Source organism: Pristiophorus japonicus, chromosome 8 (genome assembly GCF_044704955.1).
Source record: "Pristiophorus japonicus isolate sPriJap1 chromosome 8, sPriJap1.hap1, whole genome shotgun sequence".
Lineage (NCBI taxonomy): Eukaryota > Metazoa > Chordata > Chondrichthyes > Pristiophoridae > Pristiophorus > Pristiophorus japonicus.
Genome location: NC_091984.1, coordinates 167,147,847 through 167,292,025, shown reverse-complemented (window position 1 = coordinate 167,292,025; position 144,179 = coordinate 167,147,847). Strand labels below are relative to the sequence as shown.

At 46.8% G+C, this 144,179-nt stretch overlaps 1 protein-coding gene, 1 non-coding gene and 1 pseudogene across 2 annotated transcripts; 1 reads left to right on the top strand and 2 right to left on the bottom strand.

Moving 5' to 3' along the window:
- Positions 1–41,741: 41,741 nt before the first annotated feature.
- On the top strand, positions 41,742–143,177 carry LOC139268803 (glutathione hydrolase 5 proenzyme-like). The gene is made up of 12 exons (XM_070887517.1): positions 41,742–42,212; positions 78,575–78,705; positions 90,389–90,478; positions 92,513–92,708; positions 110,953–111,122; positions 112,711–112,857; positions 114,739–114,869; positions 116,447–116,628; positions 124,195–124,292; positions 126,004–126,116; positions 131,131–131,241; positions 135,650–143,177. The coding sequence occupies exons 1-12, from the start codon at positions 42,049–42,051 to the stop codon at positions 135,794–135,796; spliced, it is 1,680 nt and encodes a 559-aa protein (XP_070743618.1). The 5' UTR covers positions 41,742–42,048; the 3' UTR covers positions 135,797–143,177.
- LOC139269972 (U2 spliceosomal RNA) lies at positions 49,844–50,041 on the bottom strand. The gene has a single exon (XR_011594378.1). It is a non-coding gene; the product is annotated as a U2 spliceosomal RNA (small nuclear RNA).
- LOC139270017 (U2 spliceosomal RNA) lies at positions 50,175–50,383 on the bottom strand (annotated as a pseudogene).
- Positions 143,178–144,179: the final 1,002 nt, after the last annotated feature.

The following is a 144,179-nucleotide window of genomic DNA, read 5'->3' as shown; positions in this document are numbered from 1 at the left end:
AAAGGGGAACCAGTGGATGTGGTGTATTTGGACTTCCAGAAGGCATTTGACAAGGTGCCACATAAAAGGTTACTGCACAAGATAAAAGTTCACGGGGTTGGGAGTAATGTATTAGCAAGGATAAAGGATTGGCTAACTAAGAGAGTCAGGATAAATGTTTCATTCTCTGGTTGGCAATCAGAGAATGGGGTGCTGCAGGGATCAGTGCTGGGTCCTCAACTATTTACAATCTATATTAATGACTTGGAAGAAGGGACTGAGTGTAACGTAGCCAAGTTTGCTGACGATACAAAGATGGGAGGAAAAGCAATATGTGAGGAGGACACAAAAAATCCACAAAAGGACATAGACAGGCTAAGTGAGTGGGCAAAAATTTGGCAGATGGAGTATAATGTTGGAAAATGTGAGGTCATGCACTTTGGCAGAAAAATATCGAAGAACAAGTTATTATTTAAATGGAGAAAGATTACAAAGTGCCGCAGTACAGTGGGACCTGGGAGTACTTGTGCAGGAAACACAAAAGGATGGTATGCAGGTACAGCAAGTGATCAGGAAGGCCAATGGTATCTTGGCCTTTATTGCAAAGGGGATGGAGTATAAAAGCAGGGAAGTCTTGCTACAGCTATATAAGGTATTGGTGAGGCCACACCTGGAATACTGCGTGCCGTTTTGGTTTCCATATTTACGAAGGGATATACTTGCTTTGGAGGCAGTTCAGAGAAGGTTCACTAGATTGATTCCGGAGATGAGGGGTTGATTTATGAGGAGGTTGGGCCTCTACTCATTGGAATTCAGAAGAAAGTGCGGTGATCTTATTGAAACGAATATTATGAGGGGGCTTGACAAGGTGGATGCAGAGAGAATGTTTCCACTGATGGGGGAGACTCGAACGAGAAGGCATGATCTTAGAACAAGGGACCACCCATTTAAAACAGAGATGAGGAGAAATTTCTTCCCTCAGAGGGTTGTAAATCTGTGGAATTCGCTAACTCAGAGAGCTGTAGAAGCTGGGACATTGAATAAATTTAAGACAGAAATAGACAGTTTCTTAAATGATAAGGGGATAAGAGGTTATGGGGAGCGGGTAGGGAAGTGGAGCTGAGTCCATGATCAGATCAGCCATGGTCTTATTGAATGGCGGAGCAGGCTCAAGGGACCGTATGGCCTACTCCTGTTCTTATTTCTTATGTTCTTATGTACACCTCGGTGAATATGTTGACTATAACTTGGAGTTCAGCCTCTGTAGTGCACAGACTCAGGCGTCGCCCGCGTACCGTAGCTCGATGACAGAGGTTGGGGTGGTCTTGCCCTGGCTTGGAGACGGTGAAGGTTGAACAGGTTCCCACTGGTTCTGTAGTTTAATTCCACTCCAGCGGGGACCTTGTTGACTGTGAGGTAGAGCATGGCAGTGAGGAAGATTGAGAAGAGGGTTGGGGCGATGACGCAGCCCTGTTTGACACCGGTCCAGACGTGGATTGAGTCTGTAATGGATCCGTTGGTAAGGATCACGGCCTGCATGTCGTTGTGGAGCAGGCGGAGGATAGTAACAAACTTTTGGGGACATCCGAAACGGAGGAGGACATTCCATAGACCCTTGTGGTTGACAGTGTCAAAGGCCTTTATAATGTCGAAGAAGGCCATGTATAAGGGCTGGCGCTGTTCCCTGCATTTTTTCCAGCAGCTGTCGCGCTGCAAAAGTCATGTCCGTTGTGCTCCGTAGGTTATAAGATGGCTGCCAGAGTGTCAGCTCTCGAGGGAGCTCCCCTGCCAAACAACTCCCATCTTCTGCCATCCGGCAACTTTCCACCCTCAACCTCCCCCCTCCCACTGTCTAAACTTGCCCTAGCTCTAATAGACCCTAACAGGGGGTGCATTCACTCAAATCCTTATTTTAAACCCAACCCTGCGAATCCCACAAGTTTGGGCCTACCTCAGGCTTCCCACCACACCACCCATCGGCAAAGACGACCGGACTGCCACTGATGACCGGGCCTCTTGCAGCGGCAACCTGAACCTCTTCCCCCTTCAGTGGCCTCCTCCTCGGCATCGACTCACCTACCTCACCCGATCCCCGACGACGCCCGGCGAACCAGGTGAGCCTCCGACCAGACGATTGGGCCTCCACCCCTCAATGGCAATTGGAACACCTCCAGCGGCAGCAAATGGGCCTCTCCTCCTCGATGATGGCTGGATCTCTCCTTCCCCACAGGTGACCTCCTCCTCAACGGCGACCGGGTCCCCCTCTCCTACGATGGTGGTTGGCCTCCTCTCCTCCTTCAGCGGTGACTGGACCTCTCCTTCCCCACTGGTGACCTGGCCTCCTCTTCTCCTCCAGCACGTGGCGAGTACCATGACTGTTCCCACCCTGACCTTCCAATACATCAATGAGGTCACGGTGCATCACTGTGCTTTCCCTGGAAATTTCCACCAGGTCCAGCTCAATGTCTGCCTCTCTTTGAGCAAGACCGACTCTGCCAACTCAACCTCCGGAGAGCTTCCTGCGGGATTCCACTCCGGCACTGCGTTGCTGTAGGCCACTGGGGCCAGGAGCCTCCGACTCCTCAAACCCCGGGAAGTCAGCTTCATTGAATGAACTAAGATGAACTAGTTCCCAAATGAACTAAGTCCCGATGGGACAACTCTGCTCCACATCCGTCAGAGGGAGCATTTAAGGCCGCCCCTGCCTGACCGTGGTTGCTACCTCCAGTTGTAGGAGCGCTTGCACTGAAAAGATAAAAATGGGAAGTGTTAAAAAAAGGGTCTATCTGCTGTTGTGACACATATGCCTACCAAAGTAGTTTAGGCTATACTGTGTGAATGTTCTAGAGGCCTCTGTCTAATCTGCTTGGATCTTGCATGTGCATCGTCAGCATGTTTCGCAGGTAACAAGCATCTAACACGAGGTCTGTAAGTGATCTTTCAGAAAGCGATGGGAGCAGTTGCGGTGCATTGCGATGGACGATGTCAATAAAAAGCATTGTGTGCATAGATCATTCAAAGCCAATAGGATGCCGAAGTAAGCCTTCCTTTTTGTTATGCATTGTGAGAGGCACCCCACAGAGTGTTGAAAGGGACAAAAAACATCAGAAACCTCAGATAGTGTGTGAGATTAATCTTAGAAGTCATGGAGACTTGCATAGATGAAAATGGTACTCGCCCTAATAATCCTCGTGAGGTCGTTGAACTTCTTTCGGCACTGTGTGCCAGTCCTGGGCACAGTATCTGCAGCAGACACCTCCCGTGCTATGTCCCTTCAAATCCGCTTGAACACAGGAGGCCGTGGTCTGGATCCTCCTGGAAGGTGGAGTGTGGACCATTTCCTCCCCACCGCGCCCACCAACGCGTCACTGGCCTCATGGGTGAAGTGTCTGGAATGCTGCCTTCCCTCCTGCTCTTCCCTCTCAGCAGATGGCGGAAGTGGGCCTGTTTAAAAGCGCATGCCGCGCCCTGTATTAGTATTTGCGACCAGAAAAGAAATCAGGAGGAAAAAAAAAAATTTAAAACCGCATGCGCAAGATGGCTGCCTCCTTCAACGGCGAAAGTTTCATTTTGGGCGCACAAAGTCAGTCATGCAGCACCTGCCTTACTCCTCCGGAGCATTTCTTTGGCGAAAATTCCTGACGAGGATACAAACTTTTTCCCGCCGCAAACTTATGCACTCTGCTGCAAATTGTGCCCCAAAATTCTAAAAGCCGAAAATCCAGTCCTAAACACATTCAAAACTTGAAAAATGAATTAAATAAAACACAACAGAGATGGCGGGGTCAGCGAAGTGTTGCAGCTGCAACATGTGGGATCTGGTGGACACCAGTGTGATCCACGGCGACTACACGGCAGTAAGTGTCTGCAGCTCGAGGAACTTTTGCTCCGTGTTGATGAGCTGGGGTCCGAGCTTCAGACACTGCGACACATCAGGGAGGGGGAGAGTTACCTGGACACTGTGTTCCAGGAGGCAGTCACACCCCTTGGGTTAAATCATTCAAATTTGGTCCGTGGTCAGGGACAGGAGGGTGACTATGAGTGAGGTAGGTATGGGGATCCAGGGTGAAGTGATGGAGGAGCCTCAGCCCTTGCTCTTGTCCAACAGGTTCAAGGTTCTTACTCCCCGAGTGGACGAGAGCAGAGACTGCAGGGAGGATGAGTAAACTGACCACAGCACCGTGGTACAGGAGGCCATTCAAGTCGGGGGAGTAAAAAGAAATGCTGTAGTGGTAGGGGACAGTATAGTTAGGGGGATAGATACTGTTCTCTGCAGCCGAGAGCATGAGTCCCGAAGGCTGTGTTGCCTGCCCGGTGCCAAGGTTAAGGACATCTCCTCTAATATGGTGGACTCTCTGATCTGTTTGTCCCTATGCCAATTTGCGCGTGGCTCAGGTATTTATCCAGAAATTATTACCTTTGAGGTTCTGCTTATTAATTTAGACCCCAACTCCTCAAACTCCCTCAAAAGAACATCATTCTTAGTTCTACCTATGTCATTGGTTCGTGCCTGGACCATGACAACTGGATCCTTCCCCTTCCACTCCAGGTTCTCTTGTATCCGCAAGGAGATATCCTTAACCCTGGCAACACACCTTCGGTACTCCCTGTTGCTACTGCAGAGAACGGTATCTATCCCCCTGACTATACTGTCACCTACCACTACCACATTCCTTTTACTTCCCCACTTGAACAGCCTCCTGTACCACAGTGCTGTGGTCAGTTTGTCCATCTCCCTGCAGTCCTTGTTCTCATACATACAGGCAGAAAGCACCTTGTATGAGTGAATGAATGAATGAATTAATTAATTAATAGCACAGATAGTATTAATAGGTTTGATCTAACAGCCATTACAGAGACGCGGTTGCAAAGTGACCAAGGTTGGGAACTAAATATTCCAGGAAACTTAACTTTTAGAAGAGACAGGCAAATTGGAAAAGGAGATGAGGTAGTCCTCATAATAAAGGATGGGATAAAGACAGTAGAGAGAAAGGATCTTAGCTCGGAAAATCAAGAAGTAGAATCAGTTTGGGTGGAGCTAAAAAAAACAGCAAGAGGCAGAAAACATTGGTGGGTGTTGTTTATAAGCCCTCAAACAGTAGTTGTAATGTAGGGCAGAGTATAAATCAGGAAATTAGAGGCGGATGTAACAAGGGTAATAAGGTAATGATGGGGGACTTTAATCTACATATCGGGCTAGATTTTCGGCTTTTGGGGTTTTTCGGCGAAGACGGTAGTGATACGTGAAACTTACCGTCCTTAGGCCGAACTTTCGGCCTTGACAGGCGCATCAGTAAGGGAGGCGTTGCACAAGCATTTGCGGCGCAAAACGCGAGTTTCGGCAACTTTAGTGCGGTGCCAGGAGCACTGCGAAAGAGGCTTTGGGATGGGGAAAAAAATCCAAAAAACATTTACAAGACCCTTAACTATGTAATCGCTGCAAAAAAATAAAAACTTTAACTTACCTTTTTTGCAGGTTTTCGTACCTACCGCTGCCGGCAGGGTGCACCGACAGGTTTGACCTGTCGCAATTCTGGGCGTGGCATAATGGTCGGGAGAGTGCCGAGTCTTGGATGCAAACGCAATCTGAGTCATTGCACATCATTACACGTCGGTGCACTTCTCCCCGGCAGTACTTGGAAGCGCCACTGCAAACAGGTACCCGAGGATCCCACCCAGGCTTGGTGACCAGGTATTAGCTGCGGAAACATAGAAACATGGAAAATAGGTGCAGGATCAGGCCATTCGGCCCTTCGAGCCTGCACTGCCATTCAATGAGTTCATGGCTGAACATGCAACTTCAGTACCCCCTTCCTGCTTTCTCGTCATACCCCTTGATCCCCTAGGACTATATCTAACTCCTTTTTGAATATATTTAGTGAATTGGCCTCACCAACTTTCTGCGGTAGAGAATTCCACAGGTTCACCACTCTCTGGGTGAAGAAGTTTCTCCTCATCTCGGTCCTTAGACTGTGATCCCTGCTTCTGGACTTCCCCAACATTGGGAACATTCTTCCTGTATCTAACCTGTCTAAACCTGTCAGAATTTTAAACGTTTCTATGAGATCCTCTCTCATTCTTCTGAACTCCAGTGAATACAAGCCCAGTTGATCCAGTCTTTCTTGATATGTCAGTCCCGCCATCCCAGGAATCAGTCTGGTGAACCTTCGCTGCACTCTCTCAATAGCAAGAATGTCCTTCCTCAGGTTAGGAGACCAAAACTGTACACAATACTCCAGGTGTGGCCTCACCAATGCCCTGTACAACTGTAGTAACACCTCCCTGCCCCTGTACGCAAATCCCCTCACTATGAAGGCCAACATGCCATTTGCTTTCTTAACCGCCTGCTGTACCTGCATGCCAACCTTCAATGACTGATGTACCATGACACCCTGGTCTCGTTGCACCTCCCCTTTTCCTAATCTGTCACCATTCAGATAATAGTCTGTCTCTCTGTTTTTACCACCAAAGTGGATAACCTCACATTTATCCACATTATACTTCATCTGCCATGCATTTGCCCACTCACCTAACCTATCCAAGTCACTCTGCAGCCTCATAGCATCCTCCTCGCAGCTCACACCTCGAATCCTATGTGCTTTAACTTTGCACATTAATCTCTTGTGTGGGACCTTGTCGAAAGCCTTCTGAAAGTCCAAATACACGACATCAACTGGTTCTCCCTTGTCCACTCTACTGGAAACATCCTCAAAAAATTCCACAAGATTTGTCAAGCATGATTATCCTTTCACAAATCCATGCTGACTTGGACCTATCATATCACCTCTTTCCAAATGCACTGCTGTGACATCCTTAATAATTGATTCCATCATTTTACCCACTACCGATGTCAGGCTGACCGGTCAAAAATTCCCTGTTTTCTCTCTCCCTCCTTTTTTAAAAAGTGGGGTTACATTGGCTACCCTCCACTCCATAGGAACTGATCCAGAGTCTATGGAATGTTGGGAAATGACTGTCAATGCATTCCCTATTTCCCCTGATTCTGACTGCAGGGGACCTACATTTGTCTTTACTAACCTTTTTCTCTTTACATATCTATAGAAGTTTTTGCAGTCCGTCTTAATGTTCCCTGCATGCTTCCTCTCGTACTCTATTTTCCCTGCCCTAATCAAACCCTTCGTCCTCCTCTGCTGAGTTCTAAATTTCTCCCAGTCCCTGGGTTCGCTGCTATTTCTGGCCAATTTGTATGCCACTTCCTTGGCTTTAATACTATCCCTGATTTCCCTTGATACCCACGGTTGAGCCACCTTCCCTTTTTTATTTTTACGCCAGACAGGGATGTACAATTGTTGTAGTTCATCCATGCGGTCTCTAAATGTCTGCCATTGCCCATCCACTGTCAACCCCTTAAGCATCATTCGCCAATCTATTCTAGCCAATTCACGCCTCATACCTTCAAAGTTATCCTTCTTTAAGTTCTGGACCATGGTCTCTGAATTAACTGTTTCATTCTCCATCCTAATGTAGAATTCCACCATATTATGGTCACTCTTCCCCAAGGGGTCTCGCACAACGAGATTGCTAATGAATCCTCTCTCATTACACGACACCCAGTCTATGATGGCCTCCCCCCTAGTTGGTCCCTTGACATATTGGTCTAGAAAACCATCCCTTATGCACTCCAGGTCAAATCACGGCAAAAACCCAGTCACAAACTTCACAAAAGTCCGGCGCTGGGCAACCCAAATTTGCAGTCATAATGTGGAGGACGAATTCATGGAATGTAGGAATGTATACAAGAGAGTTTTCTAGATCAGTATGTTGAGGAACCAGCAAGGGAACTGGCTATTTTAGATCTAGTATTGTGCAATGAGAAAGGGTTAATTAAAAACCTTGTGGTTAAGGGGCCCTTCGGGAAGAGTGACCATAATATGATAGAATTTTATATTAAGTTTGAAAGTGATTTAGTTAAATCCGAAACTAGGGTCTTAAATTTATTTTCTATGTTTCTATGTTTCTATGTCTATAAAGCAAACTAGGTAGGTATGAGGGGCAAGTTGGCTTAGGTAGATTGGGAAACTATATTAAAAGGTATGAGGGTAGATGAGTAATTGCTAATATTTAAAGAATTAATATATAATTTACAACAAATATACATCCCTTTAAGGCACAAAAACCCCGCAGGAAAAGTGTCCCAACCATGGCTAACAAGAGAAGTTAAAGATAGTATTAGATCAAAGTAAGAGTAAGAGCCAAAAAGAGCAGTAAACCTGAGGATTGGGAATATTTTTAGAATTCAGCAAAGGAGGACCAAAAAATTGATAAAGAAAGAGAAAATAGAGTATGAGAGCAAACTAGCGAGAGACATAAAAACAGACTATAAAAGCTTCTATAGGTATGTAAAAAGGAAAAGATTAGCAAAAGTGAATGTGGGTCCCTTACAAACTGAGACAGGAGAAATTATAATGGAGAATAAGGAAATGGCAGCAAAATTAAACAAATACTTTGGGGCAAAATTGCCCTGCAACCCGATTTGAGTCGGTAACCTTCTGGGGCTGGGACTTTTAGCACCCGGTGCAGATGTCCTGCCCCATCGCAGAATTGGCCTCACCGCCCATCAAAAGAAGCGGAGTGCAATCTCGCGCCCTCCACTTACTTTGGGGGTGGTAAGCGGAGCGCTACTGGGGCAGCGACGCGCTTCAACGCCCCTCTCCTTCGATTAAAGGGGAGAGCCGCTGTACACTCTGCTTCCACTAGGCCACTAGGACAGCATGTGACTGGGCCTGCAGCCCGGCACCCAAGACGGATTGCTGGGCTGCACGATGGCGGCCATGCTAGGGTCGCCATCGTTGAGCCGACCCGCGAGTTGACCGACAAAAAAAGATGGCAGCCCGGGAAGCTAGCGCCCTCCCCTTTAAGGAGTGCCCTGAGTGCGGATGTCCGCCAGCATTGCAACCCGAGAACCCGAGAGACATCCGCTCAGGCCAGCCTCATGGCCCGCGGGGCAATTTCCCCCACGGGGCGTTAAGGGATTGGCACGGGGCGGTCAGGTGTCGCCGCGCACGGCGATGACATCACCGCCGGTTGTGCAGTGGCCCGGGCCGCTAACAGTGGGGCGCCCCACTGCCATGGCAGCACCTCTGCAAACTCCCAGACAATTTCCCGGTTAGCGGCAGCGCCCCCTTCCCCTGAGCGAACAGTGTCTTGCACCCTGTTAGTGCCTCCCAGAGACGCTAATGGTGCTATAAAATGGTACTATAAAAAGGGGCAATTTCAGCCCCTTTGTGTCTCTCTTCATGGGAGAAGACCCAAAAAACCTCCCAGAAATAATGGAGAACCAAGGGTCTAGCGAGAATGAGGAACTAAAAGAAATTAATATTAGTAAAAAAAATAGTACTGGAGGAATTAATAGGACTGAAAGCCAATAAATCCCCTGGACCTGATGATCTGCATCCTAGGATTTTGAAAGAGGTGGCTATTGAAATAGTGAATGCATTGGTTGTCATATTGCAAAATTCCATCGATTCTAGAATGGTTCCCATGGATTGGAAGGTAGCTAATGTAACCCAGCTATTTGAGAAAGGAAGAAGAGAGATAACGAGGAACTACAGACCAGTTAGCCTGACATCGTAGGGAACATATTTGAATCTATTATTAAGGACGTGGTAACAGGGCACTAAGAAAATAATAATAGAATTGGGCAGAGTCAACATGGGTTTATGAAAGGGAAATCATGGTTGACAAATCTGTTAGAGTTTTTTGAGGTTGTAACTTGCAGAATAGATGAGGGGGAACCAGTGGATGCAGTGTCTTTAGATTTTCAGAAGGCATTCAATAAGGTGCCACAAAAGAGGTTATTACACAAAATTAGGGCTCATGGGATCGGGAATAATATACTAGCATGGACTGAGGATTGGTTAACGGACAGAAAACAGAAAGTAGGAATAAACGCATCATTTTCAGGTTGGCAAACTGTAACTAGTGGGGTACCGCAAGGATCAGTGCTTGGGCCCCAGCTATTCACAATCTATATCAATGATTTGGATGAGGGAACCAATATAATATATCCAAGTTTGTTGATGATACAAAGCAAGGTGGAAATGTAGATATAGACAGGCTAATTGAGTGGGCAAGAACATAGCAAATGGAATATAATCTGGAAAAATGTGAAGTTATGTTGGCCTTTATTACAAGAGGATTTGAGTATAAGATTAACGATATCTTATTGCAATTATATAGGGCCCTGGTGAGACCACACTTTGAGTATTGTGTACAGTTTAGGTCTCTTTACCTAAGGAAGGATATACTTGCCATAGAGGGAGTGCAACGAAGGTTCACCAGACTGATTCCTGGGATGGGAGGGATTGTCTTATGAGGAGAGACAGAGTAGACTAGGTCTATATTCTCTAGAGTTTAGAAGAATGAGAGTTGATCCCATTGAAACATACATCTTACAGGGTTTGACAGGGTAGATGCAGTGAGGATGTTTCCCCAGGCTGGGGAATCTAGAACCAGGGGTCACAGTCTCAGAATAAGGGTTCGGCCATTTAAGATTGAGATGAAGAGAAATGTCTTTACTCAAAGGGTGGTGAATCTTTAAAATTCTCTACACCAGAGGGCTGTGGATGCTCAGTTGTAAAGTATATTCAAGACAATAATCAATAGATTTTTGGATATTAAAGGAATCAACGGATATGGGGACAGTGCAGGAAAGTGGAGTTGAGGCAGAAGATCAGCCATGATCTTATTAAATGGCAGAGCAGGTTCGAGGGGCCGAATGGCCGACTCCTGATCCTAATTCTTATGTACCTGTTGGACAAGGTCAAGGGCTGAGGCTCCTCCACCGGGGTTACCCGAGGTCCTCATACCTGTCTGACGTTCAGTCACATCCTCTTATCTAAAGAACTACTGAGCCTAAAGGGTGTGACTGCCTCATAAGGACATAAGAATTAGAAACATAGAAACATAGAAAATAGATGCAGGAGTAGGCCATTCGGCCCTTCTAGCCTGCACCGCCATTCAATGAGTTCATGGCTGAACATGCAACTTCAGTACCCCATTCCTGCTTTCTCACCATACCCCTTGATTCCCCTAGTAGTAAGGACTTCATCTAACTCCTTTTTGAATATATTTAGTGAATTGGCCTCAACAACTTTCTGTGGTAGAGAATTCCACAGGTTCACCACTCTCTGGGTGAAGAAATTCCTCCTCATCTCGGTCCTAAATGGCTTCCCCCTTATCCTTAGACTGTGTCCCCTGGTTCTGGACTTCCCCAACATTGGGAACATTCTTCCTGCATCTAACCTGTCTAACCCCGTCAGAATTTTAAACGTTTCTATGAGGTCCCCTCTCCTTCTTCTGAACTCCAGTGAATACAAGCCCAGTTGATCCAGTCTTTCTTGATAGATCAGTCCCGCCATCCCGGGAATCAATCTGGTGAACCTTCGCTGCACTCCCTCAGTAGCAAGAATGTCCTTCCTCAGGTTAGGAGACCAAAACTGTACACAGTACTCCAGGTGTGGCCTCACCAAGGCCCTGTACAATTGTAGCAACACCTCCCTGCCCTTGTACTCAAATCCCCTCGCTATGAAGGCCAACATGCCATTAGGAGCATAGAAACATAGAAACATAGAAAATAGGTGCAGGAGCAGGCCATTCAGCCCTTCTAGCCTGCACCGCCATTCAATGAGTTAATGGCTGAACATGAAACTTCAGTACCCCCTTCCTGCTTTCTCGCCATACCCCTTGATCCCCCGAGTAGTAAGGACTTCATCTAACTCCCTTTTGAATATATTTAGTGAATTGGCCTCAACTACTTTCTGTGGTAGAGAATTCCACAGGTTCACCACTCTCTGGGTGAAGAAATTCCTCCTCATTTCGGTCCTAAATGGCTTACCCCTTATCCTTAGACTGTGACCCCTGGTTCTGGACTTCCCCAACATTGGGAACATTCTTCCTGCATCGAACCTGTCTAGACCCGTCAGAATTTTAAACGTTTCTATGAGGTCCCCTCTCATTCTTCTGAACTCCAATGAATACAAGCCCAGTTGATCCAGTCTTTCTTGATAGGTCAGTCCCACCATCCCGGGAATCAGTCTGGTGAATCTTCGCTGCACTCCCTCAATAGCAAGAATGTCCTTCCTCAAGTTAGGAGACCAAAACTGTACACAATACTCCAGGTGTGGCCTCACCAAGGCCCTGTACAACTGTAGCAACACCTCCCTGCCCCTGTACTCAAATCCCCTCGCTATGAAGGCCAACATGCCATTTGCTTTCTTAACCGCCTGCTGTACCTGCATGCCAACCTTCAATGACTGATGTACCATGACACCCAGGTCTCGTTGCACCTCCCCTTTTCCTAATCTGTCACCATTCAAATAATAGTCTGTCTCTCTGTTTTTACCACCAAAGTGGATAACCTCACATTTATCCACATTATACTTCATCTGCCATGCATTTGCCCACTCACCTAACCTATCCAAGTCACTCTGCAGCCTCATAGCATCCTCCTCGCAGCTCACACTGCCACCCAACTTAGTGTCATCCGCAAATTTGGAGATACTGCATTTAATCCCCTCGTCTAAATCATTAATGTACAATGTAAACAGCTGGGGCCCCAGCAAAGAACCTTGCGGTACCCCACTAGTCACTGCCTGCCATTCTGAAAAGTACCCATTTACTCCTACTCTTTGCTTCCTGTCTGACATCCAGTTCTCAATCCACGTCAGCACACTACCCCCAATCCCATGTGCTTTAACTTTGCACATTAATCTCTTGTGTGGGACCTTGTCGAAAGCCTTCTGAAAGTCCAAATATACCACATCAACTGGTTCTCCTTTGTCCACTTTACTGGAAACATCCTCAAAAAATTCCAGAAGATTTGTCAAGCATGATTTCCCTTTCACAAATCCATGCTGACTTGGACCTATCATGTCACCTCTTTCCAAATGTACTGCTATGACATCCTTAATAATTGATTCCATCATTTTACCCACTAATGAGGTCAGGCTGACCGGTCTATAATTCCCTGTTTTCTCTCTCCCTCCTTTTTTAAAAAGTGGGGTTACATTGGCTACCCTCCACTCGATAGGAACTGATCCAGAGTCAATGGAATGTTGGAAAATGACTGTCAATGCATCCGCTATTTCCAAGGCCACCTCATTAAGTACTCTGGGATGCAGTCCATCAGGCCCTGGGGATTTATCGGCCTTCAATCCCATCAATTTCTCTAACACAATTTCCCGACTAATAAAGATTTCCCTCAGTTCCTCCTACTTACTAGACCCTCTGACCCCTTTTATATCCGGAAGGTTGTTTGTGTCCTCCTTAGTGAATACCGAACCAAAGTACTTGTTCAATTGTCTGCCATTTCTTTGTTCCCCGTTATTCTGACTGCAGGGGACCTATGTTTGTCTTTACTAACCTTTTTCTCTACATACCTATAGAAACTTTTGCAATCCGCCTTAATGTTCCCTGCAAGCTTCTTCTCGTACTCCATTTTCCCTGCCCTAATCAAACCCTTTGTCCTCCTCTGCTGAGTTCTAAATTTCTCCCAGTCCCCGGGTTCGCTGCTATTTCTGGCCAATTTGTATGCCACTTCCTTGGCTTTAATACTATCCCTGATTTCCCTAGATAGCCACGGTTGAGCCACCTTCCCTTTTTTATTTTTACGCCAGACAGGAATGTACAATTGTTGTAGTTCATCCATGCGGTCTCTAAATGTCTGCCATTGCCCATCCACAGTCAACCCCTTAAGTATCATTCGCCAATCTATCCTAGCCAATTCACGCCTCATACCTTCAAAGTTACCCTTCTTTAAGTTCTGGACCATGGTCTCTGAATTAACTGTATCATTCTCCATCCTAATGCAGAATTCCACCATATTATGGTCACTCTTCCCCAAGGGGCCTCGCACAACGAGATTGCTAATTAATCCTCTCTCATTACACAACACCCAGTCTAAGATGGCCTCCCCCCTAGTTGGTTCCTTGACATATTGGTCTAGAAAACCATCCCTTATGCACTCCAGGAAATCCTCCTCCACCGTATTGCTTCCAGTTTGGCTAGCCCAATCTATGTGCATATTAAAGTCACCCATTATAACTGCTGCACCTTTATTGCATACATCCCTAATTTCCTGTTTGATGCCCTCCCCAACATCACTACTACTGTTTGGAGGTCTGTACACAACTCCCACTAATGTTTTTTGCCCTTTGGTGTTCTGCAGCTCTACCCATATAGATTTCATATCATCCAAGCTAATGTCTTTCCTAACTATTGCATTAATCTCCTCTTTAACCAGCAATGCTACCTCACCTCCTTTTCCTTTTATTCTATCCTTCCTGAATGTTGAATACCCCTGGATGTTGAGTTCCCAGCCCTGATCATCCTGGAGCCACGTCTCCGTAATCCCAATCACATCATATTTGTTAACATGTGTAGACCATACAGCCCCTGAGCCTGTTCCTTCATATTTGTTGAGAATTTTGGAATATATCTTTAAATGCTTATCTACTGTCAGATCTTTTAATCCAAGCCTCCTGGAACAATGTGACCAGGTAACTCTCCCCCTCCCTGATGCATTGCCCTATCTGTTGCTTAGACTCCAGCTCAACAACTCTGAGCCGAAGTTCCTCGAGTTGCAGACACTTACTGCAGATGTGGTTGACTGGGATCACACTGCTCTCCACCAACTCCCACATACTGCTGATGTGGCACATCACCTGCCCTGGCATCCCAATCTAACCTTGTTTTATTTATTTAAAGTTTTTATTCAAACAATTATTTATAGTTATATTAATTCATTAGCTTACTTAGTTAAATTATGAATTTAATAAAGTAATAGTTGTAGTTTCCCAGCTCTTAGTTTAAATCATTGTCCTAGCTTAGAAAGAAAAAAAAACGCTGTAATACTCACCAACCAATCACCGGCCTGCTCTCCTGTGACAGCATTGCTTGATTTTTGGTTTATTTTTGCTTGCTCTCCGCTGCTCCTTTTATCCCACCTCTCCTGCCTCTGGTCCCGCTCTCGCCGCTGGTCTTGAGTCTCCGCTCCTCTCATCCCACCTCTCTTGCCTTTGGTCCCGCTCTCGCCGCTCAAGCCATTCTTTGTGTGCACGTCTAGACAGTGATCAGCATCAGGCTGTTCCACTGTGGGAGGTATAATGATGGAGCTCAATCCTGTGCTCACGCACTGTCTCACAGGGGACACTGAATAGTGATCAGGACCAGGTATCACACTTGACTTTTCCTTTCCCTATCCAAGACCCTTGAGATCAACCCAGAGCATAGCCTGAGCTTGAAGCCTGTGGTTTGTATAGCTCATCATACAATGCTTGTGCCCACCAAACAATTAGTTAGAGTTTGGGGTTTCACCCAAAATATTTTACAAGAGTTCAGAGTGAAAAGGCAGTTTCCATAACCAGAGTCTCTGGCAGTGTTTATCCTTCTGAGTGCTGTGAAGGAACGGAATGCTACAGAACTGATCATTATCCACATTGGAGGTTTAATGCAACAGATGTCCTGTGGAATACCCACCACCTCCTCCCGTCGACTCCAAAATGCAATAAATGTTCCAGCTAAACCCAATGGCCCAGAATTTGCCGGAGCAGGGCATTTCGCAGCATGACCCTTCGGCTCGAATCATTGTTGCCCTGTAACTTGCCGGGAGTGCGAGCTGATAATGACGTGGCGAGGGCAGCGGGGCATCTGGGACCTCAGTGAGAGATGGGCCAACACTCTATCTCCTTAACCAATGAGATTTAAGGATTGAGAAATAAACAGAGGAATGATTGAGAAGGAAATTGGCTAAATTAGAGTAAAATCAGATACCGAAAGAGAAATAGAGGGAAAGAAAGATTGGATTAAGAGGGAGAAAAAAGTGTCAGAAAGGAAAAGTAAGAAAAAAAAATTAATTTAAAATTAAAGCTTTTTAAATCTTTAAGAAGAATTTATTACCTACAGGAATGAGACTCAGCAGTTGAAATTGTTCCCTTTCTGGGCCAGAGAGGTTGATTGGCATTGCATTAGCAATTATCATGTTGTTAAAAGGGCATTCAGAGGCCAAAATTGCCCCTTTCATGTATTTCTTCAGTGCTTCAATTCGAATAACCAAACCAGCCTTTAGTCATATTATTGCTATGTGATAATTAACTTCAGTTCTAGCTTGTTTACATTCAGTTCCAATTGTAATTTACAGTTTTGATTTTTGTTCTGGCTCCCAGTTCCACAAATAGTTTCTATTTATTGATTTGATTTCCCCCCCTCCTCTCCATCCCCGCCCCACGAAGTTCAATGAAACTGTCCATCTGCCATGACACAACACTATTTCCTTGGTGTTTTGGAGGGCAATCATGAAAAGACATCTTCTTGCTGCTTTAAGATTTCATGCAGATGAACTGCTCTTAGAAAATAAAAAGCACCTCTGGGGGCACGATGTAATTTCCGCCTGGGGGAGGGGGGCCCCAGAGGTTTGGGGGCGCTGTCCCAGCAGCGCCACGCCCCGCAATTAGCACCAAGAGCAGGCACGCAATCGGCAATTACGTCATCGCCGTGCGCACCGACCCCTCAACGCCCCAACCCCTTTGGCCCCATGGGTGAAATTGAAGGGGAGACGCATTGTGGAGCATCAGTGCCACGCAGAGCATCCACGTAGTACTGACCTCCTCCACACGGCGCTGGGCCCAGTGCCGTGCCACCGCCCCGGGAGATCCCCTCCAAGGGGCACACGGCCCAACTCCACGTCGGGGGCGGGACTTGCAGACCGAGCGCAGGAAGTCCCGGCCGGGGAAGGTTACCGCTCCAATCAGGGTAAAGGGCAATTTCTAGCCCTTACTGTGTTAAGTATCAGACCTAACTTTCTACACTGAGTTTAATTCAAGTTTAATGTGCAAAGCAGCAAATACTTAAAAATAATGGAGAGGTTTGCGTGAGTCTAACAGCAGAGCGGCGGAAATTGTCCAAGATCTTGTGGTGAGTCACAACTGACGGCATATCCCTTACTTGCCACAAGTTGCTGGATGATTTATGTTTTCATCATCATAGTTTGTACAACATTGCGTACTAATAATGGTTAACACCATTAAACTGGCACAGAAACGAAGTGCACAGAAAACCAGAGCACGGAACTAATAATATATTTTACAAACACACACTGTCAAGGCAGAGGTTAGTAGTGGTAAACATCTGGAACGGATAAGGTTAGTACAAGAAGCAAAGACAGCAATTGACTGGGAGTCAAACAGAACTCACTTCAGCTATGTTGTTTTCGGGGCATCCTAAAGTGACCTACAACCAATGACGCAGTTTTGAAGTTGCAATGTAGGAAACGAGGCAGACAATTAGCACACAGCATAGCTCCCACAAACAGCAATGTGACAATCTATTTTTTGTGATGTTGATTCAGGGATAAATATTAGCCAGGACACCGGGGAGAACACCCCTGCTCTTCACTGAATAGTGCCATGGGATCTTTTACATCCACCTGAGAGGGAAGAGGTCTAACGTTTAACATCTCATCGGAAAGACGCCACCTCCAACAGTGTGGCACCCCTTCAATACTGCACTGGAGTGTCAGCCTAGACTATGTGCTCAGGTTTCTGGAGTGGGACTTGAACCCATGACCCTCTGATTCAGAGGCAAGAGTGCTACCCATGGCTGATACAGTGCTCTAGCTGTGGACTACCCAATATTTTGTACAAATTCAGCATTACGAGGTTCTTATTGCGGAGCGGGCAGGGAAGTGGAGCTGAGTCCATGATCAGATCAGCCATGATCTTATTGAATGGCGGAGCAGGCTCGAGGGGTCATATGGCCTACTCCTGCTCCTATTTCTTATGTTCTTTTTATTATGTATAGAATGACTCCAGGAGGCTGTGTATTGTGAGCTAAAACTACCTTAGTCTACTTTATTACAACTCAGAGTGCAAAACAACATGGCAACAAACCTTTTATACAGACCCTGCACGTGTGTGCAGGTGACCACTAGGACTCCAGCAGTCACGCCCTCTGGTGGCATGTATTCATGGTTACATACATAACATCACTCCCCCCGCAAAGTCTTCGGTACAAGTTATTTACAGGTTGAGGCGATCCGGCGCCCTTCGCTTCCTGGTTGATCGTCTGAGTTCAACCCCTGACATGTGTGAGTTGGTCAGACCATTGCTGCACTGCAGCGCGGCTGGTCTGAGGGGCCTGTCAGGAACAGTGGGTTCATCCTCGCGATTGGCAGCGAGGTCGATTGCTGGTTGGGTGTGTGTAGGTGGATCGTCGACGCTGATGTCCTCTTCACATTGTTCCTGGTTGTCCGTAAAATGCAATTTTGTCTGATCTATATGCTTTCTGCACTTTTGGCCATTTAACAGTTTGACAATAAACACTCTCTTCCCCTCCTTGGTCAAAATCGTGCCAGCAACCCACATGGGACCATGACCGTAATTCAGGACAAACACAGGGTCGTTAACATCAATGTCACGTGATACAGCCATGCGATCGTGGTACATGTTCTGTCGGTGTAGCCGGGTTACCACATGATCATTAAGATCCGGGTGGACTAGGGAGAGCCTGGTCATTAACAATTCTGCAGGGGGGCACCTCGGTGAGCGAGTGGGTCGTGTTCGGTAACTGAGCAGGATGCGAGACAAACAGGTCTGCAGGGAGCTGTCCGTCACGTGTTTCAGGCTCTGCTTGATGTTTGGTCTGCCCGCTCTGCTTGACCGTTGGACGCAGGCTTAAACGGGGCAGACCTGACATGCTTGATGCCATTGCGGGTCATAAACTCGTTGAATTCGGAACTGGTGAAACACGGTCCATTGTCACTGACAAGGACGTCGGGCAGGTCATGAGTGGCGAACATGGCCCGGAGGCTTTCAATGGTGGTTGTGGACGTGTTGGATGACATGATTACGCATTCAATCCATTTGGAGTAAGCGTCCACTACTACAAAAAACATCTTGCCGAGAAAGGGATGAGCAAAATCCACGTGGATCCTGGACCACGGTTTGGAGGGACATGACCACAGACTCAGTGAAGCCTCCCTCGGTGTATTGCTCAGTTGCGAGCAAGTGTTGCACTGCTGCACGCATGACTCCAAGTCCGAATCAATGTCTGGCCACCAGACATGTGACCTGGCAATTGCCTTCATCATGACGATGCCTGGGTGGGTACTGTGTAGGTCGCGTATAAATGTTTCCCTGCCTTTTTTTGGCAAAACCATGTGATTACCCCATAAAAGACAATCCGACTGGATGGACATTTCATTTTTGCGTCAGTGAAACGGCTTAATTTCATCTTGCATTTCGGTGGGAATGGCCAACCAGTTTCCAATAAGGACGCAGCTTTTTACTAGTGATAGCCCAGGATCCTGGCTGGTCCAGGTCATGTTCTGGCGAGCCATGACGGGTGATCCCTTGCTCTCAAAAGCATCATGACCAGTAACAAGTCTGCGGGCTGTGCCATTTCAACCCCGGTAGTGGATAATGGTAGCTGGCTGAATGCATTGGCGCAATTTTCGGTGCCTGGTCTGTGGCAGATAACATAGTCATAGACGGACAATGTTAGTGCCCATCTTTGATGCAGGACGAAGCATTGGTGTTTATACTGTTGCTTTCTGAAAACAGTGAAATGAGCGGCTTGTGGTCAGTTTCAAGCTCAAACCGCAGTCCAAATAGGTATTGATGCATCCAAATAGGTATTGATGCATTTTCTTAACCCCAAATACACATGCTAACGCCTCTTTCTCAATCATGCTATAGGTTCTTTCAGCCTTAGACAGACTTCTAGACGCGTATGCAACCGGCTGGAGTTTACCCGATACATTGGCTTGCTGTAACACACAGCCGACCCCGTACGATGAGACGTCACAAGCTAGCACTAAACGTTTACATGGGTCATAGTGTACAAGTAACTTATTTGAACAAAGCAGGTTCCTGGCCTTCTCAAAGGCTGTGTCTTGTAATTTCCCCCAAACCCAGTCGTCACCCTTACGTAGCAACATGTGCAAAGGCTCTAGCAAAGTGTTCAACCCAGGTAAAAAGTTACCAAAATAGTTGAGGAGTCCCAGGAACGAACGTAGCTCTGCCACATTCTGGGGTCTGGGTGCACTCTTGATGGCCCCTGTCTTCGAGTCCGTGGGCCTGATGCTGTCCGCTGCAACCTTTCTCCCCAAAAATTCGATTTCTGGCGCCAGGAAAACACACTTGGACCGTTTCAGCCTGAGTCCCACTCTGTCTAAGCGACTTAGAACCTCTTCCAGGTTGTGCAGGTGTTCGATGGTGTCACGACCGGTGATCAGGATGTCGTCTTGAAACACGACGGTGCGCAGAACGGATTTCAACAAACTCTCCATGTTTCCCTGGAAAATGGCTGCAGCCGAGCGAATCCCAAAAGGGCATCTGTGGTATATAAACAGCCCTTTGTGCGTGTTGATGCACGTCAGTCTTTTCGAAGATTCAGCCAGCTCCTGTGTCATGTAGGCAGAGGTTAGATCCAGCTTGGTGAACGACCTTCCCCCCACTAACGTTGCAAACAGGTCATCCACCTTGGGCAGCAGGTACTGGTCCTGTAGTGAAACTCGGTTGATTGTTACCTTGTAGTCTCCGCAGCTTCTGACCGTGCCATCGCTTTTCAACACCGGAACAATTGGGCTGGCCCATTCGTTGAACTCGACTGGCAATATGATTCCTTCACATATTCCAATGGCAGTCATGGTTGCGTGAAAGTTCATATTCTGTTACTCATCGCCAATTATTATGTATAGAATGACTCCACCAGGCTGTGTACTGTGAGCTAAAACTACTGTGACCTTAGTCTACTTAATTACAATTCAGAGTGCAAAACAACATGGCAGCAAACCTTTTATGTAGGCCCTGCATGTGTGTGCAGGTGACCACTAGGACTCCAACAGTCGCGCCCTCTGGTGGCAAGTATTCATGGTTACATACATAACACTGATGTTCTTATTGTAGTCTTCACCTCCAGGTTGGTAATTTGACAGGGCAGAAGTGAAAATCAGACGGCTTCTGTACAGGGTGTGTGTCTGCCCTGCTGATTACCATTCAGGCAGTAAAGATGAAAACCGACTCCTACCTCTTTACTCTGGTACTTTATGCCCATATTAATAAAACCCAAAATGCTGTTGGCCATTTTGGGGATTTTTTAGGGAATTGTGTAATTGAATCGTTAGATCTCTCTGTTGAGCCACACCCTTCAGTGTTGTTTTATGGCGTGTACACGCCCAGTTCTTCTTTTTCCTTACTTAACCACGACAAATAGCCTCTGCCACTTGTCTGACCATTGCACGAAACCTGTCTATGTCTTTCTGAAGTCTTTCACAGTCCTCGTCGCTGTTTGCCAAATGCCCTACTTCTGTCTGGTCAGCTAGTTCTGAGATGTTGCTTCCTGCACCCAAGTCCAAATCACCTCTATAAAGAGGACAAAAGTGGACCCAGCACTTAAACTACTTTCAAATCTTCTCCAATCTGAGCAACACCCATTTACCCTTACTCAGTTTTCTATCCGTCAAACAACTTTTTAATCCATGTGGAACTTTTCATTTTGTGCCACATGCCTGTATTTTTCTAATGAACCCCTTATCAAATGCCTTCTGAAAATCCACATATACATCTACTGCATTCCCACTATCTACCCTGTCAGTCAGTTCTTCAAAAAGCTCTCGATTTGTAAATGCTTGCCTTTGTTAAATCTGTGCTGACTGTCCTTAATTTATGAGCCTTTCTAAATGTTCACTAATTTTACCTCAGATTATGGATTCTAACTGGTGTTAGACTAACTGGTCTTCAGTTACCTGGTTTATCCTCCTCTCTCTTCTTGAACACTGGTGCTCTCCAGTCCCACAGCACAATTCACAGAGGTTTGAACAATTGTGGCCAGTGCTCCTCCGAAGCTTCCTCTCGTTGAAAGTTCCTTGCTGTGGCGCTAACGTTATCCCGACGCTAACTTTTCCGACCCGCCGCGAATTGCGCCTGAAAATCCAGCCCATAGAGTACAAAAGCCAGGAAGTTATGTTAAACCTATATAAAACACTAGTTCCGCCCCAGCTGAGCAGAAAAGGCTGAGAAGATTTGATATAGGTGTTTAAAATCATGAAGGATTTAGATAGATTAAATAAGGCTGTGTCTATTTGCACAAACTGAAATGCAGCCGTTTCTCTGATTGGCTCTCCATTTTCACATAACCTATTGCTGATTGGTCACCTTGGAGGATAAGCCACACCCTGAAGTTCCTCTGGAATGTGTAACTGGAACTGCCCAGCCCAAGTTCGAAGTGACTTTCCAATTTGTAATTCGATCCATTTTGACTTCAGAAGCCACAGAAGATAGATCTCCCCAAAAGCCACCAAGTTCCAGTCAAAGTCCCTTACCCCAACACAAGTGCATCCCTCTGCCAGCCGAAGTCCCTTACCCCAGCACAAGTGCATCCCTCTGCCAGCCAAAGTTCCTTACCCCAGCACAAGACCTTACCGCCCCCCCATCCATAGATGGGGCATAATGTGCAAATTGTTAACAGGTTATTGGGTATGAAGTGAATAGTGACAATGTCGTGACTTCTGGATTTCATCCACCCCAATGATGTCCCTTGTAACACATGCACCGAGCTTGCACGCACCAGGAGGTTGGAAGAACATAAGAACATAAGAATTAGGAACAGGAGTAGGCCATCTAGCCCCTCGAGTCTGCTCCGCCATTCAACAAGATCATGGCTGATCTGGCCGTGGACTCAACTCTACTTACCCGCCCGCTCCCCGTAACCCTTAATTCCCTTATTGGTTAAAAATCTATCTATCTGTGACTTGAATACATTCAATGAGCTAGCCTCAACTGCTTCCTTGGGCAGAGAATTCCACAGATTCACAACCCTCTGGGAGAAGAAATTCCTTCTCAACTCGGTTTTAAATTGGCTCCCCCGTATTTTGAGGCTGTGCCCCCTAGTTGTAGTCTCCCCGACCAGTGGAAACAACCTCTCTGCCTCTATCTTGTCTATCCCTTTCATTATTTTAAATGTTTCTATAAGATCACCCCTCATCCTTCTGAACTCCAACGAGTAAAGACCCAGTCTACTCAATCTATCATCATAAGGTAACCCCCTCATCTCCGGAATCAGCCTAGTGAATCGTCTCTGTACCCCCTCCAAAGCTAGAATATCCTTCCTTAAGTAAGGTGACCAAAACTGCACGCAGTACTCCAGGTGCGGCCTCACCAATACCCTATACAGTTGCAGAAGGACCTCCCTGCTTTTGTACTCCATCCCTCTCGCAATGAAGGCCAACATTCCATTCGCCTTCCTGATTACCTGCTGCACCTGCAAACTAACTTTTTGGGATTCATGCACAAGGACCCCCAGGTCCCTCTGCACCGCAGCATGTTGTAATTTCTCCCCATTCAAATAATATTCCCTTTTATTGTTTTTTTTCCCAAGATGAATGACCTCACACTTTCCGACATTGTATTCCATCTGTCAAACCTTAGCCCTTTCGCTTAACCTATCTAAATCTCTTTGCAGCCTTTCTGTGTCCTCTACACAACCCGCTTTCCCACTAATCTTTGTGTCATCTGCAAATTTTGTTACACTACATTCTGTCCCCTCTTCCAGGTCATCTATGTATATTGTAAACAGTTGTGGTCCCAGCACCGATCCCTGTGGCACATCACTAACCACCGATTTCAAACCCGAAAAAGACCCATTTATCCTGACTCTCTGCTTTCTGTTCGCCAGCCAATTCTCTATCCATGCTAATACATTTCCTCTGACTCCGCGTACCCTTATCTTCTGCAGTAATCTTTTGTGTGGCACCTTATCGAATGCCTTTTGAAAATCTAAATACACCACATCCATCGGTACACCTCTATCCACCATGCTTGTTATATCCTCAAAGAATTCCAGTAAATTAGTTAAACATGATTTCCCCTTCATGAATCCATGCTGCGTCTGCTTGATTGCACTATTCCTATCTAGATGTCCCGCTATTTCTTCCTTAATGATAGTTTCAAGCATTTTCCCCACTACAGATGTTAAACTAACCGGCCTATAGTTACCTGCCTTTTGTCTGCCCCCTTTTTTAAACAGAGGCGTTACATTAGCTGTTTTCCAATCCGCTGGTACCTCCCCAGAGTCCAGAGACTTTTGGTAGATTATAACGAATGCATCTGCTATATCCTCCGTCATCTCTTTTAATACCCTGGGATGCATTTCATCAGGACCAGGGGACTTGTCTACCTTGAGTCCCATTAGCCTGTCCAGCACTACCCCCCTAGTGATAGTGATTGTCTCAAGGTCCTCCCTTCCCACATTCCTGTGACTAGCAATTTTTGGCATGGTTTTTGTGTCTTCCATTGTGAAGACCGAAGCAAAATAATTGTTTAAGGTCTCAGCCATTTCCACATTTCCCACTATTAAATCCCCCTTCTCATCTTCGAAGGGACCAACATTTACTTTAGTCACTCTTTTCCGTTTTATATATCTGTAAAAGCTTTTACTATCCGTTTTTAAGTTTTGCGCAAGTTTACCTTCGTAATCTATCTTTCCTTTCTTTATTGCTTTCTTAGTCACTCTTTGCTGTCGTTTAAAATTTTCCCAATCTTCTCTTTTCCCACTAACCTTGGCCACCTTATATGCATTGGTTTTTAATTTGATACTCTCCTTTATTTCTTTGGTTATCCATGGCTGGTTATCCCTTCTCTTACCGCCCTTCTTTTTCACTGGAATATATTTTTGTTGAGCACTATGAAAGAGCTCCTTACAAGTCTTCCACTGTTCCTTAATTGTGCCACCGTTTAGTCTGTGTTTCCAGTCTATTTTAGCCAACTCTGCCCTCATCCCACTGTAGTCCCCTTTGTTTAAGCATAGTATGCTCGTTTGAGACACTACTTCCTCACCCTCAATCTGTATTACAAATTCAACCAGACTGTGATCACTCATTCCGAGAAGATCTTTTACTAGGAGATTGTTTATTATTCCTGCCTCATTACACAGGACCAGATCTAAGATGGCTTGCTCCCTTGTAGGTTCTGTAACATACTGTTCTAAGGAACAATCCCGTATGCATTCTATGAATTCCTCCTCCAGGCTACCCCATGCGATTTGATTTGACCAATCGATATGTAGGTCAAAATCCCCCAGATTACTGCCGTTCCTTTTTCACATGCCTCCATTATTCCCTTGATTATTGCCCTCCCCACCGTGAAGTTATTATTTGGGGGCCTATAAACTATACCCACCAGTGACTTTTTCCCCTTACTATCTCTAATCTCCACCCACAATGATTCAACATTTTGTTCATTAGAGCCAATATCGTCTCTCACAACTGACCTGATATCATCCTTTATTAACAGAGCTACCCCACCTCCTTTCCCTTCTTGTCTATCTTTCCGAATCGTCAGATACCCCTGTATGTTTAATTCCCAGTCTTGGCCACCCTGCAACCACGTTTCTGTAATGGCCACCAAATCATACCCATTTGCAATGATTTGTGCCGTCAACTCATTTACTTTATTTCGAATGCTGCGTGCATTTAGGTAGAGTGTTTTCATCCTAGTTTTTAAACCATGATTTTTAGTTTTTACCCCTCCTGCAGCCCCTTTATATTCAGTGGCCATTTTTGTTTTTTGCCTTGGGTTTCTCTGCCCTCCACTTTTACTCATCTCCTTTCTGTCTTTTGCTTTTGTCTCCTTTTTGTTTCCCTCTGTCTCCCTGCATTGGTTCCCATCCCCCTGCCATATTAGTTTAACTCCTCCCCAACAGCACTAGCAAACACTCCCCCTAGGACATTGGTTCCGGTCCTGCCCAGGTGCAGACCGTCTGGTTTGTACTGGTCCCACCTCCCCCAGAACCGGAAGTGTCCCTGAGTTCCCACATGGTACAGGAGGAGCATATCATGTGACCGAGTTCTCCTGCCATGACTTAACCCTTAGTGATCCGTCTTCTCTGAGTTCCCTCTCTTCCCTCCAATTTCCCCCCCCCCTCCAGCTGTGTCTCTCTCCCCTTCCTCCCTCCCCACCCCCCCCCCCCAAGCTCTCTCTCCCCCCCCAGGCTCGCTCTCTCTCTCCCCCCAAAACTCTCTCTCCTCCCAAGCACTCTCTCTCTCTCTCTCTCTCCCTCCCCCTAAGCTCTCTCTCTCACCCCAAGTTCTCTCTCCCCCACCCCAGGCTCTCTCTCCCTCTCTCTCCCCCCCAAGCTCTCTCTCTCTCTTTCTCTCCCCCCAAACTCTTCCTCTCCCCCCAAGCTCTCTCTCTCCCTCTCCCCCCAGCTCTCGCTCTCCCTCTCTCCCACCTCGAGCTCTCTCTCTCTCTCCCCTCAAACTCTCTCTCTCCCCCCCAAGCTCTCTCTCTCTCTCTCTCTCTCTCTCTCTCCCCCCCACCCCCGGCCCAGCTCTCTCTCTCTCTCCCCCTCCCAAGCTCTCTTTCTCTCTCCTCCCCTCAAGCTCTCTCTCTCTCTCCCCCCACCAAGCTCTCCCTCTCTCTCTCTCTCTCTCCCCACCAAGCTCTCTCTCTCTCCTCCCCTCAAGCTCTCTCTCCCTCCCCCCCCAAGCTCTCTCTCTCTCTCTCTCTCCCCTCAAGCTTTCTCTTCCCCCCGCCAAGCTCGCTCTCTCTCTCTCTCTCTCTCTCTCCCCCAAGCTCTCTCTCTCCTCCCCTCAAGCTCTCTCTCTCTCCCCCAAGCTCTCTCTCTCTCTCTCCCCCAAGCTCTCTCTCTCCTCCCCTCAAGCTCTCTCTCTCTCCCCCAAGCTCTCTCTCTCTCTCTCACCCCAAGCTCTCTCTCTCCCCCCAAGTTTTCTCCCCTCCCCCCACAAATTATTTCCCTGCTTCTTGCTCTCGCTACCCCACTCTCCCCGCTGCCCCACTCTGTCTCTCTCCCCCCTCCCCCCACCCCTGCCAAGCAGACGCTTGAGGCACTGCTGCGGAGGTTTGGAGGCAATGTGGTGTTGGATGCATGCGCAGAAAAGGTTTAGTAGAAATTGCACTTGGGGGGGAATGGGGGATGGAGTCAGTGATATTTGTCCTAACTCTTGCTTCTGCGCATGCGTTGGGAGAGTTAATACAAATAGTTACTCCGATTAAATAAAGGGAAACTGTTTCTAATGGCCAGAGGGTCGATAACCAGAGGGCACAGATTTAAGGTGATTGGCAAAAGAACCAGAACCGACATAAGGAATAACTTTTTTACACAATAAGTGGTTAGGATTTGGAATGCACTGCCTGATAGGATAGTGGAATACAGATTCAATTGTAGCCTACAAAAGGGAATTGGATAAATATTTGAAGGAGAAAAAATTGCAGTAATGTGGGGAAAAAGCGGGGGGAGTGGGACTAACTGGATCGCTCTTCAAATGATCCGGCGCAGACTCGATGGGCCGAATGGCCTCCTTCTGTGCTGTACTAATCCATGATTCTATGATAAATGCTCTTATTATTTCCTTTTATATTATTACTATCCTTTTGTTATATTGTTAGCTGTTCTAATTACACTTTTTATGTTCCTCATGATTACCTTTAATCTTGAGCTAATTTGATCATATGTCTCTCTTTTAAATTTCAGTTTTGTTTTAATCGCTCCTTTGATCCTCTGTACGTTCAGCAGCAGATGGGCTGAGGTAGGGGCGGAGATGGGCGAGTCTAGAGTTGGAAGTATCGGTCTTGGTGATGGAGAGAGTATGGGGTCGGAATATAATGCATGTTAGTTAACCCTCGTTTCGCCTTACAGGAATGTATTTATTTTGTACTCTATGCGTCTCATATTTGAAGATTTTACGCTGCTGTTCTGTCAACCTAGTTGCTAACTTTTCAACTCTGTTAATTTGGACCAGATCCCTGCTTAGCTCACTGAAATCTCTCTTTCCAATCTCAAACCCTTCTCTGCTTCATCATTATCTTTTTCCTGTTCTTACTATATTGGGGTTGCTATTTCTCCAATTAGTCTCATACTCTCACATGAGTGATCTTGCTCAGTTCATTTCCCTTTGTTGATCTCGAACCTTACTGAATTACAAAGCAGGCCTGGATTTGTCTCGGGATATTTTTCTAATTATTTCTTTATTTTCTGTTTCCACTTGGTTGGTCAGTTGTCTGTGTGCCAAGTGTTCTGGCACACTCTCAAATTTCTTGCTGTACTCCTCATATGGACAATGAGTTTCCGACACTTTTGTTTTTCTCGAGAAAGAGGAGGACAGGCGATGGAGGGGTGTCAGGCAAATCAAGTTGAACCACAGGCAGACTGCACCCAGCTGCTGGTAATCTGCCTCCAACACTTACAGGAAGAGGTCCACCATCCTGGCAATGATTGCGCAGAACTGCTTCTCAGGCTGTGAATTAACGGTCTCTGAAATGGCCTAGCAAGCCACTCAGTTGTACCAAACTGCTACAGAACACACTCAGAAGAATAAAACCGGATGGACCACCCGACATTGACCTCGGCACCGGCATCAGACACAACAAAGGCACATCTAGCCCAGTCAACCCTGTAAAGTTCACCTCACCAATATCTGGAGTCTGTCCCACAGACTAGTCAAGCCTGACATAGACATACCCATAGAATCATACCTTTCTGCCAACGTCCCAGACTCCTCCATCACCATCCCTGAGTCTGTCCTGTCCCACCGGCAGCACAGACCCACTAGAGGTAGCAGCACAGTGGTATACAGTCAGGAGGGAGTGGCCCTGGGAGTCCTGAACATTGGCTCTGGACCCCATGAAGTCTCATGGCTTCAGGTCAAGCATGGGCAGGGAAACCTTCTGCTGATTACCACCTCCCGCCCTCCCTCAGCTGATGAATCAGTACTCCTCCATGTTGAACACCACTTGGAAGAAGCACTGAGAGTAGCAAGGGCACAGAATGTACTCTGGGTGGGGACTTCAATGTCCGTCACCAAGAGTGGCTCAGTAGCATCAGTACTGACCGAGCTGGCTGAGTCCGGACTGGGCCTGCAGCAGGTGATGAGAGAACAAACACGAGGGGAAAACCTGCTTGACCTCATCCTCACCAATCTACCTGTCGCAGATATATTTGTCCATGACAGTACTTGTAGCAGTGATCACCACACAGTCCTTGTGGAGATGAAGTCCTGTCTGAGGACACCCTCCATCTAGTTGTGTGGCACTACCACCGAGTAAATGGGATAGATTCAGAACAGATCTAGCAGCTCAAAACTGGGAATCCATGAGGCGCTGTGTTCCACCACAATCTGTAACCCCATGGCCCATCATCATCATCATCGGCAGTCCCTCGAAATCAAGGAAGACTTGCTTTCACTCTAAAAGTGAGTTCTCAGGTGACTGTACAGTCTAATACGGGAATTACAGTCTCTGTCACAGGTGGGACAGTTGTTGAAGGAAAGGGTGGTGGGGAGTCTGGTTTGCCGCATGCTCCTTCCGCTACCTGCGCTTGTTTTCTGCATGTTCTCTCCCAAAACTGAGCTCATCCAAAACTTTGCTGCGCATATTAGAAAGAATTCCAGAGTGGTATCCAGGTGGCTGGATGAAGGGAGGGAGGAGGGAGATTGCAGTGATAGATGGAGCTAGGGCATAGAGTGATTTAAAGACAAAGACAAGGGGCTAGAACCTCCACTTTTTTGCATGTTTAACGCCCACTTAATGCCCATTTTACCGCTGAAATGACGTATAACGCTCATATATTGCCCATTTTGGTATAAAATGGAAATTGATGGGCATTTTTTGGAAACTTATCGGCGAGCGTTACTTTCTCCATGTGCTTAACGCCGAGAAAAAATATTACCGCCCGTCAACTTTTTGGGGGCGGAATCAGCAGAATGGGAAAATTCAACGCCCGTAATATCGCCCAGCTTTACTTTCCACGTGGAATTAATGCTGAGATTCAATATTAACGCCCGCCCACTGTTTTTTGTCGTAAAGAGTATATTTACCCAAACTAGTGGCCATGGAGATCGCCCAGCGTCAATTTCACCACCTCGCACACATCGCCCACAATATCGCTCGCCCCAAAAACCTCCCACAAAAAGTGGAACTAACCGGAACGAATCACAGCGTTATGGACGCCATGTTGTAGATCACATGTCGCGTCCTTTAAAGGTTGCTGCACTTTAACCTCGGCGGAGTTCAGATGTACTCTGCAGGTTATTGGAGTTGATGTGAACATCTCTAAAAAGATCTTGACCACACTGTGACCGAAGAGATATGTTCATTGGGATGTTCCTTGTTTGTGAGCAATCGGTGGAAAACAGAGAGCTACTGCAATGGGGCCTGTCCTTTCTCACCCTCTCTTGGTGACCAAATACATGCAGCAGACTCGACATCGCCGAAGGAATGCTGCACTGCATTATGTGCCCAATGTAAGAAGTGACAGACAGATGAGGAGGACCAGACGTTATACCCCCAGCAAGTACAAGGAGAAGCATTCTTACCTCGACTTGCCCGACACCACCTGCCTTCGGAGACTGCGCTTCCACAAAGAGATTATCACTGAGGTATGCCAGCTAATAAAGGCAGATCTGCAGCCTGCCAGCACCATCAGTACTGCACTGTCCGTCGAGGTCAAAGTCACTGCGGCACTGTCGTTCTATGCCTCGGGTTCTTTTCAGGCCACAGCTGGTGACATTTGCGGATTTTCTCAGCATGCTACACATTGCTGCATTAGACAGGTCACTGAAGCCCTGTACGCACGCAGGAGGGACTTGATCAGCTTCCCGATGACCAGGGGGGCACAGAGTGAGAGGGCTCTAGGATTCTCCAGAATTGCAAACTTCCCCAAGGTGCAGGGAGCAATAGACTGTATGCACATCGTGATGCAGGCACCTTTTCAGGATGCTGAGGTTTTCAGGAACCACAAGGGATTCCACTCACTGTCGAACTGGTTGTCAACCACCAGCAAATTATATTGGTAGTGAATGCTCAATTTCAGAGCAGCATCCATGAGGCTCACATCCTGCATGAGAGCACTGTATCTGACTTGTTTAACAATGAGCCACAAAGTCAATGCTTGGGGACAAAGGATATGGCCTCACCACCTGGCTGATGACCCCCCCTGCGTGACATCCACATCGAGGCCAAGAGGCCACAGAGCAACTCGCAATATCGTGGAGAAAACTATTGGAGTGCTGAAGCAGCGCTTTAGATGCCTGGACCACTCGAGGCGAGCTCCAATACCACCCTGAGCAGGTAGCTTAATTTGTGGTGGTGTGCTCCATGCTACACAACTTGGCTATCAGGAGGGGACAAGAATTGCCTGAATTGCAAGAATTGCAAGAATAGTCTGACAGTCCACCTCACCAGAGAGAGAAAGAGGAGGACGAGAAGACGGATGCTGACATCGGCCCAGACAATTAGGCTGACACTGAAGCCATGCCCCCCCCCCCCCCCCTGTAGACCGCATGAAAGGGCCCATGGTGGCATTATAGCTGCAAGAGCCTTAAGTCAGGAGCTCATCAATGATCGCTTTGCCTGAAAGAACATTGGTTTATTTACAAGGCTGACACACTGCTGGGTGTGCAGGTCACACATCAATGGTGGGCATTATCTTGGTGACGCCCATTTTCAAAAATGTAAACTAGGTGTTTTGAGAATGGGCGTGAAGCCAACGATCTGAAAACTTTTTTAACGCCTATGCCAGAAATAATACCCATTTTTGGACGATAAGCACAAAAGTGAAGGTTCTAGCCCCATGATTCTAAAGTTAATACACTGGAGAACAGGGAGCCAGTGAAAATCCATGTGAACAGGGGTGAGGGGCGAGTGAGATGGTGCAGGACAGGGGTGATGTATGATGCAGGACAGAATGCATGTGGCAGATTTTTGCACAAGTCAGAAGTTCACAGAGGCCGGAAGGAAGGAGGCCAGCAAGAAGAGCATTAGAATAATCAAGTCTGGAAGTGATGAAGGTTAGAATTAACCAGCAAAGGGGAAGATCTGGGTACATATGTGGTCTTTGCGGTGTAAGGTGTCAGGATCAACAGAATGCCAAGGCTATGAACAATCTGACTGAGCCTGGGACAGTAGCAAAGGATTAAGATGATAGCGTTGGTTTTCCTAATGTTCAGCTGAAGGAAGTTCTGACTCATTCAAGACAGGATGTGTGACAAATAGAGGTATTCAAAGGTCGAGGAGGGGGTGGAGAAGTGCAGGTGGACATCACTAGCATACATGTGGAATCTGACCTCATGCCTGCAGCTGATGTCACCGAGATAGTATAAGAATGAGGAAGAGAAAGGCGGCAAGCAGAGATCCACTGGGAACTGCAGGGGTGATGGAGTGGGGTGTGAAGAGAGGAAATTGCTGGTGATGTGCCAAATTCCAATAGTAGGAACAATGCAAGGTCAGTCCAACCAAGCTGGACAATGGAGTTGAGGCACTGGCAGAGGTTGGCATGGGCAACAGTGTTGACCACTGGAAGAGGTTGAGAAGGATGAGGAAGGATCACAAATCAGAGGTCATTCTTAGTGACTTTGGTTACATATTGTGAGAAGGAGGAGAGGGAGTTACAGGAAAGGTGGGCAGGAAGCTGGGAGGTGAGAACGTGTTTAAAGATCTTAGAGAGGACAGAAAGAAGAACTTGTATTTATCATCATCATAGGCAGTCCCTCGGAATCGAGGAAGACTTGCTTCCACGCTTAGCATGAGTATTTAGCTGGCTGTACAGTCCAATACGAGAACAGGTGGAACAAACAGTCGTCGAGGGAAGGGGTGGGTGGGACTGGTTTGCCGCACGTTCCTTCCGCTGCCTGCGCTTGATTTCTGCATGCTCTCGACGATGATACTCGAGGTGCTCAGCACCCTCCCGGATGCACTTCCTTCACTTAGGGCGGTCTTTGGCCAGGGACTCCCAGGTGTCAGTGGGGATGTTGCACTTTATCAGGAAGGCTTTGAGGGTGTCCTTGCAACGTTTCTGTTGCCCTCTTTTGGCTCGTTTGCCGTGAAGGTGTTCCGAGTAGAGCGCTTGCTTTGGGAGTCTCGTGTCTGGCATGTAAACTATGTAGCCTACCCAGCGGAGCTGATCAAATGTGGTCAGTGTTTCAATGCTGGGGATGTTGGCCTGGACGAGGATATTAACGTTGATGCGTCTGTCCTCCCAGGGGATTTGTAGGATCTTGCAGAGACATCGTTGGTGGTATTTCTCCAGCAACTTGAGGGGTCTACTGTACATGGTCCATGTATCTGAGCCATACAGGAGGGCGGGTATTACTACAGCCTGTAGACCATGAGCTTGGTGGCAGTTTTGAGGGCCTGGTCTTCAACACTCTTTGCCTCAGGCGACCAAAGGCTGCACTGGCGCATTGGAGGCGGTGTTGGATCTCGTCGTCAATGCCTGCTCTTGTTGATAGGGGGCTCCCGAGATATGGGAAGTGGATTTATATGGTGCCTTGCACAACCTCAGGAGATCCCAATTAAGTAGTTTTGAAATGTACGAAATGCAGCAAGCTCCCACAAACAGCACTGAGATAATCACCAGATAATCTATTGAATTGATGTTGGTTAAGGGATAAATATTGGCCAGGATTTTGAGGAGAACTCCACTGCTCTTCAAATAGTCTCATGGGATCTCTTATGTCCACCTGAGAAGGCAGATGGGGCCACAGATTAAGGTCTCACATAAAAGACGGCACCTCTGACAGTGATGTATTCCCTCAGTACTGCACTGAAGTATCAGCATAGATTATGTGTTGAAGTCTCTGGAGGTAACTACAGGTGCCACAATAGGCCTGTCAGCGAATGCTGAGAGGTATCGAGGAGAGCCATGAACCTGTTCAATGGGATTCAAGCAAGACATAATAACAAGACAGACGTGGGTTCCTTAAACCTGAGCTCATCCAAAACTCTGCTGCCAATGTCTTAACTCGCACCAACACCATGTTCACCATCACCCCTGTGCTCACTGACCGACAATGGCTCCTAAACTCTGGAATTCCCTCCCGAACCATTTTGTCTCTCCACCTCTCGTTCTCCTTTAAGATGCTCCTTAAAACATACCACTTTGACCAAGCTTTTGGTCACCTGTTCTAATGTCTTCTTTAGCATTTATATAGTACCTGGAATAAAAACATTGAAATTTACAGCGCAGAAGGAGGCCATTCCGGCCCATTGTGTCCGCGCCGGCCGACAAAGAGCCGCACTGCCCTCGGTCAGCAGCCCTGAAGGTTACATATAAACCTATGAACAATAGCGGAAAGGTAAAGAGCACCCAGTCCATCCAGTCCGCCCCATATAACTGCGACACCCCTTACACGAAAACATTCTACACTCCACCCCAACCGGAGTCATGTGATCTCCTGGGAGAGGCAAAAACCAGATAAAAACCCAGGCCAATTAGGGAAAAAAAATCTGGGAACATTTCTCTCCGTCCCATCCAGGCGATCGAAACTAGTCCAGGAGATCACCCTGGCCATATTCGATTCCCTGCAGTACTTAACATTATATCTGCACCGGCCAACAAAAGGTTATCCAGTCTAATCCCAATTACCAGCTCTAGGTCCGTAACCCTGCAGGTTACTGCACTTTAAGTGTCCATCCAACCATCTGCGCCCACCACTCTTCCAGGCAGTGAGTTTCAGACTCCCACAACCCTCTGTGTAAAGAAGCCCCCCCTCAAATCCCCTCTTAACCTTCCACCAACCACCTTAAAACTATGCCCACTCGTAATAGACCCCTCCATCAATGGAAATAAGCCCTTACTAATCACTATGTCCAGGCCCCTCAAGATTTTGTACACCTCAGTGAGGTCTCCTCTCAACCTCCTCTGTTCCAATGAGAACAAACACAGCCTATCCAATCTGTCCTCATAACAAAGATTCTCCATTCCAGGCAGCATCCTAGTAAATCTCCTCTGCACCCTCTCTAGTGCAATCACGTCCTTCCTAAAATACGGTGACCAGAACTGCACGCAATACTCCAGCTGTGACCTAACCAAAGTATTATACAATTTAAGCATAACCGCCCTGCACTTATACTCTATGCCTCGGCCAATAAAGGCAAGCATTCCGTGTGCCTTCTTAACCACCTTATCCACCTGGCCTGCTACTTTCAGGGATCTGTGGACAAGCACTCCAAGGTCCCTTTGTTCATCTGCACTATTAAGTGGCCTACTGCTTAATGTGTATACCCTTTCCTTATTCCTTCCAAAGTGCATTACCTCACACTTCACTGAATGAAATTCCACTTGCCACCTAACCAGTAGATTGATACCCTCCTGCAGCTCATGACTTTCCTCTTCATTATCAACCACACAGCTAATTTTAGTGTTGTCTGCAAACTTCTTAATCATACTCCCTATATTCAAATATAAATCATTGATATATACCACAAAAAGCAAGGGACCCAGTACTGAGCCCTGCGGAACCCCACTAGAAACATCTTTCCAGTCACAAAAACATCCATCAACCATGACACTTTGCTTCCTACCTCTAAGCCAAGTTTGGATTCAACTTGCCACTTTGCCCTGGATCCCTTGGGCTTTAACCTTCGTGACCAGTCTACCATGTGGGACCTTATCAAAAGCTTTGCTAAACTCCACAGCAGTGTGATCGCCCCGTTTTTATTTTTCAATTCGACCCATATGGCCTCATTTGATGATCCCGCTAACATATCATCCCTCCTCACCGCTTAATCAGTACCGCGAAGCCCATCCCCCCTTTTTAACCCCTTCTCTGTCTTGTCTAAAAATTCTGTAACCAGGAATATTGATCTGCCAAACCTGCCCCTCGTTCAGCCATGTTTCTGTAATGGCTATAATGTCATACTCCCAAATATCTAACCGTGCTCTTAGCTCATCTGCCTTATTCGCTATACTTCTTGCATTAAAGTGTTATATATGTATACTTGTATTTACTCTGTACAGCCACCAGAGGGCTCATCTCCTGGAGTCCCAAGGGATCCCATAATCTCTTGGGAGCACAGGTATTTAAGGAGGCTTCACAGGTTGGAGAGGCACTCTGGAGACCTGCAATAAAAGACTAAGGTCACACTTTACTTTGAGCTCACAGTGTTCAGTCTGACTCTTTCTCCATACACAACAACTGGTGACGAGATACAGATAGCGAACCCAAAGATGCAGAGAACAGTGGGCATCCTGGGGAAATTCTCGGAGGGAGATGATTGGGAAACTTTTGTGGAGCGACTCGACCAATACTTCGTGACCAACGAGCTAGATGGGGAAGAGAACGCTGCCAAACGTAGAGCGATCCTCCTCACCGTCTGTGGGGCACCAACGTACGGCCTCATGAAGAATCTGCTCACTCCAGCGAAACCCACGGAGAAATCATACGACAATTTGTGCACACTGGTCCGAGAGCATTTGAACCTGAAGGAAAGCGTTCTGATGGCGAGGTACCGGTTCTACACCTACAAAAGGTCTGAAGGCCAGGAAGTGGCGAGTTATGTCGCCGAGCTATGACGCCTTGCAGGACATTGTGAACTTGAAGGACATTTGGAGCACATGCTCAGAGACTTTTTCGTACTTGGCATTGGCTACGAAACCATACTTCGCAAACTTTTGACTGTAGAGACCCCAACCTTGAGTAAGACCATAGCGATAAGCCAGGCATTCATTGCCACCAGTGACAATACGAAGCAAATCTCTCAGCACACAAGTGCTGCTACAAGTACTGTGAACAAAGTGATGTTGTTTTCGAATCGTAACGTACAGGGCAGGTCACACATACCTGCAGCTACACGTTCGCAGATGTCTCAGAGTCCACCTTCAAGGGTGATGAATGCAAGGCCATTAACACCTTGTTGGCGCTGCGGGGGTGATCATCGTTTCCATTCATGCCGATTCAAAGAGTACGTTTGCAAGAGCTGTGGAACAATGGGACACCTCCAACGAGTGTGCAGGCGAGCTGCAAAGCCTGTTAAACCTGCAAACCACCATGTTGCAGAGGAGGACAGATCCACGGAGGATCACGACAAACCAGAGCCTCAGATAGAGGAGGCAGAGGTACATGTGGTGCACACATTCACCACAAATTGTCCCCCGATAATGCTGAATGTTGAACTAAATGGACTCCCAGTGTCAATGGAGCTGGGCACGGGCACGAGCCAGTCCATCATGGGCAAAAAGACTTTCGAAAGGTTGTGGTGCAACAAGGCCTCAAGGCCAGTCTTAACTCCAGTTCACACGAAACTAAGAACTTACACGAAAGAACTGATTCCTGTAATCGGCAGTGTTACTGTAAAGGTCTCCTACGATGGAGCAGTGCACAAGCTACCACTCTGGGTGGTACCGGGCGATGGTCCCACACTACTCGGCAGGAGCTGGCTGGGAAAGATTCGCTGGAACTGGGACAACATCCAAGTACTATCGCCCGCTGACGACACTTCGTGTGCCCAGGTCTTAAACAAATTTCCTTCGCTGTTTGAACGAGGCATCGGGAAATTCCAAGGAGCAAAAGTGCAGATCCACCGAATTCCGGGGGCGCGACCCATCCATCACAAGGCGAGAGCAGTACCGTACATGATGAAAGAAAGGGTAGAGATTGAGCTAGACCGGCTGCAAAAAGAGGGCATCATTTCCCCGATCGAGTTCAACGAGTGGGCCAGTCCTATCGTCCCAGTCCTCAAGGGAGATGTCACCGTCAGAATCTGTGGCGATTACAAAGTAATTATCAATCGTTTCTCCCTGCAGGACCAATACCCATTACCAAAGGCCGACGACCTCTTTGCAACGCTGGCGGGAGGAAAGACGTTCACAAAGCTGGATCTGACTTCAGCCTACATGACGCGGCAACTGGAAGAATCATCGAAGGCCCTCACCTGCATCAACACGCACAAAGGTCTTTTTGTTAATAACAGATGCCCGTTTGGAATCCGATCGGTGGCGGCGATATTCCAGAGAAACATGGAAAGCTTACTGAAGTCGGTCTTGCACACCATGGTCTTCCAGGACGACATCTTGGTCACAGGTAGGAACACAGTCGAGCATCGAGAACCTGGAGGAGGTTCTTATTCAACTCAACCGTGTGGGGCTCAGGTGAAAACGTTCGAAGTGCATTTTCCTGGTGCCTGAAGTGGAGTTCCTGAAAAGGAGGATTGTGGCGGATGGCATCAGGCCCACCAACGCGAAGACAGAGGCAATCGGGAATGCACCGAGGCCACAGAACGTGACGGAGCTGCTGTCATTTCTGGGACTTCTGAACTACTTTGGTAACTTCTTACCGGGTCTCAGCACACTGTTAGAACCACTGCAGGTCTTACTATGAAAAGGGATGAATGAGTTTGGGGCAAAAGCCAAGAAAATGCCTTTGTAAAAGCGAGAAAATTGTGATGCTCAAACAAATTGCTTGTGTTGTATGATCCATGTAAGCGTTTGGTACGAGCATGTGATGCGTCGTCATATGGCGTCGGGTGTGTATTGCAACAAGCTAATGATTTTGGGAAACTGCAACCGGTTGCTTATGCATGCAGGAGTCTGTCTAAGGCTGAGAGAGCCTACAGCATGATTGAGAAAGAAGCATTAGTGTGTGTCTATGGGGTAAAGAAAATGCATCAATACCTGTTTGGGCTAAAATTCAAATTGGAAACTGACCATAAGCCACTTATATCCCTGTTTTCCGAGAGTAAAGGGATAAATGCAACGACCCGCATCCAGAGATGGGCGCTCACGTTGTCCACATACAACTACGCCATCCGCCACAGGCCGGCACAGAAAACTGCGCCGATGCTCTCAGTAGGCTGCCATTGCCCACCACGGGGGTGGAAATGGCACAGCCCGCAGATCTAGCCATGGTTATTGAAGCATTTCAGAGTGAGCAATCACCAGTCACTGCCCGGCAGATCAAAACCTGGACAAGCCAGAACCCCTTATTATCTCTAGTCAAAAGCTGTGTGTTTCACGGGAGCTGGTCCAGTGTCCCAGTGGAAATGCAGGAAGAGATAAAGCCGTTCCAGCGGCGCAAAGATGAAATGTCTATACAGGCAGACTGCTTTCTGTGGGGCAATCGAGTAGTGGACCCAAGAAGGGCAGAGATACCTTCATCAATGACCTCCACAGTACCCATCCAGGCATCATAATGATGAAAGCGATAGCCAAATCCCACGTGTGGTGGCCCGGTATCGATGCGGATTTTGAGTCCTGCGTTCACAGATGTAATACATGCTCGCAGTTAAGCAATGTACCCAGAGAGGCACTGCTAAGTTTATGGTCTTGGCCCTCCAAACCATGGTCTAGGGTACACGTCGACTATGCAGGCCCGTTCTTGGGTAAAATGTTCCTTGTGGTTGTAGACACATATTCCAAGTGGATTGAATGTGAGATAATGTCGGCTAGCACGTCCGCTGCCACTACTGAAAACCTGCGGGCCATGTTTGCCACACACGGTCTACCCGATGTCCTGGTGAGCGACAATGGGCCATGTTTTACCAGTGCTGAATTCAAAGAATTCATGACCCGTAATGGGATCAAACATGTCATATCTGCCCTTTTGAAACCAGCATCCAATGGTCAGGCAGAGAGAGCAGTACAAACCATCAAGCAAGGCTTGAAGAGGGTAACTGAAGGCTTACTGCAGACTCGCCTATCCCGAGTCCTGCTTTGCTACCGCACGAGACCCCACTCACTCACTGGGATCCCACCTGCTGAACTGCTCATGAAAAGAGCACTTAAGACAAGGCTCTCATTAGTTCACCCTGATCGACATGAACAGGTAGAGAGCAGGTGGCTTCAACAAAGTGCATACCATGATAGCGCAAATGTGTCACGCGAGATTGAAATCAATGATCCCGTATTTGTATTAAATTATGGACAAGGTCCGAAGTGGCTTCCCGGCCAAAGAGGGGAGCAGGGTGTTTCGGGTCAAACTTTCAAATGGACTCATTCACCGAAAACACTTGGACCAAATAAAACTGAGATTCATGGACTATCCTGAGCAACCCACCTTGGACCCTACCTTTTTTGATCCCCCAACACACACACCAGTGGCAACCAGCATCACGGTTGACCACGTAGCAGAACCCATCATCCACAGCAGCCCAGCAGGGCCCAACACACCAGGCAGCCCAGCAAGGATAGCTGCACAGCAGCCCAGCGAGGGCCCAATAAATGATTCAACAACACCAACGTTCACACCGAGACAATCAACCAGGGCAAGAAGGGCCCCATATCAACTCACATTGTAAATAGTTGCACTATTGACTTTGGGAGGGGGAATGTTGTTATATATATACTTGTATTTACTCTGTACAGCCACCAGAGGGCTCATCCCCTGGAGTCCCAAGGGATCCCATAAATCCCTTGGGAGCACAGGTATTTAAGGAGGCTTCACAGATTGGGAGGCACTCTGGAGACCTGCAATAAAAGACTAAGGTCACACTTTACTTTGAGCTCAGTGTTCAGTCTGACTCTTTCTCCATACACAACATAAAGTATATACCATTTAGCACAGGAAGACCTCCTTGATTACTACTTACTAACTCTTGTTTCCTCTGTCTTACAGATTTGCTTTCTAAATTCTTGCTATCCACTTTCTGCTTTACTTCCTTCCCTAGTAAATTTGTTCTCAGGTTCCCATCCCCCGTCAAGCTAATTTAAACTCTCCCCAACAGCACTAGCAAAACTCCCCGCCAGGATATTGGTCCCGGCGCTGTTGAGGTGCAACCCATCCATTTGTACAGGTCCCATCTCCCCAGAAGCGGTCCGAATGCCTCAAGAATTTAAAGCCCTCCCTCCTACACCAACTCTCCAGCCATTTGTTCATCCTCCCTATCCTTCTATTCTTGTACTAATTAGCACGTGACACCGGTAGTAACCCGGAGATTACTACCTTTGAGGTCCTACCCTTTCATTTTCTTCCTAACTCCCTGAATTCTGCCTGTAGGACCTCATGCCTCTTCTTATCTATGTCATTGGTCCTGATACGGACCATGACCTCTAGCTGTTTACCCTCCACCCCCGAATATCTTGCAGACTTTTAAGCTGTGGGGGTGACCATCTCCTGAAACATGCTATCCACTTAGCTCTCAGCCTCGCGGATGCATCGTATTGACTCCAGCCGTCACTCAGGCTCTGAAAGGCGGAGCTCGAGCAGTTGAAGCTGGAGACACTTCGTGCACACATGGTTGTCTAGGCTGCACGAAGCGGCCAGGACTTCCCACCTGCCCAATGCAGTAAAACATCCCAAGGCGCTTCACAGGAGCGTTTACAAACAACATCTGACATTGAGACACAGAAAGAGAGATTAGTACAGGTGACTTGGTCAAAGAGGTCGGTTTAAAAGTGTCTTAAAGGAGGAAAGAGGAGAGCTTTAGGGAGGGAGTTTAGGGCTTGGGCAGCTGAAGGCGCGGCTGTCAATGGCGGGGTGAAGGGAGTAGGGGATGCACAAGAGGCCAGAGTTGGAGGAGCGCAGAGATCTCAGAGGGTGAGGGGCAGGAAGAGGTTACAGAGATAGGGAGTGGCAAGATTATGGAGGGGTTGAACACAAGGGTGAGAATTTTAAAATCAAGGCATTACTGGACAGGGAGCCAAGGTGGATCACAGGGGTGCTGTGTGAACAGGTCTTGGTTCAAGTTGGGACACGGGCAGAGATTTGTAGCCAAGAGCATTTAAGACAGGAGAGTGAGGGAGGGTGAACAGTAATTCCAGGAGACCGGGGGAGATGGGGAAAATTGTTGGACAAGGGGACATGCTGTAACGCTCTGTTTTCGAGACAACATTCATAAATTAAACGGACTGGAGACCTCTTGATGTGACCCCTCTCTGTGGTTGAAGTTGACCCCAGCAGTTTGAATTGCTAACACAGTTGGTTTAAATAGTTTCAACAGCTTCTTGCGATTTCAGACTTGCAAGAAATGCAAAGTGTGTAACAGGAACTGGGAACCGAAGGAAACCCCCCGCCCACCAGCTGGAGGCGAGGAATATCACATGGAGACACAGGGAGCGAGAGAAACACACACACACCAGCGCCCAGAGAGAGAGGACTGAGACACAGAGGGCGACAAAAAGACAGACATAATCTGGGGACAGACACAAGGAGAGCCTGAGAGCGAGACAAGTACGGGAGAGAGAGAGAGAAAGAGATACTGAGGCAGGGTCAGCGCCTGGCATAGACCGGGAGCAACTGCGGGAGAAAGTGAGACAGAGAGCCGCTGTCACCGCTCCGGACTCCACACTCGGACTGCTGCCTCTCGGAGTGGGCACGGGGCAACGATGAAGCGGAGGTGTTGCTGCTGTCTGCTGGTGCTGCTGGTGGCCGTGCTGGTCGTGGCTGGCATAGTGTTAATCCTGCTGTGGACACCGCGGTGCAGAGGTGACAACTTTTACGCACACGCTGCGGTGGCGGCGGACTCGGAGATCTGCTCGGAAACCGGCAGGTAAGAGCTTTACACAGCAGGACCCCCGATCCCTGCTCACTATTACACAGCAGGATCCCAGATCTCTGCTCACTATTACACAGCAGGACCCCAGACCCCTGCTCACTGTTACACAGCAGGACCCCAGATCCCTGCTCACTATTACACAGCAAGACCCCAGACCCCTGCTCACTATTACACAGCAGGATCCCAGATCCCTGCTCACTATTACACAGCAGGACCCCAGACCCCTGCTCACGATTACACAGCAGGACCCCAGATCCCTGCTCACTATTACACAGCAGGACCCCAGACCCCTGCTCACGATTACACAGCAGGACCCCAGACCCCTGCTCCCTATTACACAGCAGGATGCCAGATCCCTGCTCACTATTACACAGCAGGACCCCAGACCCCTGCTCACTATTACACAGCAGGACCCCAGATCCCTGCTCACTATTACACAGCAGGACTCCAGACCCCTGCTCACTATTACACAGCAGGACCCCAGATCCCTGCTCACTATTGCACAGCAGGACTCCAGACCCCTGCTCAGTCACTGGAACCTGACGAAAACTTCAGAAAGTTCCAAATGAAAGCCTTGTATTTATATAACGCATTTCTCGACCCTGGGACGTCCCAAAGCGCTTCACAGCCAATACAGAAGTATTTTTAAAATATTCCATTACTTGTGTTTTCATACATTATACACCGGGTCAGTTCCTGACGTCCGGCCACATGTTTTGAAGGTCCTGGCTCTCAGCACTGCCAATTAATGCTGTTCTCATTAGGTGATTTGGGGTGGTGAGGGGTGGGTTGGTGATGGGTGAGTTTGGGGTTTGACGGGTGGGTTGGGGTTAGTGAGGGATTGGTTTGGCTGGTGAGGGGTGAGTTTGGGTGGTGAGGGGTGGGTTTGGGTGGTGAGGGGTGGTGAGGGATGAGTTTGGCTGCTGAGGGGTGAGTTTGGGTGGTGAGGGGTGGGTTTGGGTGGTGAGGGGTGGTGAGGGATGAGTTTGGCTGGTGAGGGGTGAGTTTGGGTGGTGAGGGGTGGGTTGGGTGGTGAGTAAATGTTTGGGCTCGGGTTGGGCACGAGAGAAGTTGAGGATTGGTATGGGGTGAAGGGAATTCCAGGCGGCCCCTCCATAACCAACTCACTTCCAATTTTTGAAATGTTGAGCCTAATTACTCCAGTTGCTACAGACTGGGATAAGTCCTTGGAATGGGACTTGAACCCACAACCTTCTGACTCAAGATGCGAGAGTGCTACCCGTTTATGTATGTTATGGAAGTCTGTCTCTTTATAATGTAACAGACTCTGATGCCATAACAAAACATTCAAAAATATTTGGCCGGAATTTCCTGTGGCTGGGTAATCAACAAGTTTTGCTGAAATTCTACATAATATCCATGCCCATTTTGCTGATGGGAATTGAGGGTGAAATTTCCTGCCAATCTCATTAGTATACATGTAAAAATCAATGTAAACAATCGAGGTGCAAGGAAAGCTTAGCTCACACCAGATATTACCTCTTTAAGTATGAATATTAAAGTCTGAAGCCTCATTACCATGCTTCATGCCGATTAGGCACAGTCAGTGGAATCATGGAACCTTTTCGATTTTTAATGTAACTCATTCTGATGTCAGTGGGAAAAAAATCAGTAAATACAGTACCATCTCAATGAGAAAAAAATCACCAGAAATATAAGAACATAAGAAATAGGAGCAGGAGTAGGCCACACAGCCCCTTGAACCTGTTCCGCCATTGAATAAGAGCATCAACCTCAACTCTACTTTCCCATCCAATCTTCAAATCCCTTGATTCCCCGAGTCTCCAAAAATCTATCTATCTCAGCCTTGAATCATCATCATCATCACAGGCAGTCCCTCGGAATCGAGGAAGACTTGCTTTCACTCTAAAAATGAGTCCTTAGGTGGCTGAACAGTCCAATACAAGAGCCACAGTCCCTGTCACAGGTGGGACAGATAGTCGTTGAGGGAAAGGCTGGGTGGGACAGGTTTGCCGCACGCTCTTTCCGCTGCCTGTGCTTGCTTTCTGCATGCTCTCGGCGATGAGACTCGAGGCGCTCAGCGCCCTCCCAGATGCACTTCCTCCACTTAGGGCAGTCTTTGGCCAGGGACTCCCAGGTGTCAGTGGGGATGTTGCACTTTATCAGGGAAGCTTTTAGGAGGGGGGAAATAGAGTATGAGAGGAAGCTTGCCGGGAACATAAAAACTGATTGCAAAAAGCTTCTATAGATATGTGAAGAGAAAAAGATTAGTGAAGACAAACGTAGGTCCCTTGCAGTCAGATTCAGGTGAATTTATAATGGGAACAAAGAAATGGCAGACCAGTTGAACAAATACTTTGGTTCTGTCTTCACAAAGGAAGACACAAATAACCTTCCGGGAATACTGGGGGACCGAGGGTCTAGTGAGAAGGAGGAACTGAAGGAAATCCTTATTAGGTGGGAATTTGTGTTAGGGAAATTGATGGGATTGAAGGCCGATAAATCCCCGGGGCCTGATAGTCTGCATCTCAGAGTACTTAAGGAAGTGGCCCTAGAAATAGTGGATGCATTGGTGATCATTTTCCAACAGTCTATCAACTCTGGATCAGTTCCTATGGACTGGAGGGTAGCTAATGTAACACCACTTTTTTAAAAAGGAGGGAGAGAGAAAATGGGTAATTATAGACCGGTTAGCCTGACATCAGTAGTGGGGAAAATGTTGGAATCAATTATTAAAGATGAAATAGCAGCGCATTTGGAAAGCAGTGACAGGATCGGTCTAAGTCAGCATGGATTTATGAAAGGGAAATCATGCTTGACAAATCTTCTGGAATTTTTTGAGGATGTAACTACTAGAGTGGACAAGGGAGAACCAGTGGATGTGGTGTATTTGGACTTTCAAAAGGCTTTTGACAAGGTCCCACACAAGAGATTGGTGTGCCAAATTAAAGCACATGGTATTGGGGGTAATGTACTCTCGTGGATAGAGAACTGGTTGGCAGACAGGAAGCAGAGAGTCAGGATAAACGGGTCCTTTTCAGAATGGCAGGCAGTGATTAGTGGGGTGCCGCAGGGCTCAGTACTGGGACCCCAGCTATTTACAATATACATTAATGATTTTGATGAAGGAATTGAGTGTAATATTTCCAAGTTTGCAGGTGACACTAAGCTGGGTGGCGGTGTGAGCTGTGAGCAGGATGCTAAGAGGCTGCAGGGTGACTTGAACAGGTTAGGTGAGTGGGCAAATGCATGGCAGATGCAGTATAATGTGCATAAATGTGGGGGCAAAAACACGAAGGCAGAATATTATCTGAATGGCGGCAGATTAGGAAAAGGGGAGGTGCAATGAGACCTGGGTGTCATGGTACATCAGTCATTGAAAGTTGGCATGCAAGTACAGCAGGCAGAGAAGAAGGCAAATGGTATGTTGGCCTTCATAGCTAGGGGATTTGAGTATAGGAGCAGGGAGGTCTTACTACAGTTGTACAGGGCATTGGTGAGGCCTCACCTGGAATATTGTGTTCAGTTTTAGTCTCCTAATCTGAGGAAGGGCGTTCTTGCTTTTGAGGGAGTGCAGCAAAGGTTCACCAGACTGATTCCCGGGATGGCAGGACTGACATATGAGGAGAGACTGGATCGACTGGGCCCATATTCACTGGAGTTTAGAAGGATGAGAAGGGATCTCATAGAAACATATCAAATTCTGACAGGACTGGACAGATTAGATGCAGGAAGAATGTTCTCGATGTTGGGGAAGTCCATAACCAGGGGACACAGTCTAAGGATAAGGGGTAAACCATTTAGGACAGAGATGAGGAGAAACTTCTTCACTCAGAGAGTTATTAACCTGTGGAATTCCCTATCGCAGAGAGTTGTTGATGCCAGTTCATTGGATATATTCAAGAGGGAGTTAAATATGGCCCTTACGGCTAAAGGGATCAAGGGGTATGGAGGGAAAGCAGGAAAGGGGTACTGAGGTGAATGATCAGCCATGATTTTATTGAATGGTGGTGCAGGCTCGAAGGGCCGACTCGAAGGGCCGAATGGCCTACTCCGGCACCTATTTTCTACGTTTCTATGTGTCCTTGTAACGTTTCCTCTGCCCACCTTTGGCTCGTTTGTCGTGAAAGAGTTCCAAGTAGAGTGCTTGCTTTGGGAGTCTCGTGTCTGACATGCGAACAATGTGGCCTGCCTAGCGTAGCTGATTCAGTGTGGTCAGTGCTTCAATGCTGGGGATGTTAGCCTGGTTGAAGGCACTAACGTTGGTGCATCTGTCCTCCCAGGGGATTTGTAGGATCTTGTGGAGACATCGTTGGTGGTATTTCTCCAGCGACGTGACGAGTCTACTGTACATGGTCCATGTCTCTGAGCCATACAGGAGGACGCCCTGTAGACCATGAGCTTGGTGGTAGATTTGAGGGGCTTGGTCTTCGAATACTCTTTTCCTCAGGCGGCCAAAGGCTGCACTGGCGCACTGGAGGCGGTATTGAGTCCCGGCGTCAATGTCTGCTCTTGTTGATAAGAGGCTCCCAAGGTATGGGAACTGGTCCACGTTGTCCAGGGCCGCACAGTGGATCTTGATGACGAGGGGCCAGTGCTGTGCGGCGAGGACAGGCTGGTGGAGGACCTTTGTCTTATGGATGTTTAGTGTAAGGCTCATGCTTTCGTATGCCTCAGTGAATACGTTGACCAAGACTTGGAGTTCAGCCTCTATATGTGCGCAGACACAGGTGTTGTCTGCGTACTGTAGCTCGACGACAGAGGTTGGGGTGGTCTTGGACCTGGCCTGGAGACGGCGAAGGTTGAACAGGTTCCCACTGGTTTTGTACTTTAGTTCCACTCCAGCTTGTTTACTGTGAGGTGGAGCATGGCAATGAGGAAGATTGAGAAGAGGGTTAGAGCGATGACGCAGCCCTGCTTGACCCCGGTCCGGACATGGTTTGAGTCTGTGATGGATCCGTTGGTAAGGATCACGGTCTGCATGTCGTCGTGGAGCAGGCGGAGGATGGTGACGAACTTTTGGGGGCATCCGAAACGGAGGAGGGCGCTCCATAGACCCTCGCGGTTGACCGCGTCAAAGGTCTTTGTAAGGTCGAAGAAGGTCATGTACAAGGGCTGGTGCTGTTCCCTGCATTTTTCTTGCAGCTGTCATGCTGTAAAAATCATGTCCGTTATACCCCGTAGGGGACGAAATCTGCACTGTGACCCCGGGAGGAGCTCCTCAGCCACAAGGAGAAGACGGTTGAGGAGGACTCTAGCAATGACTTTCCCAGTGGCTGATAACAGGGAGATTCCTCTGTAGTTGCCGCAGTCGGACTTGTCCCCTTTTTTAAAGATGGTCACGATCACTGCATCGCTGAGATCTCCCGGCATGCTCTCCTCCCTCCAGATGAGAGAGATGAGGTCATGCCAACAGTGCCTCTCTGCCATACTTCAGTGCCAGAGCGAGGATTCCATCTGCTCTCATAACCTTGTTGTTCTTAAGCTGTCTTATGGCTTTTTCTACCTCGTGCAGTGCTGGGGTTTTACTGAGGTGGTGGCGGGTAGCATGTTGCAGGATGGAGTCGAGGACACTCCTGTCAAAGGCAGAGTCTCGATTGAGGAGATCTTCGAATTGCTCCTTCCAGCGAGCCCTGACTGCCTCGGTGTCCTTGATGAGTGTTTACCCGTTCTTGGCCAGCAGTGGGGTGGGGTCTTCGGTGTTTGGGCCATAGGTGGCCTTAACTGCGGTGAAGAATCCTCGCACATCATGGCTGTTGGCCAGCTGCTGTATCTCCTGTGCTTTCTCCATCCACCATCTGTTCTTTAGGTCCGGAGTTTTTTATTGAACCTCGGCCATAAGCTGTATGTAATGCTGCCTTGCTGCTCGCAAGTTGGGTTGTTGTTTAAGGTTCAGAAATGCCCTGCGCTTGCGATCTATTAGCTCTTGGATCTCCTGGTCATTCTCATCGAACCAATCCTGGTGTTTCCTGGTTGAGTGACCGAGTGTCCCTTCGCAGGCATTGGTTATTGAAGCCTTGAATATACTCAAAAGACTCAGCATCCACAGTCCTCTGGAGCAGAGAATTCCAAAGATTCACAACCCACTGAGTGAAGAAATTCCTCCTCATGTCTGTCTTAAATGGCCTTATCCGGAGACTAGGGGCCGAAATTGGAGAACTTACCGCCCACTGCCGTGACATTCTTCTGCTCGAACCGCCCAGTGCCACTTTCGGCGTGGCCTGGAGCGGGCGGGAGGGGCGAGCCGCTGGGAAGTGCCCACCGATGTCAGCGGACGGTCGATGCGCGTAAGTAGACTCCCGCCAGCCGAGATGCCATATTCATGAGGGCGGGAGTCGGCTGGAATCGGCGGCAGGACAACGGTGGACCGCTAATTGCAGGCAGCTCTGTCCTCAATGGTAAGTGCGAAGATGCTGTAAAAAAGGTTAGTGAGGTTTACTTAAATTATTTCTTTACGGGGACTTCATCATCATTATCATCATAGGTAGTCCCTCAAAATCGAGGAAGACTTGCTTCCACTCTAAAAGTGAGTTCTTAGGTGGCTGTACAGTCCAATACAGGAATTACAGTCTCTGTCACAGGTGGGACAGAGGGACAGACAGTGATTGAAGGAAAGGGTGGGTGGGGAGTCTGGTTTGCCGCACGCTTCTTCCAGTGCCTGCGCTTGCTTTCTGCATGCTCTCGGCGACGAGACTCGAGGAGCTTACCTGGATGGAGTCTCCTGAAGGCGTTCCAATGTTTTTTTTTAATGCTTTTCCTTTTCAGGTCTTTGACCCTCCGTGGGCGCGACTCCATCCTCGGCGGCACTTGGGCGGTCCTTTGGGCGGAACTTGGGCGGGCGGAGACCTTCATCAAGTTCAGGCCCACAGTATGACCCCTCGTTCTAGACACTCCAGGAGAAACGTCCTCTCAGCATCTACCCTGTCAATCCCCTTCAGAATCTTCTATGTTTCAATGAGATCACCTCTCATTCTTCTAAACTCCAGAGAGTGTAGGCCCATTCCACAAAATCTCTCATCATAAGGCAGCCCTCTCATCCCAGGAATTAATCTTGTGAACCTCTGTTGTACCGCCTCCAAGACAAGTAAATCCCTCCTTAAACAAGGAGACCAAAACAGTGCACAGTACACCAGGTGTGATTTCACCAATACCCTGTACAATTGTAGCAAGACTTCCTTACTCTCATACTCCAACCCCTTTGCAATAAAGGTCAACACTCCATTTGCCTTCCTGATTACTTGCTGTACCTGCATACTGACTTATGGTGTTTCATGCACAACCCTTCAATCTGACAAAAGGTCATCGATCTGAAACGTTAACCCTATTTCACTCTCCACAGATGCTGCCTGACCTGTTGTGTATTCCCAATAGTTTCTGTTTTTTTCAGATTTCTAGCATCTGTAGTATTTTGTTTTGATGGATGTAACCACCTTCATCAGTGTCAGTTCCTGCTAAGCTACATGCATTCAGACTGAAGAAAGGATTTTTTTTTTTTTAATTCGTAGCCAATCGTTCCAATTCTTTGTCAAATCACAAACGCCAGAGGTCACCTTGCACACATCAAGGATCACTCTGCGCCAATGCTCTTAGCCAAAAGGCCTAGAGCCACTGCACCGTTTCTGGAAATACTGAATACCAGGTTCGTGCCATGGAGGTGGATGGGTCAGGTCCCCCACACACCTCCATGGAGGTGGATGGGTCAAGCCACCCCACCCACCTCCTATTTCCAAAAAAGCAAGCATATACCTTCCTGATCCAGGGAGAACCACCTTGGGGTTATGGTGGTTACTCCCCTGTCAGGTCAGTTACACATGATCTTAGCCAAAAGGCCAAGAAGCGATCGGAAGGATTTTTTTTTTTTTTTTGAAATTCGTAGCCAATCGTTCCAATTCTTTGTCAAATCACAAACGCCAGAGGTCACCTTGCACACGCCAAGGATCACTCTGCGCCAATGCTCTTAGCCAAAAGGCCGAGAGCCACTGCACCGTTCCTGGAAGTACTGCAATACCAGGTTCGTGCCATGGAGGTGGATGGGTCAGGTCCCCCACACACCTCCTGTTTCCAAAAAAGCATAGGAGAACCACCTTCCTGATCCAGGGAGAACCACCTTGGGGTTATGGTGGTTACTCCCCTGTCAGGTCAGTTACGCATGATCTTAGCCAAAAGGCCGATTTGGAAGAGTGCAACATCCCATGACGAATGCTGTGAATTTCAAGTCACCTCCTGTGTAGTGTGGCTTGTTATCTGAGTGATGCACTTTACACAAAAAGCCCCGGGGACAGCGAAACGTCTGAGTGAGAACACATTACCTGGGCTAACACCAAGGGATCGTATTACGCTTGTACCTTTCAGTGTGATATCAGACATTGCACATCAGACATTGAATGCTACATTTATCAGTATCAAGTGAAAACAATCAGCCAGGAAAAGTGATTAATAAACAAAATAACCTCACTCATCCAATGAAAAATCAGTTTTCCTTCCAGTTTTTTCTTCCCACTGCCCACCGCCTGACCCCCACCCCCACCCCCCCGCCCCCCGAAAGAACTTGTAGAACGTTGAGACATCTCCAAGTGCTTCACAGCCAAGTGTAGTCACTGTTGTAAAGGAGGAAAATGCAGCAGCCAATTTGCAAGGTCCACAAAGAACAATTAGATAAGCGACCATATAATTGTATGCAATTTTAAAGGACGTGCAGTTACAGAGACCTGAGAGTGTACGTACACAAATCATTTAAGGTGGCAGGACAAGCTGAGAAGACTGTTAAAAAAGCATCTGGGATCCTTGGCTTTATTAATAGAGTAATAGAGTACAAAAGCAAGGACATTATGCTAAACCTTTACAAAACACTGGTTAGGCCTCAGCTGGAGTATTGTGTTCAATTCTGGGCACCACACTTTAAGAAGGATGTCAAGGCCTTAGAGAGGGTGCAGAAGACAATGGGGCAGAAATCCCGGCCTCCCTGGGTCCGTACGGAGTGTGTACGGACCCAGGAAGGCATCGCAAAAGCTGGTTTTCAGCGCACAATGTGCATGCGGGAGCGAGGACATTTGCAAGGGAAAGATTGTGGGATTTACCCATATTTTGCCCAGCAACTATCCTCAAAACTCTTGCATCTGATAAAAGGTGGGGGTGGCAGAACAGCTAAGTGCAACCCTATTCTCATCTAGCATGCATTCCCTGCAAGGGCAGCACTGGTTTGCAGGGACCCTGTCTGATATTGCTTCACCCTTACCCAGGGACACTGAGGTTAACTGTAGCAAACCCTCCTCAGTTTACACCAGGCACTGAAGCTGGGACTTTCTGTAGTGCACATTACTTAGCTACTACACTGGCTTAACCTGTGGAGCTATTTATGAAATGTGTGGAAGTAGCCATTTAAAGGGGCTTTGTTACTCATGCTGAACAGAGCTTTGCAGTCAACATAGTGACATTAATTATAACATGAAAAAACTTGCATTTATTTAGCGCCCTTCACAACCTCAGGAGGTCCTAAAGGGCTTTACAGCCAATTAAGTACTTTTGGAGTGTAGTCACTTTTGTAATGTAGGAAAGTCAGCAGCCAATTTGCGCACAGCAAGCTCCTACAAAAAGCAATGTGATAATGAATAGATAATCTGTTTTAGTGATGTTAGTTGAGGGATAAATATTGGTCAGGACACTGGGGAGAATCCCCTGCTCTTCTTCAAATAGTACCATAGATATCAAAAACTTTTCACCCACACAAAAATAGTTTGGGTACAAATGAACTGCCAATTGACAGATAGCTTATGATCCACATGTGCCACCCGGCTTGGACTCATGGCCTGTGAAGACTTTTTAAATAAATTCTCGGGATGTGGGCGTCGCTGGCAAGACCAGCATTTATTGCCAATCCCTAACTGCCCTCGAGAAGGTGGTGGTGAGCCGCCGCCTTGAACCACTGCAGTCCGTGTGGTAAAGGTGCTCCCACAGTGCTGTTAAAGAGGGAGTTCCAGGATTTTGACCCAGAAACAATGAAGGAATGTTGATATATTTCCAAGTCAGGATGGTGTGTGACTTGGAGGGGAAGTTCGAGGTGGTGTTCCCATGTGACTGCTGTCCTTGTCCTTCTGGGTGGTGGAGGTCGTGGGTTTGGGAGATTCTGTCGAAGAAGCCTTGGCAAGTTGCTACAGTGCATCTTGTAGATGGTACACACTGGAGCCAAGGTGCACCAGTTAGTCAGTATACAATTGGCTCCAGCATTCTTGGGCTTGTGATGGGAACCTCAGTCCAGGTTGCTGCTCCTGATTGGAAGGTGGCATGTTTGGATATTCAGTGAGAATACGATCTGGCTCAGTTCTGATGATGTGCAGTCACATGAACTGTTATAGAGTCATTACGGCACAGAAGGAGGCCATTCGACCCATCGGGTCCATGCCGGTTCTCTATAGAGCAATCCAGTCAGTCCCATTCCCCCGCTCTATCTCCGTAGCCCTGCAAGTTTATTTCCCTCAAGTGCCTCTCCAATTTACTTTTGAAATCACCAATCGTCTCCACTTCCACCACCCTCGCAGTCAGTGGGTTCCAGGTCATCACCATTCGCTGCGTAAAAAAGTTCTTCCTCACATCCCCTCCAAGTCCTTGTACCCTCAGCTAAACCTGTCATAATCTTGTATATCTCTATCAAATCTCCCTTCAACCTCATGTGCTCCAAAGAGAAAACCCCAGCTTCTCCAACCTAACCTTGTAGCTAAAATCCCTTATCCCTGAAACCTCTCTGGTAAATCTCCCCTGCATCCCCTCAAGGACCTGCACATCCTTCCTAAAGTGTGGTGACCAGAACTGGACGCAATACTCCAGTTGTGGCCGAATCAGAGCTCGACAAAGGTTGAGCTTTAGTACTCAATACCTCTATTTATGGAGCCCAGGATCCCATATGCTTTGCTAACTACTCTCAATATGTCCTGCACCTTCAAAGATCTATGCACATGAACCCCCAGGTCCCTCTGTCCCTGCACACTATTTAGAACTGTGCCATTAAGTCTATATTGCCTCTCCCAATCCCTTCTGCCAAAATGCATCACCTCACACTTCTCTGTATTAAATTTGATTTGCCACTTCTCTGCCCATTCTGCCAGCCTATCTATGTCCTGTTGCAGTCGATTGGTATCACCCTCACTGTTTGCCACACCTCCAAATTTGGTAGCATCAGCAAATTTTGAAATTTTACTCAGTCTTCCAAAATCCAAGTCATTTATATATATAAAAAAGAAACAGTGGTGCTAGCACTAATCCCTGGGGAACACTACTGTCTGCCATCCACTAGTCTAAATTATTTATCCCAGTGGTGCCAGCCTTCAATGGTAGAGTTCTCTACAACTGAGTCAGAAGGCTGTTGTTATATCTTCAGTACAACTCACAACACACACAAGCCTTAAGATGGCAGAACACTCTGGAACTCTAGTCAGGTGACCTGTTCCCTCTTTATTTGTGCACAGCACCCCGCTGCAGTGTCACAGTAGTCCACAGGTGGAGCTATATATATATATATATATATATATTTTTTTTTTTTTTTGAAATTCGTAGCCAATCGTTCCAATTCTTTGTCAAATCACAAACGCCAGAGGTCACCTTGCACACGCCAAGGATCACTCTGCGCCAATGCTCTTAGCCAAAAGGCCTAGAGCCACTGCACCGTTCCTGGAAGTACTGCAATACCAGGTTCGTGCCATGGAGGTGGATGGGTCAGGTCCCCCACACACCTCCATGGAGGTGGATGGGTCAAGCCACCCCACCCACCTCCTGGTGGAGCTATATATATATTACAGCTGTGGGTTCAAGTCCCACTCCAGAGACGTGAGCTCAAAATCTTGGCTGACACCCCAGTGCAGTACTGAGGGAGTGCTGCACTGTCAGAGGTGCTGTCATAGCCAGTATTTATACCCCAACCAACATTACGAAAAAACAGATTATCTGGTCATTGATCACATTGCTGTTTGTGCGAGCTTGCTGTGTGTAAATTGGCTGTCGCATTTTCTACATTACAACAGTGACTACACTTCAAAAGTACTTCATTGGCTGCAATGTGCTTTGGGATGTCCAGAGGTTATGAAAGGCGCTATATAAATGCAATTTATTTATTCCTTTGTGGGGCTTTCGATCACATTTTATCGGTTTATTTTGTGAACCTGCTAAGCAAGTAGATTGTCCTCCTGAAACAGTTTGCCAGGAGGCACAGTAAACGCAGTAAGAGCACTTTTAATTATAGTGTCCTTGTGCAGATTTACAATGATCACAGTACAAACTGTTTAAACCTGGAACATCCTCAAACTGGATGGAAATGGGAAGACAATGAGATCAGCAGCTCTTTCCTTAGGTAACCCTGGGTTTTGTTTGCTGCTCACAAACCTTGCAAGAACAGTCTTATCATGTCAACAGAGAGCCTTCCGTCCCATCGATAGCCTCCCTGCAGGGCCATTAGTGACTGGCGAACAGAACATGCCGATGCCTGTGGGACAAATGTACGATTGTTGTCCAGATTAATGAGCAAGCTGCTTCCTTGACAGGGATCTGACAGCTGAATTCTTCCATGGGACCAAACTATGTGATACCACAGGAGATAGCCTGGAAAATCTTTCATTGTTTCATTCACAACAGGGGTTCTAACTTCATAAAATATCTGCCCTGAGGAGCTTTCCTTTTATTGCCTATTTAAATTGTGTTAAGACTATCACCAGGGAAGCTGTGTTTGACTTTGTTTCAGCACATAGCACTTCCAGACAAAACAAAGAACTTGCATTTATATAGCGCCTTTCACGACCTTGGGAGGTCTCAAAACATTTACAGCCAATGAAGTACCTTTGAAGTGTAGTTACTGTTGTAATGTAGGAAACCCAGCAGCAAGCTCCCACAAACAGAAATGTGATAATGATCACATAATGGCCCGAACATTGCGGCCTCTTCGAGTGCATACGATGTGCAATTTATCAAAATGTCATCCCCGGGAGAAGGACATTCGCGGGCGGAGATTTGGGCCATTTTCCCAACTGCTGCCCAGCGAAAGTCCTTCAAACTCTTACGCCTGGTAAAATCAGCATATAGTCTACTTTTACCAGCGTAGGAGTTTTAAAACATAGAAAAAATAAATGTTATTACTTATTTTTATATTATAACCACTGTCTGTGAAGGTAAGTTTATTTTGAACACTATTAAAACATTTTTTTAAAAATTCACAAAAATACATTTTTCTCTAAAACATTTAATTTAATGTAATTTCTATTAATTTAAATATGTGAAGTGTTGGTGTTTTATTTGATCTTAGGGGTATTCTCATTGATAATAACGTGAGCTGGGAGCTGCCATTACTATGAATGTGATTGGTGGTCCAGGCCCACGTGATCCCAGGATACGCATACGCTCCTGGAAGATATGGGCCCGTACGCTGGGCTGCGCAGGTAGACCTCGAAGCGCAAGTCTATGTTCCTCCGGGACCACCAGGTATTTTCATAAAAAGAATTTTGGTCGGAGGTGTCCGCCCGCAGGAAGCCTCCGACCGCAATTTTCAGGCCAATCTGTTTTAGTGATGTCAGTTATGGGATAAATAATGGCCAGCACTCAAGGAGAACACCCCTGCTCTTCTTCGCAGTAGTGCTGTGGAATTTTTACATCCACCTGAGAGAGCTGAAGTACTTTTAAAGTGTAGTAACTGTTGCAATGTAGGAAACACGGCAGCCAATTTGCGCACAGCAAGATCCCACAAGCAGCAATGTAATAATGACACGGTAATCTGTTTTTTAGTGTTATACGTTGTACAATAAATTTTGGCCAGGATAGCGGGAGAACCCTTCTGCTTTTTTTCAAAATACTGCCATGGGATCTTTTACATCCACTTGAGAGAGCAGACGGCGCCTGAGTTTAACGTTTCATCCAAAAGACGGCACCTCTCACAGAGCAACACTCCCTCAGTGCACAAAGATTTGCCTGTATTTAGAATGCTCATCGCTACATTCAAATCCCTTCATGACCTTGTCTCTCCCTATCTCTGTAACTGCTTCCAGTCCTACAACCCTTCGAGTATTCTGCATTCTTCCAACTCTGGCCTCTTGTGCATTTCCCACTCCTTTCGCTCCACCATTGGTAGCCGTGCCTTCAGCTGTCGAGGCTCGAAGCTCTGGAATTCCCTCTCTACCTCTCTCTCCTCCTTGAAGACACTTCTTAAAACCTACCTCTTTGACCAAGCTTATCACATATCCTAATATCTCCTTATGTGGCTTGGTCCCAAATTTTATCTAATAACACGTCGGTGAAGCACCTTGGGACATTTTATTACGTTAAAGGCGCTATATAAATGCAAGTTGTTGTTGGATCTTTTTGTCAAGATGGCGCCCCCTTTAAGAATGCAATGCAGCTTTTAATTTTCTATCTCCAGTTTTCTCCACCCCTCTCAAGAAGGTCGAACTCCTGACTGGGACATGATTCTACAGGTGTGAGCCTTGCAATCAGTGGCCATTTATTCTACATGAATTGTGGGGGGGCGGTGCGGGGAGCAGCCAAATGTGATCCTGTCCTCTCCCTACGCTAGCACACGGGCACTTGCCAGGAGCATGTACTGGGTAGCGTTTAGGAGGCCAACTACAGCACTCCAAATGCGCCTTAGCACGGCCCGGGATCATATCTGGGACCTTCCTGGTTTTCCATATAGTGGGGTGGGTATTACGTTCAGGCAATGCTCAGAAGGAGCCTTTGGCCCACTCAAACACATAATCGAGGCTGACACTCCAGTGCAGTACTGAGGGAGTGCTACACTGTCGGAGATGCCGTCTTTTGGATGAAACATTAAACCGAGACCCCATCTGCTCTCTCAGGTGGAGGTAAAAGGCCCCACGGCAGATTCTAAGAAGATCAGGGGCATTCTCCCCGGTGTCCTGGCCAATATTTATCCCTCGACAACCATCATTAACACAGATTATCATGTCATTGATCACATTGCTGCTTGTGGGATCTTGCTGTACGCAAATTGACTGCCCCATTTCCTACATTACAACAATGACTACACTTTAAAAAGTACTTCATTGGCTGTAAAGCTCTTTGAGACGTCGTGAAGGGGGCTATATAAACGCGTCTTTCTTTTTGTGGTCGCATTCCCGCCCCTGAGTTAGAGGTTGCAGGGTTTGAACCCGCTCCAGACAGGCCCAGTGAGTGAAGACCGGATGCCAGCTCTGAACTCCAGGTTGACACACAGTGGAATATTTGCACCTGGTTTGTGTGAGTGAGCCCCCTATTATCGTTGGGAGGTGGGATAACCTAAACCCCTCCTGCATAGGGCAACCGGTTAGTATAATCTGGTTACAGAAACAGTAGTATAGTATAGCGATAGGCGGTCCCTCGTATCGAGGATGACCTGCTTCCACATCAAAAAGAGATGAGTTCACAGGTGTTTCAATGAAGGACCTGACATTCTAGCTCCCGAACTACATGTTGAAGGGTGGAAGATGCCTGTGCATGGATTCTTTTAACGTGTGGTGGCCGTTGCACACCAGCCACCACACGGGCTTGACAGAGCTAGGTCTTGATCCAGTGGCAAAGATTAACCAAGACGACTGGAGACCAGCTCTGCTGCACGGACCTAATGCGCACACATGCTCCTACTATCCATAGATCGCAGTGTGGGCTGGCCTGTGCTGCCCCTGGGCCCTCGCCTCTCCTGGACCCTGATCTCTCACCGCTCCTCTGCCCCGATCAAAAATGGAGCAGTCAGTAACAGGACATCAATTAGTCTTCTCTTATCTTGGAGACATCAAATATCGACACACTGTTATTTGAAATATCAAAATATTAAACTCTAGCCTAGTTGAAGGATTATTAACATCAACAGAAACAAACGCCAACTAACAGAATGAACACGATTCAGTAGGGATGTGAATAACAGCAGAATCCTTACCCTGTAGTCACGTGAACTCGCTGGTGTGTCAGCAGGGCGGATGACTGAGTGAATCCCTTCCCACACTCAGAGCAGGTGAACGGCCTCTCCCCAGTGTGACGTCGCTGATGTGTCAGCATGTTGGATGACTTAGTGCATCCCTTTCCACACATGGAGCAGGCGAACGGTCTCTGACTGGTGTGACTACGTCGATGAATTTCCAAGTCAGACGTGGAATTGAATCCCTTCCCACAGTCCCCACATTTCTACGGTTTCTCCGTGGTGCGTGTGTCCTTGTGCCTCTCCAGGTTGGATGATCAGGAGAAGCCTCGACCACAACCAGTGTGATACAATATATCCTCTAATCAAGAGATGCACCCTTTCCCTCCCCAATAAAATGTGTAGGGTGTGGTCCAGCTCAATATAATGAGCAAACCTTAAACAACTTACTAATCTTGAAGTTAAAAACAGCTTCAATTATGAAGGAAGTGGGAAGTACAGATAACATTTGTTTTCACTGGATAAGTTAACAACTTATTTGGTGCTGACACAGAGGACACTACGTTTCGCAAATAATATTTCTCCAAGGCAAAGAAAGCAGTGCCCATGGGGTATTGTATCTTTATGAAGACAACAGAGAAGGAGACAGGGGAAGACTGGTGATACAAGACGATTAGGAAGTCAATCTTAAAAATACTGAAGGAAACTGCAGCACTCCAAATGCACCTCGGCACGGCCCCGGGATATTTGGGACCTTGCTGGGCTCTGGCCTACCGTATCAGTACATTTAGCGGGGAGGGTATTGCTTTCAGGCAATGCAGCTTTAGCTGGCAGTGGTAAGTACAGGCTCACAGTGACTAGACACTGGGATTTACTTCCATAAGTGCCGAACAGGAGCAGTGCACCTGAGGTGCATTTACTGGCCTGGGAACCTTCAGACACATAGCTGTCTCCTGGCTAAGTCTCACTCCAGAAAACAAAAAGACTTGCATTTATATAGCGTCTTTCACAACCGCAGGAAGTCCCAAGGTGCTTTACAGTCAATTAAGTATTCTGAAGTGTAGTCACTGTTGTAAAGTAGGAAATGTAATATATCTGAGGGATTGGTCAGGCTGAGGAAACCAAAAGCAGTCTAGTTTAAATTTTATCTGCCATTAATCTCACGTACTGGTACTTTGGACAGGCTACCCAGCTACTTCAGATTAGTTAGATACAGAAACAGTAAAGAAAGACTTGGATTTATATAGCGCCTTTCACGACCACCGGACGTCTCAAAGCACTTTATAGCCAATTAAGTACTCTTGGAGTGTAGTCACTGTTGTAACATAGGAATAGTAGACTACAATATAAACTGCTGTATGGGGATAGGCTGCTCTGCTGCACGCAGATCCTGCCAAGGCATGTTTATTCAACTGCCCTGAATCAGTGAATGTTTGCAGATCTGTATTGCTATCAGATCTCACTTAACCACAGGATTGGGTAGGAGCTATAATCTACAAAATAGTGGGGATTCAGCAATGTCCACGCAATCCCATGTGTCCAGTTCTAACTATTGGGGGTTGCAATCGCTCTGTGTGTGCTACTTTAACACTAGTCATTAACGTAGTTACAGGGAGTGATCAGGAATTTGACGGGAGCAACAACATGTCAATCAATGCTCTAAACCAACGGGAGCTCCTTAAAAGCAGCTGGGCCAGAGCGAGACTAGTTTCAGGCCTGTTGGTGTCAGCCACGTGTTGGTGCGGAGGCATGGGACAGGGAGAGACAGAGAGGGAGGGAAGAGCTGCTACCCCCAGAGAGCCTCCCAAGCACGGGTGACGCCAACAACCAGAAGGCTGCGGTAGCAGCAGAGGCAGAGGCAGAGGCAGAGGAGAAGGCAGGCGATTCGGGCATGGCGGAGAAGGTGACGCTGGGCACCACCAACAGCAACAACAAGAAGCGGCCGAGGAGGGGGAGGACACAGCGGCAGCCGTGGCAGCTCCGACCGTCACCCAGCGCATCCTGCGGGCCGTGGCCGCCCGCGTCAACCACACCGTCAGGTACCTGGTGAGCAAGGGCTCGCTGGTGCAGACGGCCAACACCGGCGCCTCGGGCTCCGATAGCCTCCTGTGGAGTCCGATGGCGGTGGTAGCAATGCCCAAAGAAGATGCAGAAGCGGCGACGGCAGTCATCAGGAAGAACTTGGCCGCCCGCAAATCCACCCCGGCCGCCTCCCGGTGCCCCCAGGTCATGTGTGGCCGCCCGCCCGCCACCTTGCCCAAGCCCAGCCGGGCGGCGCAGATTCACCGCAAGCCCAGAGCCGGGCGCGTCCAACCACGCAAAGGGGCAGCCGCCAGGGGCCACCGCAAAAACCGGCCTGCCAGAGGTGGCGGCAATGCTTGGTAGGTGAGACGGCCGCGCAGAATCGGCGCGAGCGAGAGGGAGGGGAAATTTGCTCTCGATGGGACAGGCGCAGATTCTGAAGCTTTAAAATAAATTCAGGTTTGACTGAGAGGAAAAGGCACTCGGCTAGTCACCAAAACTGAACTGTCACTGGGTCTCACCCTCAAAGCCTCCCCTAGAGTTCCCTCAACTACCAGATTCCACTGGGATCCATTGCACTATTTATACTGAGTATTAGCTGTGGCTCAATGGTATCACTCTCTTGTCTCTGAGTCAGAGGTTTGTGGGTTCAAGTCCCCACCCCAGTGACCTGAGCACATAATCCAGGCTCACTGAGGGAGTGCTGAACTGTTGGAGGTACTGTGTTTCAGAATAGATGTTAAACTGAGCCCTGTCTGCTCTCTCAGGTGGACGGCACTACTGTGAAGAAAAGCAGGGGAGTTCTCCGAGTCCTGGCCAATATTTATCCCACAACTGACATCACTAAAACAGATTGGCCCGAAAATTGCAGGCAGAGGCTTCCTGCGGGCGGACGCCTCCGACCGAAATTCTTTTAACGAAAATACCTGGTGGTCCCGGAGGAATGTAAAATCATAGAAATTTACAGCACTGAAGGAGGCCATTTTGGCCCATCGTTTCCGTGCCGGCCAACAAACGGCTATCCAGCCTAATCCCACTTTCCAACTCTAGGTCCGTAACTCTGATCAGCCATGATCTTATTGAATGGCGGTGCAGGTTCGAAGGGCCGAATGGCCTACTCCTGCACCTATTTTCTATGTTTCTATGTTTCTAACCCTGTAGGTTACAACATTTCAAGTGCACATTCAAGTATTTTTTAAATGTAGTGAGGGTTTCTGCCTCTACCACCTTTTCAGGGAGCGAGTTCCAGACCCTCACCACCCTCTGGGTGAAGAAATCTCCCCTCAAATCCCCTCTAAACCTTCTACCAATTACTTTAAATTTATGCCCCCTGGTTGCTGACCCCTCTGCTAAGGGAAATAGGCCCTTTCTAATCATGCCTCTCAATTTTATACACCTCAATGAGGTCTCCCCTCACCCTCCTCTGTTTCAAGGAAAACAAACCCAGTCTATCCAATTTGTCCTCATAGCTAAGATTCTCCAGTCCCAGCAACATCCTCATAAATCTTCTCTGCACCCTCTCCAGTGCAATCACATCTTTCCTGTAATGCGGTGACCAGAACTGCATGCAGTACTCCAGCTGAGGCCTAACCAGTGTTTTATATAGTTCAAGCATAACCTCCCTGCTCTTGTATTCTATGCCTTGGCATGCGCTCCGAGGTCTACCTGCATAGTCCAGCATTCGGGCTCATATCTTCCAGGAGCGGATGCATATCCTGGGATCACGTGGGCCTGGACCACCAATCACAATGTAGTATTCTCATTCATAGTAATGGGAGCTTCCAGCTGCTAGTATTAACAATGAGAATACCCCTAAAATCAAAAACACCAACATAAATTTAAAAAAAACACCACTTTTTTAAATTAATAGAAATTGTGTTAAATTAAATGTTTCAGAGAAAAATTTATTTTTATGATTTATTTGAAAAAATGTTTCAATCGTGTTCAAAATAAACTTACCTTCATAGACAGCATTTTTAATATAAAAATAAGTAATAACATTTATTTTTTTCTGTTTTAAAACTCTTACGCTGGTAAAAGTAGGCTATATGCTGCTTTTACCAGGAGTAAGAGTTTGAAGGACATTCGCTGGGCGGGAGTTGGGCAAATGGCCTTCTCCCAGGGATGACATTTTGACAAATCGCACATCATATGCACCCAGAGAGACTGCAATGTTTGGGCCATTATTTGATCATTATCACATTTCTGTTTGTGGGAGCTTGCTGTGCGTAATTTGGCTGCTGGGTTTCCTACATTACAACAGTGACTACACTTCAAAAATACTTCATTGGCTGTAAAGCGCTTTGGGATGTCCTGAGGTCATGAAAGGCGCTATTAAAATGCAAGCCTCTGGTTTTTCTCTAAACCTATCCCTGAATGCTCTTCACTGACCCCTCCTGGAAAAGGCAAGTGTTTGGACATTGGGCGAGAACAGGATCGGCTAGCCTGTGATGCCCTCCACAGTTACATAGTCAGCTGATGCTCTTTCTCTAGGTTCTCAGCTGAAGAATGACAACTTGGCTGTCTGTCCAGTGCCTGTGGAACCTGTCGTCCCAATCCCCTAGCCCTCACCACACACATCACTTCGCTCCGTCCGGAGTGCTGGGAAAAATATTGAGGGAGCAGAAAGGTTTAAGTGAAATTGTGACAATTAGTTTGGGATTGATACAGGGCTATGGGGATAGAGTTGGGCAGTGGGATTAGTTTGGGATTGATACAGGGTGATGGGGGTAGAGTGGGCAGTGGGATTAGTTTGGGATTGATACAGGGCTGTGGAGATAGAGTGGGGCAGTGGGATTAGTTTGGAATTGATACAGGGCGATGGGGATAGAGTGGGGCAGTGGGATTAGTTTGGGATTGATACAGGGCGATGGGAATAGAGTGGGGCAGTGGGATTAGTTTGGGATTGATCCAGGGCGATGGGGATAGAGTGGGGCAGTAGGATTAGTTTGGGATTGATACAGGGCTATGGGGATAGAGGGGGGTAGTGGGATTAGTTTGGAATTGATACAGGGCTATGGGGAGAGTGCGGAGCAGTGGGATTAATTTAGGATTGATACAGGGCGATGGGGATAGAGTGGGGCAGTAGGATTAGTTTTGGATTGATACTGGGCTATGAGAATAGAGGGGGTTAGTGGGATTAGTTTGGGATTAATACAGGGCTATGGGGATAGAGCGGGGCAGTGGGATTAGTTTGGGATTGATAGAGGACTATGGGGAGAGTGCGGAGCAGTGGGATTAGTTTAGGATTGATAGAGGGCTGTGGGGAGAGTGCGGAGCAGTGGGATTAGTTTAGGATTGATACAGGGCTATGGGGAGAGAGTGGGGCAGTGGGATTAGTTTTGGTTTGATACAAGGCTATGGGGAGAGAGCGGGGCAGTGGGATTAGTTTAGGATTGATACAGAGCTATGGGGAGAGTGCGGGGCAGTAGGATTAGTTTGGGATTGATCCAGGGCGATGGGGATAGAGTGGGGCAGTAGGATTAGTTTTGGATTGATACAGGGCTATGAGAATAGAGGGGGGTAGTGGGATTAGTTTAGGATTGATACAGGGCTATGGGGAGAGAGTGGGGCAGTGGGATTCGTTTTGGTTTGATACAAGGCTATGGGGAGAGAGCAGGGCAGTGGGATTAGTTTAGGATTGGTACAGGTTTATGGGGATAGAGCGGGGCAGTGGGATTAGTTTAGGATTGATATAGGGCGATGGGGATAGAGTGGGGCAGTAGGATTAGTTTGGGATTGATCCAGGGCGATGGGGATAGAGTGGGGTAGTAGGATTAGTTTTGGATTGATACAGGGCTATGAGAATAGAGGGGGGTAGTGGGATTAGTTTAGAATTGATACAGGGCTATGGGGATAGAGCGGGGCAGTGGGATTAGTTTAGGATTGATACAGGGCGATGGGGATAGAGCGGGGCAGTGGGATTAGTTTGGGATTGATACAGGGCGATGGGGATAGAGCGGAGCAGTGGGATTAGTTTGGGATTAATACAGGGATATGGGGATAGAGCGGGGCAGTGGGATTAGTTTGGGATTGATAGAGGGCTATGGGGAGAGTGCGGAGCAGTGGGATTAGTTTAGGATTGATACAAGGCTATGGGGAGAGAGCAGGGCAGTGGGATTAGTTTAGGATTGGTACAGGTTTATGGGTAGACAGTGGGGCAGTGGGATTAGTTTAGGATTGATACAGGGCTATGGGTAGACATTGGGGCAGTGGGATTAGTTTAGGATTGATACAGGGCTATGGGGAGAGAGTGGGGCAGTGGGATTAGTTTAGGATTGGTACAGGGTTATGGGGAGAGAGCGGGGCAGTGGGATTAGTTTAGGATTTCTCTAGCAAAGAGCTGACACAGACAAGATGGATTGAGTAGCCTCCTGTGCTATCAACTTCTGTGGAAGCTCAGACCTCTTCTAGAAGTGTAAACTAAGATGTAGATGCCAAAGGATCTAGACTGGGGGCAGAAGAGACCCAAAGTGTAATGTAACAAGCCGACTCATGTTTTAGCAGCCATAGCACTATGCTGCTGTCATTTGCCTGCACATTCATACCTGTACCTACGGTTTCCGCTCTCTTCTTTTGCCTGTCTCCTAGTCCCCCCTCCTTTGCAGTCCTGACAAAAACAGGTTATGATGCCTTTTGAGGCTCTCTAACGGCTTCAGAATTTTTGTCACCCTGTTGTAACATGCCCCTTTGATTGTTGCCATTTCAATTCTGCTCCAGCACAAGGGGTTAATTTTAACTGCCTCTTCCCACTCTACTTCACCTCTCCCTATCAGCATATCTTTCTTTCTATTCATTTCTCCCTTGTGTTGATCTAGCTTTCCCTTAAAGGCATCTATAGTATTCACTTAACTACTCCCTGTGGTAGCGAGTTCCACATTTTAACCACTCTGGGTAAAGAAGTTTCTCTTGAATTCCCTCTTGGATGTTTTAGTGACTATCTTATATTTATGGCCCCTGGTTCTGGTCTCCCCCACAAATGGAAACATCTTCTCTAGGTCTACCCTATCAAACCTCTTCATCATTTTAAAGACCGCTATTAGGTCACCCTTCAGTCTTCTCTTTCCTGGAGAAAAGAGCCCAAGCAAGTTCAGCCTTTCCTGATAGACCAATGTTTAATTCCGATTGTAATTCTCAGGTTCAAATGGGTGGAGCATGCACTGCCCAGTTGTACCGGCCTTAACCTAACCAACGATCCTCAGCAAACAGCCCAAAGATATTTTTAACTTGTATTCTTGTGGGTCCAGGAGGGGCAGGAAGCATTCCCTGGGATCACTTACCCCACCCTCTCAACCCCTGTCCACCCCCCCGCGCCCCAGGCTTTGACCGGCAGTTGGTTCTGCACAGGACCCAGCTGATTTTTCTACACTCCCCAAAGGGTGAGCTGGCTCGGAGCGTCCATTTGGCGCCTGTAGCTCGCCAACTGCATGTAACTGAGGCCTTGGCCTCAAACTGGCTCAGGCCTCACTGGGGTTACAACAGGCAGGCAATGGGAGCACTCCATCCATCCATCGTGTGCCTAAATGTAATACCCACTTCCCAGTGCATCGCTAGGCTTGTCCAAATCTGGAGTTATATTGAGATAGCCAAGGAAAGTGAGCTGAAAGCTGTCTAATATCTAATTTTGTCAAATCCCTCCATGGCTTCACCCCTCCCTCTCTGTGTAAACTCCTCCAGCCCTACAACTCTCTGAGATATCTGCGTTCTTCCAATTCTGGTCTCTTGAGCATCACCGGTTTTAATTGCTCCACTTTTGGCAGCCGTGCCTTCAGCTGCCTAGTCCCTAAGCTCTGTAAGTCCCTCCATAAAGCTCCCTGCCTCTCGCTCCACCTTTAAGACTACCTCTTTGACCAAGCTTTTGGTCATCTGTCCTAATAATCTCTTTATGTGGCTCAGTGTCAACTTTTGTCTGATAACACTCCTGTGAAGTGCTTTGGGTAACCTTACTAAGTTAAAGGTGCTATATAAATGCAAGTTACTGTTGTTGTGACAGCAGTGCAACAACAGGGCCCCATTCTGGTCTGAACTGGATATTGTGTCTTCTGCTAGTTTCTTTTTGAAGGTGGATTGAGAAACACTTAATGAGAAGGGGCTCGGTACCAATGGTTAGGTGCCGTTATTTCACAGGCAGCAAGTAAATATACAGAAAAACAGCCAAAGCTAATTCCACTTGTTTAACTCAATCTCCTTGGAAACATGGGAGGAAATCATTAAGACTATGTCTTGACCCTATTGTGGGCTAACTCACTTGTTTTAAGCACACTCTTCTTTCTAGACAACTGCAAAACCTGACCTCCTAATTCCAGCTGTAGGCCAAGGACTATTTATCACAGGCTCTTGGTTAATCCTGACCACCCATGTCCCTTTTCTTTGTCTGTTCCAAGCCAGGGAGTTGGTTGTGATGCTGAGTTTTGTTAATAAAAGCGCTCTCCGTCTTCCTCCCTTGTGGTGTGGCTTTGAAGAGAATGAGCTAGAAGTTGGATCGGGTCTGAATTGGAGGACTACCCTGGTGCAGCGCATGATGCCACGCTTTATGAGCCCACGCTTTGTGGTGGCCTCCAGCAGTCCCTATAAGTTCCATTGGTTGGGCCACATGTAGATCAAGTAATCCTGACTGCAGTAGACCCGACCTTTTATGAGTTTCAGGAAAACCAATTTCCAGTTTGGGTCCTAACGCAGGCATAAGGCCCATTATTGGCATATTCATGGAGCCTAGCACCTGTTTTAAGCGGCCACTAGTGGCACCTCTACAGTGTTCGAACCAAATGCTTCCATTGCTGTTTGGGCACAGCAGGTTGGCTCCCAAAGTTGAGCGGGTTGTAACTGGGGCCGGGTGTAAATCGGGAAGGGTGCGGGGGGGTAAATTGAGTGGAGTGTAATTCGGTTCGTATTTGAATTGGGCTCGGGTGTGAGTCTGGCTCGGGTGTAAGTCTGGCTCGGGTGTAAGTCGGGCTCGGGTGTAAGTCGGAGGGAGGTGGGGGTAAGACGGGGGGTGAGGGGGTAGAAACATAGAAAATAGGTGCAGGAGTAGGCCATTCAGCCCTTTGAGCCTGCACCGCCATTCAATATGATCATGGCTGATCATGCAACTTCAGTACCCCATTCCTGCTTTCTCTCCATACCCCTTGATCCCTTGAGCTGTAAGGGCCACATTTAACTCCCTTTTGAATATATTTAATGAATTGGCCTCAACAACTTTCTGTGGTAGAGTATTCCACAGGTTCACCACTCTCTGAGTGAAGAAGTTTCTCCTCCTCTTGGCCCTAAATGGCTTACCCCTTATCCTTAGACTGTGACCACTGGTTCTGGACTTCCCCAACATTGCAAACATTCTTCCTGCATCTACCCTGTCCAATCCCGTCAGAATTTTATATGTTTCTATGCGATCCCCTCTCATTCTTCTAAATTCCAGTGAATATAAGCCTAGTCAATCCAGTCTTTCTTCATATGTCAGTCCTGCCATCCCGGGAATGTGTCTGGTGAACCTTCGCTGCACTCCCTCAATAGCAAGAACGTCCTTCCTCAGATTAGGAAACCAAAACTGTACACAATACTCCAGGTGTGGCCTCACCAAGGCCCTGTACAACTGCAGTAAGACCTCCCTGCTCCTATACTCAAATCCTCTCACTATGAAGGCCAACATGCCACTTGCCTTCTTCACTGCCTGCTGTACCTGCATGCCAACTTTCAATGACTGAACTGCAGACAAAGAACATTCAGACCTCAAACAGCTACTCAATCTCTTGAATGTACCAGCAAGTAAGGAACAGTGTCAAGTATAAGGATGAAAGACACCCAGGTCTCGTTGCACCTCCCCTTTTCCTAATCTGTCACCATTCAGATAATATTCTGCCTCCCTGTTTTTGCCACCAAAGTGGATAACCTCACATTTATCCATGCGTTTGCCCACTCACCTAACCTGTCCAAGTCACCCTGCAGCCTCTTCGCATCCTCCTCACAGCTCACACCACCACCCAGCATAGTGTCATCTGCAAACTTGGAGATATTACATTCAATTCCTTCGTCCAAATCATTAATGTATATTGTAAATAGCTGGGGGCCCAGCACTGAACCTTGAGGTACACCACTAGTCACTGCCTGCCATTCTGAAAAGGACCCATTTATTCCTAGTTTTTGCTTCTTGTCTGCCAACCAGTTCTCTATCCACGCCAATACATTACCCCCAATACCATGTGCTTTAATTTTGCACATTAATTGTTGTGTATTGTGCCAGTACCTCAAATGTATGACAAGTACAATGGTGCACCACAGAGGGCGCTGCGGTGGGAGACCTGAAAGTACCTGCACGAGGCAGTATATAAGGCCCCGCAGCACACCTGTGGGCATTCTGAAGCTAGTGAATAAAGGACCAAGGTCACAGCAGTTAGATCAACAACAGACCGTGTGGAGTCAGTGTTTCGTGTGCTATATACACTACATTAATCTCTTGTGTGGGACCTTGTCAAAAGCCTTTTGAAAGTCCAAATACACCACATCCACTGGTTCTCCCTTGTCCACTCAACTAGTTACGCCCTCAAAAAAGTCTAGAAGATTTGTCAAACATGATTTCCCTTTTATAAATCCATGCTGACTTGGACCGATCCTGTCACTGCTTTCACGTCTTTAATAATTGATTCCAACATTTTCCCCACGACCGATGTCAGGCTAACCAGTCTATAATTCCCTGTTTTCTCTCTTCCACCTTTTTTAAAAAGTGGGGTTACATTAGCTACCCTCCAATCCATAGGAACTGATCCAGAGTCTACAGAATGTTGGAAAATGACCACCAGTGCATCTACTATTTCTAGGGCCACTTCCTTAAGTGCTCTGGGATGCAGACTATCAGGCCCTGCGGATTTACCGGCCTTCAATCCCATCAATTTCCCAAACACAATTTCCTGACTAATAAGGATATCCTTCAGTTCCTTCTTCTCACTAGACCCTTGGTCCCCTAGTATTTCCGGAAGGTTATTTGTGTCTTCCTTAGTGAAGACAGAACCAAAGTATTTGTTCAATTGGTCTGCAATTTCTTTGTTCCTCATTATAAATTCACCTGATTCTGACAGCAAGGGACCTACATTTGTCTTCACTAATCGTTTTCTCTTCATATATCTAAAGAAGCTTTTGCAGTCAGTTTTTATGTTCCCTTCAAGCATACTCTCATACTCTATTTTCCCTCTCCTAATTAAACCCTTTGTCCTCCTCTGTTGAATTCTAAATTTCTCCCAGTCCTCAGGTTTGCTGCTTTTTCTGGCCAATTTATATGCCTCTTCCTTGGATTTAACACTATCCCTAATTTCCCTTGTTAGCCACGGTTGAGCCACTTTCCCCGTTTTATTTTTACACCAGACGGGGATGTACAATTGTTGAAGTTCATCCATGTGATCTTTAAATGTCTGCCATTCACCGTCAACCCTTTAAGTATCATTCGCCAGTCTATCCTAGTCTATTCGCGTCTCATACCATCGAAGTTACCTTTCTTTAAGTTCAGGACCAACTGTGTCACTCTCCATCTTAATGAAGGGTACGGGAAGTCAGGAATTGGGGGGGGGGGTAGTTGAGGGGAACCGGGGGGGGGGGGGGTAAGTCGGGCCGTGGGGGTAAGTCGGGGTTGGGGGGGAGGGGGGTAAGTCGGGCTGGGGGGGGGTAAATCAGGCCTGGGGGTTGGTAAGTCAGGCCAGGGGGTAAGCCGAAGTGGAGGCAGAGGCGGGTAAGTCGGACCGGGGTGTAAGTCGGTCCCTCATTAGTCAAAACCTCCAATTTAGATTCTCATGCTAATGTTTAATTCCCACCAACATTGTCTCTGTTACCTCCTCCAGCCCTTCAACTCCATCATCATCATCATCCTCATCATTATAGGCGGTCCACACAAGCTCTGACTCTATCGTCTGAGCAGCGCCCTTCTCCCTTAGCCCCATTATTGCCACAGGTCAAGCAAGGGCAAGGAAATCTCGTGCTGATTACCACCTACCACCCTCCCTCAGTTGATGAATCAGTGCTCCTCGATGTTGAACACCAATTGGAAGAAGCACTGAGGATAGCAATGTACTCTGGGTGTGGACATCAATGTCCATCACCACGAGTGGCTTGGTAGCATCACTATGACCGAGCTGGCCGAGTCCTGAAGGACATAGTTGGCAGACTGGATCTGCGGTAGGTGGTAAGAGAACCAACACGAGGGAAAAATCTACTTGACCTCATCCTCACCAATCTACCTGTCTCAGATGAATCTGTCCATGATAGTACTGGTAGGCGTGACCATCACACAGTCCTTGTGGAGACGAAATCCCGTCGTCACACTGAGGTCACCCTCCATCGTGTGTGTGGCACTACCACTGTGCTAAGTGGAATAGATACAGAACAGATCTAGCAGCTTGAAACTGGGCATCCATGAGACGCTGTGGGCCATCAGCAGGAGCAGAATTGCATTCCACCACTATCTGTAACCACATGGCCCGGCATATTCTTCTCGCTACGATTACCATCAAGCTGGAGGACAAACCTTGGTTCAATAAGGAGTGTAGAAGAGTATGCCAGGAGCAGCACCTAAAAATGTGGTGCCAACCTGGTGAACCTCCAACACAAGACTACATGCATGCTATAAACAATAGAAACAACATGCAATGGTCAGAGCTAAGCAATCTCACAACCAATCAACAAGATGAAACCTCTGCAGTCCTGCCATATCCAGTTGTGAATGGTGGTGGAGAATTGAACAACTAACGGGACGAGGTGGTTCCATGAAGATACCCATCCTCAATAATGGCGGAATCCAGCACCTGAGTGCAAAATACAAGGCTGAAGTGTTTGCAACAATCTCAGCCTCCCCCTGAGGTCCCACCATCACAGAAGCCAGTCTTCAGCCAATTCGATTCACTCTGCGTGATATCAAAAAACGGTTGAAGTGCTGGATACAGCAAAGCCAATGAGACCCGACAACATTGTTGTGCTGAAGACTTGAGCACCAGAACTAACCACGCCTCTAGCTAAGCTGTTCCGGTACAGCCACAACATTGGCAGGTACACACTAATACCCTGCTCACCGATGCTCTGTTTGGGTCTGCCAGGACCACTCGGCTCCAGACCTCATCACAGCCTTGGTTCAAACATGGACGAAAGAGCTGAATTCCAGAGGTGAGGTGAGAGTGACTGCCCTTGACATCAAGGCAGCATTTGACCAAGTGTGGCATCAATTAGCCCTTGTAAAACTAATGTCAATGAGAATCAGGGGGAAAACTCTCTAGTGGCTGGAGTCATACCTAGCACAAAGGAAGATGGTTATGGTAGTTGGAGCTCAATCATCTCAGCCCCAGGACATCGATGCAAGAGTTTCTCAGGGCAGTGTCCTAGGCCCAGCCATCTTCACTGCTTCATCAAAGACCTTCCCTCCATCATAAGGTCAGAAGTGGGGATGATTGCAGTGCTCAGTTCCATTCACAACTGCTCAGATAATGAGGCAGTCCATGCCCGCATGCAGCGAGACCTGGACAACATACAGGCTTGGGCTGATAAGTGGCAAGTAACATTTGTGTCACACAAGTGCCAGGCAATGACTATCTCCAACAAGAAAAACAGTAACCACCGTTCCTTGACATTCAATGGCATTACCATCATCAAATCCACCATCAACATCTGGGGGGTGGGGGGGAGCGCGCGGTCACCATTGACCACAAATTTAACTGGACCAGCCACATAAATACTGTGGCAACAAGTGCGGGTCAGAGGCTGGGTATTCTGCAGCGAGTGTCTCACCTCCTGACTCCCCAACACCTTGTCACCATCTACAAGGCACAACTCAGGAGTGCGATGGAATACTTTCCACTTGCCTGGACGAGTGTAGCTCCAACAACACACAAGAAGCTCAACACCATCCAGGACAAAGCAGCCCAGTTGATCGGCACCACATCTACCATCTTAAACATTCACTTCCTCCACCACCGGCGCACCGTGGCTGTAGCAATTTTCCAAGGCTTCTTTGACAGCACCTCCTAAATCTGTGACTCCTACCACGTAGAAGGACAAGGGCAGCAGGCGCATGGGAACACTACCAGCTTCAAGTTCCCCTCCAAGTCACACACCATCCTGACTTGGAAATATATTACCTTTCCTTCATTGTTGCTAAGTCAAATTCCTGGAACTCCCTCACTAACAGCACTATGGGAGCACCTTCATCATAGGCAGTCCCTCGGAATCGAGGAAGACTTGCTTCCACCCTTAGGGAGCACCTTCACCACGCAGACTGCAGCAATTCAAGAAGCCAGCTCACCACCACCTTGGGCAATTAGGGATGGACAATAAATGCTGGCCTTGCCAGCGACGCCCACATCCCATTAATTAATTTAAAAAACCATGATCCCTTCACTGTCTCATCCTTTTTCATTACAGGATGAATCACAGAGTAGAGATCAAGCAGAAGGCGAAAAGACGCTGAATGAAATCCTTTCAAATGAGAGTGCTGTAGTGCTTGAGATGGTGTGCTCTGAACCGGGTGACCGGGTCAAGGTACTCGTCATGTTTCCTGGGTTTGCCATTCCTGAAGCATTAATTGCTGAATACCTGTCATTATCCCTTCCATAGCCTCTTTAAAGGACGCTCAGTTTGGGTGCGTTTCAATGATACACCAACAATGCTTTTAAATCTGAGACTGGAGTTGCTGTTGTACAGCCAGCCATGAGACTGAGGCAAGGTTCTCCTCCAGTTACCAACTACAAACAGCAGAGAGGAACGGGCATATGAAGGGTTCAGCATGAGGGGCAGGGCAGAGTTAATGGATATATTGTTACTCTGTACGTACAGAAGCTGAAAGCATCATAAACACTGATTGCACGCGGCAACTGAATGAGATCATGGAATTGTTTTTAGCTGATAAACAATGGCAAGGTAGCGGAGTCATCATTGCTGCACCCTCTAATTGACTGAAAAAGAAAGAACTTGCATTTATATAACACCTCTCGGACCTCAGGACATCCAATGAAGTCCTTTTTTGAAGTGCTGTCACTGTTGTAATGTAGGAAACGTTGCAAGCAATTTGCACACAGCAAGATCCCACAAACAACAATGTGATAATGACCAGATAATCTGCCTTTAAAGATGTTAGTTGAGGGATAAATATTGGTCAGGACACTGGAGAGAAATCCCCTGCTCTTCTTCCAAATAATGCCATGGGATCTGTCAGGTGCACCCAAGAGGAAGATAGGGTCTCGGTTTAACATCTCATCCAAAATACAGCACCTCTGAAAATGCAGCACCTCCTCAGTATTACCCTGGGATGTTGGCCTGGATTATGTGCCCTAGTCTCTGGAGTGGAACTTGAACCCACAACTTTCTAAGGAAAGAATATATAAGAGTTGGGATGGATTGATGGAAAGCGATGTTTGGCAAAGACATAGGATCAGGTGCTCAACCAAGGACCTATCCACCACAGAGGGAGAAATTATTAATAAAAAGAAAACCGGGAAGAAACAATATGCTCTCATTGGACCTGAACAAAAAGCTGCAGTGGTGCAAGTACTCCAACCTCATTCCCTTTTGGATACGAGGTCAGGTGACGAGTTACTTGGGTTGTGACCTTTAACAAGCTCACCACTGGAGTGGAGTTAATCTACAGGACAAGCATGAAATTGTTCAACCTCCGATGCCTCCAGTCCAGATCCAACCTCTGTCATTGAATTACAGTATGCAGATGACGCTTGCATTTGAGCACGCTTGGAGTCTGAACTCCAAACCATCATTGACATTTTCACTGAAGCGTACAAGAGTCGGGGCATTACATTAAACATCAGTAAGACAAAGGTTGTCTACCAACCTGCCCCCACCACATAGTACTGCTCCCTGATTATCAAGATCCATGACGAGACCTTGGACAACGTGGGTCACTTCCCATATCTTGGGAGCCTACTATCAGCAAGGACAGACATCGATGACGAAGACCAACACCGCCTTCAGTGTGCCAATGCAGCTTTCGGTCGCCTGAGAAAAAGAATGTTTGAAGACCAGGATCTCAAACCCGGCACCAAGCTCATGGTCTACAGAGCAGTAGTGATGCCCGCCCTCCTATATGCTTCAGAGACATGGACTATGTACAGTAGGCACCTCAAAGCACTGGAGAAGTACCACCAATGCTGCCTCTTCAAAATCCTGCAAATTCAACAACATCAGTGTTCTCTCTCAGACCAACATCCCCAGCATCGAAGCATTGACCACACTCGATTAGCTCCGATGGGCAGGCCACATCGTCCGCATGCCTGATGCTAGACTCCCGAAACAAACGCTCTACTTCGAGCTCCGTCACAGCAAGCGAGTCCCAGGAGGGCAGAGAAAATGCTTAAAGGACACTCTCAAAACCGCCTCGAAAAAATTTAACATCCCCACCGACTCTTGGGAATCCTTGGCCTTGAGACCGCTCAAAGTGGAGGATCAGCATCTGAGAAGGCGCCAAACACTTGGAGTCTCTTCGCCGGGAGCACACGGAAGCCAAGTACAAACAGCAGAAGAAGCGTACGGCAACCCACACACCCCACCCACCCATCCCTCCAACCACCGTCTGCCCCACCTGTGACAGAGACTGTAGATTCCGCATTTGTCTCATCATCACCTTAACTTTAGTGTGGAAGCAAGTCATCCTCGACTCCAAGGGACTGCCTAAGAAGAAGAAGAGTGCCTTGGGACATGGCTAAACAGACTGTCTTTCAGTAAACCACATTCACCAAGTGATGAGCAGCATGGGAAAACAGTGGGAGGATGGCTTCAAGTTTCTGAAAAGTCAGTAAATTTAAAACTACTGATGTCGAGAGAGAATCGGAGATAACATTTCAGCTTTTAAGTAATTACAGAGCCTAAGAAGAGGGGGCAGGAAAAGAACAAAAGGAGAAGGTCTATGTTAGGGTGGGGGGCAGCGGTGATTAAATGACAAAAGGGATGATGGTGTGAGGCATAGGAGGTGATAATGAGATAAATATAAATACAAAAGATGGGCTCAGAGTAGGTGTAAATAGTTACAGCAGAATAGCAGAGCGAGATGGAAACAGTGACAAAAAGGATGACTTGGATTTATATAGTGCCTTTCACAACCACTGGACATCTCAAAGCGCTTTCTAATGACCCAGGAATGTGCTGGCCATGCTCTGATAGGGGAACCCCAATTCAAGCACCAGCTCGCATCGCCTCCACTTCCAGTGGCTCTGGTGCAGCCATGCTCCATAACCAGCACCTGCTATTCGAGAGAAAATGGGAGCGATGGTTAAGGTCTAAAGTTCTTAAACTCAATGTTAAGGCGGGAAGACTGTAAAGTACCCTATACAAAGAGGAGGCGTTGTTTCTTGAGCCTGCGTTGAGCTTCATTGAAACAGCGTAGGAGGCCAAGGACCAGATAGAATCACTAGTGTTATGGAATGAGGTTATCCACTAGGAGCACTAAATTTATTCTACTGTTCCAAAAATATACCTCAGCCCCAAATTTACAGCAGCACTCCATATTGCACTTGTTCATTTCACTCCCACTCTGACCTCCAATGCAGTACTGAGGGAGTGCTGCACCATAGGAGCTGCCAACTTTCAGTTAAACTGAGGCCCTGTCTGCCCTGTCAGGTGGATGTAAATGATCCCATGGCACTATTCCAAAGAAGAGCAGTGAAGTTCTCCCCGGTGTCCTGGCCAATATTTATTCCTCAACCAACATCACTAATACAGATTATCTGGTCATTAATTCATTACTGTTTGTGGGATCTTGCTACGCACAATTTGGTTGTCGCGTTTCCTCCATTACAACAGTGACTACACTTCAAAAGTACTTCATTGGCTGGAAGGTGCTTTGGGACGACCTGAGGTTGTGAAACGTACTGTATAAATGCAGTCTTTCTTTTCTTTCACTGTCCTTATTTTCCACTTCAAGCACTTGGTAATATCTGAATAAAGTCTTGTAAACCTATTGAGAGAAAACCTGGCCACAGCTTGCAGCAACACTCAGTCCCTTGGAGCAGCAAAAGGTAAGGGCCAAAAGCAGCAGTGAGTGGGAGGAAAGTGGAGTGACAATATGAACTGGGTTAGGAATTCGTGCAAACAATGATCAATTAGATTTAGTCACAAAGAGTACCCCTGCATAATAATAATAACGTTTATTTATATAGCACCTTTAACAGAGTAAAATGTCCCAAGGCGTTTCACAACAATTTTACAACACGTTAGATATTGACCATTAAGAGAAAGAGAGAAAAAGTGTGAGAAGGAAGTGTAAAAACAAGTAAACGGCTCGAGTCTGAAGCAGCAGCCAAAATACGCACGCAGATAGACACAAGCAAAAAAACTAAAACATAAAAGAAATACAAATTTTATTGCAAATACTAAAATAAGGAGTATACAATAGTAAAATCAGTATAATAAAGATTAATTATAATTAAACAAAATTAAATAATATATACCATAATTATAAATTAAGTTAAAATTAAATCAGCAATTGAAGCAAATTAAATCAGTTATTCACTTTCTTTAAGATTCATTCCCTATCCAATCACTGTCCTCCATCCTTGTGATGTCATCATTTTATTACCTTTTATTTCTCATTTTGTCCACTTAATAGGACCTGTAACAGCTAGCTTATGTTTAAAATTCCCTCCAGCTGCTCCAGGCTTGAGCTGCCTCCATTGTCAAGGAGACGTGTATGTTTAAAACTCCCTTCAGCTGCTCCAGGCTTGAGCTGCCTCCGTTGTCAGGGAGGCGCTTATGTTTAAAACGCCCTCCAGCTGCTCCAGGCTCAAGCTGCCTCCGTTGTCATCGAGACGCTTATGTTTAAAACTCCCTCCAGCTACTCCAGGCTCGAGCTGCCTCTGTTGTCAGGGAGATGCTTATGTTTAAAACTCCCTCCAGCTGCTCTAGGCTTGAACTGCCTCCGTTGTCTGGGAGGTACTTATTGTTTAAGTTTATCTTTATGCATAGTCACAAAGCCTCCAATTTCTCCACAGGAAATGAGGGAGAATCTTCTACTATACTAGTGATGGAATGCTGGTTATACCTACAGCTTACGTTCTGACAAGCCTGTTCCCCATTGCAAGCTCAGAATGATGACATGTCATAAGCCTATTTTCAAGGCTGTTTCAGAAGCTGCTTCTGTTTTTGCTTATTTTCAGGTTTCGTGGAATGTTAATTAATTGTTCAGCAAAAGGCTGGAACAAACTTTGGCAGAAAAAAAATCAAAGAGCATGTTATTATTTAAATGAAGAAAGATTGCAAAATGCTGCAGTACAGCGGGACCTGGGGGTACTTGTGCATGAAACACAGAAGGATAGTATGCAGGTACAGCAAGTGATCAGGGAGGCCAATGGAATCTTGGCCTTTATTGCAAAGGGGATGGAGTATAAAAGCAGGGAAGTTTTGTTACAGCTGTACAGGGTATTGGTGAGGCCACACCTGGAATACTGCGTGCAGTTTTGGTTTCCATATTTACGAAAGGATATGCTTGCTTTGGAGGCAGTTCAGAGAAGGTTCACTAGGTTGATTCCGGGGATGAGGGGGTTGACTTATGAGGAAAGGTTGAGTAGGTTGGGCCTCTACTCATTGGAATTCAAAAGAATGAGAGGTGATCTTATCGAAACGTATAAGATTATGAGGGGGCTTGACAAGATGGATGTAGAGAGGATGTTTCCACTGATGGGGGAGACTAGAACTAGAGGGCATGATCTTAGAATAAGGGGCCGCCCATTTAGAACTGAGATGAGGAGAAATTTCTTCTCTGAGGGTTGTAAATCTGTGGAATTCGCTGCCTCAGAGAGCTGTGGAAGCTGGGACATTGAATAAATTTAAGACAGAAATAGACAATTTTTTAAATGATAAGGGGATAAGGGGTTATGGGGAGCGGGCGGGGAAGTGGAGCTGAGTCCATGATCAGATCAGCCATGATCTTATTGAATGGCGGAGCAGGCTCGAGGGGCTGCTTGGTCTACTCCTGCTCCTATTTCTTATGTTCTTATGTTCTTAAACTGTTGGTGCAGGGAGTCAAACTAGATTTTCATCAGTTTCAAAAAGTCAACAAATAACTTTCTACGATCATTAGGGATTTGTAATTATACATTGTGCAGAGATGGCTTACAGGAAAGAAACTGGCCTTAATCTGTCTGAAATGCATTACAATAGCCAAGCAATTACTGCTGCCTGTATCAGAGGATAAACACTGGGGCGGATTTTCCTGTTGTTGTGTTTGTGGATGTTAGATTGCCGAGATCTACCGATCAGAAGGAAACCAGGGCGGATCTGTTATGGGAGATTAATCCTCCCTCCTCAATGATTTGCACTTGATGTGTTTCCTGACATTCCTCTATCTGCTATTTTAATCCAAGCATTACCCTGTTCATTATGAATGCATTACTACCTCTGCACACAAACACGCTAAGCATCGTTACACCAATATCATTGGCAGTCATATTTAAGCTTGTCTTGCTGTTTTATCTTCAAGTGACACATTTTTTCCTGTTTATTGTTGCAGAAAAATCCTGGAGCAAGGTGGATCGGCCGTTGATGGTGCGATTGCTGCACTGCTCTGTAGCTCCTTGATCAACCCCCAAAGTATGGGTATTGGCGGAGGAGCCATTTTCACCATTTATAGCGCATCCGAAGGTAATTCCCATTGAGGATTTTGTTGAATGATATGCTCTAGAGGCATAGATGTTGCACCCATCAGAGTCTAACGTCCATGTTCCTTATTGAGTTGAAGCTGGTGTAGCTGGAGCAATGTTAGACAGGGCTCAGTACCTGCTCGCATTTGGGCCGCACAGTCGGGTTTTCAATGGGCTTTCCAGAAATTTCTAAAATGAAAACTCGATACAAGAAGTTTGCTTTTAAAAATGCTCTTTCACTATGTTGCTTCTGTACCAGATGATGTAAAAGGATTAGTTAATTTTTGAGATAAAATTTTCTAATGTATTTAAAACTAGACAAGCACATGAGGGAGAAAGGAATAGAAGGATAATAAAAAAGACATGGCTACAGAAAAATCAGGATTGGGAATTAAACATTGCAGGGTGTAACATATTTAGAAAAGATAGAGAAGGGAAAAGGGATGGTATAATTATTAGGGATAATATAATGGCAGTAGAAAAAACTGACGCAGCTATCAGCAAGACAAAAATAAAATCCATATGGATAGAGGTAAAAGATAATAAAGAATTAAACACACTAATAGGTATAGTCTACAGACCACCCAATAGTGGGAGGTGGAGGAATAAATATGCAGACAAATTAGGGAAATGAGTAAAAAATATAGAATAATAATCATGGTGGATTTCAACTACCCCGATATTAATTGGTCAGAAGAGGTAGGTAAAGGGGATAAGGGAATGGTGTGCCTACAATGTGTACAGGACTCCTTTCTAAGCCAGTATGTAAAAACCTCAACAAGAGAGGATTTGCTATTGGATCAAGTAATGGGGAATGAACCCGAGCAGGTAGGGGAACATCTAGGCAATAGTATCATAATATAATACGCTTTAAGATGAGAATTGGGAAAGACATAAATATGATGAAAAACAGGTTAATAGATTGGAGAAAAGATGATTTTGAGGGGCTGAGAATAGAACTTGGGAAAATAAAATGGGCAACAATATTGGCAAACAATGATGTAGAACAATGGAAAACATTTAAAATGGTATTGAAAAAAATATATTTCATTAAAAGGAAATAACAAGCTAAATTCTAATGAGACTCCATGGATGAATAAAATCATAAGGGAACAATTGAGGGTAAGGAAAGAGGCATACATTAGGTACATTGACAGCAGGGGAGTGCATGATAAGGGAGAATACGAAAAGATTAGGAGAGAAGTCTAAAAAACAATTAGGAAGGCAAAGAGGAATTATGAAATTAAATGATCAAGGAACATAAACAAAATAATATATTTTAAGGCACATCAATATAAAAAGGAAGTGATAGACAGGATAATACCACAGGTAACAATAGAGAGATGGCAAAAATGTGAAATAATTATTTTGCTTCAGTATTTACCAGGGAGATAGAACAGGTGGACATGACATTGAATGATGAGAATAATAATGGGATAAGTACATTTAAAATAAAAAAAGGGGATATATTAAATAAACTAGTCAAACTCAAGAGGATAAAACTCCTGGTCCGGATGGATTGCATCCACTTGTTTTAAAACAATCTAGGGAAGAGATCGCAGAGGCATTACTTCACATATTTAACAATTCGTTAGAAAAAGGAATAGTGCCAGAGGACTGGTGGGTAGCTAACGTAATACCTATATTTAAGAAGAGGGATAGAAAACATCCAAGGAATTATAGACCAGTCAGCTTAACATCGGTGGTAGGAAAAGTAACAGAATCCTGACTAAAGGAGAAAATAGAACATCAAGAAACCAAAAATATAATAATGAATAGTCAGCATGGATTTTAAAAGGGAAGGTTTTGCTTGACCAACCTCATTGAATTTTCTGAAGAGGTAACACAGAGAGTAGACAATGGTAATGCAGTAGATATAATTTATCTAGATTTTCAAAAGGCCTTTGATAAGGTACCCCATAAAACACTGATGAACAAGGTCAGAGAATGCAGAGTCAGGGGACAAGTAGCAGAATAGATAGTTAGCTGGCTTTAAGACAGAAAGCAGAGAGTCGGGGTAAAAGGTAGCTATTCAGTGGCAGAAGATGGGTAGTGGTGTTCCACAAGGATCGGTGCTAGGATCACTGTTGTTCACAATTTATATTAACGATTTAAACTTTGGAATCAAAAACACAATTTCTAAATTTGCAGATGACACCAAATTGGGGATGATTGTCAATACTGAGGAGGATTGCAAAAATTACAGGAGGACATTAATAAACTTACAGAATCCGGCATATAATTGGCAAATGATGTTCAACACGTAAATGTAAGGTATTACATTTTGGTAGAAAGAATAGAAGAACAGGGAGTTATTGCAAGGGGGGTAGAGTATAAAAGCAGCAAAGTCCTGCCACAACTGTACAGGGTATTGGTGAGGCCACACCTGGAGTACTGCGTTTAGTTTTGGTCTCCGTTTTTAAGGAAGGATATACTTGCATTGGAGGCTGTTCAGAGAAGGTTCACTAGGTTGATTCTGGAGATGAGGGGGTTGATTTATGAAGATAGGTTGAGTAAGTTGGCCATATACTCATTGGAGTTTAGAAGAATGAGAGGTGATCTTTTTGAAACATATAAGATAATGAGGGGATTCAACAAGGTGGATGCAGAAAGGTTATTTCCACTCATAGAGGAAACTAAAACTAGAGGATATAGTCTCAGAATAAGGGGCCGTCCATTTAAAACTGAGATATGAAGGAATTTCTTCTCTCAGAGGGTTGTATATCTATGGAATTCTCTGCCCCACAGAGCTGTGGAGGCTGGGTCATTGACTATATTTAAGGCAGAGATAGACAGATTTTTGAGCAATAAGGGAGTAAAGGGTTTTGGGGAGCGGGCAGGGAAGTGGAGCTGAGTCCATGATCAGATCAGCCATCATCTTATTAAATGGCGGAGCAGGCTCGAGGGGCCAGGTGGCCTACTCCTGCTCCTATTTCGTATGTTCTTATGTCACTTATTACTTGGAGGGTGCGAGTCCAATATTGTTGCCCATTTTATTTTCCCAAGTTCTATTCTCAGCCCCTCAAAATCATCTTTTCTCCAATCTATTAACCTGTTTTTCATCATATTTATGTCTTTCCCAATTCTCATCTTAAAGCGTATTATATTATGATACTATTGCCTAGATGTTCCCCTACCTGCTCGGGGTAGAGGAACAAAGGGATCACGAAAAGTTTCGATACAGGTTAGCAAGGCTGTAAAAAAGCAAACCAAGCACTCGGGTTTATTTCTCGAGGTATAGAATTGAAAAGTAGGTAAGTTATGCTAAACCTGTATTGAACCTTGGTTAGACCACTCAATTTTCCCCAATGCCTTTATTTTTGGCCCTGACTACTCCAAAAACATAATTTGAAAGTTCCCGTTCTAATGTTTAAAATTGGCGCTGCACAGCCTGTCCGTTAGCTTCTGGCGGTGAAGCCTAATGTCTTTGCTGAAAAAAACGATGCCCCCCCCCTTCTGCGTATCCGTAAAAAAAAATGAAGCTTTTTACGTGACTGCTATGGGCGCGCATGCCCAGTACACCTCCCGATCTGCATTCAGCCATTTTTAAAGAGCCAGTTGTGTATGAGAACCGTGTGGGAACTTTAATTCTCAGTGGAAAAAATCGGAACTGCAATAAGTAACGTGGCTCGAGAACCAAGAATTTCTTACAAGAGGAAATAGAGGCACTGGTTACTGTAACTGAGGCCAGATGGCACGAGCTGGACACCAACAGAGGTCACATAAAAGTTTCACCAAAAGAAATGAAGAAACGCTGGAACCAAGTTGCAGAAGATTACTGTGCAATGGTGACCATCCTGAGGTCTGGAGGCCAGTGCAAAAAGAAGTGGCAGGACCTTGGTCAAGTAGTTAGTGTAAGTAATATTTTCATTTATTCACTGGAATTGCAATTGTAAATGTGACATCTGTATGTTCCACCCAGCAGAAAGACACCCTCTCTAAAAAGTTATATTTTCATCTTTGCACAGGAAGCTGGCACACAACAAAAGGGAAAGGACTCGAACAGGAGGAGGCCCGGCAAATCTGCAGCCACTGACACCTTTGGAAGAGAGGGTCGCTGCTTTGATGGGTCCTGCCTGGAGAAAAGCAACCACCACTGCACAAGCTGGGCCCATACTCGAGTGAGAGAGTAAGTCCTGCAAATTCCACATTCTGGCTTTGCTAAAAGTTAAGTACTGCGCGGGCTAGCCATGCTTCGGTTCATGGGGATGTCACCATCATCTACGCTTCGGTTAATGTAATGTGCTATCATTCATCATGGTCCTTCAAATCAGCCTGCTGCCTGTGCTGTGTGAGCCTATTCATGCCACCCACCCTGCCCCCTCCTCTGCTGCTAACCACTTGTCTGTTCTGTTATATCTTGCAGAACTTGAGGCCAACCCTGATGAGGCTGAAGCCGATGCAGAATAAGATTCAGACGAGGTCGAGCCTGAAGAGGAGAACATCTTCCAATCCCACCTTCCAGACCAAGAGCATGGGGGTGAGAGTGAGGGGTAGGAAGAAGCCCCCACTGTTGTTCTCACTCTGGAAGAGGTGCTGGTACTGCCCAATGAGTGAGTACGAGTGTTGGGACATTCCATGGTTTCACACAGTCTATGACTGTGGGTTCCAGTGGGGTGCAGCAAGCCACACCCAGGGCCCCACCGTCTGAGGCTGCGGGTCCCAGTGCGGTGCAGCGAGCCACACCCAGGGTGAGGAGAGGAAGGAGAGCTCGAAAGCGCTCTCCTGAGATGCAGGATGTAATAGATGTGGTTCAGATGTTGGCAATTAGTGGGAAGAGCACTGACCTTATGCGATCACTCCTGGTGGGTGATGAGGTATCGGGACTATCGGGAGAAGTAACAACACTCTCGCGAGAAATGGGGACACTGTCTGGCACATTAGGGATGAAATATCACAGGTAGTCGATACACTGTCGGAGAACATGAGGGAGGGAATGTTGCAGGTAGTTGAGACACTGTCTGGGCACATGAGGGAGGGAATGATGTAGGTAGCTGTTGCAATAAGGGAACACGCCCGGACCCCGCGGCTATTGATGGAATCAACTGCCACTCCCACTCCAATCTCCAGATCAACCTCTGAAGAGGCCCAAGCCGGGCCTTCCACATTCCTGCTTGCCCACGCCCCCCCATCAAGAAGTGCGCATTACCCAAGATGCTTGAAAGAATAAGCTTGGTACCAACCCGAGAAACGCTGTGCCACTGCCTACAGGCAGGGGTGGAGTCACCAAGCCTAAGCGTAGCGGGCGGTCTTGGAATAAGATGAAGGAGAGATGGGTGCAGCCTTTCTTTGCTGTTGTTGTTATTATTGTTGTTACTGTTATAAGTGATGTAAATGTACAAGTTTAAAAGTTTATGTGATCTTAAAGTTTGTAAGTGATCTTAACTGCAAACTTTAAAGTATGATACAAGAATATTTTTTATTAAAGTTAAGTTAAGTACAAACAAGTGTTAAACTTTGGAATAAAATATATTTTAAATTACAACTGAATCATTTCCATTATTTGTTCCATTATTAACACAACTTTTTGAACTAAAGAAGAAGCATTTCCATTATTTGTTCCATTAACACAACACAACATTACGGAACAGGTCCAAACAGTAAACATGGTCCATGTGGAATAGTTGCCACTGAGCCTTCAGGCAGCAAAGCGTTCACGGATGAGCTGCTGGCGCAAGGCTCGCGCAATCGTTAAAGGGGCACGAAGGCCCGCCCTCCCCCGCCGTCGTGCTCCGGGTTCAGGTAGTTGCATGGCTTCCTCCTCCTCCTCCTCGTCATCTGCATCTTCCTCATCATCAGCCACTCTGACCTCAGGTGGGTCTTCTACTACCAGCTGCTGCTGCCTCATGATGGATAAGTTGTGCAGCATGCAGCAGACAACAGTGAACTGACCGAAAATCTCAGGGGGAGTATTGCAAGTAGCCTCCGAAATGATCCAGGCATCGGAACTGCTGCTTCAAGATGCCAATGGTCCTCTCTGTTATGTATTCCCGGTCAGCTTCCGACCGGGTTATGCATGGGGCATCCTGAGCCAGGTGGCAAGGCCGTACCCTTTGTCTCCCAGCAGCCAGCTCTACCCTTCTGGCTGCTGCTGAATCATGGCCGACATAGCGTTCTCGAGTAGGATGAACGCATAATGGGTGCTCCCAGGGTATCTTGCATCAACTGCCATGATGCGATGCATGTCGTCACAGACGAGCTGCACATTCACGGAGTGGAAGCCTTTTCTGTTCCTGTACATCTTGGAATTCTCCAAAGGTGCCCGCAAGGCGATGTGGGTACAATCATTGCAGCCCTGTACCATTGGGAAGCCAGCAATCCTGGAGAAGCCCACAGCCCTGTCATGCATTGCCTGGGTGGTCATAGGGAACTTTATGGAGTCATTCCGTCGGGCATATAGTGCAGCAGTCACCTGCCGAAAGCAGATATGTGTTGCACATCCCCAGTTGTGGCCTGGAATGATCCAGATGCATAAAATGAAAGTGTAGCTGTAACCTTTACTTCAACTGACAGAGCAGTCCTCCTGATGTTTCTAGGGTACAGATCTGCTTTTACTAACTCACAGATCTCAGTTACAACTTCTTTGCGGAAACGCAGCCTTCTCACACAGTCTGCATCACTAAAGTACAGGTATGAACATCTGTCTCAATATGCCCGATGTGGGCAAGGCCTCCTGCCCATCATCCTACGTGCTCTGAGGTTCCTCAGGTGATGCTGTCTAATCAATCTTCTCCTCCACAGCACCATCATGCAGAAGCCTTGCACGAGGTATGGCATTGTCAATATTGCCCTAATAATTTAATTGTAGCTTTGCAAGAAGCTCAAAACAGCAGGACAAAGAACTCATATCTTCTTTCCTCTCTCCCCCCCCCAAGGTGGACGCCCTAGTATGGACCACACCCTGGTCTGCGCATGCGCAATAGGCTTGCTTAGAATGGGAAGCGAGTCATTCAATGAAGAAACGCAGTCAAATGCAATTGTTTAATTTTTGATGTTTTTAAAGTACCACCTCACCACCGAACGTCTCCTCACCGGGCTCGAGGGTTGGAGCGTCAGCAGGAAGAATCGGACACAGGGGCTCGGCTTACACTCCACCCCACCCCCAGGCTTCTTGTGAAGCCGAGCCCCGAGCCCCTGTGTTCGGGCGAGGGAGCGATCCTGCCGATTGACGCTCCAACCCTCGAGGCCGGTGAGGAGATGTTGGGTACTTTGAAAAAAATCAAAAATTAAACAATGGCATTTGACTTCCATTTTCTCCCTTTTTACTTTGAAAAAGTTAAGCTTCATGATGCATATTCCTTGCCTTCTTGACTTCCTCTAAAACTTCGCCTAAAAACAATGGCGTCGTTCTGCGCCGGTATTTTAATGTGCGCTGCTATTTCTTAAGTGCCCAGAAGGCTTTTTGGAGTGGTCACATACACCATGCTAGGAAAAATGTAAATGTTGACCAAACTTGCTTAAATGTGAAAAACTAGCGCAGACACCTATTATGACACAACAAAATCGTAACCTAAAAAAAATCGTACCTAACTGAGTTACGCGGCACAGAAACTTTGGGGAAACTTGGAGATTTTAATTTACTCCAAAAACAAGGTGCATGCCAAAAAAACGGCGCAGATAACTGGAGAAAATTGAGCCCTTAGAGTACTGCGTACAGTTCTGGTTGCCATATTATAAAAAGGATTATAGAGGCACTGAAGAGAGTGTAGAGAACATTTACAAGGATGATACAAGAAGTGTGAGGATATACATATCAGGAAAGAATGAACAGACAGGGTCTCTTTTCTCTTGAAAAGAGCAGGCTGGGGGTGGTGGGGGCGGGAGGGGGGGGAGTGGGGTGACCTAATAGAGGTCTTTAAAATGAAGAAAGGTTTTGTTAGAGTGGATTCAGAGAGAATGTTTCCACTTGTGGGGAAGAGCATAAATGAAGGCCATCAATATAAGATTGTCACCAAGAATTCCAATAGGGAATTCAAAAGAAAATTCTTTACCCAAAGAGTGGTGGGAATGTGAAACTCGTTACCACAGGGAGTGGTTAAAGCGAATAGTATAGATGCATTTAAAGGGAGGCGAGACAAGCATATGAGGGAGAAGGGAATAGAGGGTTATGCTGATAGAGTTAGATGAGGAAAGACGCGAGGCGGCTCGAGTGAAGCATAAACACCGGCATGGACTGGTTGGGCAAAATGGCATGTTTCCGTGTCGTATATACTATGTAATCCTATGATATGCTCATCGGGTTAGATGAAGAGTGGTAGGAGGCTTGTGTGGAGCATAAACACCGGCATAGATCCGTTGCGACATACAGTGGTAGAAATTCCTCTGGGTGGTAGCGGTAACGCATGGGCGACCTGTTATACTAACTGCCCAATATTCAGTTCTGCCGTATGTGTAGCCCACCTCACTGACTGTGTCGTGTGAACAGCCCATCTCACTGACTGTGTCGTGTGAACAGCCCATCGCACTGACTGTACTGTGTGTACAGCCCATCTCACTGACTGTGTCGTGTGAACAGCCCATCACACTGACTGTACTGTGTGTACAGCCCATCGCACTGACTGTGTCGTGTGAACAGCCCATCGCACTGACTGTACTGTGTGTACAGCCCATCTCACTGACTGTGTCGTGTGAACAGCCCATCACACTGACTGTACTGTGTGTACAGCCCATCGCACTGACTGTACTGTGTGTACAGCCCATCTCACTGACTGTGTCGTGTGTACAGCCCATCTCACTGACTGTGTCGTGTGAACAGCCCATCGCACTGACTGTACTGTGTGTACAGCCCATCTCACTGACTGTGTCGTGTGAACAGCCCATCTCACTGACTGTACTGTGTGTACAGCCCATCTCACTGACTGTGTCGTGTGTACAGCCCATCTCACTGACTGTGTCGTGTGTCTAGCCCATCTCACTGACTGCACTGTGCGTACAGCCCATCTCACTGACTGTACTGTGTGTACAGCCCATCTCACTGACTGTGTCGTGTGTACAGCCCATCTCACTGACTGTGTCGTGTGTACAGCCCATCTCACTGACAGCACTGTGTGTACAGCCCATCTCACTGACTGTACTGTGTGTACAGCCCATCTCACTGACTGTGTCGTGTGTACAGCCCATCTCACTGTCTGTGCCGTGTGTACAGCCCATCTCACTGACAGCACTGTGTGTACAGCCCATCTCACTGACTGTACCATGTGTACAGCCCATCGCACTGACTGTACCATGTGTACAGCCCATCTCACTGACTGTACCATGTGTACAGCCCATCTCACTGACTGTACCGTGTGTACAGCCCACCTCACTGACTGTACCATGTGTACAGCCCATCGCACTGACTGTACCATGTGTACAGCCCATGTCACTGACTGTGTCGTGTGAACAGCCCATCTCACTGACTGTACTGTGTGTACAGCCCATCTCACTGACTGTACTGTGTGAACAGCCCATCTCACTGACTGTGTCGTGTGTATAGCCCATCTCACTGACTGCACTGTGCGTACAGCCCATCTCACTGACTGTACTGTGTGTACAGCCCATCTCACTGACTGTGTCGTGTGTACAGCCCATCTCACTGACTGTGTCGTGTGTACAGCCCATCTCACTGACAGCACTGTGTGTACAGCCCATCTCACTGACTGTACTGTGTGTACAGCCCATCTCACTGACTGTGTCGTGTGTACAGCCCATCTCACTGACTGTACCATGTGTACAGCCCATCTCACTGACAGCACTGTGTGTACAGCCCACCTCACTGACTGTACCATGTGTACAGCCCATCGCACTGACTGTACCATGTGTACAGCCCATGTCACTGACTGTGTCGTGTGAACAGCCCATCTCACTGACTGTACTGTGTGTACAGCCCATCTCACTGACTGTACTGTGTGAACAGCCCATCTCACTGACTGTGTCGTGTGAACAGCCCACCTCACTGACTGTGTCGTGTGAACAGCCCACCTCACTGACTGTACTGTGTGTACAGCCCATCTCACTGACTGTGTCGTGTGAACAGCCCATCTCACTGACTGTGTCGTGTGAACAGCCCATCTCACTGACTGTGTCGTGTGAACAGCCCATCTCACTGACTGTACCATGTGTACAGCCCATCTCACTGACTGTGTCGTGTGAACAGCCCATCTCACTGACTGTACCATGTGTACAGCCCATCTCATTGACTGTACCGTGTGTACAGCCCATGTCACTGACTGTACCGTGTGAACAGCCCATCTCACTGACTGTACCGTGTGTACAGCCCATCTCACTGACTGTGTCGTGTGTATAGCCCATCTCACTGACTGCACTGTGCGTACAGCCCATCTCACTGACTGTACTGTGTGTACAGCCCATCTCACTGACTGTGTCGTGTGTACAGCCCATCTCACTGACTGTGTCATGTGTACAGCCCATCTCACTGACAGCACTGTGTGTACAGCCCATCTCACTGACTGTACCATGTGTACAGCCCATCGCACTGACTGTACCATGTGTACAGCCCATCTCACTGACTGTACCATGTGTACAGCCCATCTCACTGACTGTACCGTGTGTACAGCCCATCTCACTGACTGTACCATGTCTACAGCCCATCTCACTGACTGTATTTTGTGAACAGCCCATCTCACTGACTGTACCATGTGTACAGCCCACCTCACTGACTGTGTCGTGTGAACAGCCCACCTCACTGTACCATGTGTACAGCCCATCGCACTGACTGTACCATGTGTACAGCCCATGTCACTGACTGTGTCGTGTGAACAGCCCATCTCACTGACTGTACTGTGTGTACAGCCCATCTCACTGACTGTACTGTGTGAACAGCCCATCTCACTGACTGTGTCGTGTGAACAGCCCACCTCACTGACTGTGTCGTGTGAACAGCCCACCTCACTGACTGTACTGTGTGTACAGCCCATCTCACTGACTGTGTCGTGTGAACAGCCCATCTCACTGACTGTGTCGTGTGAACAGCCCATCTCACTGACTGTGTCGTGTGAACAGCCCATCTCACTGACTGTACCATGTGTACAGCCCATCTCACTGACTGTGTCGTGTGAACAGCCCATCTCACTGACTGTACCATGTGTACAGCCCATCTCACTGACTGTACCGTGTGTACAGCCCATCTCACTGACTGTACCGTGTGAACAGCCCATCTCACTGACTGTACCGTGTGTACAGTCCATCTCACTGACTGTACCGTGTGTACAGCCCATCTCACTGACTGTACCGTGTGAACAGCCCATCTCACTGACTGTACCGTGTGTACAGCCCATCTCACTGACTGTACGGTGTGTACAGCCCATCTCACTGACTGTACCGTGTGAACAGCCCATCTCACTGACTGTACCGTGTGTACAGCCCATCTCACTGACTGTACCATGTGTACAGCCCATCTCACTGACTGTACTGTGTGTACAGCCCACCTCACTGACTGTACTGTGTGTACAGCCCATCTCACTGACTGTACCGTGTGTACAGCCCATCTCACTGACTGTACCGTGTGTACAGCCCACCTCACTGACTGTGTCGTGTGAACAGCCCATCTCACTCTCACTGACTGTACGGTGTGTACAGCCCATCTCACTGACTCTACGGTGTGTACAGCCCATCGCACTGACTGTACTGTGTGTACAGCCTATCGCACTAACTGTAATGTGTGTAACACCTGTTTCCTCCTTCAGACCGTGTGACAATGATTAATGCCAGAGAGGTTGTCCCACTGAAGCTGAAGCCAAGTTCACTCACTGGGTGTGGTCCTTATCCGTTGCCAGGTAATAAAAACACTGATAATAGAAATCTGATGTTGACGCAGGCATAAGGCTGATTCCAGTGGTAGGATCCTCTTCCCCCTCAAGGCGCTGTTAGGCGGGGGAGAGAGTGGCGGCAAGGGAGGGAGTAGGGTGGGGATGGGGGTGGTTTGGAGGTAAATGAGGCAGAAAGGGAGGAGTAGAGTGGGGCGGGGAGGGAGGATGGGCTGGGAGGAGCGGGGGAGGGAGAGAGGATGGACAGGGAAAGGGAGGAGGATGGGGGAGAGAGAGGAGGGTGGAGGTATTGGATGAGGGTAGGAGAGGGAGGGAGGAGGGATACGATAGGGTGGGGGAGGGAGGGAGGTGGGTAGGGGAAGGGAGGAGGTTGGGGGAAGAGAGGGAGAGAGGAGGGTGGAGGTATTGGATGAGGGTGGGGGAGGGAGCGAGGAGGGATAGGATAGGGTGGGGGAGGGAGGGAGGCGGGTGGGGGAAGGGAGGGAGAGAGGAGGGTGGAGGTATTGGATGAGAGTGGGGGAAGGAGGAGGGTATGGGAGGGAGAAGTGTGGGGGAGGGAGGGAGGCGGGTGGGGGAAGGGAGGGAGAGAGGAGGGTGGAGGTATTGGATGAGAGTGGGGGAAGGAGGAGGGTATGGGAGGGAGAAGTGTGGGGGAAGGGAGGGAGGCGGTTGGGGGAAGGGAGGGAGGAGGGTGGGGCAGGATTATGGTCTGGATTTTTTTTGTGGCCACCCTGCTCCTCCAGTCTCCACAAAAATAAGTATGAACAATTTCTGCGGCCGTGTTTTAAATTGTCTCCATCGGTCCCTTGAAGGCCTCAAGGTTGGACAGCTTAATGCCTGGTACATATGGCTAAATGTGTGTGGCTCATACTATGCCCACTGGCACCTGACAGTCCCAAACGGGGTCCTTCTCGCTAGGCCTGTCAATTTGTACATTTAATTATCGTTATGCCTGTTTCAGACAGGTGGGCTGCTCACCCATTGATGGGCTCGCCTGACATTTGTATCAGATGGGCTTTGGTCATCAATGGGGTGGCCAAGGTGCCCCTCCCCCACGTCTCTAACGACCCCCAACAGCTAGCCACCTGTTTTTCAGGCGAGAAACGAGCAGCCAGAATTTGAAAATCGTCCCCTCTGTGTCTACGTATTTCAAAATAAGTAATTTGTGAAGATGTGCACCCAAATCAGGGCTCAACCAGCCAAACTGGTGGGATTAATGTTTGCCTGTCTGTAGGCTGTGAGGCTCGTACAGTCCCAGGAACATGACTCACAGCACATAACTACCCCAACATCGGCAGCTATTGGAAACCTACTGCAGGAAGGCCAGTGGATGGCTGGTGTGGTAAATAGACGAATGTCACAATGGTGCAGTAGAGGTTGCTGTTATGAGATTGGAACTGGAGCACATTGCTGAAGCACAGCAGAGGAGCTTTGCTCTGCATCTAACCTGTGCTGACTTGTTTGAGGGGCCAGTGCACAGGGAGCTTTACTGTGTATAGGTAATTAAAGCCGCATCATAGCTCAGAGGATTTACTGTGCCTGACGGTCTGAGGCAAGGTGAACACACAATTAGTAAAGAAAGGAGAGAAATACTTCAAAATGAGAGGGTTCAGAGACCGATGGTGTACCCTATCGCTGCACTGCCCTTTTCGTTCCAAGACCCAGGTTCAGCCCACACTCATAGAATGAAAGTCTCCTCTGTGTACAATATCAATGATAACAACTTGCATCTTTAACACAGTAAAATGTCCCAAGGTGTTTCACAGAAGCGTTATCAGACAAAAATTGATACTGAGCCAAAGGAGACATTAAGACAGGTGACCAAACGCTTGGTCAAACGAGATATAAGGAGCATCTTAAAGATGCAGAGAGGGGGGAACGAGGCAGAGAGGTTTATGGAGGGAATTGATGTGTGTCAGGACAGGGCAGCAGTCTTTGGTTGTTCTGTTTATTCAGTTCAGCAATTTTAATAAATTATTAAGTATGGCTTGCCTCCAATATGTTAAGTATTAGAGTGATGTGTGTATGTGAATTGTGCATCAGGTCCAGGTACCCAGTGGATTGCTGTGCCAGGGGAACTGCAAGGTTACTGGGAAGCACACAAGCGATTTGGGAAATTACCCTGGAAATCCCTGTTTGAACCTTCAATACAACTTGCTGAAGAAGGATTCCGATCTCCACAGTTTTTAAGAACACTTCTACAAAAGCTGGATCCCTTCAGAAAAAATGAATCACTACGGTAAGTAAAGGGCCCTGCACCAGGGAGTCTGCCTGCAGCTAATTTCATAAACAGCACTGAGACAGTCCGAGTTATCCCACAATGCTCAATACTTGGGAAAAGCTCTTACAACAATAACTTACATTTATTTAGTGCCTTTAACACAGTAAAATGTCCCAAAGCGCGTGACAGCAACCATTACCAGATAAAGACTGACACTGAGCCACATAAGAAGATATTAGGACAGGTGACCAAAAGCTTGGTCATTGAGGTAGGTTTTAAGGAGCATCTTAAAGGAGAAGAGGTAGAGATTTAGGGAGGGAATTGCAGAGCTTCGGGCCTAGGTAACAGAAGGTATGACCACCAATGATGGAGCGATGAAAATTGGGGCTGCTCAAGAGGCCAGAATTGGAGGAGTGCAGTGATCTCGGAGGGTTGTAAAGCTGGAGGGGGTTACAGAGATAGGGAGCAGTTTCACTGCTCAATGAAACAGAACTTGATCCACTTGTAAAGTGCAAAACAGTTGCTCACACAATACTTTAATGCCTATAGAACACTCTAGAATGAAACTCAAAGGAATAATTTTAACTCATTTCACTGGTGACAGGCTAGCTGTTTTCAAAAAATCCTCTGTCTGAAATTGATAGTCGAGGCACCTCCTTTGTTCCAGGAGCTCTCTAGGGCACTGAAGTCAGCACAGTCTGGCATCAGGGAAAGGGTGCCTGCACTGCATGCCCATAGCTCCCCATTTTATCTGTAGATTCGAGAGGGATCAAGGATGCACCTTGTGTATACAGTAGAAAGGAGTTTGGATTGAAAGATAGCAGTTACTGTTCCATAGGCCCACTCTCACTCACTCCTTCACCGCTAATTCGGACATGCTTTTGGTTTTCTGCGGGAGCCCCTTTGACCAGATTTCTCGGTAAATTAGTAAAATACTTTTTTTTAAAAATCTACTTGAACAAATTAAGGGAAAGTAATCTTTTACACCGTTAATGGCACAGTATCATGTATCATATATACCAACACCTTGTTCTGCCAGAGGGACAAGTACAAGGCATTGTGGCAACACCCTCGCTCCAAGCACTGGCACCTGCTCGACTACGTCATCGTTTGAGCAAGGGATCGCAAGGACATGCGCATAACCCGCGCCATGACAGGAGCCAACGACTGCTGGACGGACCACTGCCTAATCCATTCCGTCATTAACATCAACGTAGCCCCAAAGCAACGATGGCAACAGAAGCAGTGCCGCAGAAAAATCAACGCTGGGGCACTCAAAGACTAAAAGAGCCCAAACAGCCAGCGCCTCACTACCAACCTGGCGACCCTTAATGACCCCGGTACCATCTCAGCAAATCCACAGCGCCTGGGCTGCCCTCCGGGCCACTGTAACCAGTGCCTGCGAAGAGATGCTCGGTCACTCAACCAGGAAACACCAGGAGTGGTTTGATGAGAATGACCAGGAGATCCAAGAGCTAATAAACCGTAAACGCAGGGCATTTAAGAACATAAGAAATAGGAGCAGGAGTAGGCCATAAGGCTCCTCGAGCCAGCTCCGCCATTTCTGAACTTAAAACAACATCCCAACTCGGGAACAACAAAGCAGCTCTACAGACGGCTTAAGGCCGAGATCCAACAAAAAACCTGCGACCTAAAGAATAGATGGTGGGTGGAGAAAGCACAGGATATTCAGCAGCTGGCCGACAGCCATGATGTGCGAGGATTCTTCACTGCAGTCAAGTCCACCTACAGCCCAAGCACCCAAGGTCCCACCCCACTGCTGGCCAAGAACGGGGAGACACTCATCAAGGAAACCGAGGCAGTCAGGACCCGCTGGAAGGAGCACTTCAAAGATTTCCTTAATCGAGACTCTGCCTTTGACAAGAGTGTCCTCGACTCCAATCCAAAGCATGCAACCCGCCACCATCTCAGCAAAACCCCAGCCCTGCACGAGGTAGAAAAGGCCATCCATTAGCTCAAGGACAACAAGGCATTGGGAGCAGATGGAATCCCCGCTGAGGCACTGAAGTATGGTGGAGAAGCACTATTGCCACGAATGCATGACCTCATCTCTCTTAGCTGGAAGGAGGAGAGCATGCCAGGAGATCTCAGAGATGCCGTAATCGTGACCATCTTTAAAAAAGGGGACAAGTCCAACAGCGGCAACTACAGAGGAATCTCCCTGTTGTCGGCCACTGGGAAAGTCATCGCTAGAATCCTCCTCAACCGTCTTCTCCCTGTGGTTGAGGAGCTCCTCCCGGAGTCATAGTGTGGACTCCGTCCACTACGGGGTACAACGGACATGATCTTCGCCGCGCGACAACTGCAAGAGAAATGCAGAGAACAGCACCAACCCTTGTACATGGCCTTCTTTGACCTTACAAAAGCCTTTGACACTATCAACCGCGAGGGACCATGGAGCATCGTCCTGCGTTTCGGCTGCCCCCAAAAGTTTGTCGCCACCCTCTGTCTGCTCCACGACGACATGCAAGCCGTGATCCTGACCAATAGATTCAACACAGATCCAATCCACATCCAGACCAGGGTCAAGCAGAGTTGCGTCATCGCGCCAACCCTCTTCTCGATCTTCCTCGCTGCAATGCTCTAACTCACGCTCAACAAGTTTCCCGCTGGAGTGGAACTAAACCATAGAACCAGTGGGAACCTATTCAACCATCGTCACTTCCAGCCTAGATCCAAGACCGTCCCATCCTTTGTCATCGAACTACATTACGCTTGCGTCTGCGCACATTCAGAGGCTGAACTCCAAGCCATTGTCAACATCTTCAGCGAGGCATACAAAAGTATGGGCCTTACACTAAACATCCATAAGTCAAAGGTCCTCCACCAACCTGACCCCGCCTCACAGCACTGCCCCCCAGTCATCAAGATCCACAACGTGGCCTTGGACAAAGTGGACCTCTTTCCATACCTCGGGAGCCTATTATCAGCAAGGGCGGACATCGATGATGAGGTCCAACACCATCTCCAGTGTGCTAATGCAGCCTTCGGTCGCCTGAGGAAGAGAGTGTTCGAAGATCAGTCCCTCAAATCTGGCACCAACCTTATGGTCTACAGGGCTGTAGTGATACCCACCCTCCTGTATGGCTCAGAGACATGGACCATATAAAGTAGACACCTCAAATTGCTGGAGAAATGCCACCAACGATGTCTCCGCAAGATACTGCAAATCCCCTGGGAGGATAGACACACCAATGTTAGTGTTCTCGATCAGGCCAACATCCCAGCATCGAAGCACTGACCACACTCGACCAGCTCCGTTGGGCGGGACACATTGTCCGTATGTCTGACACAAGAGACTCCCTAAGCAAGTGTTCTATTCGGAACTCCTACACGGCAAGCGATCCCCAAGTGGGCAGAGAAAACATTTCAAGGACACCCTTAAAGCCTCCTTGATAAAGTGCAACATCCCCACCAACACCTGGGAATCCCTGGTCAAAGACCGCCCTAAGTGGAGGAAGTGCATCCGGGAGGGTGCTGAGCACCTCGAGTCTTATCGCCGAGAGCATGCAGAAATCAAGCGCAGGCAGCGGAAGGAACATGCGGCAAACCAGACTCCCCACCCATCCTTTCCTTCAACGAACGTCTGTCCCACCTGTGACAGAGACTGTAATTTCAATATTGCACTGAGAACTCACTCTTAGAGTGGAAGCATGTCTTCCTCGATTTTGAGGGACTGCCTATGATGATGTTATACATCGCTAACAGCACAGTAAATCTCCTTCTACTCTGCTCCAACAAAGTGTTTCAATTCCTGACTCAGAGGAATCTCCTTTAAAGATAGAGGGCTAGAACCTCCACTTTTTTTGCCTGTTTAACACCCACTTAACGCCCATTTTACCGCTGAAATGACATATAGGGCCCAACTTTCCACATGATTTGCGTCTGATTTTTAGGAGCAACTGGTGGAGAATGGACTATCTTAGAAATCGCAATTCTCCACATTTTTTTTTCTGCAGTTCTAGTCAGTTAGAACAGTTCCACTTTGGAACAGAATTTTTTCTTCAAAAGGGGGCGTGTCCGGCCACTGACGCCTGGTTTCAAAGTTTCCACAGTGAAAACGTACTCCAAACTAACTTAGAATGGAGCAAGTGAAGATTTTTGTAGAACTGAAAAAACCTGTTCTACACATTAAAAAATCAGGCGCAGGTTACAAATTAGGCGTCTTGAACGAGGGGGGAAGGGGGGGGAGGGGGGGGGAAGGGAAATCATTAAATTGTACAATAAATCCTTAGTTATACTTATACAAATATTATACAAATAAATCCAACCTGAATAAAAATTTATAAGCAAAGAAAAGATTAAATAAACCATGTTCCTACCTGTGTGAAAGTTCTTCAGGCAGGCCTTTAGGAAGCGGTTTGCCGTCGAGACCGAAGGCTGAACGGGCCGGGCCCGAGATTTCGGGCAGGGCCCGTTCCCAGCATCAGAGGTAGGTGGCGTTGGGTCGGGTCGGGGAGAGAGGTTCGGTTCAGGTTGGCGGGGGGGGGGAGAGGGAGGGGGAGGGTTAGGGGAGAGGGAGGGGGAGGGAGGGAGAGAGGGAGAGGGAGGGAGAGAGAGGGAGGGAGAGGGAGGGAGGGAGAGGGAGGGAGGGAGGGAGGGAGGGAGAGAGAGGGAGCAGGAGTGGCAGCGTCAGGCGGGTCGGGTCGGGTCGGGTCCGGGGGGGGCGGGAAAGCAGGAGCGGGAGTCGGGAGGAAGCAGGAGCTGGCAGTGGGAGGAGCCTTATTCACGCAGCCCCAGTGAGGCCATTCGGCCAGGGCTAGGGGCTGCGTGCTTCGGGCCCCTCCCACACAGTTTCGGGCGCCTGGAGCTACTGCACTTGCGTGCCCACTGTAGCGCATGTGCAGAGCTCCCGGCACTGTTTTCAGCGCAGGGACCTGGCTCCGCCCCCTACAGCTCCTGCTGCGCCGCGCCGAGGGCCAGAGGACTTGCAGGGAGGTGGAGAATACGGAGGGTTTTTTTAGGCGCACTTTGTGGCGCGAAAAACGGGCGCCCAGGTCGGGACTGCGCTGCTCTAGGCGCGGCTCGGAACTTGGGCCCATAATGTCCAGATATCGGCCATTTTGGCACAAAATGAAAACTGACGGGCTTTTTTAGGAGACTTATCACCGAGCATTATTTTTCCCATGTGCTTAACGCTGAGAAAAAAATATTACTGCCCGCCCACTTTTTTGGGGTGGAATCAGCAGAATGGGTGATTTCAATGCCCATATTATCACCCAGCATTACTTTCCTCATGGGCTTAACGCCGAGATTCAATAATAATGCCTGCCCACTGTTTTTTGTTGTAAAGAGGATATTTACCCAAACTAGTGGCCATGGAGATCGCCAGTAGTTTCAATTTCATCACCTCGCACACATATCGCCCGCTCAAAAAACCACCCACAAAAAGTGGAACTAACCGGGACGGATGCCAGCGTTAAATCCCACTCTTACATGAGGGTCTGATATCAGAAAGATTTGCCTGAAAGAGCGCTGATGTGAGTGACACTGCTGTGTGTGTGCAGCTCAGACATCAATGGTGCCCATCATCTTGGTGCCAGTTAAAAGTTTATGTTGATTGATGTTAAGTTTATTTAACCTTTTCACGGTAAGGAATCACCAGTATGTATCTGAGACAATGGACAACAAGGTTATGTTCAATAACAAAAGTTTAATACCAACATTGGTCTGAAGTCATAAGTAACATAACACCCAATAACACCCAAGCCCCATTCACATCCCACTTTTTCCACCATTGACATAATCACATGGTCAACATGTCCAGCAACACAGAATACAAAGGCAAAGCAGGAGTGTGGTCCCCAGCCCCCATACATTGCAACAAATTGCATACACCCAGATGGAGATATAACACAGCCATCACCTGCGCACATGCACCTCACTTTCCTTCCCCCCTCTCTTTCTTCTCCCCACCTCTATCCCTTCCCCTCCTCGCTCCACAGCACCTGGGCGAGGAGCTCCTCAGGCGGTGCCTCATTGGGAGAGATGAAGGCAGATGCGTTGGTTGGATGGGTACGGGAGCGGGGGTGCCGAGGGGGCAACATTCTCTGATGCAGAAGCAGGATCTTGGTTCTTGCTCGCATCTGTCGTTCGCAGTGGTGGTGCGGAACCTAGGGGTGGAGTGCCACGCTCTGGGACCACTGGGAGCGCTCTGCCACCAGTGTTCCTGGCTACCAGCTCCAGGGCCTCCTCCATCCCTTCCATGTTATGTCTTAGTTGTTGGACAAAAACTCGGTGCCAACAATGTTCTTGTTGCTTAGTAGGCTTTTTGCTACTGATGAATCTCCGTCGTGCCTCCCACAACAGCCAGCCAAGCACACACCACAGCCACACACTCTTTGAGTGCCTCTGAGCTCCCTTTCTCTCTGTCTCCTCTTCTGCGCATGTCATGAGGACCTTTGACCTCCTGAATCGTGGGAATCGAGCGTTGCCATGCCGTTGGTAAGGATGACCACGCTTTACAGCAGAAGGTCAAAAAAATTTACCGCTGCTGTCCATTTGATATCGCTCGCGGTAATACCCATTTTCAAAGATGTAACCTAGGTGTTTTGAGAATGGGCGAGAAGCCGGCGATCTGAAAACCCTTTTTTACCGCTCACGCCGGAAATAACACCCATTTTTGGGTGATAAGCTCAAAAGTGGAGGTTCTAGCCCAGAAAGACTTGCATTTACATCCTCAGGCTCCCAAAGTGCTTCAGTGACTCCGTGGTATCTTGGCACATGCTCACCTTGACTCAGAAGGTTGTGGGTTCAAGTCCCACTCCAGATACTTGAGCACAAAATCTCGGCTGACATTTCAGCGCAGTGTTGAAGGAGCCGTCAGAGGTGCCGTCTTTCAGATGAGACATTAAACCGACGTCTAGCCTGCTATCTCAGGTGGATGTAAAAGATCCCACGGCACTATTTGAAAGAGCAGTCAAGTTCTCAACTTGCCAATATTTATCCCTCAACCAACATCACTGAATCAGCTCATGATCTCAGTGTTGATTGTGGGCGTTTTCAAAGTGTACCCGCTGTTGGAAAAATGTCCTGAAAATCATGTTCCCATTCAACTTCCTCGATTTTGAGGGACTGCCTATTATGATTGTTGTGTATGGAGAAAGAGTCAGACTACTGTGAGCTCAAAGTAAAGTGTGACCGTAGTCTTTTATTGCTGGTCTCCAGAGTGCCTCTTCAACCTGTGATGCCTTCTTAAATACCTGTGTTCCCAAGGGATTATGCGATCCCTAGGGACTCCAGGGAATGAGCCTTCTGGTGGCTCTACAGAGTAAATACAAGTCTACATATATAACAACATTCCCCCCCCAAAGTCAATAGTGTAACTATTTACAAGGTGAGTCAATCTGGGGCCCTTCTTGCCCTGGTTGATCGTCTCAGTGTGAAAGCTGGTGTTGTTGAATCATTGGTTGGGCCCTTGCTGGGCTGCTGTGCAGCTGGCCTTGCTGAGCTGCCTGGTGTGTTGGGCCCTGCTGGGCTGCTGTGGATGATGGGTTTTGCTTTGTGGTCAACCGTGGTGCCGGTTGCCACTGGTGTGTATGTTGTGGGATCAAAAAAGGTAGGGTCCAAGATGGGTTGCTCAGGGTAGTCCGTAAATCTGAGTTTGATTTGGTCCAAGTGTTTCCGATGAATGAGTCCATTTGAAAGTTTGACCCGAAACACCCTGCTCCCCTCTTTGGCCGCAACAGTGCCGGGAAGCCACTTGGAACCTTGTCCATAATTTAAAACAAATACAGGATCATTGATTTCAATCTCATGTGACACATTTGCGCTGTCATGGTATGCACTTTGTTGAAGCCACCTGCTCTCTACCTGTTCATGTAGATCAGGGTGAGCTAACGAGAGCCTTGTCTTAAGTGCCCTTTTCATGAGCAGTTCAGCAGGTGGGATCCCAGTGAGTGAGTGCGGTCTCGTGCGGTAGCTAAGCAGGACTCGGGATAGGCGAGTCTGCAGTGAGCCTTCAGTTACCCTCTTCAAGCCCTGCTTGATAGTTTGCACTGCTCTCTCTGCCTGACCATTGGACGCTGGTTTAAATGGGGCAGATGTGACGTGTTTGTTCCTGTTACGGGTCATGAATTCTTTGAATTCAGCCCTGGTAAAACATGGCCCGTTGTCGCTCACCAGGACATCAGGTAAGCCGTGTGTGGCAAACATGGCCCGCAGGCTTTGAGTGGTGGCAGTAGATTGGCTAGCCGACATTATCTCACAGTCAATCCACTTGGAGTACGCGTCTACAACCACAAGGAACATTTTACCCAAGAACGGACCTGCATAGTCGACGTGTACCCTAGACCACGGTTTGGAGGACCAAGACCATAAACTTAGCGCCGCCTCCCTGGGTACTTTGCTTAACTGCGAGCATGTATTACATCTGTGAACGCAGGACTCGAGTAAGTCCGCATCGATACCAGGCCACCACACATGGGATCTGGCTATCGCTTTCATCATTACGATGCCTGGGTGGGTACTATGGAGGTCATTGATGAAGGTGTCTCTGCCCTTCTTGGGGATCACTACTCGATTGCCCCACAGAAGGCAGTCTGCCTGTATAGACATTTCATCTTTGCGCCGCTGGAACGGCTTTATCTCTTCCTGCATTTCCACTGGGCCACTGGACCAGCTCCCGTGAAGCACACAGTTTTTGACTAGAGATAATAAGGGGTCCTGGCTTGTCCAGATTTTGATCTGTCGGGCAGTGACGGATGATTGCTCACTCTGAAATGCTTCCATAACCATGGCTAGATCTGCGGGCTGCGCCATTTCCACCCCCGTGGTGGGTAATGGCAGCCTACTGAGAGCATCGGGGCAGTTTTCTGTGCCTGGCCTGTGCGGATGGCGTAGTTGTTTGCGGACAATGTGAGCGCCCATCTCTGGATGCGGGCCGATGCGTTGGTATTCATCCCTTTACTCTTGGAAAACAGGGATATAAGTGGCTTATGGTCAGTTTCCAATTTGAATTTTAGCCCAAACAGGTATTGATGCATTTTCTTTACCCCATAGACACACGCTAACGCTTCTTTTTCAATCATGCTGTAGGCTCTCTCAGCCTTAGACAGACTCCTGGATGCATCAGCAACAGGTTGCAGTTTTCCGAAATCATTAGCTTGTTGCAACACACACCCGACACCATATGACGACGCTAGTACCAAACGCTTACATGGATCATGCAACACAAGCAATTTGTTTGAGCATAACAATTTTCTCGCTTTTACAAAGGCATTTTCTTGGCTTTTGCCCCAAACCCATTTGCAAAAGCCTGATGCCGTCCGCCACAATCCTCCTTCCCAGGAGCTCCACTTCTGGCGCCAGGAAAACGCACTTCGAGCGTTTTAACCATAGCCTCACGTGGTTGAGTCGACTAAGAACCTCCTCCAGGTTCAGCAGGTGCTTGACTGTGTTCCGATCTGTGACCAAGACGTCGTCCTGGAAGACCATGGTGTGCGGGACCGACTTCTGTAAACTGTCCATGTTTCTCTGGAATATCGCCGTTGCTGATCGGATTCCAAACGGGCACCTGTTATAAACAAAAAGACCTTTGTGCGTGTTGATGCAGGTGAGGGCCTTCGATGATTCTTCCAGTTCCTGCGTCATGTAGGCTGAAGTCAGATCCAGCTTTATGAACGTCTTTCCTCCCACCAGCGTTGCAAAGAGGTCGTCGGCTTTTGGTAGTGGGTATTGGTCCTGCAGGGAGAAACGATTGATAGTTACTTTGTAATCGCCACAGCTTCTGACGGTGCCGTCTCCCTTGAGGACTGGGACAATAGGACTGGCCCACTCGCTGAACTCGATCGGGGAAATGATGCCCTCTCGTTGCAGCCGATCTAGCTCAATCTCTACCCTTTCTCTCATCATGTACGGTACTGCTCTCGCCTTGTGATGGATGGGTCGCGCCCCCGGAATTAGGTTGATCTGCACTTTTGCTCCTTGGAATTTCCCGATGCCTGGTTCGAAAAGTGAAGGAAATTTGTTTAAGACCTGAGCACACAAAGTGTCGTCAGCGGACGAGAGCGCTCGGACATCGTCCCAGTTCCAGCCTAACTTTCCCAGCCAGCTGCTGCCGAGCAGCGTGGGACCATTGCCCGGTACCACCCAGAGTGGTAGCTTGTGCACTGCTCCATCATAGGAGACCTTTATGGTAGCTCTGCCAATTACAGGAATCGGTTCTTTTGTGTAAGTTCTTAGTCATGTGCGAATTGGGAGTTGAGACTGGCCTTGAGGCCTTGTCGCACCACAACCTTTCGAAAGTCTTTTTGCCCATGATGGACTGGCTCGCGCCCGTGTCCAGCTCCATTGACACCAGGAGTCCATTTAGTTCAACATTCAGCATTATCAGGGGACAATTCGTGGTGAATGTGTGCACCCCATGTACCTCTGCCTCCTCTCTCTAAGGCTCTGGTTCGTAGTGATCCTCCGTGGATCTGTCCTCCTCTGGAACTTGGTGGTTTGCAGATTTAACAGGCTTAGCAGCTCACCTGCACACTCGTTGGAGATGTCCCATTGTTCCACAGCCCTTGCAAACGTATCCTTTGAATCGGCATGAATGGAAACGATGATCACCCCCGCAGCGCCAACAAGATGTTAATGGCCTTACATTCATCACCCTTGATGGTGGACTCTGAGATATCTGCGGACGTGTAGCTGCAAGTATGTGTGACCTGTCCTGTCCGTTACGATTCGACAACAACATCACTTTGTTCACAGTACTTGTAGCAGCATTTGTGTGCTGAGAGATTTGCTTAGTATTGTCACTTGTGGCAATGAACACCTGGGCTATCGCTATGGCCTTACTCAAGGTTGGGGTCTCTACAGTCAAAAGCTTGCGAAGTATTATTTCGTGGCCAATGCTAAGTACGAAAAAGTCTCTGAGCATGTGTCCAAATGTCCTTCAAGTTCGCAATGTCCTGCTCGGCGACATAACTCGCCACCTCCTGGCCTTCAGACCTTTTGTAGGTGTAGAACCGGTACCTCGCCATCAGAACGCTTTCCTTCGGGTTCAAATGCTCTCGGACCAGTGTGCACAAATCATCGTATGATTTCTCCGTGGGTTTCGCTGGAGTGAGCAGATTCTTCATGAGGCCGTACGTTGGTGCCCCACAGATGGTGAGGAGGATCGCTCTACGTTTGGCAGTGCTGTCTTCCCCATCTAGCTCGTTGGTCACGAAGTATTGGTCGTGTTGCTCCACAAAAGTTTCCCAATCATCTCCCTCCAAAAATTTCTCCAGGATGCCCACTGTTCTCTGCATCTTTGGGTTCGCTATCTGTATCTCGTCGCCAGTTGTTGTGTATGGAGAAAGAGTCAGACTGAACACTGTGAGCTCAAAGTAAAGTGTGACCTTAGTCTTTTATTGCAGGTCTCCAGAGTGCCTCTCCAACCTGTGAAGCCTTCTTAAATACCTGTGCTCCCAAGGGATTATGGGATCCCTTGGGACTCCAGGGAATGAGCCCTCTGGTGGCTGTACAGAGTAAATACAAGTCCACATATATAACAATGATGATGGTTGATTGTGGGACCTTGCTGTGCACAAATTGATTGCTGTATTTCCTATATTACAAGTGACTGCAGTTCAAAAGCGCTTTGGGATGTCCTGAGGTTGTGAAAGGCGCTATATAAAGGCAAGTCTTTCTTTGAAGTACATTTGAAATGTAGTCACTGTTGTAATGTACTCACCAGTATGGCATTTTCCAGTTCCCACATCTGCCAACCCACAGCCTCTCTGAGGCGACTTCCAATTAGTACCAATTTGATTTCCACTTTTGTCCTCAATAGCAGCATCAAACAATCCCAGGCATGGATAGATGTAGAGTGATGTTTTCATTACTCAAAACTAACCTCAGAAGCTTACGAAATGACAATTAAACTTCACATGTGCGAGATTTCTGAGCTTCCCAATGCCTGTGTTTTGTGTGGTCCTACTTCATATTTGGATCTTGGACAACTCCTGCAGAGATCCACAAGGACACTTTGGAGATATTGTATTCCTGAAACTCTTGGCTTGCAGGGCATTGGGGTGGTGAGGAGGGTGCGTGTATGGTCGGAATTTGGGCTGGAGCGCAGTCTTGCTTTGTCTCCATGAGGTGCAAGACTGATGGGATGGTGTCATTTGCTGGTAGTCCTGTAACTTCCACCTCACTTGCCCTCTGGTTGGCTGCAAGATACAGGTGTATTTGCATGTCAGCTCCATTTCCTGGTGGAAGTGCGGCCCATAGTGTTTCAAATGCAAACTTTCCGATGGCAATTGAAGTGGAGATAAAAATAATTAACCTTGACAGTCTGACACAGGAATCAAACACAAGTAGGTTTATTTTACTTGCAAGGGAGAATCGCGCCTGCAAGCCAGCCCCTGCTGAACTCTTCCCACTCGCTCTCTTCTAACAAAGATCACACAGGGCTTTTATACAGTTACTCGGCCTATAATGGCCGGACATTCAATACATGAGACATACATTGATTTGAATGGACACTGGCCCTTGTCACTCAAGGCGAAGATGATTCCTATACCGCCTATTCCTGCTACCTTTCCCCTACCATGTCTTAGGGTGTTTATCTTATCCCCCTGTGCCTGGCTCCGATTTGACCTTTGGTCGTACTGAGTACCGTTTTTGCTGATGTGTTGGTTTGAGACCTACCATCTTGTGTTAGGACAGAAGGTACGCAATGCGGAGCCTTGAGACATTCAATACAGATGTACAGTTCTCAACCTAATTCTTGTTTCTATGTGTTTAGTTTGTAAGGGCTGCTTCTGATTTTACTTGCACGTACACACTTTAACCCTTTATTCCATGTCTGATATGTCCAGTGTGACCTATTGTCCCACTTTAGTAATCAACCACAGAGGAGCTAATTGCTACTTAAAAATAAAAACTACTTTTTTGTAGATTTGACACATTTCCCGGCATCTTTGGCTGGTACAACCAATTCCCATAATGTTGCGGCAAAGTGCCACTGGAAAATACCCTCGCCCCCCCCCCCCACCAAGGTGGGTGCCCCACTGGTGCTGGATAAGGTGTAAGTGATCACCCTGGGATTTGGGATGGGGTTTGGGCCAACTGGAAACACAGCCTCATCATACTTCTGGCAGAGAAGTGAGTCCCCAGGAATTCTGCACCCTGTATTTCTTTCTCAATAGCAGTTCTCCTTGAGTATCCAATCTTGTATGGCAGATTCCTCCACAGCCACCAGACCTATCAGCCTGTTTACTGTGCATGCTGAAGTCAGTTTTCTCAGGGGTACAGGGGTACAGCAGACAAACTTTAAAGGGACCACTGGACGCTGCCACCCAAAAGGCAAGTTTAACATTTTTTACTTACCTGAATGAGCAGGAGTGCTCCTCCTGGCTCCACATTAAAACTGCCAGTCACCACTCGTCTGCTCGCCGCCCCCTGCCGATTCTCCTCTCACCCCACCCCCCGGACTCACCTAAGGAGCAGCCGCCCACATTCGCACCCCCTCCCCCCACTCCACCCCAGTGAATTGTGAGGTGCCCACAGTTCGACCATCCTAATGAGGCCAACAGACTAATTTGCCATGGTTCTGCCACTGGCCTCTCTGGGCGTGGGCACGGTGCATTGCACTGGGATCACACCCCGCTTCAAGCGCAATCCAATCCCTAAGCCAGGAGTTTTTAGTTGAGCCCGAGCTCTCTGAATTTTCTTCAAGCCTTTCCAAGTTTTGCCATTTTAAATTCTTGTGCATCGTGGGCGTTGATTCAGATTGTACAATCTCCTGCATGACTTTACAGTCAGCCTTGTAACAGGCAGGAGATATAGAAAGAATTCAGATTTATAAAGCATCGTCCATGTCGCTCAGGACATCCCAAAGCATTTCAAAGCCAATTAAGTACTTTTGAAGTATAGCTGCTGCAGTAGGCAAATACAACACAGCAAGGTCCCACAAATAGCAATCAGATAAATGACCAGATCATTTGTTTTGGTGGAGTTGCTTGATAAATGTTGATTAGGACACCAGGAGAACTACCCTGCTCTTCTTTAAATAGTGTCACAGGAACTGTTACATCTACCTAAGAGGACAGATGGGCAATAATTTAATGGGTCGAAAATTGCGGTCGGAGGCTTCCTTCGGACAAACGCCTCCGACCCAAAACAAATCTACGAAAATGCCTGTTGGTCCCGGATTCCGGTCAGAGGCCTTTATTCGCTGCGCAGCGCACGGGACCGTGTCTTCAAGGTACATACGGGTAAGCTGGAATCATGTGGGCCTGGACCACCAATCACTATCTACTATTCTCACTGATAATAATGGGAGCTCTGTTTGTACTGGCTCCCATTACTATCAATAAGAAAACCCCCTAAAACAAGAAACACAGCACAATAAATAAAAAATCACCTCACATATGTAAAATTAATGGAAATTGTATTTTTGAAAAAAAATTTAATGGCCCTGAAATTCCGGTCGGAGGCTTCTTTCGGACGAATGCCTCTGACCGGAGAATTTTTCCGAAAGTACCTGGTGGTCCCGGAGGAGCGTGGAATTCCGTTGGGGAGGCCTTCTCTTCCCGCACTGCGAAGCACACTCCCGTCCTCCATGTTCCCACGCAGAAGATGCAGTCATGTGTGACTGATCAACCAATCAGGTACAGTATTCTCAATTAATAGCAATGGGAGCTCCGTATCTATGAGTTCTCATTGCTAGTAATTGAAAAAAAACAAACACACTAACACCAAATAAAAAATAAAAAACACACCTCACATAATTAAAATTAAAGTTAATAAATATCTTGGAGAAAAAAAATTTACGATTTTTTAAAAAGATTTTAAAATTATGGTTTAAAATAAATTTAACATAGTGGGCAGGGTTTTTAAAAATAAAATGTACTTTCTTTATTTTATTTTTTATGCTTTAAGTATGTTTTAAAACTCTTACGCATGTAAAGGTAAGCTATGCGCCGGCTTTTATCAAGCGCAAGAGTTTTGAGGACATTTTCTGGGCAAGATATGGGTAAATCCCATAATCTTGCCCTTGCAAATGTCCTCGCTCCCGATATGTAAAGGATCTATCAAGCTGGAGCTTGACAGATCGGAAAAGCCGGTTTTCAGCGCATGCGCATTGTGCACTGAAAATCGGCTTTTGCGATGCCTTCCCGGGTCCGTACACACTCCGTATGGACCCAAGGAGGGTGGAATTTCTGCACCAATAGGGTTAAAAATAAACTTTCCTAAATGGACAAAGTTTTTAACATAAAAATGAGTGATTAAATTTAATTTTTCTATGTCTTAAAACTCTTACACTGGTATAAGACTTGGGCAAATAGCCCAAACTTTGTCCTGCGGATGTACTTCCTGCGGGGATGCGTTCGATCTATCTAAAGAAATTTTGACAGATCGGAGAAGGTGGTTTTCGGTGCATGTGCATTGCGCACCGAGAACCGGCTTTTGCGAGGCCTTGCCGGGTGCCTGCGCACTGCGAGGCTGCAATTTTCGGCCCAATATCTTATCTGAAAAAGCAGCACCTCCGACAGTGCAGCACTGAAGTGTCAGCCTGAATTATGCATTCATGTCTTTGCAGCGGAGTTTGAACCCATGGCTTTCTAACTCAGCAAGAGAGAGTGCTATCCCTGAACAAAGGCTAACAATTATGATTTACTAATGGTACATCAGAATCTGTTTTAAAAGGAAAATGTGTGCTGGCTGTGAACTACAAAGAGCAGATGTTCAACAACAACTTACAGTGCATCTGGCATTATTTACAATGAGATAGAAAGGGATATGATAGACACTGTACAAGAGGGAAGTGGTGCAGTGGCTTTGTTACTGGATAAGTGACCCAGATTAGCTCCAGCAAAGGCAAGTTCAAATCCCACCATATCAGTTTTTTAAAATCTTGAAATAAAAAGCTGTTACCATGAAGCTGTCAGATCGTCTTGAAAACCCAACTGGTTCACTAATGTCCTTACCCGGTTTGACCTATCTGTGACTCCATCCCATACTAACATGGTCACATTGCTGTGACCTTGACCAGGTGGCCTTGGTTGTAGATCAAAAGCCAGATTGTAGGGCCGTAGTTGTAGGACTTTGGAGGGAAAGGGATAGTTTGAGGTGGAGGGGTATTGGGTGGGAGGCCGGGCAGAGGTGGGTGAGAGACAGGTGAATGATGTCTGCAAGAGTAGGTAAAGTTGGTTGATCAGGAAGTGGCATATGCAGGGATTGAGCAGCAGTAGCAGGCTTTCTGGATACGGTGAGTGAGCTGAGGAGGAGCTGAGGGAGAAATTGCAAAGAACAGTAAAATTGAGGGCATACTTAGGCGAAGGCCAGATGGGGAAGCGAGGAGTTGTGAGAGCTGTGGGGGACAACGATGAAGTCAAAGGAGGCAATAGTCTCCATGTGAAGGGACACATTTCAATGAAAACAAATTGGCACAATGAGTCTGAAGTGGGGATTGGGAGTAGGTAGGGAGAGGCCTGAGGATATGAATAGTGGTGATGGGGATGGGGAGGCGCTAGGGTTCTGTTTGGAAGGGACTGGCCACCCAGTAAGTGTGAAAACGGAAGTAAAACCAGAAAGGTTCAATTTCATATTACTGCATCCACCCCTCCCACAAACCGTTCTAATTCTCACACGCACCCCGTGTTTTTAATGCAGTAAACTGTGCCTGAGTTGCAGTTCTGCCAATAGGAAATGACTTACAGGACCCGCATTACCAGACGTGAAGGGTCAGTGTAATTTATAGCTGTCTTTTTTAACTAGCTGTGCTGTGGCCCTTCGAATCTGGGTCTTTCTTGGCCTGTACTATTTACTGAACTATTGGAGACCTACTTATACCCCATCAGGGGATATAAATTTCCTTTTGTCTGCTATTTTAAGTGAACTGGTTAACGTGTTCCTATTAGTTTTCTGTCTACAATATCTTAACAACTTGCACTTAAATATTGCATTTAATGTAGAAAAGCACTTCATAGGAGGTGTAATCAGACAAAAAATGGAAGCCGAGTCAAAGAAGGAAATAATGGAGGGGTGACCAAAGGTGGGTTTTAATGAGCATCTTAAAAGAAAGAGAGAATTTTTAAAAATTTGTTCACGGGACGTGGGCATCGCTGGGAAGCATTTATTGCCCATCCCTAATTGACCTTGAGAAGATGGCGCTAGGTCGCCTTCTTGAACCGCTGCAGTACGTGTGGTGAAGGTGCTCTCACAGTGCTGTTAGGGAGATCCAGGATTGTAACCCAGCGACGATGAAGGAACGGCGATATATTTCCAAGTTCGGATGGTGTGTGACTGGGAGGGGAACGTGGAGGTGGTGGTGTCCCCATGCGCCTGCTGCCCTTGTCCTTCTAGGTGGTAGAGGTGGCGGGTTTGGGAGGTGCTGTCGAAGAAGCCTTGGCAAGTTTCTGCAGTGCATCTTGTAGATGGTACACACTGCAGCCACAGTGCACCAGTGGTGGAGGGAGTGAATGTTTAAGGTGGTGGATGGGGTGCCAATCAAGCGGGCTGCTTTATACTAGATGGTATTGAGCTTCCTCAGTGTTGTTAGAGCTGCACTCATCCAGGCAAGTGGAGAGTATTCCATCACACTCCTGACTTGTGCCTTGTAGATGGTGGAAAGGCTTTGGGGAGTCAGGAGGTGAGACACTCGCCGCAGAAAACCCAGCCTCTGACCCACTCTTGTAGCCACAGTATTTATGTGGCTGGTCCAGTTAAACATTTGGTCAATGGTGACCCCCAGGATGTTGATGGTGGGGGATTTGGCAATAATAATGCATTGATTGTCAAGGGGCGGTGATTGGACTCTCTTGGAGATAGTCATAACCTGGGACTACTGTGGTGCGGGACTTTCAGAATTTAGGGACAAGATGGTTGAAGGCATGACCGCCAATGGTGGAGAGCAGGGGGTGGGGGGATGCACAAGAGGCCAAGTCAGAGCAATGCAAAGTTCTGGGTTGTGGACACTAGAGGCGGTTCCAGAGAAAGGGAGGGGTGACATTAAGAGGAATTTAAACATAGGACGATCATTTTAAATTGGAGGTGTTGGGGAACAGAAGCCAATGTAAGTCAGTGAGCACAGGGGTTATGGGTGAAAAGGACATGGTGCAGGATTGGATACAGCCTGCCTAATGTCTTTTAAAATAATGCATCGAGAAAGTTGACACAAACAAGTTAATCAGTGTGTTAAAAGTAGCACACAAAGGGAACTAAACCCCTTGATAGTACAGGCACACTGTCGATTGATTAAGTTGCATCTGAAGATGGTTCAGAGGTTTAAATTAATCAATAACTATTTTCCCTTTAGTTCACTGTTTTACCACAACACTGGCGAGCTGCGTGACCATGTGCGGTACCCTCAGCTTGCGAAAACACTGAAGATCATCGCAGAGCAAGGACCTGATGCTTTCTACAGTGGTAAGATCGGACAGGATCTCATTGCAGACATACAGGAGGAAGCCACGCATCATAATTCAGGTATGTCTCTTCCTACGTTGTCCTGTGCAATCCTAGGAATAGTAGAACTAAAGAATGTCAGGGGTGATACCATGATTCAGTGCTGTAGGGACTCAGGAGACCCAGTGGTCCAAACTGTAATTTTCTGTCTAATACTTGTAATGGACAGAAGATCCGAGGCTCCCTGCATGTCACATTCCCCGGTGGGAGTGTCGGATCATGGAATCACCCCTTATTTTGCTAGTGATGTGCATCGCCTGCGAAACTCATAGCTGTCATATTAGCACTCTGTTGATAGTAAGTGATCTTGAACAGGGCGCCCGATCCAATGTGGCAGGTGCACACTTCAACTACCCGTTTGACGCCTGAAAATCCGCTATCCATTCAGGGAGCTCTGGTAGATTGCACCTAGTCATTGAGGGAAGGGAGTAGAAAACAAACAGAGGAGAGGAAGAGGGAAAGAAAGGAGAAAAAAGCAAATAAAATGAAAAGCCCCAGACATTTACCTGCTTTCCATAACCCTCGGTGCATCAATACATCATCATCATAGGCAGTCCCTTGAATCGAGGATGACTTGCTTCCACGCCAAAAAGGGATGAGTTCACAGGTGTTTCAATGAAGGATCTAATATTCCAGGTGCTGAACTACATCTTGAAGTGTGGAAGATGCCTGTGCGAGGATGTGTTTAACGTGTGGTGGTCGTTGCACACCTGCCACCACACGGGCTTGACAGAGGTAGGTCTTGGTCCAGTGGCAGGGATTAACCAAGATGACTAGAGACCAGCTCTGCTGCATGGAGCTAGTGTGCACACATATCGCAGTGTGGGCTGGCCTGTGCTACCTCTGGGCCCTCGCCTCTTCTGGGCCTGAACTCACGCCTCTCCTGGGCCCTGATCATGTCGCTCTACGAACTCTTGCTGCTCCTCCACCCCGACCTCGCCGCTCCTGCTGTACCTGCCCGCGCTCCAATCAGTGACCTGGATTTGGGTGACGTCAACTTCAGTCGCCCTCTTCACAGCCGTCACCCTCCTGCAGCAGCACGCGTTGTACCTTGTAGTGGCACGCCTCCACATTCTTTTAAGGCTCCGACCTGCCTCTGGTGTTCCTCACAGGTCGGGACCACGCCATCAATACACTTGCCGGAAGGCAACAGGTCGGCTCGCCAACTCTGATTGGACATGTTCCTGGAGGTTTCATCACATGACCTCCAATCACCCCGCCCCACACTCCCGTCATTCGTTGCCCGACTTCAATCCTTGCCCCGTCTTCCCACGGCCAATTAGCAAACAAACAGACTAGTTGTTACCTGATTGGATGATTCTTGGCTGTCAGTAAAACTCATTTTTCTCCTCTCCAATATTTGTATAACCAATAAATAAAAGTGGTCAAAGAAAATGAAACCCAAAAAAATATTTTAATGCCCCTCTGAATTTTCTCCTGGGTGGCTTGGATCACTGTCCTGGAGATGAACCTTTAATTCCTGGAGACTCCAGGACAATCCTGGAAGGTTGGCAAACGGCACTGATCCTCCTGATCACACTTCAAACAAACACTGAGTATTTACTAAAGATTCAGTCATTTGATTTCACTGCTTTCTCCTTGTGTGTAGATGGCACTTTAACAATTGAAGATTTGAAACAGTACAAAGCTTTAGTGATGGAGCCCCTGAATATTTCACTGGGTGACTATGTGATGTATTCTCCATCCCTGCCCGCAAAGGGATTCATTCTCAGCTTCATCCTCAACATACTGAAAGGTAGGTACAACTATACCAGTTCTGACGAAAGGTCATCAACCTGAAACGTTAACTCTGTTTCTCTCTCCACAGATGCTGCCTGACTTGCTGAGTGTCTCCAGCATTTTCTGTTTCCATACCAGTGTCCGTCTATGTATCTGCCTCTTTATGCATGCCTGTTCATTCATGTTTTCTCTCTGTTTATGTTTCTGTCTATCTATATCTGTTTGTCCATGTTTCCTCGCAGTTTCTCCCCATCAGCCGCCATAACTTAACTCCCCAAAGGCATAGTGTAAACACCACTGATCCAGAGTTTCTACAGTTCTTCCAACAAAGTCTCAACTTATGATTGGGAGAAACCCAACCAAAATCCTATTTCTTTATGTTTCTGTCAGCTGCAATGGGAGCCAGTGGCTGAGGCACATTCTTTGTGCAGATTAGAGGGAGCTTTACTCTGTATGTAACCCGTGCTGTACCTGCCCTGAGAATGTTTGATGGGACAGTGTAGAGGGAGCTTTACTCTGTATCTAACCCCCTGTACCTGCCCTGGGAGTGTTTGATGGGACAGTGTAGAGGGAGCTTTACTCTGTATCTAACCCCCTGTACCTGCCCTGGGAGTGTTTGATGGGACAGTGTAGAGGGAGCTTTACTCTGTATCTAACCCCCTGTACCTGCCCTGGGAGTGTTTGATGGGACAGTGTAGAGGGAGCTTTACTCTGTATCTAACCCCATGCTGTACCTGCCCTGAGAATGTTTGATGGGACAGTGTAGAGGGAGCTTTACTCTGTATCTAACCCATGCTGTACCTGCTGTGGGTGTGTTTGATGGGACAGTGTAGAGGGAGCTTTACTCTGTATCTAACCCATGCTGTTTTTATTTATTCTCAGGATGTGTGCATCACTGGCAAGGCCAGCGTCTATTGCCCATTCCTAGTTTCCCTTGAGAACTTCCAAACCGTGTGATTATTTATTTCTCCATCCTTTGGCTTGTGAATCAGCTCTGAACATGAACAGGGTGGTTACACAATCCACATGAACATGTATGAATTCCCCTGCTAAAAGAAATCATTGATGTATTTGGATATGCAAGTGCTTTCGGGGCCGAAATTGCCCCTTTCTTTAAGAGGCGGCCACAATCGGTAACGACTCACCGCCTAGTCGGCACAGAGTCACCGAAATTTATGAACTATCCCTCCACTTGTTTCTCAGCGGTAATCGTCATGGCGACGCCCATGTTGCCACCCCCTTGGGCACGCCGACACCCCGTCGACCGGTGGCGACCCCTTTTCACCCCGTGTGGGAGATTGCCCCGTGGGAAATTTAGCTGCGGGAGCAGATCGACCGCTGCTCGGTGTCCCGGACAACTTTCCACTACGGCCACGGCCGCCATTTTATTTTAATTGTCGGCCGACTCCGAGGTCAGCCCGACAATGGCGCCCACGGGTTTGACCAGGCCTCCAACAGGCAACCCGACACCTCCTCTTGGGTACCGGGCCGCTGGTCTGGCCAAAACCCTCGCTGGTGGCCCAGTGGGTCAAAGTGAACTAACTGCAGAGTTTGCAGCGGCCCTCCCCTTTAACTGAAGGGGAGGAATGTTGTGACTCTTCAGCGCCACGTGGCATATCCGCGTCGCACTGATGTCATCAGTGAAGCGCTGATGACTCCGAGCAATGTCCGCTTCTGCCCTGCAGCTGCCCCAAACACTGCCCCTACCGGAAAAAAATCAAAGAGCTGAATTTCGCTCTGCTCTCCACCCCAAAATCTTCAAGGTTGGAGGACAATTTCGGCCCCACCATCTAACTGACAGAATTTCATTCAAGTAATAAACAAACAAAGGTAGTTCTGTGCTTCTCTCCAAGTGAATTGAACGGTAATATCGGGATATGTTTCTGATTTCCAATAGGCTTTCACTTTAAGCCTGAGTCCATGGAGGAAGATCAAAGGGTCCTGACGTACCATCGTATCATAGAGGCCTTAAAGTTTGGAAATGGACAGCTGAGTAGAATTAAAGACCCTAAGGTCCACCCGGATACTGTTAGTGGTCCCATTTTTATACTCTCTCCACAAATATTGGCAATTGAAATTATTTATGTAGAATCATGTGTTTTCTGGTAATTTATTTTTACCTTTATCGGCCGATGTTCTCTCCTTGGCTCCTGAAAGTGCCCACTGTTGCTGGAGTACAGCTCCACAGGTGAGGTTAGGCCTGTGGTGTTGGCATTCTTCATGTGTCAGCCTAGACCAACTATTTCACCATGGGGGGAGTCATGTCCAAGCCTGATCACAACCCATGGGAAGTCCACACACGGCACGATCCAGTAATGGCCATCAGGTAGGAGCCAGGTGTGGGAACCCAGGCTGATTTTATTCTCTTTAACTCAGGAACACTGTTACTATGGCCATGGGCATGACCAACAAATACAGCAAACAGCAAAGTCCTCATCCGATGGTATGTGGGACTCAGTACACCATCCGATGGTATGTGGGACTCAGTACACCATCCGATGGTATGTGGGACTCAGTACACCATCCAATGGTACGTGGGACTCAGTACACCATCCGATGGTACGTGGGACTCAGTACACCACCCGATGGTATGTGGGACTCAGTACACCACCCGATGGTATGTGAGACTCAGTACACCACCCGATGGTACGTGGGACTTAGTACACCACCCAATGGTATGTGGGGTTCAGTACCTCTGATATACATCACACCATCACTGTAACACTCTGATATACCCCACACTCCTCATTATAACACTCTGATTATACACCACATCCCTCAATGTAACACATTGATATAGATCACACACCTCACTGTACAACTCTGATACACCCCACACCCCTTATTGTAACGTTCTGATATACCCGACACCCCTCACTGTAACACCCTGCTATACCCCACATCCCTCACTGTAACACTCTGATATACCACATACACTCACTATAACACTCTGCTATACCGCACACCCCTCATTGTAATACTCTGCAATACCTCACGCCCCTTACTGTAACATTCTGATAAACCCCAGACTCACTGCAACACTCTGCTATACCCCACACCCTCACTGTAAGACTCAGACATACCCCACACCCCTCACTGTAACAATGATATACCCCACACCCCTCACTGTAACACCCTGCTGTACCCCACACCCCTCACCGAAACACTCTGATATACCCCACACTGTAACATTCTAATAAAGCCCACAACCCTCACTATAACACTGTGATATACCCTACACCAACATTGTAACACTCTGATACACACCACACCCCTCACTGCAACACTCTGATACACTCCACACCCCTCACTATACCACTCTGATATACCCCACACTCCTCACTGTAACACACTAATATATCCCACACCCCTCACTGTAACACACTGATATGCCCCACACTCGTCACTGTATTACATGGATATGCCCCACACCCCTCACTATAACACACTAAAATGCCCCACACCCCACACTGTAACACTCTGATATATGTGACTTCTCACTATAATATTCACTGATATACCACAGCCTCAGTACTGTGGGAATGGAGGTAGATTGATGCAGTGCTCCCATCTATAACTCCTGTCACCTTTTGCTGTAATTTCAGATATCCATGTTGCTCTCTGATGAGTTTGCTGAGTCGATACGACAGCGTATTGACAACCAATCCCATCCACCACAATACTATAACATTGATCCTCTGGAAATGGAGAGGTACGGCACCAGTCACGTTTCAGTGCTGGACAAGGATGGTAATGCAGTTTCCGTTACCAGCTCCATCAATCACCTGTAAGTACAGCTATCCCCTGCCACCTAAAACCAATTTAATCTCTGACCAATCACATGCCAGGAAGCGGATCATGTGAATTACATGCCTTCTGGGGCATGCACTTATTGGTTGTAATCCAAACACAGTAATCGAGTTGTGTCACATAATCAAAGATCAGTAATTCCTCTGAGCAATATTAGAATCTTTACTGTTGAAATCAATGGTTTTGTTACAATAGTACAGACTGGAATTTGATTCAAACCCATTTACCTGTGCAATAGAAACATACACGGAATATGCTGTGGTGAGATCAGAAGATTCCATTCCTTACACATCTGGATCTCACACTGAGACAGTGTCAAACAATGGCATTCCACAGCTGTCTGATTAAATGAATGCTGTCAGTTGTGGCTCAGTGTGTGGCACTCTTGCCTCAGAGTCAGAAGGTGTGGGTTTCCAGTCCCACTCCAAAGACTTGAGCACAAAATCCAGGCTGACACTCCAGCACAGTACTGAGGGAGCGCTGCACTGTCAGAGGTGCCGACTTTCAGATTAGATTTTAAATCGAGGCCCAATCTGCTTTCTCAGGCGTATGTAAAAGATTCCATGGTGCTATTTTGAAGAAGAGCAGGAGAGTTCTCCCTGGTGTTCTGGTCAATATCTATTCCCTCAACGTCACTAAAACAGATGATCTGGTCCTTATCACATTGCTGTTTGTGGGAGCTCGCTGTGCGTGAATTGACAGTTTTTTCTCCTACATTACAACAGTGACTACACTTCAAAAGTGCTTTATTCGCTGTAAAGTGCTTTGGGATGTCCTGTGGTGATGAAAGAGGCTATATTAACATAAGTGCTTCTTTCAGAGGCTTTTAATAGATTTATCAAATGGGATGCAAAAGAAAAATCAAGTGCACATAGAATTGAACTTATATATAAATAAAAACAACATATTTATATAGCACCTTTAACATCGTGAAACCTCCCAAGGTGCTTCAAGTAGTAGTATGAGATAAAAAATTTGACACCGAGCCACATAAGTAGAAATTATTGCAGTTGACGGGTCAAAGAGGGAGGTTTTAAGGAGCGTCTTGAAGGTGGAAAGAGAGGTAGAGAGGCGGAGAGGTTTAGGCTGGGAATTCCAGAGCTTGGGGCCTAGGCAACAGAAGGCACAGCCACTAAAGGTTGAGCGATTATAATCAGGGATGCACAAGAGTGCAGAATTAGAAGAGCGCAGACATCTCGGGAGGTTGTGGGGCTGGAGGAGATTCATCATCATCATCATCATCATCATAGACAGTCCCTCGAAATCGAGGAAGACTTGCTTCCACTGTTAAAGTGAGTTCTCAGATAGCTGTACAATCCAATGCGGGAATTACAGTCTCTGTAACAGGTTGGGCAGAGAGTGGTTGAGGGAAAAGGTGGGTGGGGAGTCTGGTTTGCAGCACGCTTCTTCCGCTGTTTGCGCTTGGTTTCTGCATGCTCTCGGCGACGAGATTACAGCGATAGGGAGGGGCGAGGCCATGCAGTGATTTGAAAACAAAGGTGAGAATTTTGAAATTGAGGCATTGCTTAATCGGAAGCCAATGTAGGTCAGCGAGCACAGCAAGCACAAATAAAGGATGAAAAGATTAGAAATTCATCTGATTAAATCTGACACAAAGAATTACTATGAACTTCAATTTTAGTGGGTGAAATATTTGTGTGTATCAAGCTGAGGGATGTTCAAATAACTGACCATTTCATGTAGCTTCTTTTATCATCAAACACTCCCAGGTCAGGTGGAGTAAAGCTCCTCTACTGTGCACTGTCAGGTGCTCCCAGGTCAGGTGCAGCACAGGGTAGATGCACAGTAAAGGCAGCACACCCCCCACAATCCGAGACCCTCGCTAAATGATGTTGCAGACACTCGCACGCCACTCGCGATACCTGAAGATTACCTTTCCGACTGTTTGCTCTGGGATTATTGTGGTGGGAGAATGGGCCTAATTATAGTGGTGGCAGCCGACTCCTGGGACTGGACAAGAATCATCAGCTATGGCTGTAGAGGGTAGCCACCAAAATACTTCAAATGATGGCACTGTGGCAGCTGGCAGGAAAACAAATATCCACTTGTATAACGGAATGGTGCTGGTTACAAAATGGAACCTTTAGGCATCGCCATTATTTACGTACATTCGCATACTTGGGTGGACCTCACTGGTGTCTGATGGAAGTGATGCCGGTGTAATAATGGCCACAAGTCCAGCCTAGCAGGTCCTTGCCCCATTTCCTGCCCCTGTTCACTGTCTCTTGGGACTGTGCCAAGCCCTGAGATGGACCTGCTGCAGGCTTCACCTGCTGCATTGTCAGATGAGCAGACTGACCCTACACCATCTCTGCCACAAGTTCAGGGTGAGGGGGCTGTTGCAAGCTCAGGCATGTGCTGTTTTCTTCGGAGACAACTCCCTCAGCAGAGTACATTCCTGCCCTGGCACCAGTACTAGGCATTTGGTTCTGTATAGCAACTGATTGGTGACAAAGCAGACCGAGTGGTGCTGATCAGTTCACTGAAACCCTTAAACTTTAAAGGTGAGAGATCCCTCCACCACTGTAGTGCCCATGGCTCTGTGGCAGCAGTCTGAGCATCCAAGGGAGAGGAATGCGTGGGGTCATGGAGGTGGTGCTTACAGCCATGGTTGCCTCTTTCCTTTGGATGATCCACTCCTCTCCATCCCAAACAAAGCCACCCTCCTCAGCATTCTTTGGGCCAGCAACTCTTCCACAAACGATATTGAAAACTTACAGGTTCAGTGTACTGCAACAGATATCTAAGACAATGTCAAACAATTTGTAATCCCTACAAAATAAACTTCTCTTGATGATGGCTGGCACTTTAAGGTTCTGCAGGCATTGCAACCCTTCATCAGCACACCATTTCCCACCTTCCCCTAGTGGTGGACTCCCAAGGAACGTTGCTTGAAGAAATCGACGATTTGAAGAAAGCTGACTCAGGAAAATTCACTGGGATCAGCACTGGTTCAGTTGAGTGTACAGGAGGGCAGGAGTTGTCTCCCCCCTCCCATTCTCTCACAGGTTTTTGCACCTACTTTTGTTCATGAAAAAATATATTTCTGAAGTCAATGGAAATGAAAATCAAGTTTGATGCAAAACGAGCTCGCTACCACCCATTTTATACTTAGTGCCAATAATCGAGAGATGTGGGGATGATTTTCAAAGTTGTGGAAGCAGCCACGCTGCCCACCTGGCCATGGTTGCCAATTTGAGGCAAGACAGGCCGGAGGGCAGGGGGTGGGGGGTGGGGGGGGGCACAGGGAGTTGAACCAGCCAGGAGCAGGCCAGAGCATTCCTGGGTTCAACAGATAAAACAGGAAAAGCTTTCTGGGCTGTTTTTTTGAGCAGCCAATGGGAGGTCCTTTTAAAGACCACTAGTTAAGTCACTTAGTGCCTGGTACAAGTGGGCAGACAGTGCATTGCGCATGCGCCACCCATTTGTACCTGAAAACCGCAATCGGGATCCTACAAACAGCATAGGCCCTAATTTACATATTTAAGCAGCCTCCCACCTGTTATAAATAGGTGTGCCATTTGCCCAGTAACACGATAGTTGCATCAATGGGTGCCAATGGGATGGCCTTGGGTGTCAATGGGACGGCATTGGGTGTCAATGGGGTGACATTGGGTGTCAATGGGACGGCGTTGGGTGTCAATGGGACGGCCTTGGGTGTCAATGGCGTGATGTTGCATGTCGATGGGGGTAATGTTGGGTGTTACCATCCGTGGCTAACTGAAGAAGTTAAGGATGGTATCAAATTGAAAACAAAGGCATACAGTGTTACGAAGATTAGTGGTAGATCAAAAGATTGGGAAATTTTTAGAAACCTGCAAAGGATGACTAAAAAATAATAGAGGGAGAAAATAGATTGAGAGTAAACGAGCAAGAAATATAAAAACAGACAGTAAGAGCTTCTACAGGTATATAAAAAGGAAGATCGTAGCTAAAGTAAACATTGATCCCTTAGAAGATGAGACTGGGGAACTAATAATGGGAAACAAGGAAATGGCAGAGACTTTGAGCAAATAGTTTGTATCTCTCTTCACAGTAGAAGGTACTAAAAGCCTCCTAATAATAATAGATAATCAAGGGGCAAAAGGGAGGGAGGAACTTAAAATAATCACTATCACTAGAGAAAAGGTTTTAGGCAAACTAATGGGACTAAAAAAAGAAAGACTTGGATTTATATCACGTCTTTCATGACCACTGCACGTCTCAAAGCGCTTTACAGCCAATGAAGTACTTTTGGAGTATAATCACTGTTGTAATGTAGGAAACGCGGCAGCCAATTTGCGCAAAAGCAAGCTCCCACAAACACCAATGTGATAATGTGTTTTTGTGTTATGTTGATTGAGGGCTAAATATTGGCCAGGACACCAGGGTTAACTCCGCTGCTCTTCTTCAAAATAGTGCCATGGGATCTTTTGCATCCACTTGAGAGAGCAGAGTGGGCCTCAGTTTAACATCTCATCCAAAAGATAGCACCTCCAACAGTACATTGCTCCATCAACACTGTGCTGGAGCTGGAGCGTCAACCTAGATTGTTTGTGCTACAAGTTCCTGGATTGGGACTTGAACTCACAACCATCTGACCCAGAGGCAAGAGTGCTACACACTTAGCCACAGCTGACATTAAAGGCTGACAAGTCCCCTGGACCTGATGGCCTGCATCCTAGGGTCCTAAAAGAAGTAGCTCCAGAGATAGTGGATGCATTGGTTGAAATCTTCCAAAATTCCTTAGATTGTGGAAAGGTCCCAGTGGATTGGAATACAGCAAATATAACACCTCTATTCAAGTAAGGAGGGAGACAGAAAGCAGGAAATCGTAGACCAGTTAGCCTAACATCTGTTATTGGGTAAATGCTGGAATCCAATATTACGAGTAGTAGTAGGATATTTAGAAAATCATAATACAATAATGCAGAGTCAACATGGTTTTATGAAAGGGAAATCGTGTTTGACAAATTTATTAGAGTTCTTTGAGGATGTAATGAGCAGGGTGGATCACGGGGAACCAGTAGATGTAGTGTATTTGGATTTCAAAAAGGCATTCAATAAGGTGCCACATAAAAGATTGCTGCTCACGAGGTTGGGGATAATATATTAGCATGTTTAGAGGATTGGCTAACTAACAGAAAACAAAGAGTTGGGTCATTTTCAGGTTGGTAAACGGTAACTAGTGGGGTGCCGCAGGGATCGGTGCTGGGGCCTCAACTATTTACAATCCAATCTAGATCAATGACTTGGATGAAGGGACCGAGTGTACTGTAGCCAAATATGCTGATAGGTTGGAAAGCAAGTTGTGAGGAGGACACAAAGAGATATAGATAGGTTAAATGAGTGGGCACAAATTTTGTAGATGGAGTATAATGTGGGAAAATGTGAGGTTATCCACGTTGATAGGAAGAATAAAAACGCAGAATATTATTTAAATGGAGAGAGACTACAGAATGCTACAATACAGAGGGACCTGGGGGTCCTCGTACATGAAACACAAAAAGCTAGCATGCAGGTACAGCAAGTAATCAGGAAGGCAAATGGAATGTTGACCTTTATTGTAAGGGGATGGAGTATAAAAATAGGGAAGTCTTGCTAGAATTGTACAGGGCGTTGGTGAGACCACACCTAGAGTACTGCGTTCAGATTTGTTCTCCTTATTTAAGGAGGGATATGCTTACATTGGAAGCAGTTCAGAGAAGGTTCACTAGGTTGATTCCTTTTATGAGGAAAGGTTGAGCAGGTTGGGCATGAACTCATTGGAGTTTAGAAGAATGAGAGGTGCTCTTATTGAAACGCATAAGATTCTGAGGTGGCTTGACAGGGTATATGCTGAGAGGATGTTTCCCCTCATGAGGCATAGTTCAGAATAAGGGGCCACCCATTTAAGACGGAGATGAGGAGAAACTTCTTCTCTCAGAGGGACATGAATCTTTGGAATTCTCAACCCCAGAGAGCTGTGGAGGCTAGGTCATTGAATATATTTATGGTGGAGATAGACAGATTTTTGAACTATAGGGGAGTCAAGGGTTATGGGGAACAGGCAGGAAAGTGGAGTTGAGGCCAAGATTAGATTAGTCATGATCTTATTGAATGGCGGAGCAGGCTTGAGGGGCCGAATGGCCTACTCCTGCTCCTATTTCTTATGTTAGCATGGGACGGCGTTGGGTGTCAATGGGGTGACGTTGGGTGTTAATGATTTCAAGACTGTTGAAGAGATGTAGTTAAAGCAGAATTACCTGAGCACACAGCCTCCAGTGCAAATACAACTCAGTCGCACCATCAGGCTCGGATGCTCTGGATCACCAACTCCCTTTTTAAAAATTAATTCTCGGGATGTGGGCATTGCTGGCACCACCACCTTCTCAAGAGAAAGATTGTCCATCCCGAATTATCCTTGAGATGGTGGTGCTGAGCCGCCTTCTTGAACCACTGCAGACCCTGTGGTGAAGGTGCTCCCACTGTGCTGTTAGGGAGGGAGTTCCAGGATTCTGACAGCAATGATGAAGGAACGGCGATACATTTCCAAGTCGGGATGGTGTGTGACTTGGAGGGGAACTTGCAGGTGGTGGTGTTCCCATGCGCCTGCTGCTCTTGTTCTTCCAGGTGATAGAGGTCGCTGGTTTGAGAAGTGCTGTCGAAGAAGCCTTGGCGAGTTGCTGCAGCACATCTTGTAGATGGTACACACTGTAGACACGGTGCGCCGGTCGTGGAGGGAGTGAATGTTTAAGAATGTTTATTTTGTCAAAAATCAACAGAGGTGGACATGAAATGTTTAGCAACTAAATAGGGTTGAAACATAGCAAACATACATAACAATTTTGTAAATAAAATACTTTTTACTTAAAATTCTCTTTACTGTATGAAATAGAGATGTTGAATTTAAGATGAGTGAATGTATGCCAAATTAGTCTGAGTTAAGGAGGAAATTGGGATGGGAATTGGGAGGTCTTTGTATGGGAATTGGACCTGGAGTTTAGATGCAAATTGGAATAAAAAATGGGACGGTGAGTGAATCTGAGTGGAGATAAGAAATTAGTATGTGCATTAAGATGGGAAGTGGGATAGGAGTGGAATGGGGATTGGGATATGATTTGGGATGGTAACTACAATTGAAATTTGGATAGCAAGTAAGATTGGAATTAATTGAATGGCACACTGGGAATTTTTATATGGAATGGGAATGAGATGAGAGTGGAAAATGATTTGGAATGTGATTTAAAATGAGATCTCAGGAGTTGGAATGGGAATAGACTGGGAATTGCAACAGAAGTTGGAATAGGATTTGAAATGGGAAATTGGGATAGAAATCCAAATGTGATCTGAGGTGCGAATTAGGGTGAGAATTGGAATTGGAATGTGACTAGGAATAAGATTTGGGATGCAAATTAGGAGTATAATGGGAAATAGGGATATGATGGAGGATGTAAATTAGAATGAGGTGAGGCATAATTGAAGCTGAGATGGCATGTTTTGGGATCTTTTGGGAAATTAAATTGGATAAGGTTTGAGAAAAGCTGCATTTTTGTTTTAACAGATTTGGTTCCATGACCTCTCGAAGAACAGGAATTATCTTGAATAATCAGCTAGCAGACTTCTGCAGAGCAGATGGTTCATTGCCAAATATCAAAGCAGGTAAGTACAGATGAAAGGGCTGAAGAGAGGCCTGCCACCTTTACTCTGGGTACGGAGGCTTGCTGTGTCTGTGGCAGTGGACAACAGACTTTTATCTATTATAGGGGCCTCCACACTGCTCATGGCCACTGCTCGCCGCTCCTTTTATGCGAGAGACCATCAGCTGCAGGTCGGGGCCATAAAAGGACAGTGACAGTGGACAATATAGCGGTCACCAGAAAGTGTCAGAGATCAAGGGGGGGAATTGCATAGCACCCTGTTTGGGGGCGGTGACAGCTGCGAGGCGGGACTTCCTGCGGCAGGTGCGGAAGTCCCGCCCAGTCGTGATATTGAGGTTACCGCCCCCGAGAGCAAGTGGAGCGCAAAATAAAGTGCTCCACTTGCGCAAGCGGGGCGGAAGAGACTGGAGAGGGGCGCAGCGCTACGCATAACACTGCCACGTGGAAAGGGCACCCCTCTTCATTAAAGGGGAGGGCCAAGTTGCCGGCTCTGTGGGTCCCTACCTGGACCACCAAGGAGCGGGGTGCCATGGCATCAGCCCGGGACTCAGGCAGAGTGCTGGGCTGCCAATGTCGCAGCACAGACCCCGCAATCCACCATGCAATGGGCCCTGACAGTTAAGTAGGCCGAATATTTTTGTCCTTCCGAGCGCTACCTCCCCTTTAAGTAGCACCCCACAGCATGGTACGCTCCCCCTGAAGCTGTCACTGGCATCGGCCTGCACAGCTTCGGTGGGCGCGCCCTAAGTTTTGCTTAAGGGAGGAAACAGGTTGCTGCACATGGTGATGGCGTCGTCATCGCCAGCGCAGCGGAGCGGGGTGCCAGCAGTTCCTGCCGCCACTAAACACCCGCGCAATTTAGCAGGAGTTGTTAGCAGTGCCATGCCCAGGCGGAAAGTCATTGCACCCCGTTAGCGCCTCCTGTGGGTTCTAACGGGAGGCGCAAACGACCCAAATTTCTCCCAACAGTTTTGTATTGGATTAGAACTGTAAGAATAATTTTCTTAACAAGTCAGATATCCAGCACAAATTATTACTAATACTATTATTACTAAAATTAAAGTTCCTTTTTGAGATGTAGAGTTGTGCTTTTAGGTACAGAACCAGTGATAAGTGCATGCCCTGGAAAAGATGGTGAAATTTGCAACTTCGATCTTAGCTCTGGGCTATTAGCTGAATGGTGTTAGGGATGCTACGATTGGCCAGTGTTCTTGTCCCTTCTGGACAGTGCATGCGTGTGGACATCGGGAAAGGATGGGATCAGACCCGGCTGTGATGCCCACCACAGTTAAAGAGTATGTTGACACTCAGGAGGAATTCCAACACTGCCCCCGCCTCCCCCGCTGCACCCCCACCCCCACCCCCCACGTGGCTGGGGGCAGTTAAAATGAAGGGGAGGGGGGAACTTAGCTAATCCTCTTCATGCCCTATCTGGCAGACTGTAATTTTAAATTGCAGGCAGCAAGGACACTGCCTGAACGGGGTTGTCTTTAAATATGCAAACTAAGCTTTGATGATGTCATGGAGGAGCCCCCGATCTGCTAATTTAACCTGAGGCTTGAGCTAGGGATCAGTGGTGAGTTCCCCACCAGGCGAAACATACCAGGAACAGCAGCCAGGACCAGAAAGCTCCTTGCCAAGCCGGATTCGTTTTTTTGCAGTTCTTAATATTTTCACCACGTGTTGTCTGATTTTGTTGCTCTCGGTTACAGGACAGCAGCCACCTTCCTCCATGTCGCCATCCATATTAATATCAAAGGACAAAAAATCTATAATGGTGGTGGGAGGTGCCGGCGGGAGTATGATACTCAGCGCCACTGCACAGGTAAGCACAGTAAGCACAGTGATTTCAGCTTGTAACAGAGTTTTACGGCACGTGTATGAACAAAGGTCAACAGAAGACAGTCCACCGGTGTAGCATAGGATCACTCTTGGGTTCTGGTAATGCCTGCTGTCCCAGACAATCTAGAGCTGCATGGCCGGAATGGTACAAGCTCTGCCATTGGCCAGCTAGGTCAGATTGATGGCTCAAAATCTCTGTCCATCAACTTTAAGGGCCTGAAGTGATTGGAATCCCTAACTCAAGCCTCCCAACTGACCCAAAGTCCAAGAATAATCGTCCTTGTTCCTAATCTTGGCTACAGTGGTGGCTCATGAGAGAAATGAGAATATCACACTGTTGCATTCAGGGCATCAATGGTTCTCAAATCTTTTTGGGCCATGCCTTACCACCAAGCTTTCCTTCCACACTGTGCCGTGTCACATTCCCCCACACCAAGAATTTTCATAGGCTCTCATACCCAGCCAGTTATGGATAATAATCCTGTACTGTCAACTCTGCAAAAAGCGCGAATGGCTGCAAAACTTATACAGTACTGCAGTCTGGGCTGTAATCTGGTGGGGCAGACTGCCCGTCATTCATTCATTTCAGTAGAATGAAAATTGGGCAAGTTGTACAATGGGCAGATGATCCACTGCACCAGGTTATCCCCTAGGTTTTGAAGACCAAAGTGTGATCCCTTTCTGTAATTTCGCTGCTACAAGATCCAGGATTCAGGAACTAAAGGATAGAAATTCCAGTAGCAATTATTTTAACAAAATAATGAATCTGTTCCTTTAACTATTAAAATAACAGAGGCTGAAACTTCAGTCTAACACGTTAACCAGTTTTGATAAAAAATACAAGAGGAGTTTGCTTCACTAAAGGCCTATTCATGTCCAATTCCCAGGAGTCTAGAGTTTTCAAATAAAATGTGTACAATTTTCTCTAGTAATTGTGTTGTGCTGTTGCATGTGGTAACCATGTTTTAGAAAAATTATACAATCTAGGATTCACCAAGATCTTCCTCCTCCCATTATTCTCACTTGAAATCAAGACTCATTGAACCATTACCGACTCTTAACTCCCACTGCCAGGCTTGAGTACATAATATAAATCGATTCTTCATACTCCATCTGTTGGTAGTGCAGGTGGACATTAATGATCCCATGGCGCTATATGGAGAGCAAGGGGTTCTTCTGATGTCTTGGCCAACAATGTGTTAGTTTGACCCTAACTAACACAACCCAAAAAAATAGCTTGATTGGCAATTCACGTAATTGCTTGTGGTGAGATCTTGCTGTGTACAAAATGGCTGCCATGTTTACCTGCTTAACAAAGTACTTCACTGTATATGAGGGGTTTGGGATGTTTCTGAGAGACATGATCATATGTTATATAAATGCATGTTTATTCTTTATAAGGACCACTAAACGATGTAATCCTTAATTTTAACCTTCTACAATCCAAGTTTTTAAAACCCATGTTTGGCATTCCCTGATCAGTACTTGCTGATTTACCTCATTGTTCCTCCAGCTCTTTTCACCCTTAATGTTGTCTGACACTTTGAGCCTTCACCAAGGTGTCTCAATTGTTGGTGCCATCTAGTGGTATAACATCAGAATGGCATCAACCTGCACTATAGAGATGAGAGGACGAGGCACCGAAATTGTCCTCCACCCGAAATGGGGCGCACGCACCCTGTTTCTACTATCTTTACCACCGCGGTAATTGAGGTGGCCTCTTGAGTGAAATTACTCTCCTTGGGTTTTTTTTTCAGCCGGACCGGAAGTCGCTCATAATGGGGGCGGTGAGTACGCTAGAGGGGCAGAAGTTGGGGTGGTGTGAGCGGCCAGTCATCAGCGTCATCACGGCGCCACGTCACCATGGCTCTCCCCTTCACTTAAAGGGGAGAGCCTGTGCGATTTCTAAAGTTCAGTCCACTGGAGTTTCGCTGTCGTGGGGGAACATCGGTGGTGCACACTCTGATGACGCACTTAGCACGGATCGGCAGCAGCGTAGCGGTAGGGGAAGTGGGTCACCGCCGGGATACTGCAGGAGCGGAATGTTGATAATGGCGGCCATTACACAATAAGTCAGCGGCCACAAGTTCAGGCAGCACTGGGGAGCTGTTACTTTGCCGATTGGCACCACTTCCATGATCGTCCACGAGAAGTAATATGGGTTGCTGGGTACAGCTGCCCACACATGAGGCAGTGATAATGTAATCCATCATTACCAGCATAGAAATATGGGCATGTAGCATTGCTCAGGGCAGTATAAGAATTCTTTAAATCTTAAAACCTCCCCAAGAGGTGGGATTGATTGCAGAGCCTGTGAAATCTGAAATGGGTCAGTTCCTTGTTGCAGAGGACCCCTGGTGTTTGAGGCCAGCAGCATCGCTGATTCCCGCCCACCCCCCCGCCTCTGTGTTCCAAGGGTCCAAGGGGTTAACATTAGGCCAGGTGGAAGCTGGAAGTCCTGCGTTGCCACACCACTATTAGCAATCATACCACTGAGAAAATCAGCCTAGACTGGCCAATTTGGACACTTGGCCCCTGAAATTATGCTGTTAGTTTGTTTGAAATTTCTGTCCATGCTGTTTTAGTGGAGGCTGTTACAGATTTCAGGTTTTCATAACCTGTTCCTCTTGGGTTCACCATTACTGGTCAATTCTGTAAGCAGAGTCTGTTTCCCTTAAAATCTGGAGTGGATCTGTACTAGCCATTTCCTAGTTAAACGATTGTATGAGCCTGGACAATGTGATCTCACACATGGAACCACTTGTGTTTCTCCAATCTTCCAGTAGGTAGATTTAAAAAAGACTTGGATTTATAATAGCGCCTTTCACGACCACCGGAGGTCTCAAGGCACTTTACAACCAATGAAGTACTTTTGGAGTGTAGTCGCTGTTGTAATGTGGGAAACGCAGCAGCCAATTTGCGCACAAGCAAGCTCCCACAAACATCAATGTGAAATGACCAGATAATCTGTTTTTTTTTTGTTATGTTGATCGAGGGATAAATATTGGCCAGGACACCGGGTACAACTCCCCTGCTCTTCTTCCAAATAGTGCCACGGGATCTTTTACATCCACTTGAGAGATCTGACACTATAGTAAGTTGAGGCCAATTATAATCTCACAAACTGGTTTATTTTACATGAAATGCAAAAAAGAACACAATGTAGTTTTCATAGCGGGTTTTAATGTATTTCCTACTTCTCATAATATCAAAAATAATAACTGGTGCGACTGTTGCAAGTTATTATTACTGACTAAGTGGGCACTAATTTAGAAAGGCAGGCCTCTCTGTACCAAACTTTGCAGACATTTTTGAGAGAAAGAAAAGATTAACATCTGCCTCCCAAACAACTCTGTGTTGAGAATCTGCTTGCCAAGCTCCCAATTAAAACCTGATTGTTGTGTAAAAAAAAGAAACCTCACCCATTTGATGTGGGTACCAAGGCCTCACATTGCCTGTTTTGTGAATGGAAACCATTCTAACATTAAAGAACTTGTAATACAAGAAACAAAGTAGCCAATTTGCTCACAGCAAGATCCCACAATGAGATAGTGACCAGATAATCTGTTTTAGTGATGTTGGTTGAGGAGTAAATATTGGCCAGGACACCAGCAAGAACTTCCCTGCTCTTGTTGTGCCATGGGATCTTTAATGTCCATCTGTGAGGGCAAACAAGGTCTCGGTTTAACATCTCAATTGAAAGCCAGCACCTTCGACAGTGCAGCACTTGAAGCATCAGCCTAGATTTTGTGCTCAATCCTCTGGTGAGGGTTTTGAACCTACAACCTTCTGACTCGGAAGTGAGATTGCTACCACTGAGCCACAGCTGACACTATATTTAGGTGGTAGACCATTCACATTATCTCAAACTAATCGAGATAAGCGAGAAATAAAATTCTGAGATGGCTGGTATTTAAGATCACTTGTTCTAAATAACATTCCTGAGAACTTTTTTTATTTCTTGGAGTTAACCCCTTGTAAATCAAATTTAACTTCATAGAAATATCAAAATATAAACTAACCCAAATATCCCAACTACACCAAATAGGTAAAAAAAAATCTTTAAATATGACAAAATAAGCTGCTTAAAATAAATGGTTAGTATCCACCAGCATCATTTCAGGGTCCAGGACTTTTCTATGGTCTAGTTGGTCAGCTGGATGATACCACAAAACTATATAAGTTTACAGCACAGAAGGAGGTCATTCAGCCCATACTGTCTATTCTAGCTGTTTGCAAGAGCAATCCAAATGAAACCCACTGCCCTGCTCTCTTCACATATCTTTCTCTGCTTCAAATATTTATCCAGTTTTCCCTTAAAAGATGCAATGGTCTCTGATTCAAGCATTCCCTGTGGCAAAGCATTCCACTCTCCAACATTCCTCTTTGTAAAGAAATGTCTCCTAACCTCTCTCCTCTCTGTCAGTGATGATTTTAAATTGGTGACCCCCTTGTCACTGACTCCCCAACCAGAAGAAATAGTCTTTTCTTACTCACTCTATTGAAACTCTTCTTAAATTTAGACACCTTCTCTCAGCCTTATCTGCTCCATTGGAAATAATCCCAGAATCTCCAGTCCCTCATAAAAAGGTCCCCATCCATGGCACCATCTCAGTCAATCTACGCTGAACATTCTATGGCTTTAATGTCCTTTCTATAATGGGGTATCCAAAACAGCACACAGTTCTCTAACTGTGACCTAATCAATATTTTGCACACTCTGCTCTTCTTTTGCACATGATTCCTAAATAAGCTTTTATTTCAGAGGAACTTTAAGATTCCATTATTGTCATTATTTGTGTTGGGTACTTGCTGAATCTATTTTTACTCTCACCCTTTCTGAAGGATGATTGCTGTGTGTAGAGATGCTAATAGTTCTCCCTGTGCCCTCTGTCAGTGTTACTGCCCATTGTGTCGTTCCCTCTGTCTCCCCTGTGAAGCTGTTGTATATAAAGTGTTTGATGCACTGAAGCTGACCGCTCCCCTCTTGGATGCAGATCGTTATGAACAAGTTATGGTTTGGACTCAGCATGAAAGACGCGATTGAAAAGAGAAGGGTTCACATAACTTCATCCAATTCTGTGCAGTTTGAAGAAGGATTTGATGCGGTAAGTTCCAGGATTTTAAGAGTACAATCTATTTCTCTGAGTTTCATGGCACTTCCAACTAGAAACATTGCCTAATTAAGGCCTTTTTAATTTAAGAAATCATTGAATTGCTTATCCTTAGCATTATCAAGGAACATGATCCAGAAAGGGTACTTCCTTTCCAGACCAACTCCCTGGATGAGACACCATCCCTTCCAGGCAGTTCCCACCCCTGACTGAGAGGTGACCCCTCTCCAAGCTACCCCTAGCCCCTGGGTTCACCTTTTATTGTCCTTGGGCAGCTCCCCATTTCTCCCTGAGATGGGTTCTCAGTGGATATCCTTTGGTCATTATTAATGTGATATTTTGTTGGCAGCCATTTTAGTACAATTTATGTGAACTCCAATTTGATAAATGGATAGCAGTGCACCCGTGTGTCTGTGCTAGTGCACTGTGATGTAGTGATTATGTAGTGGCCTACTGCAACAAGTTGAGAAATTGAATTCTATAAATCTGATAATATGTGAGCTGGCACCAGAAAGAGTGACCAAGAAATCCACCAGATAGTCATAAAAAACAAAATGGTTCCCATATGTGTTCAGGGAAGGGTCTGACATCTGCCACCCTTTTCCCAATATAGCCTAGACGTGACTCTATACCACGTTAGGTATAGAAAAGGACAAAGGGACACCAGGAATAAAAGTTCTCAATTGGGGTAAAGCCAATTTTGCTGAGCTGAAATGGGATTTGGCCAAAGAGGACTGGAAATGGCTACTTGATGGTAAATCAGTGTCAGAGCAGTGGAAGGCATACAAGGAGGAGATCCTGGGGGTACAGAGCAAGTATGTTCCCTTTAAAAAAAAGGGTGGGGCTAATAAATCTAGAGCCCCCTGGATGTCAAGGGAGGGTAAAATAAAGAAAAAAGGGGAAGCTTATGACAGATACCGGAAACTCAACACTGCAGGAAACTCTAGAGGAGTGTAAGTGCAGGGTGCAATTAAAAAAGATATGAGGAAAGCAAAAAGAGAGCATGAAAGAATGTTGACAATTAAAATCAGGGAAAATGCAAAGATGTTTTATAAATACATTAAGAGCAAGAGGATACTAGATAAAGAGTGGGACCTATTAGAGACCATAAAGGAAATCTATGTGTGGAGGCGTTAGACATGGGTAGGATTCTTAATATACTTTGCGTCCATTTTCACAAAAGAGAAGGACGATGCAGACTTTCCAATGAGGGAGCAGGAGTGTGAAATATTAGATGAGATGAACCTGGTGAGAGAGGAAATATTAAGGGGCTTAGAAGCTTTGAAAGTGGATAAATCCACAGGCCCGGATGAAATTCACTCAGAGAATTGTGAACCTATGGAATTCTCTACCACAGAAAGTTGTTGAGTCCAGTTCGTTGGATATGTTCAAAAGGGAGTTAGATGTGGCCCTTATGGCTAAAGGGATCAGGGGGTAGGGGGAGAAGGCAGGAGTGGGGTACTGAAGTTGCATGATCAGCCATGATCATATTGAATGGTGGTGCAGGCTCGAAGGGCTGAATGGCCTGCTGCTGCATCTATTTTCTATGTTTCTATGTATCCCAGGCTGTTAATAGAAGCAAAAGAGGAAATAGCAGAGGCTCTGACCATCATTTTCCAATCCTCTCTGGCTACAGGTGCGGTGCCAGAGGACTGCTAATGTTGTACCTTTGTTTAAAAAGGGAGAAATAGATAGACCGAGAAATTACAGGCCAGTTAGCCTAACCTCAGAGGTGGGAAAATTATTGGAAAAAATCCTGAGGGACAGGATAAATCTTCATTTGGAAAGACATGGATTAATCAAGGATAGTCAGCATAGATTCGTCAAGGGAAGGTCGTGTCTGACTAATTTGATTGAATTTTTCGAGGAGGTAACCAGAAGGGCAGTGTGCATGATGTAGCGTACATGGATTTTGGCAAAGCTTTTGATAAGGTCCCAGATGGCAGACTGCTCACGAAAGTAAAAGCCCATGGGATCCAGGGCAAAGTGGCAAGTTGGATCCAAAATTGGCTCAGAGGCAAGAAGTGAAGAATAATGGTTGATGGGTGTATTTGTGACTGGAAGGCTGTATCCAGTGGGGTTCTGCAGGGCTCAGTGCTGGGTCCCTTGCTTTTTGTGGTATATATCAATGACTTGGATTTAAATGTTGGGGGTATGATTAAGAAGCTTGCAGATGACACTAAAATAGGTTGTGTGGTTGATAATGAAGAAGAAAGCTGCGGACTACACTGGCAAGGTGGGCAGAACAGTGGCAAATGGAATTCAATCCGGATAAGTTTGAGGTATTGCATTTGGGGAGGTATAATAAGGCAAGGGAATACACATTAAATGGTACGACACTGAAAAGTGTGGATGAACAAAGGGACCTTAGAGTGCAGGTCCACAGATCCCTGAAGGTAGCAGGCCAGGTAGATAAGATAGTTAAGAAGGCATATGGAATATTTGCCTTTATTAGTCGAGGCATGGAATACAAGGGCAGAGAGGTAATGCTTGAACTGTAAAAGACACTGGTTAGGCCGCAGCTGGAGTACTGTGTGCAGTTCTGGTCACTACATTACAGGAAATATGTGATTGCACTGGAAAGGGTGCAGAGGCGATTTACAAGAATGTTGCCTGGACTGGAGAATTTTGGCTATAAGGATAGACTGGCTATAAGGAAAAAAAGGAAATAGCAAGTCTGTTTTCTTTGGAACAGAGGGGGATGAGGGGAGACCTGATTGAGGTGTATAAAATGATGAAGGACCTATTTCCGTTGGCAGAAGGGTCAACAACTAGGGGGTATAAATTTAAAGTAACTGGGGGGAGGTTTAGAGGAGATACGAGGAGAAATTTATTCACCCAGAGGAACTCACAGCCTGAAAGGGTACTAGAGGCAGGAACCCTCACCACATTTAAAAGATGCTTGGATATGCACGAAAAGTGCCATAACCTATAGGGCTACGGACCAAGAGCTGGAAAATGGGATTAGGCTAGGTAGCTCTTGGTCGGCCAGTGCAGACATGATGGGCTGAAATGGCCTCCTTCCGTGATATAAATTTCTATGATTCTATGATTACATGGTTTATATTCTGGCTCTCTGAAGTGGCCTGGATAGATACTATGTTGGAGAAACAATCGCTACAGTTCAAGGAGAGGACCCACCGGCATCTTAGGGCATCAAATATAAAAGAACTGACCCTTGGAGTGTGGGGACCTGAGATGTAGCTGACAGATTAAACAGTAAGAGTTAGGCTTAAGGAATACACCTCCATTCCAAACCCTGACACTGGAGGAGTGCCATCAATTTATGGTTTAGAACTAGTATATATATAACGGTGCTGAATTTCCTCACTATCATTAGTGAGATAGGGGTGCAATGTGGGCACGATATTTTCAGGAGTAGATTTTTGGGCAGGTCCATCGCTCACCAGGTGTCTCGATATTTCCAGTTGTTGGGGGCAGGTGGGGAGGCTTCCTCGGCCGGCCCCTCCAGCAGTCCATTTAAATCAAATGGCAATTATGAGTTGATGTCATATGTCGGAATTCCCATCATTTTCACCCCCATTACACCCATTGTAACTTATGACCAGATTAAAGAGACATGGTGGCTGGCCAATTCAAACTGCAACATCTCATTTCTTATATACATAGAAACACTTCTGTCACGACTCATCACTGCATTTCTCCTGGGAATCTTGACTTGCTTTCCTAGTGCATTTTCTAGGTGCCACCTGAGTGTCACAAGATGTAGTTGGCTGCTGGTTTAGAACAAGAGTCTCCTGGGACTGAGGCTGTCGTCGTATCATGACAGCTGAGTCCTGGGAAGGACCCGCTGTGGGCTGCAGCTTTTGTGCCACTGCCAGCCAGCCTGGATCCACCTCTCACATATTCTTTGAGTAGGCTTATGAAGGGTGGGTTGAGGCCTGGCATGCGCTTCTATCCTGAGAAACAGAACATCATGTTGGCCGACTCTATGGGCCTAGTTTCAGGTTCTTCATTGATCAGTGGATGTCCGATGTAATGGTTACCACCACATCTTGAAAGCCCCAAGAGAGTATCTCATGTATCTTGGCCCCAAATATCTGAGGATCAGAATTGAGGGCTATCTCAAGTATGTCACCAGGGCCTAAAGGGCCGCAGTCTGTGACCTCCCCATTCCCCCACCACCCCACCCCCCCGCCTTTGCCCCCCCCCCACAATACGCAAGTCTCCCATTGCGTATTTACTCCACACCGACCCCCGCACCTGTGTTCTCCCAGGCAGTGTGAGCCAAAAACAACCCCATATTCCTTGTGCGTGTAGTTTCCCGATATGTACTCCTGGCAGGGAAACTTTTTGCCAAGAGCAAGTGATCAGAAAATTTACCCCAAGATATTTTTAAATACTATTAATGTTTATTTTTCAATATTTTATCTCTGGACAGAGGGTTGTGAATGAGACACGGCAGAAAGGCCATAATATCATCAATCCCAATCGGATGCCATCTGTTATTCAAGGAATATTTAGAGATCGTGTCTGTATTGAAGCAGTGTCAGACTCCAGGAAATTTGGAAAATCCGCTGGCTACTAGTGCTTCATTCTAGACAAGACAGCAGAGGACCTGTATTAAACACGGCAGCCTTCAGCAAAGACTTAACAGCTGAGCCCACTTACCTTCCTATCCTCCAATCCGTACCAGACATCATGGAAAAAGCCAGGTCTTCCAGTTGGTCAGTAAGGCAAAATCTCAACTCGCTCAAAAGCTTGCCACATTGGCCTTCCAGCAACCAGACTGAGCTTTTTAGACAATGACTTCTAATTGAACAGTTTTTGTCCCTGAATCACCAAGGGCCCAAAATTGATGCACTCACTGCCCACTGTCGCCGACATTCCTCCTCAGGTTGCGCCCAGTGCCAGTATCAATCTAGTCTGGAGCGGGCAGGAGGGGAGAGCCGCTGGGAACCGCCCGCTGACGTCAGCGGGCGGCCAAGTGGCGTAAGTGCACTTCCGCCTGCCAAGATGCCAGATTGGTGTGGGCGGGAGTTGGCGGGAGTCGGTGCCATAACAGGAGTGAACCACTGAGAGGAGGCTGGTCTGTCCTCGACGATCGGTATGAAGAGCTGAAAAAAAAGGTGACTAAATATTTTTTCCTTTTTGCTTTACAGGGACTTAACTGTATGGGGTCCCCTGAAGGTGTTCCGATGTTTTTTTTGATGCTTTTTCTTTGCAGGTCTTCGACCCTCCATGGGCCCGACTCCATCCTCGGCAGCACTTGAGCGGCGAGCTTTTGCCGCCGAGATTGGGAGCTCCCGCCAGCTGCTGCCTAGATTGGCGCCATAAGTCCCTCATTTGCTGCCTGCCGACCTTCGAGGGACCTTGTTGATGAAAACCCTGCCCAAAGTACCGTCAGGTACCTCGGCGGCCATCGGCAGTCCTATGGGCGGCACTTGGGCGGGCCGGAGGCCTTCATCAAATTAGGGCCCCAAGATTTTGAATGTTTGCACAAACAAGATGGATTGGTTAGGAACCAGTCTGAATTTTTATTGGCAAATTAGAGAGAAGTCAGCTTGCTGAAAAAGATGAGACCAAGGCTGTACAGTACAGATGAGAAGATTGCAATGGAAATCAGTCTAACACTAGAACTTACTGCTGGAAGGCATAAAGTTCCTATTACTATGTATTATAAACTTAGCTTTAATGTAGCATATTAATGTAAGCTACCTTCTTTTTGTATGTTAGTTATTGTATCTTAAAAACACAAGTAGGCTGATGATTGCTTTTATTGGGAGGGAAAAGATGGGTTAATGTCAAAATATGCCATACCCATCTTGTGTCATTCTTCTGTTAAGGCACGTACTCAGTGTATAGGTAAATCTGGGAACTACAGTGCATATAAGGTTGCACTATGAAGCTCTGGATCAACACTGTAGTGACCCCTGAACCTAGACTGTAGTGACCCCTGAACCTAGACTGGAGCGACCTCTTGGGCTGGACTGAACTAGGTGTCTGCATGACAGGACTGCATTAATCTGTAGCCCTATTGAGAGCCCAAGGCTGATGTTGATATCTTCAATACTTCTCTATCCAGTGTCAGTAGCAGACTATAATTGCTGGTGGGATTGGAATCCTATTGATCAGGTAATTTTGATTTAACCAGCTATAGAAGGTGATAATCTGATAGTCTCTGACTAGTCTACAGTGAGGCTTTGACTGGTGAGTTTATATGCTGCTAAACTAGCGATGTTCCAGAGGCTTCTTCACAGAGTCTCCCTGTTTTCCGATGTAGCTACATTGGATGGAGCAAGGTAGAGGCTGGGCAGTGTTTCAATTCCTGAAGTCAGATTTGTCCAACTTCAAACTCAACCTGTAGTTTGTTCATTCTCGTTTGTTTTTAATACATAAGGAATGTGGAACTAGAACATATTTTGTTTTGGATGTGCCTCAAACTCTCTAAAATCTGATGCAGCAAGGGTTGTATGAAGAGTAAACTCTTTTTAACTCTGTCACACCCAGATGCCTCAGTCACAAACCTCACAAGACCAGCCCTGTCCCTACTGCACATGTGCAACATTTTTCATTTTCCACACCAGCCATCTTACGATCTTCCTGAGTGAGACTGCCAGTTAGGGGCAGCCAGCCCATGCCCACTGGAAGTTCGATTGAAACGGCCCAAACTAATTTTACAGCAGACAGAGGAGGCCTTCATCTCATCAGTCTGGATTGAAACTGCCCCGCACTGTCCTCCTTGGGTCAAGGTTTAATTCATTTTTAGCTTATTTACTTTTAGGATATTTTTACGGGACGATTCTGAAATCCCAATCTCTCAGCAGGGAAGCTGCACTTGATGTGTGTATGGGCCAGGTAAACGGTTACAGCAGTGTAGCATGCCCTGTGAACTTAATTCTCCACTGACAGCCTGGATGTGCAATACTCTATTAATATTTGTATGGATTGATATCTCTCTCTAGTGGTCACAGTGCACAGTATCTCAAACAAACTGAGATACTGGTCAAGTTAGACCAATAGCGAGCATGCACGTATTACGGACAGGTGACTCTTCACGCTTCCCACTGAGCCATTGTTATTCCTAGTTAATTATCAGGTATTCATAGAATCATAGAAACTTACAGTCTGGAAGGCCATTCAGCCAAAGAGCAGTCGTGCATAGTCCCACACCCCTGCTTTTTGTCCATAACCCTGTAAGTTCCTCATTCTCAAGTACCTGTCCAACTCCCTTCCACCATCTTTTCAGATAGAACATTCCAGAACCCGATAAATCTGAGTGAAAACAATTCTCCTTATCTCTCCTCTAGATCTTTTGCCAATGATTTAAAATCTATGACCTCTGGTTATTAACCCATCCACTGGAAGGAATCGTTTTTCTCGATCTACTCTATCAGAAATACTCATCACCTTGAAAACCTCTATTAGGTCACCTTTTAATCTTCGCTGTTCCAAGGAGAACAGTCCTAACTCTTCCAATCTCTCCTCATAACTGAAGTCCCTCATCCCAGGTAACATCCTCGTAAACCTCCTCAGCACACTTTCTAAGGCCTTTACATCTGTCCTGAACTGTGGTGCCCAGAACTGTCCACAATTCTCCAGCTGAAGCCTAACCAGTGTGTTATAAAGTTCTAGCATGATTTCTTCGTGTTCAGATTCTATGCCTCTATTTATAAACCAAAGTAATCCATATGCTTTTTAATCACCTTACCGGCTTGCCCTGCCACCTTTGATGATTTGTGTTCTATGGACACCAACGTCTCTGTTCATCTATACTTTTCAAAACCGTGTGATTTATATTATCCTGTCTTTCCATATTAGTCCTCCAAAGTGATAGAAACATAGAAAATAGGTGCAGGAGTAGGCCATTCGGCCCTTCGAACCTGCACCACCATTCAACATGTCATGGCTGATCATGCAACTTCAGAACCCCACCCCTGCCTTCTCTCCATACCCCCTGATCCCTGTAGCTGTAAGGGCCACATCTAACTCCCTTTTGAATATATCCAACGAACTGGACTCAACAACTTTCTGTGGTAGAGAATTCCACAGGTTCACAATTCTCTGGGTGAAAAAATTTCTCCTCATCTCGATCCTAGATGGCTTAGACTGTGACCCCTGGTTCTGGATTTCCCCAACATTGGTAACATTGTTCCTGCATCTAACCTGTCCAATTCCGTCAGAATTTTACATGCTTCCATGAGATCCCCTTTCATTCTTCTAAATTCCAGTGAATATAGGCCTGGTTGATCCAGTCTTCCTTCATATGTCAGTCCTGCCATCCCGGGAATCAGTCTGGTGAACCTTCGCTGCACTCGCTCAATAGCAAGAATGTTCTTCCTCAAATTAGGAGCACAAAACTGCACACAATACTCAAGGTGTGGTCTCACCGAGGCCATGTACAAGGGCAGCAAGACCTCCCTGCTCCTATACTCAAATCCTCTCGTTATGAAGGCCAACATGCTATTTGCTTTCTTTACTGCCTGCTGTACCTGTATGCCTACTTTCAATGACTGATGTATCGTGACACCCAGGTCTCGTTGCACCTCCCCTTTTACTAATCTGTCACCATTCAGATAATAATCTGCCTTCCTGTTTTTGCCACCAAAGTGGATAACCTTACACTTATCCACATTATACGGCACCTGCCATACATTTGCCCACTCACCTAACCTGCCCAAGTCACCCTGCAGTCTCTTAGCATCCTGCCCACAGCTCGCCCCGCCACCCAGCTTAGTGTCATCTGCAAACTTGGAGATATTACATTCAATTCCTTCGTCTAAATCATTAATATATATTATAAATAGCTGGAGCCCAGCACTGAATGTTGCGGTACCCCACTATTCACTGCCTGCCATTCTGAAAAGGACCCGTTTATTCCCACTGTTTGCTTCCTGTCTGCCAACCAGTTCTCTATCCACGTCAATACATTACCCGCAATCCCATGTGCCTTAATTTTGCACACCAATCTCTTGTGTGGGAACTTGTCAAAAGCCTTTTGAAAGTCCAAATACACCACATCCACTGGTTCTCCCTTATCCACTCTACTAGTTACATCCTCAAAAAATTTGAAGATTTGTCAGGCATGATTTCCCTTTCATAAATCCATGCTGACTTGGATCAATCCTGTCACTGCTTTCCAAATACGCTGCTATTACATCTTTAATAATTGATTCCAGCATTTTCCCCACCACCGATGTCAGGCTAACCGGTCTATAATTACCCGTTTTCTCTCTCCCTCCTTTTTTAAAAAGTGGGGTTACATTAGCTACCCTCCAGTCCATAGAAACTGATCCAGAGTCAATGGAATGTTGGAAAATGACCACCAATGCATCTACTATTTCTAGGGCCACTTCCTTAAGTACTCTGGGATACAGACTATCAGGCCCTGGGGATTTATCTGCCTTCAGTCCCATCAATTTTCCTATCACCATTTCCTGACTATTAAGGATTTCCCTCAGTTTCTCCTTCTCGCTAGACCCTCGGTCCCATAATATTTTCGGGAGGTTATTCGTGTCTTCCTTAGTGAAGACAGAACCAAAGTATTTGTTCAATTGGTCTGCCATTTCCTTGTTCCCCATCACTGAGCCAAGGCAGCTAAGTTTCCAATTCCTGATCAATATAGTGACGCGAGCTGAAAGGTTTGTGGATCTCAGGCAAGAACAGAATTAGGCTTGGCTGGAATACCATCAACAAATGAAGAGTCTGGGAACACTGGCTGTCTAGATTCACATGGAGAGGTATCAGAGGGCTGCCAGTACCTATGGAGAGTCATTAAGAGTCAGCGCCTTCAGGAGAGAAGGGAGGACACTGAATTTGCTTTTCATGAAAAGCATGTCAAGATGGTGGAAGTTCTTCATGTTGCTCAATGCAGGGGAAACCAAACTAAACATTTCATTACCTACACTGATGTGTAATGTGACAGTAAATGTAATGGAAGCTTTTACACTGAGTAGGTGAGGCTGCACATGTCCCCTTTATTACGGTAGGTGGAGCAGTTTCGAGGATCTAGATACCTAGGTTCTTATGTAACAGCTGGCACCATTTCAGGGATGAAATAAAATAGAATTGAGAGTAGTGGAAGATCATATTGTGATGCAGTCCTTAATAATAGCAGAAAATATGATGCATCCAGAATCAGCATTATATTGTATAAAATGATTGTGTTTATGCTGCGGAATGCTTGTGTTCTAGAATTTTCTTTTTGAAGGAAAGACAGTATCAAATAGTAGTTTTCTGACTAGCTTATCCTTTCAGTGTTAGAAACAGGTTAGGTGAGAGTTGCTAAGACGGGGTATTTTCCTTCTGGAATAAACCAATGCATCTTGAAAAGTCTTCATGGAGAAGGTGTTTGGGCAAACCCTTGCTTTATTTTGGAGGGAGAACAGCCAAAGAGCCACAGACTTTTTTTAAAAAAACACAATGGCATCATGTGCAAGCAGAACAGTGATGCAAGTTGCCTGAAAATGTATCATTGCCTCTTGTTCAAAAATGAACAAGAACCAAGGTTTACTAAACACTTTCTTCATAGTGGCAGCACTACTTTAAAAGGGCTGTCAATGTGAATAAAATATAAATGCACAGCCCTTCACAGTGTGCCTCATGATCGAATTCCATCGCACACAGCAAATGAATGTCATGTGGTCTCTTTAAGTGTCAAAATATATAGTTAAAGGCAATTATGTAATTAATCGAAACATAAACTGAACATCCTTTCTGAATCATTTTGTGACATTGACACAACGCAAGTCAAAGATGAAAATATGGAGTATCTAAACATTTTGCTGTTATAGTCAAAGGGGCCGAAATTCAGGGCCCGTATAAGGTCCGTTACGGTCGTTTTGTGGCAGCCATGCAGCGGAAACGAGTGGCCGCCCCGGTCCAGTCCATTGGCTACCCCAACCCAAATTCAGCTCGGGTTTTCTCTGCCTGTCCCCACATCCGTCCCGCTGCTGCTGACTGCCGCAAGCGCGCCAGCAAAGCGCGCACCACCGCTATCCCGCCCCATTTCAATCCGCCCCAAATTTGTGGAAAATGTTCCATGAGCCGGCTTTTTTCTGTCGGCGCACCTAGTCTGTTCTCTCTCTGGCCTGGCGGGGCGAAGGCCGAATGCCACGGCCGCCATCTTTTTTTTGCCGGCCTTGTTGGCTGGACTATTGTTCCCGAGTTCGGCCAGGCCCTCAACCGGCAGCCTGGTACCCCTTCTTGGGTGCCAGGTCGCTGACCTTGCTGAAACCCTCCCTGATGGCCCAGTGGCCAAAGCTAAAAAATTCCTGAATCTATCCCCTTTAGCGGAGGGGAGAGAGCGTGGTGACGCACACACGCAGTGACATCACAACCACTCCGTTGTTGAGTGACAGCGGTGGAGACACAATCCCGTCCCAACTTCTGCTCCTTAGCATGACTTACCACCGCACTACCTCCCCCATTATGACCGACTTCCGGTCCAATGTTAAAAAATCTTCTAAGTCTGGAAAATCGATCAGACGGACACCTCAGCCTGAACTTCAGCCCCAAAGTGTGTTGCTGCTTTTCTCGTCTACACTTTTCATTGCTAAGTCTGTCTAGACGTGTTACTCCTGTGACTTTCCAGATTTTGTCATTACTTTACCTGTCTAGCCATCCAATATTGCTGTGATGCTCCAGACCTTTGTTACTGCTGTGAATGTCTCGGACGGTGAATGTTATTGCTGATACCGAACAGAATGTTAATAGAGATGTTGTTTATATAGTTCTGGTTTGAATTCTGTGCTTTTTATTTCCTATTTACATTCAATAAAGAATTTTATCCATAAATTTTACTTTTTTCTGTAATTAGTGAGAATTCTCCATTGCTGCGTCATATTAGTAATCAACAAGCCAGTGTGGATGAAATTTCTCTGTCTGCTATTTTTATGTGGGTTAAACTCTTTGTTAAATTAGCCGCTAAGAGCAATTCGCATTTGCCTATTAAACTCATTTACTACAAACATTGCATTGCAGTATTTTACTTTCTGAGATGTTCATCCTCACTTTGATTTGTTAATTCTTTTTTGCCACAAATTATATTTTAAAGGTCTGTAGTCCTTACTTGTAGTCCGTGACTCAGTTGGTAGCACCTCTGAGTCAGCTGGTTGTGTTCAAATCCCTCAACAGGACTTAATTTCATACTCTAGAGTCATAATCTAGGCTGATACTCCAGTGATATGCTGCGTTGTCAAAACTACCATTTCTTGGATGAGATGACCAACCAAGGCTATGTTTATCTGTTCCAATGGTGCGAGAGGTTGCTAAAGATCCTCTTTGAATAAAAGCTCCTGATTTTGTGGCTAACCTTTTCCCCTACCAGCATAATTAGATTTTCCAGCCATTTATTTCATTGCTGTTTGTGATAGAGAAGAGGGTTGGAGCGATGACGCAGCCCTGTTTGACCCCGATCTGGACGTGGATTGGGTCTGTAATGGATTCGTTGGTAAGGATCAAGGCCTGCATGTCATCTTGAAGCAGGCGAAGGATGCTGACAAACTTTTGGGGGCATCCGAAATGGAGGAGGACGCTTCATAGACCCTCATGGTTGACAGTGTCAAAGGCCTTTGTATGATCAAAAAAGGTCATGTATAAGGGCTGGCACTGCTCCCTGCATTTTTCCTGCAGCTGTCGCGCTGCAAACATCATGTGTGTTGTGTCCAGTAGGGACGAAATTCGCATTGTGATTCCGGGAGGAGCTCCTCGGCCACAGGGAGAAGTCGATTGAGGAGAACTCTAGCGAGAACTTTCCCAGTGGCTGATAGCTGGGAGATTCCCCTGTAATTGCCGCAGTCGGACTTGTCCCCTTTTTAAAAAATGGTCACAATCACTGCGCCTCTGAGATCTCCCGGCATGCTCTCCTCCCTCCAGATGAGACAGATGATGTCATGTATCCGCGCCTCTCCGCCATACTTTAGCGCCTCAGCAGGGATTCCATCCGCACCCATAGCCTTGTTATTCTTCAG

Bases quoted from the DNA above. Each gene is read 5' to 3' on its own strand.
- LOC139268803 (XM_070887517.1), top strand. From the start codon at position 42,049: ATGAAGCGGAGGTGTTGCTGCTGTCTGCTGGTGCTGCTGGTGGCCGTG. The intron at 92,709-110,952 runs GTAAGTAAAGGG...TTTTCCCTTTAG, and splicing joins AGAAAAAATGAATCACTACG to TTCACTGTTTTACCACAACA. The intron at 116,629-124,194 runs GTAAGTACAGCT...TTGTTTTAACAG, and splicing joins ACCAGCTCCATCAATCACCT to ATTTGGTTCCATGACCTCTC.